This window comes from Populus nigra, chromosome 1 (assembly GCF_951802175.1).
Source record: "Populus nigra chromosome 1, ddPopNigr1.1, whole genome shotgun sequence".
NCBI lineage: Eukaryota > Viridiplantae > Streptophyta > Magnoliopsida > Malpighiales > Salicaceae > Populus > Populus nigra.
Window position 1 is genome coordinate 21,399,059 of NC_084852.1, and position 141,985 is coordinate 21,541,043.

Here is a 141,985-nt window from a genome sequence, read left to right on the forward strand (position 1 = left end):
GATGAAATTAAGAATAAAATTCTATTGGTAAAAAGGATAAAGTATCAAACAACAATCAAAAGAACAAGGATTAAAATTAATATGAAAATTAAATGAAACCAAATGACGGGAGATGAAATTGAGGAAAAAAAATGAATTAGAAAAAAGATAAAAAATGAAACAAGTAGTGACCAAAAGAATGAGAACCAAATTGAATAAAAAAACAAATGAAAAGACATCTTTATATTGGGCAAGTAGAAGATAAAGAAAAAAAAAAGAAGGAAAAAGTCTATCGAATCTTCACCGCTGCTCCGTCAAGCACACGCACCAAACCATAGGGCTGATCATGTCGAGACGCTTCCAATGCCGCCACAAATGATAGCTTTTGGTCATGGGTCGATGCCTCATGCGCCACTAGAAGGGCGTAAGCGTCCTCTACTCATTGGCACTTTTGTTTCATGCGCTAGCCACTCACTTAACTTTGTAATAGCTAAAAAACATGTTGAATATATAAAAAATCCCTTAAACACCAACTTGAAAATTTTGTACTTTTAAGAGTAAGTTAATCTAAAATGTAACAAGACCAAAATATCTCTAATCAATCTGATAATGACTAATAGACCATGTGGAAAAGACTGTTTTGATAGGAACCCTACAAATATAAGGATTCAGAAACCCAAAAGCAAGATTGACACGATACTGGAAAGCCAAAAAGTAGAAGATTTTGACACGATAATCACCTTGAACTAAGACACCAACTTTGATAAGTTTGATTGTTCGTTGTTTAAACAAGAAGAAAAACGTGTTGCTCTAAGCAAAACACCAATTTCATTCAATAATCCATGGTTCCTCAATTTCACAATAAAGAAAGCAATATATATTCCTCCATCTAATAATTGGGATAGTTATTTTTTAGGCTCCAAACCAAAAATCTTAAACTAAAATTCAGCTAACACATGTTTAAGGTCTAAAATAAGTCTTGAATATTAATTTTACGTTGTTATAAACCCAAACTATAATAAAACCCTAAACTAAAATTAAAATCTCAAAATAATTAAAATAAAACAATAATAAAGCCCCAAATAAATATTCAGATTAATACAAATAATTTAAATAATCCCAACATGATCGTTTTTGCTTGAATTTCTCCTTGTAGCCTAAATCACATCCTAGTAGAGATAGGAAAGTGTTGTCGCCATTAATGTCCTCTTCAAGATGAAAACTTTTGAATTTAATTGCTGATTTGTTTCCCTTAAGGAGCCACCCACAAGAATCCTTTTATGCATAGTTTTTAGACCCGGCCTGGTGGCTGGCCCGGTCCAAGACCCGGGTTCCAGGCTTTGACCAGGTCACCGGGTCGTCCTGGTCAATTCTTTTTTTAAAAAATAAAAACGATGTTGTTTTAATAAAAAAAGTCAACATGTTACAATTGGATTTTTGACAGAGTCAACCCGCCAAGTTAACCAGGTCACATCGGGTTTTTACTTTCCTCATTTTTTCTTCACCCCAGCTTGGCAGGTCGATCTAGGACCCGGCCGACCCGAGGCTGGAACTAGGCAGGATTGATGAAAAAATAGGAAAAGTCAAGACCTGACCGACCCGACGAGTTGACCCGGCAAAACCCGGTAAAAAACCCGGTTGCAACCTGTTAACTTTTGAGTTTTTTCTTTTTTTATTAAAACGATGTCGTTTTAATTTTTTTAAAATAAGGATTGACCCGGCGGACCCGGTCAAAACCCAGTGAGTCAATCAAAACCCAGAACTCAGGCCTTGGACCGAGCCAGGTTTCAAAACTATGCTTTTATGTAAGGAAATCCTTGCAAAATATGGATAAATATTAAAGAGGCAAATTTCCTTTTATTTTTGCCTATGAGCTTTTCTTTTGTAGCTAGGTTTTTATTAAATAATTCCTACCACATAAGGAAACGTTTATTGCTTCCATTAAAATCCATTTTAGAATTAAAAAAACTCTCAGAATTAGAATTAGATATTGAATATCCTTACATTAGTATAAACAGAATCATCTCCGAATAAAAAATTTATAAGTCAAAAGACAACAAATAACAAAATTTATATTGCATCTACTGATCTATATCACAAGACTTTTATATACTTAGATTGACTAGAAACTTTAACCCAATATAGAAAGATATATTTGAAAATTCTTGATAAATTTTTTTCTCGATTCGACGATTGGATTAGAAATTTTGTTCGATGGAGTAAAATAAGATAATAAACATAATGATACTAGAATTTAAATTTTTTATTTAATTTCTTTAGGATCGTATCAGTATCACTCTCAATACTTATCTCATTATTTTTTTTTTCTAAAAGGAAAAAACAATAATTACACTGTTACAGTGAAGAATGTTATTTATATGGAGATACAGTGAATTCACCTACCTTGTGTGTTATATATAATAATAAGGAATGGTGATTTTGGGTTTGATTATGCATTGCTTAAGACCGACACTAACCGAGTGCTTTGATTTCTTGTTTGAAAACGACAATTAACCATAAGATTGATGGAATTAGAGAGCTATAAAAACAAAAAATTAAATAATATATATATATATATAATATATATATATATATATATATATATATATTTAATGATTTCAATTTTCTGCACATTATTGTCTAAATAATAAAAATTAAACGTTTCATTGTATTTTTTTCTCCTTTAATTACTTTAATTCACATTAAATGAGAAACTAAATAAAATCAAATGAAGATCACGCGAAGAAAGAATATTTTCGTATTGCTAAAAGAACTCACTTTTACTCTTTGAAACTCTTATTTCATGCATAATTTTTTTTTTAGTTTAACATGGATGTCTGGATCAGCTTGCGTGCACCTCGACTAATCTCACGGGTCTTGGAGTTAATGACCATGTAAACCTTTAGTGGTCATCATATGAGCAACCATAGGGCTCGAACCTTAGATCACAGGGGAGCAAATTTCTTAATCTCAAGTTTTTACCTTTGAGCCACCACCTAAATGGTTGTTTCATGCATATTTTTAATTGGGCTAGTTGATGATTATGTAAGGGCATATTTAAAATAAATATAGCTACGAGGACTAAAATAGACTTTGGAGGGGGCGTGCCCCTCGCCCCGCTCTAATGTAGCTTCGCATTCTCCCCTGTTTAATTATTATTTTTCGAGAAGGTCCACTGTTTGATTCCCAGCTATGGATTTCATTCAGAATAATAAACTATTACATTGAGGATGGGTAGTAAGCCCACGCCACCATGGTACACATTCTTAGTTTTTTGTTTAAAAATATATAAAATAATATATTTTTCAAAATTTTATTTTTAATATCAACATATTAAAACAATATAAAATTAAAAATATAAATAATTTTAAAAAATTAAAATTTATTAAAACTTCAAAGCTTAAAAAATACAAACAATAATTAACAGCCAATAATAGAAAGGATCAACTATATATTAGATATAAATTATCAAATATTTTTTTTAATTTAATATAGGTGTTTAGAGTAATTATGTATTTTAATTAATTTAATGAGTTTTTAAATTAACGATCATCTAAATATTTAATAGCATTAAAATTTATAAAACTTAAATGGGTGATAATTAGAAGCAGATTGAGAAAAGATGATTTACATCCCAGAAAAGATGATTTACATCCCCAGGGGTTAGACTACCCAGTATTCTTAAACATGCAATCCCTGCATATACCGTCTGATTGAAAGCCTCAAGTGTAGCAATCATCGTAGTTACTGTTAGAAGACCGTAATCAACAGGCACTACATCAGAGATCCTGGCATCTGCATCAAGCCTTACTCCTAGATTAACCGTTGGATCAATTGAGGGCAGTTTGTTATATGCATCAATTACAATTCTTTCTGGTACCAGAAAAAACCCCTCCTGCGTGCATTCCTTTTAGCGTTCCCTGGGCACGTGCCCGGGAAGTGGAGCTATAAGTTCTTGACATGAACAGGCTTTTTCTCCATGGTTCCTTTCATGGCTCACGTGATCTGTTGGTAAAGATAAAAAAAATCAACACATGTTATTGTCATTATTGATGTAAGCGACTAGAAAATAACAGGTGTAAGCATGATTCTGACGAGTCTAAAAAACTTATTAAAAATGGATAATATTATTTATTTATTAGGGTGTAATTGGTCTAAATAAATCTAATTGGTCTCTTATAAATCTTGAAGTTGAAATGCATACTTTAATACATGGATGTAAAAAAAAATTGTAATTTCAAAATAAACTTGTGCAAAGCTTAAGGTTGGTTGACGAATACCCTAGCCTTGCTTGTTTTTGTGTTACAAAAATACTAATAAAAAAATCTAAAATTTTTTTTTTGCTTCAAATTAATTGTTTTTGATGTTTTTAGATCATTTTGATGTGTTTATGTAAAAAATAATTTTTAAAAGATAAAAAAATATTATTTTGATACATTTTCGAGTGAAGAGCACTTTGAAAAGCAACCACAACCGCAACAATACTTTCAAATAGGCATTTAAGTTGTTTACTCTCTTACTTGCTAACCAATAACAAACTCTATATCTTTTACACCTAGAGTGCTAAGGGAATCATCCTCGAGGGCTAAGACAACCTTTTTCTCCTTAGTAATAGAAGAAAAACTTCTCTTGTGGGGAGAACTCCTCTCACGAGAGATGGATGTTAGGACTTAGTTTGATGAATCCTTATCTCATGCTATGCAAAATTATTAAGGTCATTGATATTTATCTCTCTATGTTTATAAGTGTATAAAAGTTTCTAAAACTCCCTACCACTTATTCCTTATTAATAATGTGCAATGGATATTTATCTCTTATTAATGATGTATAATAAATATTTTTTTTAATGCATGTGTTGGGAATATTTTCTCTTACTGATGCTATCAGAGCAAGATGACACTTCAACTTCTCTTTTACATAAAAGGACAAGACTTGTGGTCTATGAATACCTTATGAATTCTTTAATAAAAGAATTTAAAATTTATTGACTGCATTTATATTTTCAATTTTTTTTTAAAATATCATTTTTTCTTCTAGAAAGATACTTTTTTCATATAAATTTTTTTTTTAATTATTTTATATAAAAGAGACTGGGAAAAATTTCTTTATAGGAACCCCGATCTTGTCAGCCCTCCCTGTCCCCGCCACTGCTTGAGCTAGTTGAACTTTTTAAAATATCAACGAAAGATATAATGGTACAAAAGGCGAAACATACAAAATCTACAAAATTGATGCACCGCATTATCGATTGTGAGTAGCTCCATCGATCGAATCCATCCACAAAAGCCTAAAATGACATCTTTTTTTTCCAATCGAGTAGAGCATCTAATCCATAAAAGGCAACTTAATAGCTCTACCAGGGTTCATGGAATATCATATCACCCTCCTAGCTATTTCAGAAAGTAAGAAAAGGCTATAGAATATATCAATATCATGATCTCCAACAGCGGTCATCTAAGTCCTGAGACAGGAATAATAAGTACTGCATATAAAAATTCCATGACTATAACAAGCAACGAGGAGACAGGAACTCATGCAATGCAAGAGCATAGATTGAATTAACGAAATGAAGGGGAAAAACACAGAAGCTCCGACAAACCACTCGAGGTGAGACAGAGTGGTTCTAAACTAGGGTTTTGTAATCCACTGTTAATTTGGGATCTCAAATAGCTAACAAAATGGTAGATGGAAGATCTCAGCTCCGAAGAGAAGTAACAATCTGGGACTGGAAGAGTATAAATAATTGGGTTGGCCCAAATGATCTCAGATGCATGATTTCAAGAGATGGGCTTATATTTATTTATTTATTTATTTTTAATACAGAAGAACGGGCCCACCGTGTGTCAAACCACATGAAAAGATTGATGTCTCAGCTTGCCAGCCTATTTTGTCCTGCCGTACGTACCCATGCCATCACAATCGAAATCTAGTTCTCCTTCGATGTAGTTTCACACAGTTTTCCACTAAGCGGAACAGATAGCAATAATTGATATGTCATCTTCAACATTTGTTTGTAATTGGAAAACAGACCTGTCTAAATAAATTAGAGGAGGAGACTTGCGAGAAAAAAATAATAATAATCAACCAGCAACCTTGAACCTCTCAAGCCCAACTTTAAATCCTAGTGTCTTTACGTCTTGTTGCACTTGTGCTTGGAAATCACTGTATGTGAAAGGCCTGTACTTTGAGCTCTGTATGACACTGCCTTCAGCGGGGAAGACAAAGTAGCAGATGGAGAATCTCTCCTTTTCTTTGTTCACCTTCACTCTATGTTTCACACTCTTGTATTTGTCGTCGCTTATGGCCTGATTAACAGATTTGAAGTATTCGTTAGGAACATTATTAATCTAACAACATTAGTAAAAAAAGAAGAAGTAATTAACATGTGTAAAAAGTTATCGAGCTCAATATTTTAAGTTATACGGACCTGCATCATATCTCCAAGGTTGAAAACCAGTGTGTCAGGAATGGGTTTTACTTGTAGCCAGTTATCATCTTTGAGAACCTGAAGTCCACCCACTTGGTCTTGGTTCAATATTGACAGAACTGAGCTGTCTGTGTGCACATTTATGCCCCAGGCCTCATTTTCCATAGAGCATTGAGGGTATCGGTAAACACGTACGAATCCGGTTGATTCTGAAATGTAAGTTTTTGAAAGTTCAGGATCAAGATGGAGGTTTTTGGCCATTGCTCCGAACATGGTTGTTGCAAGTCTAGCTAGGTGCCCTCCATACTCTTCCAACAAAACTCTAGTGAAGCGTAGAAAACAACAATATGGTGTTAGCATCAAAAGAAAAAACAAACTAAGGAGAATAAAGCATATGCAGATTCCACCAAGGTTATGATTCTCACTTGAACAGCTGCCAGAATTTAAAAAAAGTAATTAAAAGCAAACCAAAATGAGAATTTCTTTCTTATAATTAGACGGTGTTCTTCTTCAACTACATGAGCAAGAAGAGACATGTGATGAAAGAACAGCGAAGAGAAACAAATGGTATCTTTGGGATCCACACTAAACAAGAAATCACGTGGAGAATAGCATAATTTGGCTTTAATTAACCACATGATCATGTATGCTTGTTCGTTCTTTCTACTCTACAAGAGCTGCCAATGGGACATTTTTCCATTTTTGCTGGGACTTGACATCAATCAGTACACAGCTAGCTAGCAGTGTGCTGCCTTAGTATGTGTAAAGGAATATAAATCCAGCATTTGATTGTGCTATTCGATTCTAGACCATGAGTAATAACCATAAATAAGAAAGGAATTTTATTGTACAGAACTATATATAAATACAATTAGTAATTAACTAGCCTTAAAAAATATAAAATCATTCGTAGCATATGACAGGCTAATCCGCCATTGAGACATCGATACGTCAATGCATTAGTGGGAAAATCTTTCGGCGAGCGGTATAGTGGAATGAGATAATGATTTCTTCATTTTCTTTTACTATAAAATGTAGGCAAGACATTTATGTTTTTTTATCAAAGGAAAATATTTATATTTAGTAATATAATTAAAAAAACTAAAATAATTTTCATGGAATCGATGGTAAATCATGGAAAGGAAAAAAATCATATCTTTAGACTGGTTTGAAAAAAAATATTAAATTAAAAAAGAAAAAAATCTGGAAGCTAAAAGCATGGGCCATGTAGAAATCATTGCCGATCACTATTTTTTTTTCCCTCCAGAATTCTTCTGAGTCACATGCCAATCTCATCAGTTCCCAAATGTGCAAAGCCAATCTCAGCCAGAAACTGCACAAGTGGCTCCTTGTCTCAAGTCTCAACTATTGATGTTAGGCTAAAATCCAAAAACAGTGGGGATTTATTGAATTTTACTTTCTTACGAATGTGCCATGATTCAGTGGCCGCTGCGCCTCTCATGGCACCTTATGATTCACAGGATTTTACTCTGCTAAAAGGTGCCATGAATTCACGGTACCACGTTGCTGTTGAATGTAGGCAGAAGAAACACATGATGGAAATAGATACTCAGTGGTTTAATAATTATAAGAAATAAAATCCTCCATGAATATTATTGTTGCTTCCATCACTTTAATCAAACAGTTCAATCGTTAACAATGAAAAAGTTATTGATGCTGACCGTATTCCTATCTTTTCTGTTTCACAAAAGATCTAGACAATCCAATCAGCAGATGTCCCTTCTATGTCATTCTTGCCGACTAAAAGAACTGTACAAATCTCTGAAGTTCACATAAAATCCACGAAAACATGACAAAGAAAATGCTGGAAAACTGTACCTGAACGAACCAAGCGTTTCATTTTCTTTTTGAAACAGAGAGAGTTGACTCAGCGGGATATTGAGACCTTCAACCCAGTTGATGTTTTGTGGTCCTATTGAGAGAGCTGCCCCGGTTGGAGTCAGGGCAGTTGTGCCCCAAAAATACGACATAGGGTTAGTGAACAGTTCTTGTTTTGATTCAAAAGTAAGAGAAAAAAGGTTTCTGGAATGGTCTCTAAGCTGGCTCATAAGGGTTAGAGGAATCCCATGATTGACCAAACGAAACAATCCCCAATCCTCGCAAGCCTCTTGAAGCTTGCCCAGGTCTAGGCACTGAAAGTCTAATACCGGAATGGCATCATCGTTAACAACTTCTTGAATCTGTTTGGTGGTATCGTCAAGGCCGGAGTTTTGTTGGATTCCGATGTACTGTTGGCGAAACACGGGAGGGTAGGATTTAAGGTTCAGTATTTCAGACATGCTTGATTTCTTTGGCCTTCAAACCGAAAGGATAAGCAGAGCTGCAAGATAAAAGGAAATTATAAGCAAAATGAGATTTATTGACTGCGTCAAGGAGGGTCCACCTTGTATGTTTGCGACACGTGTTCCTGGGACTCTCACAACTGACGTGCTAGCCGGCAATACCATCATCCTCAAGTTATGGCCTTCTGAGAGTATCAAATTGATGATATAATTTTTTTAATAGTATAAGCATAGTTTGTTTTATTAATATGAACTCATTCACGTGAACTTCAACAGTGAAAAGTTATTTAAAAAAGATAATTGTATTTTAATATATTTTATCCATAATTATTTAAATAATTTAATATAACCTGGTTAATTTAATGAATTTAAAAATAATTCAATTTATTTTCAATCAATTCAATATTAAATAATAAAATTTAAAAGAATTTAATTAAAAAAATAAAAAATAATCTGAATTGACATGGATAAACTCGCTAAACCCATAACACAGGTCATAAGACTATAATAATCTTATTGGAAACAAACCGGAAAAAAACATAGATTTAAAAAAATTTAAAGGATAAAAACAACTGAAAAAAATATTATTTGAATGAATTGTTTTGTAAGGATTTAATATTTTTGCAAATATGTTTTAATAATATTTTTGTTAGAAAAATTATATTTTATTTATTATTTTTCTTTCAACGTGTAAAACAAGTATTGAAGAGTCAAATTAATATATTTTTTGTTCTTGGCTTTTTATTTAGTAAATCCCTTGAAAATACCCTAAGATCCCTTGGATGTCAAAATCAAGATTTCAAGAAACACCACTTGTTTGTTTGTACTATTAGCACTTGTTTATTAGCACTTATTTGTTGGAATTTAATTTTTTTTTATAAACTAGATTTTTTTAAAAATAACTTATTTTTAAAAATAAATTTTATCATTTACTTTATGTGGTTTTAATTTTATTGGATTTGATTAAATGTGGTCTATATAGTGATGTGAAATATATTTTTTTTTAAATCATTAGTGTTCAATTGAAAAAAATATAAAAATTAAACACTCGAATTAAAAAAAGTAAAAAGTTTAAATATACACGTGACAATGTCATCTATATATCAATTTAATGACCATATATATATAAAGAAATCTAATAGAAGCATTTAAATATTAAGAGTAAGAAATTAAGCTAACATAATCAAATGATTAAAAAACAAAACAAAAATAAGAACGCTCAAATAGAAAAATAAAAATACTCACACACCAATTATGTAATAATTAATTTGTCATGTAAAAGTGCAAAAAATATATGAGGAATCTGTCTACAACTGCTCTGATCTATGGTATTTTATTATATTCACGAAGCACCACCGAAAGCGAGGAGAAAATGTTACGAATGTCTGAACGGTCTTTTACCATTATCATTAAAATCAAAATTATTAGGATTGATGTAATATGATTGAAGGACAAATAATTCTATATAATTTTTGTTATGAAGTCTGAAATGAAACCCTATACCGGAAAATATTATGCAAGTCTGTTTAAAAGTGTGGTTTCGATTACTTTTTAAAATGATTTTTATTTAAAAATATATTAAAATAATATATTTTTTTATTTTTTTAAAATTATTTTTTATATCAACTCATCAAAATAATTTAAAAATATTAATTTAAAATAAAAAATAAAAAGTTTTTAAATTGTTTTAAAATATTTTTAAAACATTATTCATGCCATTAATTGTTCCATCAAAGTGTTTCCTTCAGAAGTTTTTGATTTTGAAAACCTCGCATTCAAGTTTTTAATTACCATTAATTAAAACTTTAACCTCTATCACAAGCATAGTTATATAATTTAGCTCGAAACTAAACTCAGGTTCTGGATTAGAATGGTTAATTTAAACTGACAATATTTTAATTGAAAAATAACATTAAAATAAAGTTGTTTTGACAAATAAAAAAAAGTTATTTGGTTTTATTCTTGGTTGACTAGGATAAAAATTAACTTAGATTTTTAACTTGTTCAGATTAAGTTAATTTTTTTAATTTTTATATAAATCAAACCGATTTAGATTCTGGCTAGACTGAAATCTCGAGTTTTATAACCAGTATCAAAATAGTTATAATAGCTGGAAATTATGTCTGTTTATTTTTTTCAAAATCTAATAACATACATATTTTCTCAAACCTAGAGAATCATAATTTTCAATTAGTGATCTGTCATACATCCAAGTACAAATATCAAGAATCAATAAGTTGGCAATGATCGGCAAATTAAAAAAAGGGACAAGATGGAAATGAAAGTGTACCTGAAAGTATCAAGCATTTGATCTCCAGCATGAAACCGATGAGAAAGTGATTGAGAAGCAGGAAATTTGGGCTAGTGAACAGCGCTTGTTTGGATTCAAAAGAAAGGGAGAGAAGCTTCCTGGCAAGGTCTTGAAGTTGGTTCGAAAGGGTTACAGGAACATCATGGTCGACCGAACGAAACAGGCCCCAGTATTTGCGAACCTCTCCTAGCTTATCCAGGTCTAGGCACTGTAGATCTAAGACAGTTACAGGGTCAAAATCTTGCATTTTGTGCTGGATGGTATCGTCTCGATCAACGTTTTCGGCTGCGTTTCTTCCATGGCAAGACTCAGGGGGGGTAGGATCCAAGGTTCGCTGGAGGCATTTTCTTAGCCTCCCAGGTCTTTAATTTCTACCTACCAGAGCTGTACACATATAAAATGCTAATAATAATAATAATTTGGCTTTGATTCCACTTGCATCTGGAGTATATAAAAAAGTATATCTTCTCCTGAACCAAAATATTATAAAGTGGAGGTTGGTGAGGAAATCAATGAATTCTAGGACTAGGGTCCTCTTCATTACAGGAATATCACAGCTGCCCACGTGGGCATTGTCCTGACTGGACACTGTACTTGCTATAATTACCAGGGCATCAGCTTTCACTAGTTTCCCTGGTATATGAGAAATAATTTCACCATGACGGACGGCATTCGAATAAAAACGGCAGACAGAAAGGCGGATGGATGCATGGGAGGAACTTCCCTCGCCGCGTCCCGTAATGTTCTTGTCGTTGCCGGGCAATCAACAATTAATTCTGACAGATTAATATGATTAGTCCGTTCTAATCATGTATTAAAAGAAGAATAATAGGATTTACATCAATTTTAAGGTGCGAAAATAATTGTTTTTAAGAAATGCTTAATAAAAAACTAAAAAAACCCTAGCTAGTCAATTGTTTTGTGCTTGGCACTTGTTCTATTCCTTTATAATGGAATGGGGAAGAAGCATTTAGGAATATAATATTTGTTCAAAGAGCATCCACTAAGTCTCTGTGATACTGCCTTCGTTCATTGAATCAAAAGTAAACGAACTTGCTCGATATGATGAAATGATCGAATGGGATATTAGTGATTGAAAAATTCGATCGAGGGAAAGGCCGAAAGGTTGTAATTGATGACAAAACGAGAAGAAAGACAAAAAGGTGCTGGCGGATTGATCAGGCGGTGGTGGGCATTGAATTTTTAACGTTGTTGTTGTTGTCATTTGAAGGGCCGAACAACCACACAATAGCAGATTCAAGAAAGAGGAGAATAATTTGTGGGGTTGGGCTTTGAATTCGTAGTGAAGGTGAAAAGAACGACGCAGTAAATTAGAAGAAACATGTTTCTTTATATATATATATATATATATATATATATATATATATATATATATATATATATATAGACACACACACACACACACTGTATTTTAAATGCATGTAAATTTATTTTAAAAACATATTTGTTATTTTATGTATCTACTTCTCTTGTGTTTTAAATTCAAGAGAAAAGGTGAATGACTCATGTTAAAAAGTAATTCCATGCATGTTGAAAATTGGTACAATAAAGATAACTAATTAAAAAGAAACTTAATTTTCTTATGAATCTCTTTAATTTTGATATAAATTGCTTGTCTTTGATGGGATATAAGTAATGGATCAAGTTTGAAAGTAAAAAACTGGCCTCCAGATCTTTTTACCAACTATTTGAAATAAAATCACATGTAAAATTAAATTAAATTTTATATATAATTTGAATTTAATTGATGACTTACTATAGTTTCTATGTTTGAAATAAAATACTAAACCATACAATTGAATTTAATAATACTATTTGGAATACATGTGAAAATGACTTGAATTAACAATCTTAACTTTTGATTACAAGAATTCTTATATTTACCATTTTTTAATAACTATCATTGTAATATTTTTACCATCTTTATGTTAATTTTTCAGTTTAGCTCTAGTATCGAAGTGTTAGTGTTAGACCTGACAACTTACTAGACCCACAAGTATCTCAGCTCAGCACGTACCTTGCTAAGCCAAGAGATGATGAGTCTTAACCTTATCATGACCAACCCTTTAAAGAGTAATTTTCAACAAACAAACAAATATCAATAAATATCAATCAATTAGCAGCTCTTCAAATTTTTAGGTATTATATACGAAGATTTTGAAAAGCCTTTTGCCTGCAGCAGGAGAGACCATTTTTATCTTTCCCATAAGATCTTTATACATCACTTCTAGAGCTGTTGGAACCCTTAATTCTACGTGCCTTCTTTTTAGGAGTAGGACAATCGTCTTGAGGAATGAAACGACGGCTAACACTCCATGTAGCATTTGAGTTGCCTTCTCAAAATATGTGATGACATGAAAAGATTTTTCATTTAATAGTGGGAATGTAGTGATTTTAGCACAACTTTCCATTTAGTCTCAGCCTCGAACTTTACATACATCTTACTAGTGAGAGTTGTTGTGGCTCATCGGGGGGAGCATCTGGCTGAGAAGTATGTAAAAAATAGATATTCAATATGTGATTTTCTTATAAATCTCTTTAATTTTGATATAAATTGCTTGTCTTTGATCGAATATAAATAATAGATCTAGTTTGAAAGTAAAAAAATGACTCGTGATTTCCTTACAACTTGTTTAAAAATAAAATCACATGTAAAATCATTTCACATGTGATTTGAATTCAATCGATAACTTATTATAATTATTATGTTTGGAATAAAACACCAAACCACGTAATTGAGTTCAATTATACTATTTAGCATACACGTGGAAACGACTTGAATTAACAATCTCAACTATTGTGCCCATAAATTATTTCTTTTTATTACAAGGATCCTTGTACTTACCAATTTCTAACTACCATCCTTGTAATATTTTTTTCATCTTTATGTTAATTTTCTAGTTTAGCTCTAGCATCCGAGCATTGGACTAGCTTGAATTTTCTTGCAGTATGAGAAACAAGGCTGAAAACCTGAAATGTTGTTGCTGCATCAATGATCGTGAGAGAAATGATTCAAAAATATTAACAGTAGACTTAATGCAGGAGCATACAATACAAGTGGGGATTCAAGTAACAAATTTTAAACTTGGAATCATCCATTCATAACAAAAATAAATAAATAAATCTAAGTTAATGAGTAACATAATTTTAACAATGTTAATAACACAATAAAAATACCACAATTCTTAATTCTAATAATTCAAAAATTATTATCATACAAAATAAGTTTTTGATAATTGCATAAATAAATTTTTAACGGTTTATAAATATTATTTCTAACTTTTATGTTTAATTTAAATTTCTTAATAACATATTACCAACCTATTTTTTCATCAATCGTTTAAATCATAACTTTTCCGAATATGTGAAAAATATTTCAATAAAACTAGTATGATCTACACTATAATCCCAGTTTCTTTATTGCTTCAATTAATTAAAACAAGGTAAAGAGTTCATCCAAAGCTTGATTGAATAAATAGTCAATCACAACATTGAATAAAAATATAACACATGTCTATGATTAATTGCCCTTTGGTGAGAAAATGTGCATGCCGTCTACGATTTCTAGCGATGTTTCATCGCTTGATTATATTCCACGTATCAAAACCCAGAAAACTATCAGCAATCTACATGCAACAAATCTGAACATGAGCACATAGAACTAAGACTTAATTACTTGTATTTGGTGACTTTTTGAAGGAAGATACTTGCCATTAACAATTTAGTGAGTTCTGATCCTGCACATTTTCTCCTACCTTTAGAAACAAAAAATGAATCAAATTCCTACATTTCATTAAACATTAACAGATGTACATTGTATGAATAATAATTTTCCTTCAGTATTTAAATTTATTTCATTGTGGAATTACACGCCTTCCATCTCCAGGGGTTGAACTCAAGTGGATCCTTGAATGTGGTGGGATTAGAGAACAGACCTGAAGTGTAAAAGTTGTATGAATAATATTACCTTTCACCTCTATATCTTGGGATGATCTTCGTAGCAAACCCGGGCCCGATGTTTCCGAACCAAAGGGTTTCATTGATAACCTATAATTTCACAACCAATTAATCAAGTTTCATAAGATTATTGTAATAAATCAAATTCACTTAAAATAACAGTAAAAATTATGAGATTAGAGAACAGACCTGAAGTTTAAAGTCATTGAGTTATGCTCAATCCATGTTAGTGGAGAATCCAGATTTTCTCTCGTATTCAGAATTGCTGCATGCTCAACCTGACAGAGTTAATCAGAAATGTTAAGTTAAATTTATGAAGTTAATCAGTAGGGTTGTTAATATGAGTTTCCTAGACTTACTGTCAACTCCTCTAGCACTGAAGGATGATCTCCGATTAACTTCAGGGCTAGTACTGTTAGTGCTGCTGAAATCGACTCAAAGCTAGCAAATAAGATTCCAGAGATCAGATTGACAGTAAAATCCTCTATCAGGAACTTCTCTTTATCCATGTCAACTATGACTTGATCAAGGAAATCTCCTTGCCTCGATTCTGCTGGTGCATTCATTCTTTCTTTTAGTGTATTAATTCCTCAAGATGTTCACAGTGCTATCTTCCCGAGTATTGAATGTTAAGATGTAAAAATTGATTGAACCTTGGATTACAAAATAAAAATTAAGACGATAAAGAATAACAATGATTTTTTATTTATTTATAATATTGTTTTTAATATCAATTTTAATAAGAATTACTATAGTAAAACACAGGGTCTCCCCTCTAATTTGTTTTTCTTTATTTTTTAGAAATTGAAATTTATTTTAAATTCAAATCAAAATAATTCCAAACTAAAATAATAATTTAACTCTTGAAATTGAATAGTGCTAGACAATCTTTTAAAGCCGAAAACAAAACAAAATGCATATGATATCTTGCAGCCGAAAACAAGGGGAGAAAAAGGAAGAAAGGTTAGATTAGGCCCAATTCTCGGCACAAGACAGTCCATATCAATAAAAGTGAAGCCTCAGTCTTTGTGTGCTAAATCCAGCCCAGATCTTTCAAATCCTCTTAAACCATCAAAACCCTCTTTCTCTGCCTCTTCTGTGTTAGAAACTCAAAGGTGTGGAGGATCTCTCCCAGGTCTCTCAAGCTTCTTCCGCCTCGTAGTTTAGTTAAAAGCGCCCCTTTTCTATTGAAATCCAAACAGCAAGAAGCTTACAAATCGAGTTGAACAGGTAAAAATCCCTTTACGTTAGATTTCAATTTATTTTTTAGGTTTTCAAACTTACATTATTTTTGGGTTCATATTAAATGTTTCTATTTTCGGGTTTTCCCGTCAGTGATTCTGTTGTAGCGTTACAATTTACTATCCCGGCTCTCACTTGTTTTGATTTTAGAGTTTGGATTTTAGCTTAGCTTTTTTATCTGCGTGTAACAGTTTTCGGAACTAATGGGCTTTTGTTACAGAGAAATAAAGTTTTCACAACCAGTCTTGCGAGGGAGTCAGCAGTTTTTGGACTTGAAAAATGTCTATTGGAACAGGACTCGAGTCTCTCGTAGATCGTAAGAAACCTTTTTTTATTGCTTCTGGGTTTGATCCTTATCTTAGACTAATGTGTGATGCAAGTTGTTTTACTCCCTTTTTGATGTGCTTGTTTAGTTGTTCAGATCTAATGTAAGAGCTGGGTTAGACGTTACATTTTTTAAATGTTAACATTTCTTAAGCATTGTGTTCCTCCAATAAACATTTCAGGTTTAGTATAAGAATTGATTTGAGGTAAAACATTTGGTATTGTTGTATGCTCGCAAATTATGCTAAAAAACTTACAAAGCAGTTAGAAATGTAATAAAATGACAGATTGTATTATAGAAGCAAACAGCATACGAAACATTATAGAAGAATACTAGCTTCAACTGACCTGGGTCAAAGATGAAAAATAACAAAAGCCACGATAAGAGTTTGAGTCAGCTCATAAGCAGAGGTTTCACAATTTAGAGAGCGACTTAGGGTGTGGCATGGCTTATGAACAGCAATGCCTGATGCCTAATGAAGACTATTCTTAAGCCTTGAGGCATATGCCAAAAGCCATGATAAGAGTTTGAGTCAGCTCATAAGCAGAGGTTTCACAATTTAGAGAGCGACTTATGGCGTGGCATGGCTTTTGAACAGCAATGCCTGATGCCTAATGAAGACTATTCTTAAGCCTTGAGGCATATGCCAAAAGCCATGATAAGAGTTTGAGTCAGCTCATAAGCAGAGGTTTCACAATTTAGAGAGCGACTTACGGAGTGGCATGGCTTTTGAACAGCACTGCCTGATGCCTAATGAAGACTATTCTTAAGCCTTGAGGCATATGCCAAAAGCCATGATAAGATTTTGAGTCAGCTCATAAGCAGAGGTTTCACAATTTAGAGAGCGACTTAGGGTGTGGCTTGGCTTATGAACAGCAATGCCTGATGCCTAATGAAGACTTTTCTTAAGCCTTGAGGCATATTCCTTGACTTGAGTTGGGTTCATAGCAAGGTTTTTGAAACAGTTGTTTTCAGAATGTACTTGCCATTGCTTAATTGGCACACACTTTGTCTATGCATGTGGGGCATATTTTCTTTAATTCTGTGTTCTTATTACTCTATTACCATTTTTTCCCTGTGCAGAAACAATTTCAATTATCACAAATGATGGCCGGAATATAGTGGTGCGTTATTATATGTTTCTAATACATGCATGTGATCTTTTGCTATAATATGTTAATTGTAAAGAGGCTCCTTTTGATTTAGGGAGTCTTAAAAGGCTTTGACCAGGCCACAAATATTATCCTTGATGAATCTCACGAGCGTGTTTACTCCACCAAGGTTTGTATCCTTACCTAGTTTCAGATTTCATTTTATTCCTTTGTCCATAGGAATCCTAGTGAGGAAAGAAGAAAGGAATTTGCTGAAACTTAAAATAATGTGAATTAGTCTTGGTTTAAGCTGGCTAAGTTCAGTGTAGTTTCATACTTTCTTAGGGAATGTTTTAGTAATTTTAACTAATTTTTATTCGAATTACAATATTTAGGTTCCTCTTCTGTGGTTTAATACAGTGCTGAGTAGTTATTATGCTTTGAAGAGTGAAAGATAGCAAACATCTTTGTTTCCTTTCAGTGCCACTTCAATAATTTGCTCGATTGATTTTGCAGGAAGGTGTTCAACAACTAGTGTTGGGCTTGTACATAATAAGGGGTGACAACATGTAAATCCCATCTTCCATTTCTTTCTTTCTTTCCTGTTTTTTTTCATCGTGTTGCTGTATTGGAAAGGCTGATACCATTTCATTTCCCCAACTTTCTACTTCCCACTTCCCACAGTAAGTTTTCTGCTTGTTTGTTTCAGAGGCGTTGTTGGGGAACTTGATGAAGAGCTTGATGCGCACCTTGACTTGTCTAGTCTGAGAGCTCATCCACTCAAGCCTGTCATTCATTGATCTGATATAAGGAAAGCTGAATTGTCGCAGAACATATGATGGGTTAAGTACTTGCAAAAGAAAATGTATTGGAAGATTGGTGTGCGGAATGGCCAGTAATTTATTGCTCTAAATGTTACCGTAGCAGAATATTTGTAGAGTTGGATCAAATTTATTCAGTTTTTACTAGTGCTTAGTATTTCTCCTTCGACTCTTCTGATATAACTATTGAATCTGAAACAATACAGCGCGGGTCCTTTTATATATATATATATTATTATTATTACTATTATCATTTGAAATTCTTTCAAAAAATTTTAAGTGCTATATTGTACTCTGTCAAGCATGGGACCTCCATCTTAGAGAGACAGGAAGCTCGGAGTTGTGGAAGTTAATCAAGAGGAACATGAAATCTTAATGCATGCTCCTGCAGGCTCTTTTGACTGGCACAGTTCGTCTTGCTTAAACACCTGAACTTGAACGCACACGTTTGTATTTGGTTTGATAATTTTTCTTGAACTCCATTGCTATATATTGAGCCTCTTATTAACCATCTAAATTGTAATCTCAAATCAACTATTCTTTTCGTTCAAAACCCTTCTTAGCTACACCAAACACAAACTTCTGATCTCTCTGAGTTGTTTTCTGAAATTATTTCTTGTTCGCATAAAAGTCCCAACCAAGAGTAACTGCTAATCTCTTGTGCTGTCTTTTATAAACCAAAAAAGTCCTGTATTTTTCTTATAAAAGAAAAGGGGATGATACCTCAATTTAATCCCAATCTTTCATACCCATTTTCAATTGCATTCCAGACCTTTGAATTTTATGATTAGGTTCCAAATGTTTTCTAAGTCTATCAATCGACTCCTTTTGAGAGTTTTTATTTAATATTGCAAGTGTAATGTGCATATTTTATGCACTAAAATGATTTTGATTTGAAGAAAATTTAACCAAAAAGTTAAAGAACACTAATATTTTTTTTTATCTAATATATATATTGAACGCACTACAATGACATAAATTCGAAGACATTTTGATAAAAATATGGATGAACATTAATAGAAGAAACACCTGGTAGAGATTATTTTTGAACAGTTTGGATCACATTGAAAAAATCTATAAGTTTAGGACTGAATTTGGAATGAAAAATATTGTTATGGGACTGAATTTAGGTTTCCCAAAAAACGACATGTCATCTCTAACCTGGGACAAATAAATAGCACTTTAAATTGATGAAGCTGCCCACACTCAATCGCCCTCACTGTTCAACGCTGAAGCTGTGCTGATGGCCAACACCAATCCCTCGCAGCTCCTCCCGTCAGGTCAGCTACATATTTCTTTCTTCTCACTCTTCTTTATTTTCTTGATAACAACTTCAAACAGGAAAAAAAGTGGTGATTTTGGTTTTGTTGTCTCTCTTGAAAACAGAGCTAATAGACAGGTGCATAGGGTCGAAAATATGGGTGATAATGAAAGGAGACAAGGAGCTTGTCGGTACTCTGAGGGGATTTGATGTCTATGTCAACATGGTCCTTGAAGACGTTACTGAATAGTATGTAGTAATAAACACTATTTCTCTGATTTTCCTCGCTGCTTGTTTTTTATTTTCTTGAAATTTTAGGGTTTTAAGCGAGTACATACAAGTATAAATCCACGTACTTTAATTTGAGTGTTTTAGTGACTTGGGTTTTTAAGCTGCTCTCTTTTACGAGGACAGGTTATTGGACTAGCTTCTTTGAGACTGCCGACTTCATTGTTGTTGATTGCTCGTTAATATATTGAGCTAGATATTTATGTGTTGGTGTAAAACTTGTTTATCATATATTCATTTGCTCTTTACTATTATTATTATTATTTCAAGTTGAAACAAAATCTTGAAACAAAAGTGTATGTGGGGTGGCCAACCATGATATCAAGGGATTGATGTTTTACTTTGGGTAATGTTTATAGCTTGAGGGTGGCTGAGTGATCCAGTTTTATGGTTGTTTTTTTCGTTTTGGCTATACATTTTGTCTGAATTCTCATTATTGCAAATCATTGGGGGAGTTACTTCGTTTGGAGATTAGATTATTTTCGTTTTGGCAAAGTGACTATATCATCATCCATTATGATCGAATGCTGAAAGATGGTTTTGCTTGTTTCTGCTTCTTTATTGATACGACAGTGAAATCACGGCTGAAGGGCGACGGATTACCAAGCTTGATCAGATATTGCTGAATGGAAATAACATTGCCATTGTAAGTAAATCATACCTATGACGCATCTTTACAAAGCCCATCAGAAATTAGTTCTGTTCATTGTTCATGTGTAAAGCAAATTATGAATTTTTTGGATCTATGTTTGGGGCCATTCGGCAAAACTTTGAACAATATAATCTGTTGATAATCGAGGGCTTTTCTTTGTACTCGTGTCTTATGATTTTATTTGTGATCCGGGTGAGTAATCACCGTGCACTTTTGGGATCCTGGAATAAGGAATCACAATGTGTAGTAGGTGTTTTACTTTTTTTGATGAATGAAGGTTTCATTATCAAATGAGACTAATAGGGCAAAGCCCAATACGCGAATAAGTTTTAGAGGCCAAAGCTTGCTACAACTTTAGGTGCTCTCTAAACATCAATTACTGCAAATAGAATGGAACCTCTGATTTCTAATAGCTTTCTGCATAATTACTACAAGTATGTGTTTTACTTTGTTATGGTCAGATGTGAGAAATATGCAGATTAAAGAAAAATCTAGTTCTTTAGATTTGGATCGTTTTCTAATATCTGGTTTGCAATACAGCTGGTTCCTGGTGGTTCCCCTGATCCAGAATGAAAGCAGTGGATGTCTGCATAACTTCATTTTCCTTGTAATGTAATTGAGGCAGATACCTTCTCTGTTTTACCGAGAGGCGCATCTGTTAAGAATTCCATTTCTATCTTTCCATTTTTCTTTAGGAATGTAGTTGAAGTATTATGGTGGATGAAATTATTGTCTTTATTCTAATGATAATACTGGTAGATTCAGAGTTCATTGCCTTTTTCTTTCCTTATCTACTTCTGGATTGCTTGTCTAAGACCAATTCAACTCCAAATCTAGCTATATTACTAGGGTCTAGAATGGTTATCAGAGATGGCAGGAGAAATGGTGAACCAAGGAGATAAGAAACAGGTTGAACACTTGCGGCTGAACTGGAGAGCCCTCCCACTGGTGGATATGCAGAGATTATGATTTTAAAAGTCATTGATTGAGATGCCATGATTTTAAGCTATCAGCTTGTTCATGTCAGATTAACTTAGGTCAATATTGATTCATCGCAAAGCTTGGGTTATGGATTGTGCATATTAACTTGGGTTAATATTTTTTTTTTAAAAAAAATAATTCAGAGTTTTGATCCGGTTAAATATGGTAGATTTTCTTTGGGGCTCCACGCTCCTACTTTTTCCTTGGTTACTTAAGAGGCTAGCTGAACCTGCACAGCTGATGTTGCACAAGTAGTTCAAGTATCATTGAAGGCAACGGTGGGAGGACTAGTTTATAATGGTCCATAATTAAACAAAAAGAATCACGCAGTGTGAATGGTATAAATCTTATGGCATCGACAAATTTCTGACATGGATAGCTTCTGAAAAAGCAAACCATTCGAGTGTTTGATCTGAAGGTGAAGAGGTTAAACAACACTGTTCCATATCTTGAAGTGAAGGAATGAGACTTGGAGTAACAGTAGCACAAAGGTCAGAAGACCGAGAAACTGGGACTTGGAATTGGAATTGGAATTGCAATCCGAATCCTGACTCTCGAGATAAGATTTTGGAACCGTGACCGTGAGTGAGCTGTGAGTATGGGCTCAGATGTATTGATAGCCCAATATTAGGACAAGCCTGAGTGTCCGTGCTAATGGATTGGATTCTTGAAACGTCTGAGACTTTTGTTCTCGTATAAGCCTATACGTTTATTTAATAATTTATATATATACATGTAGAGTCCGTTCTTCTCTTTGTTCCAATCTGCCGAACCCAAGTCTGCAATTTCATTCAACAGCTAAGGTCAGGTCAACCTCTCTTTCTCACCCTTAATTTATCATTCGTTTTCATTGTTTTCTTTTCTTTTCTTTTCTGTGTGTTTTAGGCTCTTGGATTGCTTAACTTTTGATTCCGCCTTTTAATTTTATTTATTTGGTTGTTATGGAATTGGAAAACTGGAAAGTCAATATCATTTTGGATCAAATCTTACACTAAAATATTCACACAAGGATGGACATTTTCTAAACTTGATGTATGTAAAGTGGGAACTCGTCATGCTCTTTTATTATGTTTCAATAAAAAAGTCCTAGTTTATCTCAGAAACATCTTAGGAGTTGGTTTGCTCTTAGTTGTGATGAATAGTTTCTTGCAAAATCGTAAATGACAAGGTTTTTGCAATGCTCTCAGTGTGTTGTATTTTTTTTCCTTTTCTTTTGGCTGGTTATAGGTGTGAAGGGAACCAGGGCTTTGTGGAAAGCAACATGGCAAAGCATCATCCTGATTTGATTATGTGCAGGAAGCAACCTGGAATTGCCATTGGACGACTCTGTGAAAAGGATGATGGGAAATGTGTAATCTGCGACTCCTATGTGCGCCCCTGCACGCTTGTGCGAATCTGTGATGAGTGCAATTATGGATCCTTCCAAGGTCGATGTGTTATTTGTGGAGGAGTGGGAATCTCCGATGCTTACTATTGCAAAGAGTGCACCCAGTTGGAGAAAGATAGGGATGGATGTCCCAAGATCGTCAATTTAGGGAGTGCCAAGACGGATCTGTTCTATGAACGCAAGAAATATGGTTTTAAGAAAAGATGATAAGCAATGGGTTTCACCTGTAGTGTTTTTTTTCTGCCATTGTTCACCAGAATTCGGCGAGCCCAAATGTCACTGCCAGTCATTGTGAAACGCTATTGATCTAATGGACTTGGGTTGTACCATAACAATGTCCAGTATATTCTCCTCCTTTTAATGTCTGACTACTTCAAACCCGGTGTTTTATGGTCTAATGAACTTGGATTGTGTGAGATGTGAATTTAGTTTTGGCTACAAACTGTTGGAAGCTTTGATATATTTACCTGCTCCTCATTTTCTCGGTTGTTTGAAGGGTATTCCTTAGAAGTGGCTAGAATAGATATATGGAGATATCCGATGTTGAAAATTTGATTTCTCATTGTTGAGGTGAAAACACGCTTTAGCTTTACAGTCTCCCCACGTAATCGTTGAGGTACCTGATGATAATAGAGGTTTGCTGATGCTTGTCCATTCAGTTATTAAAAAGTTGCTGTAGAACAATTCCATAACCTGTGGTGGAGGAATAGCGCGTACTCTAGGCAGCAGGACTAACACTGATTTCAGGGCCAAACTACTTACCTGTGCCGACTTTCATATCCAAGAGATCTTCTGCTGGCTAACATAAGATGAATGTTTTTTTTTAAGAATCTTATTCGTGATTAATTTGGTTGGTATTTGAATTGTAAAACATGAGGTAACATTCTGCAGTCGAGCTTCACATTCGAAGCCAACCAATGACCAAAGCAATGATTTTTAAGGTTTGGTTTATAGTATAATGTCTAGTTAATCACTCGTCCATTCAACATGGCCGTCGACAAGCTATTCTGATTTCATTGTTCTGTCCTCTTCAATTTCTGCAAACCACAGGTGAGTAGAATCAGTGCCTTCTTCTTTCTCTCTCCATCGTCCAGAATTTACTCTGTATAGAGTGCCCAGAATCTAAAGCAAGGACAGTACAGCAGATGCCCTTTTCGTTTATCCTTTTCTCCAGGTGCAATTTACTAACCAGCAAATCTTCCAGATGGTTTATCTCTAATCCAAGGTGTTTAGCATCATTTTGTAGCTTCTCACATAGTGCCCGCAACAATCCACAATCACAAGATCACTTTGTTGCATTTCCTGCCTTGATTTGTGTATATATTGTTTGCTTTTTTAGAAAATAAGGGCAAGTTATAATGACAAATAGGGATGAGGAGATTGTTCCATATAAATGGGAGACGCTTCATGACTGGAGTGTGAAAACAAGCAAAAATTATAGGAGGAATGCATCATTAGTCGCTAATACAGTTTACAGATGAGAGGAACACAGGCATGAAGAAAATAATTTGTTTTTTAAGCGAATATAAATAGATTAATCGGAGCTAAAAAAGGGTCAAACATAGAATCCTTTTTTATATTATATTCTTTTTATAGAAGGAAAAATATTTATCAAGAAAAGACAAAAACTTTAAAAATTCAAAATTTCTAGAATCCTTAAAGTTCCTTTCTAATCAAATTGGAAACTACTAGTAGTTTATATCTTCAAACTCGCCGACAAATCATTACCACAATAACTATTTATTTTTATATTTTAAAAGTATTATTAAATTTTTTAATTTTTTAAATTATTTTTTAATATTTTAATTCATTAATATTAAAAATAAAAAAATATTATTTTTAAATTTTTTTAAATAAAACAATATTTTAAAAAAACCGCTATCGTAATACCGTATCAAACGGGCTCTTAGAATCCTAACCTCGTGTCGTGCCTCGATTGTTCTCTTACGAGCCCATCCAGAAAGACTCCTAGCAAAATTATCGAAAGCTCCTTTCTCCAGGTTTCCCTCTCTCTGCTGAAAGAGAAGCAACAGAGTCTCAAATCGATTCCAGCAGGTACGCGTCTTCCTACTCATCAATGTTCTTACATTTAATTTTTGGTTTATCTAAAGCTTCTTTTGGTGGGTTTTCCGTATCACTCTTGATGTTTCAGTATTTGGTGTGCTCGGTTTCGTTAATTTATAAGCTGGTTTGGTACTTACTGGTTTAATTATAAGCTTGGAGTTTTTGGGTTTCCATAGGAGCAACTTGTCATAATAAAAGAGGATCTTGATGTCATCTTAAGCTTCTTTCTTGAAAAGCTGAGAGTTCCAATCTTCATGTCCTGAATCAAATATTAGCTTGTTCAATTTAATTAGAATGATAGTTTAGTTAGGTTTGAACCTGAAAACTGGCACTAGCTTCACTAGCCTGATAGCTCCTGCAACGGAAAAGCTTGGATCTGCTTTTGTATTTTAAGGTCATAGAATGTAATCTGTTGCTTCTGGTTGTAGCTGATGCTAAAAAGTTAGCATGACTGCTTGAGTATATAGCCTATAGGTATGGGGTCTATTGTTTTAGGATGTCCATTTGAAATTTTATTCCTTTTGCTTTTTTATTTTTGATTTAGTTTGCATTTTATATGCTGATATGAGTTGTGGAAATTCTCCGGTTAATCTCAGAACAACGAAAGAGGATGTTTTGTTTGATGCTGTCAGTTCTCTCCCTGTGAATATATAGTTTATTTTTGTTATGAATATGAGGGTGATTTTCGTTTTTACCAAATGCAATATACCCCATGCTTTGACGTCCATTTACATTGTGGTAGTCACAGGTACACGCAGTAACTCCAAGATCTTGAAGAGATCATGGCCAAGCATCATCCTGATTTGATTATGTGCAGGAAGCAGCCAGGAATTGCTATTGGACGCCTTTGTGAGAAGTGTGATGGAAAATGTGTAATCTGCGACTCCTATGTGCGTCCTTGCACACTTGTGCGAGTTTGTGATGAGTGCAACTACGGATCCTTCCAAGGTCGATGTGTTATTTGCGGAGGAGTGGGAATCTCTGATGCCTACTACTGCAAAGAGTGCACTCAGCAGGAGAAGGATAGGGATGGGTGTCCAAAAATTGTTAATTTAGGGAGTGCCAAAACAGATCTGTTCTATGAACGTAAGAAATATGGTTTTAAGAAAAGATGATGAGCAGTGGATGACATCTGTAGTGCCTTTTTTCCTCTCTGGTGCCCGCAATCTAAAATGTTGAAACAGTTTTTTAGGTCTTGAGATTGTATCTGCTGATATTACCTCTAGTTGTGTTGAAAACAATATTGATTACTGAAGTGAAGTTGTTTCTTAATGCAATGGACTTGGATTGTATTGGAGCAATGTCTAGTCTTTTGTGATTTCATGAATTTTAGCTTGCTGTTTATAATCTAATTATTAACTTCGACTTATTTCTAAGCATGCCGGCAAATATTTCTGCTCCTCTGTCCTAGCAGTATGTCTAATCGAATTCACTTGTATTAGCTTTTGTTCAAGTTGATAACGTGAACTTCTGTTTTTGGCTCTGAGTTGTGAGTAGTATTATTTTCTTAACTGGGCCTCAACGGGTTAATATTATGTTTTTTCTGTAGATTAGGTTGTGTTTATCACGTCCTACTTGCCATTACTGTTTGCTTAATATTATCCTCTCAGGTGATCATGTTCAGCGAAGCAGGAGCGTTAGGATATGCAATTTCTGGCCAACTTCTATTAGAATTTAGACTATGACAACTACATTGCTGGTGACATGAGTCTTTTCTGGATCAAGCTTTTTGGTTGTCTACCAGCAACATTTACGGTCCTCAATGCCTGTGTCATAAACCAGCGAGAAGGCAAGAGCAGGATTGTTTGACTGTAAAGGACAGGAATCATTATAGAAACCAAATTTCAACTCCATTTATTTGCTTTGATCGTTGATGCGTAGGCCGAGAGCCTTCTGTTTTTCCTAGTTGTGGAAGTGGAAACTTTTGTTTGCTTCTTGCTTGTTTGTTTTTGTGTTTTTAATTCAAATTAATATTTTTTTGATATTTTTAAAGTATTTTAATGTTTTCAAAAATAATTTTTAAAAATTAAAAAATATTATTTAAATATATTTCTAAATAAAAAATATTTTAAAAAACAATACCTATATTCCTACACAACAAACTGACCAGATGGCAGTCACTGCGAATGTACTTATGGCTTTGTGACTGCACTACATGATGGTAGTGCCACTAGTCTTGGCCCTAATCAGATGACGCATTTCTTGCTAGTGGGGCAGAGAGACTTGATCTTGCACGAATATATTGACCTTGGCACAGAAACATACATCCATTCCGCCATTCACTGTCCCTTCAAGACATTGCAGAGTGTCATGATCGGGCATGCAATGGAGGGGCTTGTAGTTTTACGCGAATAGTCCAATTCTTGATGACTGTACGTAGATGTGAAATCCTTTCGCGGATGAGAAATGCCTTATTTCTGCTTTTCTTTTCTTTCTTTTTTTGTTTTAACGGTGACGACATTTTTTTCTGGGTTATTTAGTGAAGCCACCTCCCATGGGATTCTAACATGAGATGATAAACCCCATGCTAACTGAACCAGCACCCTAAAATGCATGTCGGATCTTCTGTTGGACTAAGTCTCACCGTAGGACAATGTGACATTCTACACAATATGCTAGCATGAAAACAATTTAAAAATCAACTCAAATCAATCCTGTAATCAATCCAAATATTTGTGTTATGGAGGCATGTATAAAGAACTCACAAAACTAAAGCATAAGGCTCAAATTAGTTCATCATGTTTGATATTAGAGAAATAACTATGCTAGTTTACATAGAGATCAATCATTATTTTACGAGCAGACAAACTGATCATACACCCAATCTGTTTTTATCATGATACAAACCCAATATATATATATATACACCCATAAAAAAGAAGCAGTTAAAAAGTGATGAACGTATATGAAACAAGGGCATAATTTATGGTTGAGAGAATTTGGTCTTTGTTTCCTTTACTTTTGGTTTTGGAAATTCAGCTTTTGCTTCTGGTGGGAATTGCAATAAAAAGGAAGATAGTGGCACTTTTACCGACACCTGTTTTTCCAAGAACCATAATTGTACAAGAGACATCAAGAGGTTCTTGCCCAGTAGCCTCAAGATGCTTTTCCATGGCACTGACACGATGATCACCATTTCTACCTCGCAGTTGCTAAGCTAATCCCAGTAAATATAAAACTTGTGCAACAACAACATAATGGGGAGTCTGCCCAAGTCTATATGCAAGCCGTAAAAATTTCACCCTAATCATCTGAAGTTTTTCACGCGTCTCATCAAACTCTTCTGATTCCCTATTTGTAGGATCTTCAATCTGTTGGGATTGCGTATGAGAAACAGTTCCATTAGCACGAAGTTGCGAGGTTGCCCTGGTTGCAGGTTCCAATAGTGGTGCAGCACGCCCAAGGCCAGCTGGACAAGAAGGTGAGGGGGCTGCACTAAGAGACTTTGCAAATGAAGATGCAATCCCAGGCATTGCCGGTGTTACTCTGCTACTGCTAGGGTTGAGATTTGAGAATCAAAGAATGTGAGATTTGGGGAAAGGGAAAAGGGAAATTTTTGTGAGACAAATGGGATGGAGAGGAGAGGACTCAGAAGAGTCAATAATTTTTGTTAATTTCGTCAAATTCGGTAAACTCAATCCGATTTCAATCGAGTTTGATCGAGTTTACAGATTTTTAAGTTTTTTACCTGATTTCATATATTGACTCGTAAAATCATATAATTTTATGATCTATAAATTGTTGACTGGTTGATGTTTTTGGCTTCATGTGGTTATAGACAAGGGGGTTGGGTGGACTGTAATCCAGGTCAAGATTTTATTAATATTTTTTGATTGGTTTTATATGAAAAAATTTGTAATTCTTAATTGAGTTATCAAAAAATTCTAAAAATTTATGTGAAGCTTTCTAATATGATGCTTTACCTTAGGTTAAAATTTCAGAATTTTTTAAGAAATTTAAAAATTTGATGAAAAATCACAATTTGACCAGTTTTATATTATTGGGCATAATTTTCAATCCGACCATCAGATTGAGCTGAAATTTTACGAGGGATCTTAAAATATATTGAATGAAATCTAGTTAAAATTTTAGGATGAATGGAGCTTGGTAGTGCTAACAAAAAAAAAACTGTAAAATAAAAGCAAAATGATTCATTAAGAGTAAAATGATTATTTGCTATTAAAAAATAAAACAAATCAGCTCTTCCTTCCTTTTATATGTTGCTGACTAGACAGAAGTAGAATAGGAAAAGAAAGAAAAGAAAAGTTTAGAGAAATAGAGAAAAGTAAGGGAAAAACATAAAAAAAAATTCCAAGAAAAAAAATAAAAAAAGTGAGAGAATAATTTTGTAAACTTACAAAGTTCAACTTATAAAACACTAATCTAAGAAAGAATCAAGTGAAGGAAGGAAAAATTGAGAGAGAAAAAAAATTTAATTATTTTGTTTTCCAGTTAACATGAGATTGTTATTTTATACCGGTTGAGGGGTTGTTATAATATCAATTCAGATTTGATTATAGATAAATTATATTCCACAAAATATCAAAGGATATAACTTTAATAGTAAGTTTATTTTTACTTTCACTTTAATTTTATATATTTTTAATTTTTTTTAATATTTTAAGTAATATATTTAAATTAAAACTTTACTACTAACTTTAAAAATTTATACACATGAGTTAATAATTTATCTTAAAAAATATTTATTTAATAGCTCAGATAGTAAAATGTTTTTGCTCCGCCTTGATTATAGATAGATGTGTTTTGGTGCTTGATGGTCTCTTCAGTGCACATTTTAGTGCTCCATACTGCTCAGCTACGATTAAATAAGCAAGCTGTACTTCATGGAATGAATTGTGATCAGTTCAGGCCCCGATGTTACTAAAAAAAGAAATAATATACGAACCGAGCTGTGTGGGTGCAGTCAAAATGCTGTCGACATCACGGAGCCAAGTCAACAATGCACGAAGAATTAGTTTTTAATGTGAGGTTAGGACTTTAATCTCAACACAAGCACCATGTTGATTCCATGCCAAGCGTCATAGCACTGACAAGCTACATTGCATGCACGAAACCATTAATAATGGTTGGTTGCTTTCATAAGTAGGAGGCATGAGGGATACGTGGGTGCTCGAAGAGAAGAACGCCATTGCAGCAGTGGTTTGAGGTATAATAAACATCCAATTATGGAAATACTGTGATCAGATCAGTTATATATTAGTTAAATTATACCTGTAATTAATTAAGTCACTGAATTAACCAAATGTTCATTGATGTGTGTTATACTAACTGCCATTGAATGATAATTGTGTTAATTGTATTTTTATAATTTTTGTTTATCGATACTAAATCTGTTTTTCAGATCCAATAGTATAAATACATGGGATCAGTACCGGTATTATGCAGGAACTCTTGCTTTCAATATGTTCATGTAATAGATATCTTTTATATAATCTGTTTATGTGCAGTCTTACTTTTATTTTTATCTTTTATTTCACGATGGATATATATATATATATATTTGGTGAAATGGAAAATGCAAAATAAAATCATAATTAGAAAATTGACTGTAAAAAGCAAGCAAAGCCTCTTATTCATTTGGTAAAGGAAGCGACAGCAACCCCATTGACCAAAACCTGAACGGCTCCGATGCACCCACTACAGATATCAAAAAGTGGGATCCGACGATTTTTAAAACGTCAACTCTCGTTAGCATTCATTATCTGCCACGTGGCGTCCTCGCAAGATTCATTGTTCTATAAATAGTGAGCGTTGTCAACTTGCCATTTTGCAGTCACTAGTAGTTTCAGCATCAACTCGATCGAGAGAGACGAGAGATGGCATTTGGAGTTCGCTTGTGTTTGTGTCTCCTGCTTGTCTTTGCTGTAATATCTTCAGCTCGAAACACCATTTCATTCTCAGGTATGTTTCTTCTGTTTTATTGGTTATAGGGCGTACATAATACGGGTCATTGATCGTTACAACGCTCCTGGTTAAAATCAAAGATATATATTGTCTCCGGATGGAGAGTTTCTTTCCACATCTGGTCCAAACTTTCTTGACAATTGCATGATCCTGTCATCGCTTTACCTGATATCACAATATCAGGATATGACCCTTTTGGCTAGCTAAGGTTTCTTCACTCTTTAGCTATGAAAGTCCTTAAATAAAGAAGCAAGATTTTCTGTTCCTTAGCATGCAGAGAAGCTCCCAAGACTTTCCTTGTGTTTAAGTTGAACAGAGGAGTTAATCAAGTCCAGTGCAACTCAGATTCCAGGAAATTAAATCAATGGGATGCCTGTTTTTTACGTCTTAATCTATGGTTAATAAGATTGTTGTTATTGTAATGTGTGCAATAGGCCAGCTAGATTCTGTGTGCATGGTCTGCTCTGCATCGATACATGTTCCTGCTTAATATTTATTAGCAATTATCATTATATTACTTCACTTATCTCACAGCACTTCCGTAAGAGACAACATCCTTAGTTGTTTTCTTACCACACCACACAGAGGATACATCATACATGATAATAATAGTAACTATTATTACAACAAGTTGATTTAATTTAGGCCGATACAAGTCTGGGAAATGAAGAGAATTTGTTTTTAGTGATTTAAACCATGGGTCTGGTGTTGACTTAAAGGTTTCCAATAATTAAATGTGTTATTGTGCATGCAGATAACGAAATGGCCTTGGCTATAAAGGGGAGGTCCTTGAAGATTACACTGAACGATTACGGTGACCCAATAGCAAACCGTGGGCACGATCCTTCACAAAGAAACAAGAATTGGGGTGGCAGCGGCGGTGGCCGTAAAGGCTGAGAGATTCTGTGATGCTTTCTTTATCTAATAATATTTTGCATACTAACCTAAATATATATTGAATAAATAACACCAGCTCACGTTTTGTACTTCAAGGTAGCTGATTTAATACTCATTTGCCAGCCAAACATGTATTCTCTAAGGCGCCTTAATTAGCTTCTTAATTAATAATCGTCATCTTCATCTTTCTTAATTTCAAGTTGCTGTGTGGCATGTCAAGTGCATATATAGCTTTAGCATGGGTTCACGTTCTTCAGTGCGGTAAACCATTATTTTCAATAATTATTTAAGATTTTTCGTATGCGAAGCATGATACGAATTAATCTCTTCTGTGTGGAATGTTGTGCTATCAAACATTATTTCTATATTCATATATGATCCCAAAGGGGATATTGTTGACGACAAAATAATAATTCACATAGCTGTAAGGGGACACGCAAGGCAGTCGTTCGAACTTCATATTAAGCATCATTAATTGCAAGTCTTAGGTTTAAATTTGTTAAAAAATAATATAAATTATATTTTACGATCATATCTAATAGTTTAAGTTATTGTGTTGAAATGATTATTTGATATAATATTAGAGTCTTGATGACCAAACGGAAACAAGTTCGAATCTTACTATTTTTATTTATTTGATAAAAATTAAACACAAGGTAATATGGACTGTGCAAGTTTCAAGTTCAAAGAGCTTTCATTTGACGGGATATGTTAAAAAATAAAATTCTAAATTAAAAATTCAATGTTGGGATTCAGGGAATAGAATATGGGGAACATTACCCTCTATTATGTAAAACTAAAATAAGAAGTAATAATTCACAATCCACATCGGAAAGCAAAGAAGAGTCAAACTAGCAGGAGATGAAAAGAAAAAGAAGAAGATTTGATACATGTTAAAATAACTGATATACTAAAAAAACTCACCGACACTACAACAGGTTAATCGACCGACAAACAGGGATGGAAGCGAGGGGGGGGGGGGGGCAAGCAGGGGCCCGGCCCCCCCGCAAGATATATATATTTTTATTATTAGGTAATTAAGTATGAGGAAGAGCTATTATTTTAAAAAAGTGGACCTTTCTTTGAGTTTATTCTTGACCTACGTGAAAAGAAAACAATATAAAAGTATTATTTTATGAAAAAAAAATCCAATTTAACCTAATTTAAATCATGCAATGATAAAAAATAAAAATAAAAACACAAATTATAAACAAAATTTTTCTATAAAAATATTGAAATAAAGCCACTAATTAATTTATCTTTCATCAAACAAAACAAGATAACTTCAATTTTAAATCTATTTTTGTTTTGTTTTGAGATGTTTGTTAATAATTTGATGAATTTTTTTTTTATAATTCTACCATTTTCTCTTTCTTTTTTTTTTCTTCTCAAATATGCTAATTCTACCAATTGTTTTTTGAATTCTTATTATAGTGATTTGTTTTCTAATTAATTAGATATATTTTATTGGTTTGTTTTGATTATGATTGAATTTTTTTATGTTGTTTTTAGAAGAGCCACTAAAATTATCAATTTTTTTTTATGATATATGTTTTGATTTTAGGTTGAACCATAAACAAAATAAGAAGAATTGATATGATAATCGATAATTTTTATTTTATGAAAGAACGACGAGCACAATTAAAATAAATATGTAAAAATCATCAATTTTTTTTTTATTTCAAAGTTTATCAATTGCTAATGTTTCTTATATACTTTGTATGTTTATATTTAATAGTTATAATAACAAACAACATTAAAGTGATGAATGCATTATGAAGATAAAATTAACTTTATTGCTTTGACTTAGTTTGATATTGCTCCAAACCTTTTATCTTATACAAAGATTATTATATGTTTATAGTAAATTATTTAAATAAAACTAAATTATGCAGATTTTGATTTACAACTCATGCACAATAAATTAACATAAATATTATATTTTATTATATTAATTTTGACCCTTCCTAACAAATAATTTTAGCTTCATCCCTGCCGACAAAGATCCCATTCTCTCCTATACAATGCTGTTATCCACAAAATCCCCTCCAATTAATATTCTTCATCAAATCCCAAGTGATTCCATTTGTATCACAACCAAAAAGTCATTAATGCGCACTCAAACCACAAATAATTATTATTATTTATTTTTTTCTCAAAAAGGGAACTTGGCATTACGTGGAGTAATGATGTCATGACAATCTCAAGAGGAAGTTTTAACAAACCAGATTTGAGAACATGAAAAAAGAGTCCTACAAAGTCGTAAAGTGATAAAATGATTACCGAAAATAATAAAGAATATTTCAAAAATCTTTTTTAAAGTTTTTTATTTTAAATTAAAAAAATTAACAGATATATTTTTAAATAAAAAATATTTTAAAAAACAAATATAACCATACTATCAAACACTCATTTAAATTTAGACGAGGGTTGGAAGAGTCCAAAATAAGCTATCCTCTCCAATTTCGCCTGTATTTGTACGTACACATCATATTTCTTCACCAATTGTCTCACTATTTTCATCATCCTTTAATTTTTTTATCTTTTAAATTTGGTCCATGATTGATATTTATTTTATTTGAAATAATTTATAAAATTATTTCTTTTATTTCTTTTATCTTTTTTATCTGTCAATTTTAATATTTATTTATTTAATAGCTTGAAAAAAAAACATTTATAATATATAGGGGTGAGTGAAAAAATCAAACAACTGATTAAACTGAAAAAAAAACAACAAAAAAAACCAAACCGAAAAAAAACCAAATTAACCGATTAAAAAATCACAAAAAATTTTGATTCAGTTTGGTTTCCAAAGTCTGAAACCAATTGAACCGAACTGTTTCAACTAGGCCAACACTTAAAAAAAAAAACAAGTATAAATAAGATATTTTTTGTAACCCTAAACTTAAAGTAGTATTCTCTAAAGACAATCAACCGTCCTCTCATTTTGCTCTCTGCGTCTTTCTCTTTTCTCTAATTTTCCTCTATACTCCACATCTCATACTTGTTAGGAATTGTTAGGCTCTTGCTACTCCATGCTTCTTTTTCCTCCTATCAAAGACACACCTTTCTTCACTTTTAATTTTAATTCTTTTAGTTTTCCAGTCACGCCTCTCTTTACTTTTGCTTTTAATCTTTTATCCTTTTTCTTTTTATTTCTCGTATAGCATTGTAATTGTTATATAATTTTTCATACCCATGTAAATGAAGATGATTATTATATCAAACCAGTAAAAAGCTTTTTTGTGCTTTTCTTGATGTTGGTCTTGTGAGGACAACAATTGAACATCAAGTTTGGTTATTTATTGAAGAGATCGAGTATAAAAACACCACATATATACTCAATAGATGGTGTGGATCCATGTAAAAATTTGTAATTGATTTTCCTCTCGTTCTGGTTTTACGTTTGAATAATTGATATCTTTATCTTCCCTTTTTTTCTAGTCAAATGACTTCTTTTTTTTCATTTTGTTGTGTATTTTTTGCGCAAAGTTTAATTTTGGGGCAAGGATCTAACAAAAAAAGAAATGAGTTTGGAATTCTAGATGTTATGCTAACTGGTTTAGCTTGTTGAGAAAGCCAAGATTTCTCAGAAAATAGGCACAAAGTTGTGAAAATAGAAATAAGACAAAACGGTTTAAGCTATTTTGGAAGGAAAAAAACCAAACCAAACATGGTCGATTCAAATCGGTTTTTAATTCGGTTTGGTTCAAAAACTTGAAAAAATAATAATTTCGATTTGGTTATTTATTTTGGTTCAAAACCAAACTAAACAAAAAATACACCTCGAATAGCTAGTAATATCAGTTCTTTTCTGTAAAAAAAAAAAAAACAACAACCAGTGGAATCAGGTTAGCTTTTAATTATTTATTAATCACTGAGTTGTGACTCACCCACTAATTACTGCCGTCGTTGACAACTGACCTCGACAATGACCAAAACCTTCTCAATGCCTTGCCGTTAGGGTGAGTAGGGGGTTTTGATTCCCTTTGTCTGCTATATATGAAAATCATAACAGCCCAATTAATTAATGGAGAAGTTAGTCTTGGAGGATGAGCCGAGACAGAGCAAGGAACTTCGGTTAGACGATTAATTAGAATCTCTAATATTTGAAATTGATTTGATATTATTAATTAAGATTGACTAAAGAAAGGCACAGAACCAGAACAAAGTCATGGCAATAATAAGCGAAGACACGACAAGGGAGACGGAGTCTCTTACAACCAAAACTAAAGAAACTATAATTGCTCAACAATTCTGAATCAAAGAGAACAAGAATAAAGCTCTCATTATTTGAAGCTTGACTGGATGAAGATGACCAAAAATCCAATGAAATGCAGCTTCTTGACCATACAGATGATGCCAACACAAGCATCATTTTGTATGTGTGGTTTAGAGCTGATCAATTCTTCTCATTCCCTAATAAGGTCAGAAGGAATTCCTTGTATTCTCCATGCGTGTCTGCTGCTACTGCTTGATCGAGAGAGACGTTGTTTCTCTTCAGGTAGAGCTCCTTGATCTCCTTCAAATCTTTCTCTGCACGCGTGACGATCACACGACTAAGAGCATCTTCATCGGTGTCCTCTATATGGACGGCCCTTCGCAAGACCTGTGCACAGATATTGGTGAATTAACCGTGTCGAATAGTGTATAAAGACCAGTGCAGTTTTGCTGTGTATAACATCAAATGAATTGCTCGCGAGTATCATTTAAGATCTTCATAATCTTGTAGCTAGAATGCCATACCTTAACAAAGTACTTTCTTGGATCTCGAATGCACCGGACTGCAGTTCGCAAGGCACCTAGATATTCATCAATGGGGTCTCCCAGCAGCCCCTAGCAGCCAAAATAGCAAACGAATTTGGATGATGTGCTAATTTCTTAACCAGCTGTTTCTTTCATTTTCTCCAATCAATTAAATCAAGTAATTGTAGAGAATATAAAGCATTTGATATTCTTGAATTAATTATACCTTGGTAATGGATTTTCCATGGATGTCTTGGTAACGATTGAAAGTTGCATTGAGCTGTGCCTTGCTCCTTGTAGTCAATACCCTAACCAATTCATCGTGGTTAAAAGCCTTTCCATATACATCATCATGGAGAAGACCAGCTTCTGAAATCGCCAAATCTTCGTCAACTTCATGGCCATCATATCTATAGGCGCTTACGAGAGCAACCAAGACCTGCGTGGTGATCCATTAAGCAACAAATTAATGCCCATGAATAGTTCTATATTCATAATTGCAAATCTCTTTGGCTTCTCTATCGAGATTGTTTTTTTTTCCTAATTTTTCATGCAACAATATTTCTTGTCTAGTTCTGAAGTTATTAATTTCAGTGGTTTACTTCAAATATAATCCCAACCCTTAAAAGTGTTACACTAGCTAGCATGCGAATAATTAATAAAAAAGAAAAAAAATGCTTTATAGAAGTCTATATGTATACTTTTCGAATGTCACCCTTGGTGTGAAGGGCCACATCTTCTTCGAGAGAATGCCTGTAACGAAACCGGTAGGCACGCTTCACCGCCAAGAGATCTTCCGGTGATCCGACACATGCAATTTCAACAATTACTCTGTAATCAGGTTTTGATTTCTGCAAGGCCGCGTTGGCAAGGACAGCATCTCTGTCAGCTGGCTCCAAGGTCCAGTGGCTCATTGCTCTCTATTTTATTGCCCACCAAAGATTTTAATGATCAAGAATATTGTAATACATGTAATGATAGATAAAAATCCATGCAAGTAAATGAGGTGAACATTAAGAAATTAACCTCAAAGTCTCCGGAAATCTCAGATTTAAGTTGATGAATTAGATCCTCATGGTATATCTCTTCATAAGCTAGCCTGATAAGTTTCCTTTGAAACGAATTCCGATTCCCCAGCACTGATATTATGGCTTTCTCATCCGTTCCCAATCCTGAAACATCGATGATTTATTGTTATGATTTGCATGGACTTTCAATCATTCACGCATGGATGTAAGATTAGCAACAGAAAGGAACATTAAAAGGCCTAATTTAACCAGCATTAATTTTGATGATTAACAAGTTGTGATGATTTCAAAAAGTTGCTGGAGAAACGCCAACTCAATTCCATTTCTAACCATCTAAGCTCGTTTATATAAGAAGGAAGATTAGAAGGAGGGAGGAACCAAACCTAGACAAGCCTTCTTGATTGTTTCTGCATCTTCAACGGGAGAAAATTCTTTGGGAGCAACAACTGTGGCCATTTTCTAAAAACTATATATTGCTTGGTTTTCTTTCTCTCTCGATTTTACATATTTATAGAGGTCAAGCCTTGCTCTTTAATGATGTTACAGTTTCACGAATTAACTGTCATGAAGAATAAACGGAATGAAAACTCATGCAAACATTCATTTTTCATAAATAGACTTACGTTACATTGCACAGTGTTCCTTTGCTTTGTCAGCTTCTTCTTCCTTTTTCCTATGGGCAAATATCCATGTAAGTCCCTCATCTCTTCATTATCTCTCAACTAAGTCTCCAACTCTCTATTTTAACATAGCTTTCTGACTCAATTGCATATATTACGTAGCAAAATGATGTTTCCTGAGGAGAGTTTCACATTTACTATTAAGAACCAGGTAGATTTTGTAAGCAGCTTTAGGGATCAAATTAATAGAATTGATGTTTGGGAACTACATTGAGAATTAGTTCATAGTCGAGGGACTAATTTGAGCCGCCCTCCTCTTTTTCGGGTCTCCTTTGCTTGACCAAACATGACTGCGTCAACCAATGTCCAATTAATGAGTCCTTGCCCTGTTGTGCACACCCTTGCCCAAATTTAGTTTTCTTTCTTTATCATTTATGTTTAATTTTTATATAAAGATTTTATTTTATTTTCTTAATAAGTTCCGTATTTATTTTTACCAAATAAAAATTATTTTTTATAGTTCAATTTAATTAGATTAGTTTATTGCATAGTATGAAATTGTTTCTATAATACGCTCTAGTTTTGTTTTGTTAATATCAATTTAGTTTCTATTATAATTTTCTCTCTCTTAATTTAAACTGTAACAAAAGGCTAGCATTTAATTTTCTCTTTACTTTCAATTTTATTTGAATATATAATTTATTACATCTAAAAACGGTAAACTGAAAGTATACACATGACGTTATTTATACGCTTCAATTAAATTTTTTTAATGGAAAATTTGATTGATAAAATATCGTATCAACTCAACCGTTTATTTTTATTATTAGAATTTGTTTTTGTAAAATTTTGACTTTTTTCATATTTTTAAATTATTTTAATATATTGATATAAAGTATAAATTTTAAAAATAAAAAAAATATTATTTTAATATATTTTTTAATAAAAATATATATATATAAAAACATCAACCACAATTCTAATTAGGTTTAGAGTATTATAGAAGTGTGCTATATTTTTTATTTAAAATATATTAAAATAATATTTTTTTATATATTAAAAAAAAATAATAAAAAACAGTTTAAATTATAGTTTTGAAACCTGGCTCGGCCTGGCAGATCGACCTTGGACCTGGCTGACCAGAGGCTGAAATTGGGCCGGGTTGAAGAAAAAATAGGTAAAGAAAAAACTTGGTGTGACCTTGCGAGTTGACCCGGTCAAAACCCGGTTGCAACCCGTTAACTGTTTTGATTTTAAAAAAAATTAACCTGGACGACCCGATGGTCAAAACCCGGAACCCAAACCTTGAACCGAATTAGAAATTTGAAATAAGTAAAATAATTTTTTTATTAAATTTAATTCCTAATAAATCTAATGTTGAATAATAAATTAAAATAAAAAAAAACAAAAAAAAATATTACATTAAATATTATTGTGAGAAAAGAGGTAAAATAAAAAATATTTTTTTTATAAAAAAAAAGTATAATAAAAATTTCTTAGATAATGTTTAGTACAGTTAAATTTTTTAAAATATTTTTGTTTGGAAATATATTAAAATAATATATATTTTTTATTTTTTTAAATTTATTTTTAATATTAGTTCATTAAAATAACTTTAAAAATTAAAAAAAATATTTTTAAATAAAAAAATACTTTTTAAAAATATGATTTTACTGGAACAAATACTACCTCAGTGGTTATACGAGGAGGGTATAATAAAATCATCTGCTCTTTTGTTTTTTTTATTACGAATATAGCTGAATTTTACAGATAGAAATAGCTTTTCAATGGCTGAAACTCATTTTCAAGAATCCAGTACCTTTATCTTTTATACTGTCTCCCCACCCTTTTTCACTACCTCTTGCTCTCTGTCTCTCTCTCTCAAAAAAAAAAAAAAAATAGAGAGAAAAAAAAAGCAATAGAGATATGGATTCAACCTCACCACCCCAATGGTCATCTCTTCCAAGTGATCTTTTGTTCAATATCGCCAGCATCCTCGGCACTCGCATTGATTTGCTTAGTCTCCGTGCTGTTTGCAACTCATGGCGTTCCTCTCTTCCTCTCCCTCCCAAAACTCCTCTCGTCAAACTTCCTTTTCCCATTGACCCCAATAACCCTAACCTCAATCCTAACCGCCATGGCCACTTTGCACTTAGTGAGTCCTTCAGTTACTCTCTCGAACCCATCAACAGAGACCCAAAAAGGACTTGGCTTATCAAAATTCAAGAGTCAGAATCTGGGAATGTTATTGTCAAAGACCCACTTGCTCGACACCCACTTGCTGGCTTAGATCGTTTGCCTAAAGTTTTGAACTTATTGGATTACAGAGTTAAGGAGATAAGCAAAGGGTATTATGTTGAGTTTGTTGAGCAAGGTAAAGCCCCTTATCCTTCTATCTTTGTTAATGAAATGAAGTCGTGTATTTCTATCAAGCAAGTTGCTGTTTCTACGAGTTTTGACAAAATTGGTGATGATGCTTTTGTTGTTATGGTGATATATAATGGTGGAAAGCTGGCTTTGTGGAGAATGGGAGACGATAAATGGAGTAGTGTGAATAATATTCTAGAAGGATATGTATATGATAGTGTTGCTTACAGTAATGGGAAGTTTTTTGCTATTGATGTCAATGGATTAACAATTAGTATTGATCCAGCGAAAGCTTCGTTTGAGATCATGGAAGTTGCTCCAGCAAAACCACGGTCTGGGTTTGGACACGGTGATAAGTTTAAGTACCTGGTTAAGTGGTTTTCGGATTTGTTTTTAATTGAGAAGTACCATGAAGATCTTTTTTATTGGTCGGAGTCGGATGATGAAGATGATTATCATATCAAATTTAAAATTTACAAGATGAATGAAGAGGTGTGTGATTGGGTTGAGATGGATGGATTGAAAGATGCTGTATTGTTTCTTGGTGATGGTTGTTCGTTCTTTGTTTGGGCTAAAGATTTTGCTTGGTGGAAAGGGAATTGTATTTGTTTTCTTAATTACTTGTTTATGGGATCTGGTAGTGACGGCCCAGGGCCCAGGGCTGGGATTTTTGATTTTGAGGATGGTATTTCTAGGAAGTTATCCAAGTTCTCAAGTTGTTCAAAGCTTTTTTGGCCACCACCATCTTGGCTCAAGCACTACCCCTGAATCTCTAGACACCTAAAGTACGAATTTCTCTTGAGCTTTTGGATATCAGTTCATGGTGCAAATCATTGGTTGTCAAATCCATTTATGGTATCATTTTTATTCTTTGGAAGAATCAAGGGTATCTGTAAATATTTGTGCATGTTGTCTCTCCATCTTATCATATCTTGTTAGAAGTTGAATTCTGAATCTCCTTCTTGTCGTTCTCTTTTTATCTTTTCTTAGACGAATGTTGATTTTGTAATTGTCGGATTTTAATTTACTGCAATCAACTAAGGGCATATTGACAAGTTCAAATAATATATTATATGATCTAAGCATAGAAGCACTATTGCGTACTCTTGTTTGTTTGTCGTATATGATTTGCTCAATATCACTATGTTGTATTTATTGCCACTTTTTTTCCGTTTTTGTAAAATAGGCAGCACCGCAGCACCTTTTCAAGATAGAATTCATATCCAATCCCCCCACCTCCCTTACCACCTAAGCTAACCCTCGGAATATTTATTTCATTAACATTATATGAAATTGTTTGTGAATACAACGTTTAGATATTTTTACGCAGACAAGTCCCTTCTTGGGACATTTCTAGTTCGTCATAATTTTAGGATCCATGTCACATGCTGGCGTTTGATTCTTTAATTCCCTCACTTATTCTATCTTCTTCTTATAGCTGCTTGTCTCTTCCCTAACTTGAGGAAATTTTCCCCTTTCCTGCTGAAGATTTCTTACAAGTGATAATGCGACTTGGAAATCCTCATTTCAAGTTGTTGGAAAATCAACTAGCACACAGAGCATAACAAGCCATTACTTCATTTGGTTATTATTACTAGTGCTTAGACCATCTGGGCTAAAATGGACGATAAAATATTTGAGAATTTTTGGCCAAATACAAGTATTCAGCTGTTTCGAGATATTTCCAGCTTGATTGGCATTTCCATTGCCCTAATTTATATTATGGTTGCTTAGGGGGATTTCAGTGATCATGTGTTTTGAGCTGAGGAAGTTTTTGCTTACTTTGAGTATTTTTATTTTCGTAGCATCCGCTATTTGAAAACATGCAACTTTTCTTAAACTTTCTGATTTGTGTTAGATGTTCCAAATATTGCAGACATTTGTTACATCTTATGTTCACTAGTGTGCTTTCATTCTATTTTTCCCAAAGTTTTTTCTTTTATCCTGCTTGCAGACTAGCTGTTTGAAGAGATCTTCTTGCTTTTATACCTCTATGGAGATGATCAAAGCCATAAAATTTTATCAAGGAAGTAGCAACTGCTTAGCTAATCTTTGTTACATAAATAATCCAAAGCAGTAGTCTCTTCCTTTACATCACCTACTGTGTGCTAGATGGTAGTTTTGTTATCTAATGTAATAACGACTGTTGATGGTTTTGATTTTGCATTATATTTCCCCTTCATTTTCTCATGGAATGTTATTTTAGTTTTTGAACTGTTAAGAATAGCAGGTTGATTCTTCTTGTTCCATTGCTTTGAATGAAATGAAAGTTAAACCATGCTGGTAGAAGCTGAGATTAGTGGACCTATGAAATGGTCAACAGGTGATTTCATGTCTTGTTCTGCCTTGCATCGGAATAAAGATCTTCGCTCCTTGTTTGAATTGGGTATGTTAGGGGGAGTTACCGTGGATTAACAGATGATTTTGAACTTTCAAGTATGTTTAGATTGTGCTTTTTAAGTATGTCTAGATTTGTGCTTTTTAGTAAAAGGTTATAATAATTTCTCTCTTTTGGATGAGGATGGAGAACTGTGCCCGTATTTTTCACCATCACCGGTGTACACAGAGGGGGATTAATTTATACACCCTTGTTTAGAGAGCATGGTGAGTTTTGCAGTCACCAGTTTCAACATCAATGAGAGAGAGAGAGATGGCATTTGAATTTTGCTTGTTGTTGTGTCTCTTGCTTGTCTTTTGCTGCAAGTGCTCTGCCAGTAACACCATTTCATTCTCAGGAACGCTCTTCAGTTTTAATTATAGTTATCATTTACAATAGGTGACTGAGAGGGAAATTATAAGTTTTGTTGCTGGTGTCTGGTGATGACTTTAGCAAACCATAGACCCAGATAACCACCTTCACCAAAAATAGACTTCCTTGTTTGAGGAACCTCTTTTTGCTGGATAATTAACAATTACAGTACAAGTTGATATATATATATATATATATATATATATATATATATATATATATATATATCTCATTGATTTGGGGACGACAGAGGCTTTAACTTTATTTCAAATATTTGACAGTTTTTTCTTTCTTTTTTTTTTTTGGTGAAAATTGATGTTGGTAACTAGAGCCAGTAGTTGAGCCTGTACCATTCAAACACAGAAATGGGTTGAGGATATGAGCCATTTAGCTAAGGCTTCTTTAATTCTTTGGCCATGGAAAATCCTTAAAGAATGCAAGTTTTTTTTTTATTTGTAAGGTCCTCGGTGCTCTGCCTGCATTCACAGCCAAGCCGTGGATTAAATCCCAGTTCCTTACTCAGTAGCTCCGAAACTTTCCCTTGTTCCAGTTTCAAAGAAATTTAATCTAGTATTCTGAAACTCACATTTCAGGGAAATAAAAACATGGTAGGATGCTCTTTATTTGCATCTTAATCTATGGGTTAATCAGGGTGGGTTAGCTGGTATTGTAGTGTGCAATAGGCCAGATGGTTAAAGAAATGCTGTTAATTTATGGTATTGCACATGGTCTTCTTCTTCACATCAATTCTTGTCGCTGCTGCTTACTAGCTGCCATCTTGTTATATTTCTTCACAAATCACAGCCCATCGCATAAGTGAAATAGCCTTAAATGACTGCAAGCAAGCAGATTAGTTCATGTTTACCACCATCTAAGATGCTTTTTGAAACTGTATTCTAGACCAAACGGTGTTTCATGTTTTGAATCCTTTTGATCAATATAATATAATGATGTGAAAAATAATTTTCAAAAAATAAAATCCTTTGTTTTGTTTACCAATGTCCAGTTCATGCAGAAACAAATAGTTGATTACACCTTCCAAGAAATCTTAGCATAGACAGAACAATTTATTAAGTGCAAATCAAAATCATGAGCTACAAATCAGGCAACCTGTTGCTCGTTAATCTCGTTGGTTGACTTGTGAGTCATTGTTGAGATGTCACTCTCCTCTTCAGCCTAACAGGCAAGCCCCCTCTCATCTTGAGAACCATGGTTAATCTGTAAGGTGGGTTCATCATTTTATTTGCAGTGGCGCCTCCATCAACAGGCAAGATCTCAAAGTCATGCATCACAGCTGCAGCTATTGCCTTCATTTGGATATAAGCCATTTGCTTCCCCAAACACATCCTGGGACCGCAGTGAAACACAGGATATCTAAATTGATCAAACGGTTGATACACTCCATCACTATCTAACCACCTCTCAGGCTTAAACTCCCTGCAATCCTGACCCCACACTTTCTCCATCCTACCCATTGCATAAGCGGAATAATCAGCAAACCACCCTTTCCTAACATAGGTCCCATCTGGTAATATATCATCTTCCACCGTTGATCTTGAATTGATTGGTACAGGTGGAAACAACCTCATTGACTCTGATAGAGCAGCGTGCAAATAGTGAAAATTCTTCTACTCTTCGTAGCTCAAAATCCTTGCCCTTGAATCTGTCGCAGGCAGCGGGGCGGCTGATGATATTTCATTGTAAATCAAAGACCCACAATGAGGGTTGCCAGCAATTAACCAAAAAAACCATGTTAGAGCTGTTGAAGTTGAGTCCTTGCCAGCAAGCACAAAGCTTATGATTATGTCTCTCAAGAACTTCCTTTTATGTTCTTGACCTTGAAATTCCATGTCAGAACTCAATAACATAAATCTTGACAGCAAATCTTGATTCTTGCCGCCATCTTGTTCTTGTCTCGATTTTATTACCTCCCAAGCAAACTCATTAATCACTTTAACAGCTTCTTTAAGTCTCTTCTCTGATCCTATATTCAAGGATCTTTGAAGCTTCCATAACGCAGGAAGTGGAGCCATAAATCTTGAAAACCCAATTTCCACAGCATCATCAAAAGCCTCAACAAAAGTTAAATTTGACATGGATTCTGGGTCAACCCCAAAGCAACTTTGCATATGTTAGTGAAAGTGAACTTTTGCAACACCTCTTGCATATCGATGATCAAGTTGTGATCACATGCTTTGAATAAGTCTGGCATGAGACTTTTGGACAATTCAGATTTGACTATATCTGATACGAAGTCTTTGAGAGATTTAGTGTTGAATTCATGGCTAGCAATCTTATGTTGTACAGTCCAGAGGTGACCATCAACGTTAAAGATTCCATGGCCAAGGAGTTCTTGGAGATAGTTGTCACGACCCGAATCTCGGGTTCATGACCGGCAACGCAGGAGCAGTGGCGAAAGGACATCCCTCCTGAGCTAAGCCTCAAAACAGACATATCAAAAGAATAATTTATTCAAAAATACGCAGCATTTCATAACCTTCAGAAATATTATATTATTCAAAACTGATGAAACCAAAAGATAGTTAAAAACTCCTCATCAGTAATTAAAACAAAAACAATAATCCATAATACTCATTACCTTGTCAAAAATCCAAACTTAATTAAAACAAGGTAATAGTGGAGCGCCTAAGACATCGAATCAAATAGCCTTGAAAGATAAGCAAAGCATACCGACCCAAAACTGAAGAAGCAGGAACACTCAACAAGGTTCACCTACTATCAGAAACTAAGAACCTGAAATAATATTAAGAATGAGGGGTGAGTTCAACCAACTCAGTGAGGAAATAATAATTAATATATATTTTAAATATTCTTGATATTAATAGTTCGCAAGATCATTTATCTTGATATACATATACATATACATACTAAACATATCATCATAACGTAATGGACTACATGTCAGAGATCAGATGACACCCGAAGGTGACCACTGTGGGATGATCAGTCGCCACAGGCTGATGCCTCTCTCACCAGCTAGGTATACAGAATACTATGTGCATACAGGCTAACTACTCTCCGTTAGCATGGAGTTACTGACAAGTCCCATATCAAGGCATAATAGATATTCACATAATCATCAAAGAAACGTATATCATATCAAATAGAATTTGCTTTGACAGATTGCGAGTGCAAATTCAAGAATAAATGAGTACTCGGAAAATAAGCAACATATATAATTATTCAAGAAATTAACGAGTTGTACTCATTATATAATCAACATACATATTTACTTATCATATATGCATATTAAAAATTATCCCACTCACCCGGAAATATAGAACTAAAAGGAATGTCAGACGAAAAGACCCGAAATCCTATTGAGGATTGTTAGGAGAACCTACAATAAATATAGGAAATATACTCAAAAGCAACTCAAAGCAACACAAATAAAAGATTCCAATGCATAAATGAAAACCAGGTTTAGTCTCCTAGGTTTAGGGACTAAAACGATAATTTTCCAAAACAGGGACCAAAACGTAATTTTACCAAAATTGGACCAATTTGGAAAATACATAACTATACTGAATTTTCACCCATAAACCATCCTTAATTCTGTCTAGAACGAACCAGGGACCGAATTGTAATTTTCATAAAGTTCAGGGACTAAAATGTAATTTCCCAAAATTGAGGGACCAAACTGAAAATATTCCCAATCAATTATCAAACTGAGATTCATCATCCTTAACCTCATAATAACACTGTCCAGAGTCTCAAAATACAGTTAAGGGTCAAATTATAATTTTCCCAAAGTTTAGGGACTAAACTGTAATTTCACAAATTGAGGGACCAAATTGAATTTTCATCATCTTCAACCTCAAACCCAGAATTTCACAGATTACCTACTATCATCTTCTGATTTCTAACACAATTTCATCATTTAAACAAAATCATAACTCAAAATCATCATCTTTACCTTCAATCTCTCACAATCAACTAATTAACCAATTACCCACAACAATCAACCCATAACATTCCAATTAATTCATCAATCAAACCTAAAGCACAATCTTCAAAACCCTAACATTTATCAAAACAGAAATTAAAAGCTTAATTAACACACATTTATACATAATCTTACCTTTAAACTTATTTCCTTCAATTCTCTTCTCCTTTCCTTATATTTCCCTCTTTTCTCTTCTTCTTCTTTTTCTTCCTTCTCCCTTCTCTCTCACGGTTTACTCTCAAAAACACAGCTCCCTCTTTTTGTTCCTTTTGTTTTTATTCTTTTTATTTATATTTATCAACTATTATTCAATTACCACAATACCTCTCATTTAATAATACTTACTCTTTAAGCCACCAAGGGCTTGGTTGCCCTTTCCTACTAATTTATTTTCAAAACATCACAATAGTCAAGATAACGATAACCTTTGATATAGTTGGAGAAGTTGGTGACAAGGAGGTGCTCTACATTGACAGGGTTGGCAGTGCAGATGATATGGGAGAGGTTGAGAAAGTTGTTGACTTGGAGAGTCGATGATGGGGTTTTGGAGAGCATGTCAGCGACCCAATCGTGGAAGCGGTGGCGGTTGCGGAGGAGGCCGGGGAGGATTCCTATTATAGGGTAAGATTCTGGACATGGGGTTTTGCTTGGAGTATGAGAAGTGGAGCGGAAGAAGCAAATGAAGATGAGGACTGAAATGGAAGTGAGAAACAAGATAAGAAAGGAGAGTTCCAACATCATTTAGCTCATCCGTAGATGGAGGTTATGAGGAAGAAATAATGTGGTGGCTTACTGGCTTTTCTTCCCCCTCCTATCTAATCCATGGCTGATCTTTGACTTTATGCCCAGTTTACTAACATGTGGAAACCAAACCATCACAAGGATAATAGTGTGTATCACACACTAAGATAATTCTCAGACCAAAAATTTTTTTCCACTAAAAAAATAATATTAAGATGAAAGAAAGTTTATTGATTGAGTTATTAAATACAATTTAATTGGTAAAATCTAAAATATTTTGATTATAATTTTTATTAAAATTAAATTATATAAGAATTTTTTTGATACAATCCAGTTAATTTAACAGGTTAAAAAAATTTCAGACAACTTATAAAAATATAGTTTGATTTTTAAAATATTTTCAAGATGATATATTTATTAAAAAAAATATTACGACGATGACTTATTGGATTAACATATGTCAAACTATGTTAATATGTCAAATTTATAAGCTGGATTATGAACTTTATTGAATTTAATATCTTTTTTTAAAATAATTAATTTTATTTAATTATATAATAAAAAAATAGATGCTTACAAAAAAAATATCAACTCAATATCATAATATTTTTATGAGATCACGATAACCCTATAAAAAATAAATCAAAATAAATTATGAAATCTATTTCTTAATAATTAAGTTTTTTTAATCATTTTTTATTTAATAATATAATAAGAAAATAGATGTTAAAAAAACCAAATAACAACCCAAAGTGGGTATATTGTTTTAAGATCACTAAGCTAGTTGATAAAAATTATGTTTTTTTAAATTATTTTTTTAACAATATGATAGATTATTTTTTATTTAATAATATGGTAGGAAAAAAAGTAAATCTTACAAACACTAATATAATGCCAGGTTTTTTCTGAGACTATGATAACTTCTTATAAAAAAATCTAAAATAAATAACAAAGTTTAATTTCTATAACTAATATCAAAATATAATTATTTAAAAAAAAGAATATATATATGTTGCATCAAGGGATGATAGTTCGAATAATAAAAAAAATCTTTGGAAAATTACTTGAATGAATTATATATTTTATTGATATTAATAATAAAAAAATATAGAGCATGAGAAAATTATTGTAACCACTAAAAAGAGTTTACTATGAATTTATAATAGTAAAATGACATTTATGACATTCATCAAATCAATTGAGAAGACTAAGCTTACAGGTAACATGATATTTTTCAGTGGATCGAATAATTATTCTCACTTTCAATAGGGATACAAATGTATTTACAACTTCTTTTTAAACGGTGAAATACATTCACTGTCCTTAAAAGAAAACAATCAAATAGGTTGCCAGGTTTTTTTTTTGAGATTTTAATTTTTTTCGCATGGTTAAATTACTAACTTACCCTTTTATGTTTATTTGTAGTAAGGCACAATCACGAAATTACTAACCCTTTTCATCTCATGATTCAACATTTAATATTTTTTTTGAAAATTAATTTGATGATTTTTTTTATTTTATTTATTGTCAAGTTATCTTGATCTCATAATCTAATTTAGCGTGCTCAAGTTTTTATTTTAACATATAATTACTATTTTTTTTTGTATGTTTGATTTTTGTTTTTTCAATATAGTTTTTTAATATTTGATTAATTAAAATTTAATCAAGATATTTCTAAATTTATTACTCTAATCAATTAGAATATATTTGTTTAATAAATTAGCATAAGTTAACATTATTTTTTATTAATTTTTTTTTTATATCGATATTGAAATTTTCTTTTTTAAAATGGGTTTTTGTGTCATTAGAATATATTTGTTTTTATCCAACCTGAAGTAGATTGCGGGTTACATACCTAGTTATTAACTTAAAAGGATAATGCATGCGCTACTTGATTAAGAAAAACCCATCTTCTCGAAATTTATTTATATTCTTGAAATTTGAAGAAATTATAACCATACAATCAAAGAATTTAGGATTCGTTTTCTCCCTCACTGACATTTCAGCGGCAACAATCAAGGGAAGAAGAAGCTATGCGTTACATGTCTGAGACAAAACTAACAAACCACGCAAAATCACGTCCTCTCCAATCAACGCAACAATTTGTTTCTGCTTGGAAAAAGAAATACCAGTTGCACAAACGTTAATAAAGTTCTTATCGAGGGTGATTTGATTTTGTCTTTGTGTTTTTATGAATGTGATTACACAGATTTGAATGGCGAGCGAGAGAACTGGAGGAGGAGGTGATCTACTGATGGTGTGTGTGTGTGTGTGTGTGTGTGTGTGTGTGTGTGTGTGTGTGTGTGTGTGTTCATAGCTATGAGTCGGTATCTGGAATCCTACTGGGTCAGGTATCTAAAAATCCATATCTGCCGAGCAAGGAATACTTGTGAATCTGATCAATTAGCTACCTATGATACTCATTATTAGGACCATGCGCTTTCTCCCAGAGGCGAGGATCCATCTTTTCTGCAAACCATCAAGCAACCAGCTGAAGGGAAAAAATCTAACAGCGGAATGTGCCTTGACAAACTACACTACTGGCAAATTTATTTCAGCAATCCACTCAGTTACAAGGTGCTCCACCTTCATCCGGATTTGTTTAAAAATCTTCAGAAAAAAAGACCCAACAATTGGAAGACAAAACAATTAGGTCAATTCACTCAAAAGAACAGGAGCAAAATAGTGCAAGAAACTACTACCTTTATGTTTATCCATGCATTACACTACGAAGACCAGTTCGTTAGAACCGCGCTGACACGTCGTTTTCAAATATGTTTCTAGATTAAAGCATTTCAAACCAGAAATTAATGCAAAAGGCCACATGAAATAACAGCTAATGAGTATGACACCCACCTGAACTTGCGTCTTAAAGGGTTCACGCACCTGTAACTAAGGGTCAATCAAAAACGTAATACTTGCTAGTGTCTATCCTATAGAAAAAACTCTACAGTAGCTGCTCCTCATGACTCACATTTTGCAGACCTTCGCTCTGCCTGCTCTAGCTTTTTGGCAGTCTCCAGTGGCATAACAATAATGGCATCCTCCTTAATTATCTGTTTAACAAATATGAGAATTGAACATTGTCAGACCACCAGATCTTACAAGGAAATGCTTGGGGATGATGCTACGCATTGGTAGCTTGAAATCCATGACAGTGACGACAAAAATAAGAAAACCAAATAGAAAATTGTTAGAACATCAAATTTAAGCTTGGCTCCAAGAAACGAACTCACGTTTTCATGCAGGAGGAACATTACAATCACAGCTATGGAGCTACATTCCATATTGATCAGTGTAGGTGGACTTGTATATCTTGACTCTCTGATAAATTCAAAAAAGCAAATCAAAATAAGATCCACACAAGCAAATAAAAAAAGATCCACACTTCACCAATAGCAGTAACAGCAGAATTTTATTCAAAATGAAAGGCAGTAGAACTTTGCTTGAACAATGACCGGACTTATAATTATGAGCCTAGAAATTTCAAAAGAAAGCATGGACTAGTCCAACTAGTGATATAAATAAGGTATGAGAGTAACATTTCAAGAGGCCTGATAGGTGATATGATAAGCCTTGATTTTGAACAATACCAGATATATATTAAGAGTTGGAGATTTAGCATTCGATATTCTGTTACTGAATCATAAATCAGATATTGCAGTGTAGTCATGAATGAAGCACTCCTTTATTAGGCCATTACCACCACCAACCAAGATGCCTTGACGATTGCAGGGTACTCAACAAGTTACAACTTGCAATTGTTTCCTCTTTTATATGTAGTATGTACACATGCTTTCCTATATATGTCACCTGAAAGATAGAATTTAAATATCTTTGACATGGAAGGATGCTGAAAACAAAACAAAATAAAATTATAGCACATCAGAGAGAGATAATACAATGAGACTCACGTAGGAACATCTGCTGCTTGAGCCAGGAAGGATGAGCCAATCTTATCCCAGAGTGCTGCAATTCATGAGCTGGGGGACAAGTAATACAATTCCCTTCGCACCCATTGCATCCGAAAACTCAGGGTTCTCAGATGCATGAATGAAACCAGGCTAAACTGCATCAACATGTGCTATCTCAGCCATATGGGAAGCAGAAATTATAACTTAAAAAAAATTTACAAGGGAAACGAAAATTCAACTTTCTTTCTAGCTAATTAATAAGGTCAAACAGAGCATAATTGGAGAGAATGGATCATAACGATGTAAGGATAATAAGACACCCCATAGCTATTGATCTCGGTGATGATTTGAGCGCCATGAAGAAAAAGGGACTTCATGAGACTACATCACATACTAAACTACTCAACTCGATTGTACAATTCATTGACTATGCAAGTTCACTATTTTTATCCATATAAAGTCAGAATTCAATAATTTTAGTCAAGCAACAGAAAGTTAATCACAGTGAACAAAATTATTTTCTGATAGGAATTGTTTAACTGAATTTAGTTGTCTTTTTGTGGTTTGTTGTACTTCTAACTAAAACAGCAGAAGAAAACTTGAATGCACAAAAATGTCAGAGAGTTCTGTGTAAGCACTCTATAATGAGCTGCGCATCAGCATATTTATTATGATTGTCCTGCCAGGAACTTCAACAAACTAATCAGTTATTCAATATACTCTACACTTATTCTGATGTCTTGAAGAGGAGCGTAACAGCAAGATAGTCTTATCCATGCAAAAAGTTTCATAAACCCATGTCTTTGTGCTACATATAAACTTGACAGCTTCCAGTTGTTTGCAGTTGAATATTATTGCAGCAAGATCTTGACAAGAAAAAATGACAGTTGAAAGCAATATTGTTAAATATGCTAAACTATGATCTAGTTTACAAATTCAGTCAGTATGGTTCGACCTACTGAATTAACACACCCATAATGAAATTAAAAAATAATAGTATTTGCACACAAGATATTATGCAGGTCTGATATGGCAATTCGACTTCTTATTGCAGAAACATAACTAAATTTAAACTACAAGTTTCACCATATCAAATACTTTGGAGGCTCAGCAGCTTACCATTTGAATGCAGAACCATCACTAATAACCCAATTCAGTCACAATGTCTACGCTGGTTTTTCACAAGAAATACTTGCAGAAAAGGTGCTTAAAATATTGGAGCCATTCATCCCCTGTGATTTAAAATAATTCAACAACCAGAGAATTGCAGAATGGTTTATCACAATCCCAACTGAACCGGCAACATTTCCATTCTCATTGTCAAATTTCTCTGAAAATTTAGTCAAGCTGTCAAATAGCTTTGAGGCATTAGAGACAACCCATGATGCCAAAACTGTAGCAGCAAAGTCCTGGAATACATCATCAGGCAGCAACATGATTGCCCCAACAAGCTCAGGTGTGGGAGCACGGCAAATGCACAATGTAAGAAGGCCTCCCACAGCAATGGCACTTGTATTTGCATCCAGCTCATTAGAGCAGAAAAATTTCAAAATGATCTTCTCCAGCTGAACCTTAGAAACAGCAAGCTCTGATCTGATCAAGCCCCAAAGCTTGTGCTGCTCTGAAGGATCCCAACTGAGAGAGTTCTTCATTAAGTGAAAAATATCTTCAGTGCTCTCCCCGAACACGAAGAATCTCTTCAGCCCAATTTCAAACTGCATTTCAAGAAGATCAGCATGATCCAACTGACTCACAAGGAACCTGATGATATCAATGTTGCCAGCACATAAGTCGGCAAGATGACAGAAGATGCTGTAGAAGAACTTTGTCTTTTTTCTTTCACAAAGAAAACAAGAGGTTATGTCTAGAATGAATAGCTTTGACAGAGCTAAATCATCTTCTTTATGCAGGATGGTTCTTGAACGTTCAAGGAAACATTTGTATGCAGCAAAAGCATTTTTTACCAACATATTAACTAATTCCTTATCCATCTTAGAAGTAGAAACACTGCCTTCGAGAAAATCTTGTTTCCTTCCATTCAGAATAGAAAAATACCCATCAACATGAAAGAGTAGTAATGACATCCCTGAGTCACTTATCTTAGAAAAATTATTGTTGATGATTGCATTTCCTGAAGAATCTGATATACATGCCTCATAAGCTAGCCTTGTTGCATAAGATAGTAAGTGAGCTCCTACATGAAAACCATTCCTTAACCAGAATAGAAGCATTTCTTGCAACCGTTCATGCTGAGAAAGTATGAAGGAGCGTGCAATTATGATTGTGGGCGAATGAATTCCACTGTCAGAAGAAGGAACACTAATGCTGACATCAAAAGGAGCAAATAATCGATTGCCAATGGATTCAAATTGATCTGCAATTCTTGAAGATAAAGTTTCAGGGAAAGTTGAACCACATGTTGATGCTTGGCCATCAAGATTCACAAATGAGAGCAGTATTTCCTCCAAAATCTGAAGCCCCATTCTATTTGACTTCTTCATAGCTTCTGCCAGATTTTGTGCTAAGCTCTCAATAGCATCAAATTGACTTTCAATGGTAACATTTGATGGGCAAGAAGTCATAAACAGGTCACCTGAAATGGGAATAGAAGAACCAGCAGGTTCTTTGCTAAGCCTTACTTCCACAATCTTTGCAGATTGTTGTTCCGGAGCTGGTGTTGTTATTGCAAGATGAGAAACATTTTGCAAACTCGAACGTGACACAGAATGAGGAGGAAGATGGGCTGGTTGCAACTCATTACTTTCAATATTCAAACGCAATATTAACTTCCTAAGTCCCTCTCTTAGAAAAGGAGAAAGTGCATCACATGAAGTCAGAATATCCATTGACCGAACCACTCCTTTTTGAACAAGCATCCTCATAGCTGATGACAAACCCCTTCTAATGACATAATTACGGTCCTCTTCATAGTTTTCAGCAATAAACAATAAAAATTCAAGAAGAGAGTGAGTTATATCTATATATTTTGGTATTGAGCACACCATTAATAGCATTGCAGGCTCAATGTTCATTATGTTGTCAATTTTTTCATCAAAAAAAAGCCAGTCATAAAATAAGGCCAGCTTCATATCAGCTTCAACATATTTTTCTCTACAAGATTTTAGAAGCCAACCTATAACAGCCCATCTTGGTACAATGTCTGACTGAATAATTTCATTTGATGGGTGGTGTGCACAACATATGAAGCGAATAATGTCAACTACAAGTGTCTCTCTCTCTTGTCCAAAAAGAAACTTCTTGGCAAACCACACTTGGTATCGCTTCTGATTCCCGAACTTCACATGCATGAGTAGAAACCTCAATTGGGTTTCCATCTCTGGAGTAATTCGAAGCAAAAAATACCGACTAGAAGTCCTAGAGCAGTACAACTGTGAAATATCTGAAAAGCCTTCTGTCCTAAATTCACTTGGGTTCAACACCAAATCATTCCAGATAGCTCGAAACTCAGGGACATGAACCAAATCTCGAAGCAATCTAATAAGGTCCCTCCCAATCTTCATGCACAAATTAAATTGCTCCCTCAACATCTTGACACAAAACTCAATCTCTAATCTTTTCAACGATTCCATCTTAGCATCAGTCGATACCTTACAGTGATCAGCTAATACCCGTAGATACACATACAAAGCACTAGTTAAAACAAATGGCGCATCTTCTACTAAACAATCCCATTTGCTTGAAAAAAGGGAGACCAACTCAAAGCACAACCACAAATTCCCATCACTAAAATCCCCACCAACAATTTGCCTCAACAAACACACTAAGAAACCATCAAATCCCACTCCTAAAACATCAACCATTTCTTTAACAACCCAAACCAATTGATCCTTCACCGAATCAACTAACTTGCCATACAAATCATTAACAATTTTCACAATCAAACTAACAAACAAAGCATACCCATCAGTGACAATAGCATGAAGATGCTTTATATGCGTTTTAGCCAAATGGGGTTCGGTTAAAACCCCATAAAGAATAGCAAGATTGAGTCTGGAATATTCTTGAGGGCTTGGTATTGTTAACGGAAATGGGGGTCTTAGTTTTGGTTCAAGCTCCTCAAAGGCTTGCTTTAGAGAGAGTTCAAGCTCGTTTTTTGCCTCATAGGCAGTGAGTTTAAGCAGCTTTGATGCCATAACTAGCTCTCTAGTTCAGTAACATTAAACAACAGAGAAATCAAATTTTGAGCAGGAGATGTTTATGAGGTTTACCTGTTGGTGGTGGAGAGGGGTTTCTACAAGGTTTCCCTCTGTTGTGATGTTTGAATTTGAAAGTTACAGAGAGAAACTAAAGCAGTGATGGTGTTGAAGGAGACCGCAGTTTGGCGGCTTCGAGGGAGAATAAGAAGACGACTTGACGTTTGGAAACCAGCCTACACTCCTCTTAAGTTTTGATCGGGAAGACTTCAGGGCACGGCAAAACCTCGAAATTAGCCCCCTATAGCTAAAAATCAAATAAGTCCTTAAAATAGTTTTCATCTCAATTAGGTCTCTAAAGTTGTTAAATTCTAAATTATTTTTTCTTTCTAAATTCTTCGCAGATTTTAACAGAAGAGGTCAAAGACAGTTAAAAAAGCGATTTCTGTGTGAAATTTTATGGCTGTTTGTGTGAACAATGTATAATGCTGGCTGGAAAAGGAAAAAAAAGAGAGAAGAAAAGTAGACCACAGGTCAAAACATCTGATTCCAAACCGAAGCTATTACCAAATCCGAAGCACTAAAAATGTAGTTTGCAGATTGATCGATGCATTTTCAATCTGTCTTGATGATGCCCAGAAAGCGTCTTTTATGATATCAACCATTTGTATGTTTAACTCTAATTGCCTATTGAAGCTAAGCCCAGGATAAATTTGATGATCAAGATAGTTTTCTTCTTTTCTTGAGTCCCATCGCTCTAAATAAGAGCTCTAAAGAATCGAACTTTCATTTCTTCACCGGAAGGTGCTAAGGCGATATCAGACCATGAAAACCTATGGTCAAGCCCATGGTGAGATCAGCTCCCGCATCTTAGCTGCTATATCTTCATTTGCTCTCTTCGAAACTATAAAGACGAGTGCTAATAAAGCTTTTGGCCATGTAAATCAAATTATGGATTGGCAATCGAAATGGCATAGATAAAGTTTTACATCTAAAGAACAGACTACTACTATGAGAGAGGAAACAAAAAAAAAAAAAAAGAGGCAACCATCAAGGAGCCAGACAACTGTGAAAGTGACAATAACGAAGAAATTTCACAAGGCTAATTGCTGCTAAGCTGTTTCTGAAAGCCATAACATCACAGGAAATTTTATGTAGAAAGAAACAACTAATCGCTACCACAACTTCTATCCATCAGCTCAAAGGCAAGTGAAGTTGAAGCACAGATCCTTGTGAGCAGAACAAAGTTGATTTCTTGCTGCTCTGAATAGAACAAATCAATATGATTTCCCACAATGTATCAAGCTCCCAGCACCCAGGAAAAGACCAAATATGGCAGCACTACCAAGTGTGGTTTGCCCAATGTATCTGATCTTCAAAAGTCCAGGTACCTGAATTTTTCCAAACTAATTAATTAACTGATGAACACTTACAATGGAATACCAAGAAAAATGCATTGACTTTAGTTTAAACTCCTTTAAAAACAAGATAATCTGCATAAATAAACAAACAAAAAATCAAAATTTGGATAGTATTTTAATTAAAAAAAATAGCAGATAAGGCAGATGTTCGCTAACTGGGCAGTGGGTAATCTTTTTGAAGGCAACCAGGACCATATGACACAACGAGTAACAACCAACGGCCTCCTCTGAGAGTTGCGAGTTTCACAAAGTCTACTCCAGAATGCAAACAGAGACACCCAAAACCAGTGGGGGCACAAGGAAACAGATCTTTCTAAGCATCTCAGGGCTGATTAAACTCACAGACCCAGCCCAAACAGAAAAATGAGGGTGACAAAAACCAATGCACACCATTATCTTCTGGCAGTTTCTGACCTTCTGTTTTAATTCATATCTATGGCAGGGGATAGAGGGGATGCACATGGTGAAAAGGAACATACAAACATGAACTTAAGGGAAGCCATGACCATAAAATTTAAGTTCCAAGTTGATGCTCATTGTTCCATCTCTCTATAACTTTACACGTATACTTAAGCAAGGAAATTACAAGTTAGAATCCACAATATGCAACACATTAAGTAACATAAAATATTTCATTCACTCAGACTATAAATCAAAAGAAAAAGAAGACAACAGGGTACATATTTCTATTTCAGTAAAGAACAATTAATGATCAAGAGCAGGCATTTAATAAGGTCTCCACACTCTAAAGTGTGAATTTTGGTACCAGGTCAGATGATGTACCTTATACCTTACTGCCTCATATGTTCCATAAACAGCACCTGCACAGAAATCATATATATTACCATATTAGATGGATAGTTGAAGCAAAACAAACTATAGTTTTAACAGTGAACCAAAGATTGAATATATAAGCCTGGATTTGTATGAATTGAAACTTTCTTATTAAGATTGTCCACTAGCCAATGTTTCTTTTTTGCATATCAATGAGAAAATCAATTGTCATGGCTAGATATGATGTGCAAAAGCACACACCAAGATAGTTAAAGTTCCATTGTGTAAACTGTACAAGCACACACTTTTAACTTGCATCAAAGAAGTTAAAGCTAGAATTTTGAATATTATGTTTTCCACAACCTTGTTCATGTTCCTAGACCACATTGCTACCCTCAGCAGGCAGGTCATTGCTACAATAAACCTACAGTTTTTCTATTTAATGTTTACATTGAGTTGTTGGCTACAAACTTACCTATCACTATGAAATTTTAAACTTAGAGCATGTTTGTTTAAGATGGAAATATGATTTTCACATATACTAAGTTATTCTTCTGGTTTTGGACATGTACTTGTCATGGTAAACTTTTGTTCGTATATCTATTTTTATTGACATGTGTTTGGCTATGAAATCTCCTATTATGATAAAATTGCATTTTAACGTTCTATTTTCATGGGACATATATTGGTTATAAAACCTATGTCGATGTATTTTTAAACACATTATTGTCATTGGCTAAGCTGGCAACCTAATGTTCTAAAATTTCATAAACAAATAGTTTATTAAAGTCCAAATAAAAGTAAAAATCCTTTATGTATCCATCAAACAAAAAAATTTATATGTTTAATTTGTGATAAATTATCTTTGGTAATAAATATATTGATTTTCCTGTATCAATAATCTTCTGAACAATTTCCAGTGTTGCTGAAAAATATTTTCCAGCTTGTTTTCCATGTCACATCCAGACAGTAAAATATTTCATTTTATGAGAAAATGTTTTTGCAGGAAAATATTTGACGCAAAACAAATAGCCCTTGAGCTACACTCTAGCTGTTTTATTTCTCTCTGCAATCTTCTTAAATTCAGTATGGACTTGTTGCTTCTTTATAAATCTTTCCCCGTACAGTACAATTAACAGACTTCGGTCACCATTCTCTTTAACCAACTCTAGTCCAAGTATAATTTTTCCAATTCCATCAAACAAACACTTCTAGAGACCCTGCTATTTTAGTTACCAACAAAAGTTACCAACGCTATTTTAGTTAAACTTCTCAAGCTTCTAAGTTGAAGAACACGGGAGCCTCTCAATTTAGAATCAAGAAATCCACCACTATTAGGCACCCGGCAATATCATCAAGCGCGTCCCCGTTTTGCAAGCTATTCCGTGACTTCCATTTAATACCTTCTTATAAATAAACCCCATCTGCACATCTCCTGAAATTTCAAGTCTTGATGTATTAGACCCAGTGTTTTCATTAAAATCACGCCCTTTACAGTACTCCTAAAACCAGTCTACATCTAGTGGTGCAGGATTTCTTTCACCAAAGCATTCCAAAGAATAGTGAAAAAATGGCATTCAAAGATCAACTTTTGCACTCACAATCAAGAAACAGTCCCTCGATCACCCTTTCCCAAATCAAGGCGTAATACAATGGAAGTCGTAAATTTATAGGACAATTGGTTTATGGATTTTGTGTGTTTGTATGAGAAGATAAATCGGTGGACTTTGGAAATTTAAATAACAACAACTTAGGGAGCATTAAGGAACCACACCCAATAACAAGACGCGCAGGTATTGATAAAAACTAGAACAAGAAGATGTTTTAGGGTTTATGATGAGAGAACTTACCCACGGCGCCACCAATAGCACCTCCAACAGCAACGCCGGCAGTTATACGAGCCAGACAACTATCCCTCGCCATTTCGGGATTGCGAGTGTTTTAGTTTATGCAAGAATTTGATTGACCGAGGTTTGAAACCTTATCGAGGTTTGTCAAGTTCTGTGTAAACAGGGGTGAGTGACTTGTTTTTTACGGTCTCTTCTGATTGTAATTGATGTGGCGGTTTGAAATTGTGTTACAAACGCTTTTAATAAAAAAATTAAATTTTTTTATTAAATTTTTATATATACTATAAAAAAATAATTAAAAAAATATTATTTTAATATATTTTTAAATAAAAATATATTTTAAAAAATAATAATTATTATATTTTTAAAAACCTCCTAAATAAAATAAAATATAAGTTATTTTTGCGGTATAATTTTTATTTTTTTATATGTCTGCTACTTATTTTTATTTTTAGTAATTTTAAGAATTGTTTGAGGCAATTAATTTGCAAAGGGTATTCTTAATCAAGTTGTTTATACGATTTAAAATAATAAACTCAAAATCATTACTTAATTAACACATGATTGTCATGTATTGGGTAATCTTAGAAAACAATTTTAAATTCTGGATCACTGAATTAACAATTTATCATAACTAAATGATTTTTAATCTAAAAATGAATATTTTAATCTAAAAACTTTATAATTTGGGATAAGTTTTTATATTTTTAGATCAGAATTATCTTCACATAAAAAAGTTAATGAGCATGATGTAGCATATAGGTTTGAAACCTAGTCTGACCTGATGAGTCGGTTAAGAACTCGAGATTAAAATCAGGCCAGGTTAAAAAAAAATAAAAATTTAATGTGACTTGGTGATCTGGTTGACTTAACAAAATTCAATCAAAAATTCATTAATTTTTATTTTATTTTTTTATTAAAATAATATCATTTTAATTTTTTAAAAAAAAATTTAACCCAAACAATTCAATAACCCAGTCAAAATATGAAACTCGTGTATAAAAATTATGGTGTAGTCTTCGATTACCGTGGTAGTTTTTCCTTGGCTGAAAATTGTACTTGTTTTATTTTTTTTAAAAAAAAAAAAAACTTCTTTTTTTGAAGAGAATTTTCAGAACAAAAGTTAATTCCGTTGCCGGGAATCGAACCCGGGTCTCCTGGGTGAAAGCCAGATATCCTAACCGCTGGACGACAACGGATTTATTAGAAAGCAACAACATTTATAAAAATATAATAGAATTTAAAAGTGTAGTTAGTCTCCCATGCACTGCATTTCTTACCGATTAGTTCGGCCATCTCTGTGATTCAACAGTAAGCAAAGTGCTCCTCCGATTAGTCGGAAATTAGTAAACAATGATCATTACGTAATGGATCAAATATGATGTAAGGAGCATTCTAAAAAGTCGATGCACGTTAAAGACGGTTGCTTTAGATCACAACCAATTGCAGGGGAAAGCACCAAGATCGTTAGCCCAAGGCTAGAGTTTCTAGATCTTGGAAGCAATCAGATCAATGGTGTTTGTCTTTCCTGTTTTTCTAGATCTGAAGCTTCTCATCTTGAGATCTAACCCGTTTCGTGGCGTAGTTATGGAGGGTGCTTCCTCACAAAACAGAGTTTGAGTTTCAGAAGCTGCACAATATTTACCTTTCTCGAAATACTCTCTCTACCCAGTTGCCAAGTCACTACTTCCTCGACTGGATTGAAATGAAGACATCAGCCTTGTTGAAGGCTTCATCATCAGCAGAGGTTTTACAACCTCATCACATTCCTCAAGTCATCAGGAGCTTCAACATTCCCAGGGGTAAGATTCCATCGATCTTACGCAGCTTGAATCGTTGAGTCTTTCTCAAAACAATCTCTCAAGAGAGATTCCTCAACAACTGCTGCAACCTAATAATTTTCTTGCTATCTTCAATTTGTCTCGCAACCATCTTACCGGACCCATTCCACGAGGGAAGCAGTTTGACACATTTCTGAACGATTCATAAGAGCAATTTTTTATGGCGGGCCTAATATAACAAGGCATAATTATTTTTTTCTAATCATTTGTAAACATAAAAACACTGCATGATTTCGTTTTATACAAAGAAAAACATATGATAATATAAAATTTACTACAGATAAGTAATGTAAAAACTTACAAAATTTAGTTTTTTTGTAGAATTATACTGTTATTGTGCTAAATCCAACAGTAAACTCCACTGTCTAGGATTAGGATTATGCATTGACATACATTGATTCAATTTTTTTTATTGTTCATCTGATTGTGAATGATAAGCTGAACAATTTCACTCTTATAATTGAATAATTCTTTCCAGAACAAACTAATAAACAATTGTCTCTGTCCGTCACAATGGACCATGGAACTTATAAAAGTGATGAAAAAACACCTAAACTACTGTTGTTTTTGCAGTGAAAGATGTGACAAGGCAATGAAATAGCTATACTTGATAAATCTACCCAGAATAAGCAATTTGATATCTATATCTTTTGGAAGACTTTCCACAAAGTCATTGTAATATCCCTTTAAATCCCACTTGGTACTGGCAATGGGCTGCCCTCCCCATTTTAGCTTGTTTACGGACATCACTACATGTTTCACTATTTTCTTCATTGAAAGCCAGTAAAACATAGACTGCTTGTTAGTTTGCAACGACAGCACCAAACCACAAGATCAGTGGCCAAAAAGTAGCCTCTCTTTTTTTCAGCGTTAGTGTGAGAAATAGGCTGTTGACAGCATTTTGCATTTCTGAATTTGTCTACAATGAACAAACGTGAAGCCTAACAGATCAAGCAACTCCCTCCAATCCCAATTCCTAAGGCTACCAATGGATGATTCAAGGTGCCACAAGAAGATGGAAGATGGGTCGTGAACATTAAAGCAAAACTTTCCAGGATTTGTATGGGAGACAGCGAATTTTCCAATATTCTTTTCAAATACACGAGGTAAAAACTGGACCTGATATAGTTTTTGTCATGGACAGGTGCTAAGGGAGAATCTGCAACAGCTTGCATGGCAGTTTGGCTCAATTTGAAAATGGGCATAATGCTTTCTGCAACTTCCAAGAATAAACAATTTGCTCCCTTCCATATTCAATCACATGAAGTCAAGGAGTAATGCCAGGAGGGCAATCTTAAGGAAGCATGAGCAAGCCCCTAGAAAGGAGTTTTTGAATGGAGCGCAGACGCTGAGGCTTTTGTGAAGATGAACGCAGATGCAACCATCTTTGGCCTCGATGGAAATGGGGTGATATCTAGGACTCAATGATGATTGCATATCAGAAAATCAACACCAGGCATGATGTAAAGATGGCGGGGGTAAATGTAATATTCTGTAAGGCAATTCTAGTGCAGCAACCAAGGTGACTTTACAGCGATTCTGAGTGAAAGATAGTCCGCAAGAGGCCAAGGAAGCATCTAATTTATGAGGTTAAGAAAGACCCGTGCTCTTTTGATCAAGTTGAGGTCCGTGAAAAATTCAACTTGATCACAAAGTGGTAATTATGCAGCCCACTCTTTAGCTCAGAGAATAGAGTATTATATGGTGTTTTGGTTACTGTCGTCATGAGATTGAAGAAATGAAAAGAGGCATACATATAAATATATTTGGTTCAACAAGAAAATAAATTTGTTTTTTACATAATTTTAAAATAAATTTTTATAGCATCAAAACATGAGGTATAAAAAAAGACATGTTTTGAAAATAATATTTATAATTTTTTATTTTTAAAATATCCTAGTAAAAAAACTCTTAATTTTAAAATTATACAACCAGGACATGTAAAGATAAAAATAGTTATTATCATGATTTTAAAACCCAACTTAAAAGTCGATCTGGAACAAACCCGGGGTCACGGTTCAAGTTGACTTAAGTCACCATAACAATAAAAATTATTATTATAATAATCTTAAAACTCAATTTGAGAGTCGACCCAGGGTAGGGTACGGGTCGCTAGTGGGGTTGATCATTGACCCAGGTTAAGATAAAGACAAAAATGGTTATTATTATAGTTTTAAAACATAACTCAATGATACACCTAAGTAAGGTTCAAGTCACATGTCAAGAGAATCAACCTAAGTTAACTCGAGTCAATATAAAATAAAAGTGATTATTATCATAGTTTTAAAACTTGATTCGATGGTCAACTCGGGCAAGGTCAAGGTCTCAAATCAAAATAGTTAATGAAAGGATAAAAATTGTTGTTATTATAGTTTTAAAACTCAACTTAAGGGTCAACCGGGCAAAGCCTAGGTGGCGGGTCGGTAGGGTCAACACGGGTTGACCCGAGTCAATGCATAAATAAAAATGGTTATTATTATAATTTTAAAACTCGACTCAGGAGTTGACCCGAGGTAAGGTTCAAGTTACGCGTCAAGAGGTTCAACCTAATTGATCCAAAGTTTTTTTAAAAAAAATAATCAAAACAACCTTGTTTTGACCAATTTTTTTCAAAAAAATCAACGGGTTTTTGACATGTGTTTTATCTCGAGTTGACTTGAGTTTTTGACCGGGTCAAGTTGAGTCAATCATTCTTCTATTTTTTCTTAAACTCGAATCAGTTTAGGCCCCAAATCAACCCGTCAAGTCAATTCTGGTTTTATAACTAAAGTTATTATGATATTATTAATTTTAACATTCAATATAAACTAAAATAAATAAAAAAATATCAAATTATTTTTTAAAAAATAAAAGTTTAACTATATATATTAAGGATAAAATAGATTTTTTTTATATTTTTTATATTATATTCACCACAACCAAATAAAATATAAAAACAATTATTTTATCTTATATATCACTATTAAACACAATTACATCTTTGTTTTTTTTTTTTCTATTTTGTCTTCATCTTTTATTCTTTTTTATATATATAAAACAGTAACCAAATGCTCACTTCAGTCATGTCCTTGCGTTGAAAGCTCCTCAACTTATGGAGCTTGTTATTATACCACATATCTTGTCCTGCGTTGAACATGAAATTCCAGTTCTCTTGATTAAAAATATGGAAAGAGGAAAAGAAACTCCACTGTGATGATCTCCATTTATTGCCAGCAAAGATGGCTAAGGGCATTTCTGGGATGATTGGTGGTCTTCAGATGGACCAGTAACATCTCTCTAATCCACGACCTCAGGTCCTCAACCTTAATTTTAAGTTGCATCTGGGACAAGACTTGACAAAAAGCGCAATGGCCAATAGTTTCTAACAATGTCCATCGCATGAGCTTCCATTGCCTGCATTTATTTCCTTCCCATCCTCTGTAACTCGGAGCAAGATGGGTTCATCTAGCTGGTCTCTCGATCCAGACCAATAAGGAGGTGAGTGACCCCTTTCTCTCAATCTGGCACATGATCGTCAGCTGCTATGAATTCATTTCAGGGTTTTCCTCTATGGATTGACTCAAAAGAAAAAAAGAGGCTTAACCTTGTAGAAAGCGAAGAGAGAAGCTATGAATAGAGCAAGGTGACTAAAATGAGTTCAATCAAAGAGCGGGATGACATGTATAATTGAAAGTTGAAGACGATTTATCATCTTGTAGTTCTTCCTTGAAGGTGGAAATGATTATGCAGGAGAAGTTTGTTTTGGAAATTGAAAACCTATTTTATAGCTACAGGTCTGTCCGTCAACCGGCCAAGGAGTAGTAAAAGAGGTGGTGGACATGCAAGACCATAGTAATTAAGTGCAAATACCAAGTTCTGTCGCGATTTTAAAGCACAATATCTTATTTTAAAAGTGTGCTATTATATCAAAACTTTTTGCTTCTATATTATTTTGTCATTTATTTTGATTTTATATACTAATTTCCCAATTTATCCTTAAAGTGAAGCATATCCGGATGATGAAGAAGAATAAAAAATCACAGGAGGAAAAGCGTACCCAGAAACTCAAGTTGAGGATGCATTGCCAATAATTTAATCAATTTCATTTGCAATACACTTGAGACTTGCAATAAATCATGATGATCTTAGAAGCTAGAACAAAATAAGACAACTGAAGTGGCATTCGATTATGAATGTACATGGCATGGCATCTGCTTTCAACAAACCTGAGCTGAATTTATGAACCGGATAAAAGAGAATTTCTGTAGAGCACGTTCTCTTGTGAATTTACATGGCATCTGATATTTTCTTGAACATGAGCAGCAACCTACTAGGAATTTACATTTCTCACCCTCAACTCCCCACACAACGTACACATAGGGAAAAAATTAGAAACCACGAAAAAAAATCAATACAAGGTGAAAAAAGATTATGAAGAGACAAAAAAAAAAAAAAAAAAAGGACAATCAAACTTTTCTAGAGCTCTCTCTCTCTGACACCAATCCTCGCTACTTGCTTTTCTAAACTCAATGGAAGGATGGAAGGTTGGAAGCAAAACTAATTAGTGTGGAGATGCCCATCCTTAAAGTAGAGCTCAAAACTGAAAAACAATCTAGGTTCCATCTACAGAGATTGTTTCTGCATGCTAATGAGCCAAATCCTCACTCCCAACACCAACACTTGACTTGTCAATCATACGGACATTGTACTGTTCATATACTCTTGCCCTATTTTCTGCCCACCATTGTTCTGCTTGTTTCTCACTGAACCGCTTTCGACTGCATTTATAAACTTGATCAAAATTTAAAATTGCACCACTGGAACCATTAACCAGATTCATTTCTACAACTCAATTACGATGTCACAAATTACTGGCAACTATATAGTTACAATTTTCAACAAAAAAAAAATGAAGAACCATTTGGATTTGTTTCGTGGCATATGCAAGAAAAAAAATTCAAGGTTTATAGGACCAAAACTTTCTTTGACAAGCTTTCTTTCCATCACAACCTCTATCCTTAACTCAATCTCCGAAAGAGACTGCTTTCAAAGTCGTGTTCAAATCAAAGGCAGAAGCCAGGAATGCAAACACACAAAAACAAGAGCCTGCTTCATGGCAAAGTTAAAAGGTAACAGAGACACATGGGCAATATGCTATTAGAAGCGTGAGCCTGGTAATGCAACCACTGACTATACAATCTAATTGACCAGAGAAATGTGGGTATGATTTGGATAGCCAAACTGGCTTGAAAACAACGCACCTGAAGCGCACTCGCTTAAGATCCTTGATGCCTCCAGGTAGGGAGGTTAGTGTTATATATACACCGGGCTCATCTTGCTCAACACATTCAGCTTCATGATGCAATTCACCATCTTTGTTTCTGCTTCCATTTTTAATTGTTGCTTCCAAGTGGCCTTGATTGTTGAGACCTGCACCTCGGTTACTGGTGGTGCTTGAAACATTAGAAAGCAACTGGCTATGCAATCCATTTGTGTCTGGTTCTTGGCATGTGCTTTGACCATTCAAACAGTCAATAGTAGAAACATCGTTGGAAGTAGGACTGGAGCCAAACGAAGCAAACAAAGGTGATTTGATGCTCCGGGCTGCTCCCACAGGTAGCCTTTCAGCCATGTCTTTTAACTATTAAGTATATGAAAAAAATCAATCATTAGCAAAGGATGCATCATTAACATAGAGTTGCAACTGGGTTGATTAGCAGCTATCCAACTGAGCATTGCTTCTTGGTTGCATGCACACCAGACAATTTTTACATGCTACTTAAGATAAAGCAAAGCACGCAAGTATTTGATTTTCAAATTGATATTTTCAAGACAGAATTTATCTGCATTTTCAGGAGTTCAAAGTTGAGTTCCACGACCTTCTATAAAGAAAGGTTGGATTACTACAACTAGGACGTGAGAAAACCTGATTGCAAAAAGAACACAAAAAAAAAAAAAAAAACAGGGAGAACATAAACCAAGAAAAAGACAATCTAGGTATGTTGAGGCAATCCATAATCAATATTCTAATGAAGATGAAATCAATCTTACTTGAGCAGTAAGTGACTTGATCACTTCTTTTGCTGCTTTGCATTTAGCAGTCTCTTCTCCAGCAATGGCTCTTGCTTCCTTCAGCCGTTTGATTATTCTTTCCAGCTCAGCTTCTTGAAGCTGGGTTTTGTGAGTAAGATTTTCCACCTGAGAGACCAATTTGATAAGGAATAATAATGAACAAGTAAAACAACCAAATCAAGTGAAAACACTGAAATATCAGGGGTTTAGATCTTAGGTTCTCTTAGGCTGAAATGCCAAATAATCATAATTAGATAAATGTTAAAAATTTAACAATTGATAGTATAGTCATGATGGAAAGTCAATCCCTGCCATGCCTATCGCATGAATGACAATAAACTAATATGTGATTACACACTACATTTCCTTTTGAAATCAAATGGTAGTTGGTAGCCAGAAACATGGACTGATCAACATCAGAGACCACTTATAAAGGCAGATAGCTGCAGTAAAATCAATGACACAAGCATTACAGGCTACCTGTTTGTCTTTGATGGCCTTCACCATTGGTAAAGAATATGGCCAAGTTATGAACAGCACAATGGCATGAGGTTGGATGAAGATTTGTGGTTCAGCAGAACAGAGCCAAGCAGAAAATAGATGCAGTAGACAGAGTGTGCTTAACTAGAAAAGTTGTGCCAGTTTGATGATTACATACATCAGCTACTGAGAAATATATAAAACTAAAACATGCAGTGCTTTGTCATTTACAGTATCTCATACATATGGTCAGCACTGGACATAAATAAAAAGGATATATTGAAACCAATTCCCTTTGTCATCTGTCCATTCATGCACTTTCAGAATGCTTTGCCAAAATTGTCAGGGAAAAGAGAAGAAAATAGTCCCAGTAATTGACTAAATTACACAGGTAGGTGACTGTAAGGAAGGAAAATATATACCTGTGCTCTTAATGTAAGAACCTCTTGGCTAAGGCTCTCGTTTGTTCTCTTAGCATCATCCACGACAATTTTTGGTGAGGTAAGTCCACCCAGGGTTGGGGTTGGCGTTGTTGATCGAGGGGGGCTAGGTCGTCTTGATATTGGTGATGTTGCTCGAGAAATAATTCTTGATCCAGGAACAGAAGCAGAAAAAAACTTCTTGGATGAAGCAAACATTGGGTTGAAAGATTTAGAAATGTTAAACGCTCCCCACTGGGAGCCTCCATTTGGAACAGGTGAAACCCTGCTACTATTGAATTCAAGTTTTTTGTTTCTCTTAGACCGGCTTTCTGCTTGCTTCAAGGATTCCATTGATGAAAATCTAGCAAGTTGTGCATGAGATCTGGTGTCCAACTTCTCATCTTTATCAATAAACTCGCTTGGCCCTTGATTGACACTGCCTCTCCTACTCATAGAAGACTGAGAAGAAGCATCAGTCTCCATTGCTTTTCTTAGTTTGTTATAGCAATTATCACAGACACGATAAGCTTTGTTTGGATTTGGTGCCATTGAAGCCTTGAGAGACTTCTTGCTGCTGCATGAATGACAATAAACTAGTCCACAATTATAACAATTATGCCGCTTCCTTTTGAAATTAAGTGGTAGGCGGCAGCCAGAACACATAGACTGATCAACACCAGAAACCCATTTGTGAAGGCAGATAGCTGCAGTGAAATTAGTACCACAAGCAATACTCTTTACTTGTTTGTCTTTTAGGGCTTCCACTAAAGATGGCAAATTTTTATCATCTGTATCCCCATGACCGAGTCTTCCATTTGTTCCCTTGCCCCAGGTGTAAACTTCAGTTTTTGAAGTTAAAACTGCAACATGATAAGCACCACAAGCAATCTCCTCAACAGAACTCCTGGAGAGTTTTCCTTCAACACGAGCTGGGAGCTTTCCATCAGACTGTGGGTTGCCCAACTGACCATAAACAGGACTGCCCATTGTGTACACATGACCAGATGTTGTACGTGCAATTGTCAGACTATGTCCACATGCAACTTGGCAAAAATTGGGTTCATCAAGAGCAGCAACACATGTAGGAACCAACTTTGCTTCCTTGTCACCATGCCCAAGTCGACCTTTATCTCCATCACCCCAGGTAAACAGTTTCCCTGAAGAGCAATTGCTGGAACTTGAATTTCCAACCATGACTTCTACAACTGCAGCAGTATGCCAAACACCACAGGCAGCCTGGACAGTGCGGAGCCCCTTAAGAGATTCCACTTCCCTTGGTAATGAAATGCTTTTTCGATCTCCATGACCCAGAACACCAAATGTGCCATCACCAAAAGTAAACAGTTGCCCAGCAGAGCTCACAACTGCTGTATGCCAGGGTCCACAAGAGATGGATGACACATGTATGCCTTCCAAGGGCCCATTCACTCTTTTTGGGACCCAGTGACTTACTTCATTTCCATGTCCAAGAAGACCAAAATTATATGTTCCATCACCCCATGTGTACAGATCACCAGAAAGTGTTACAGCACATGTATGGTACTCCCCACATGCTACGAATTCAATATTTGTATTACTGAGGGCCTCAATAAGCTGGGGATGCAAAACATCAGAGTCCACACCGTGCCCAAGCCTGCCGCCAGATTCCTCACCCCATGAGAAAATCTCTCCTTGCTTGGTCACTAAGGCTGCATGTTGTCCACCACAGGCAATGTTCTGGACATCAAGTACTACTGCAGATTCCAGGGCTTTAGGCAACAAAGAATCCGTTTTTACACCAAAAAAACTTCCAACTCTATGTGTTCCACCACCTAGTACACCATCCCCCGTCCCTTCACCCCAAATGAAAACATCCCCCATCGCCTCACCATCATCATGACCAGAACCTTGGCTTGATGAGCTAACAGCACTTGATAGGCTAACTCTAAAAGCATCCATTGTCACTGCCTTCATATGACCATGTACACTGTCCGAGCCTCCAGATGATAAAGAATGTACAGAACCACTAGCAGAGTCTGAGGGGAAAAAACCTTTTGGAGGAACAGCATATAATACCACATCTGAAAATGTTTTATCCAAACCATTCTTGGGGGGGCTTTCATATGGACTCTGAATGCGAAGGTGGTCTGCGTCCTGAATTGAAGGTAAAGAAAATCCCTTAAATCATCAACCAATTGAAAGTGGGTGGATAGGGGGAAGACAAAGTAGAGAACTGTACCTTCTGCAAACTGTCAATGCTACCAAATGGAGAACTTAAGGGAGAGCTTCTGCGAGTATAAGTCCTAGGGCTGTTAACCTCAGACAGAATTCCATCGCTCCTTGATTCCGTTCTCGATTTTCGGTGATGACTTCGTGAAATTAATGCTTTTAAACCACTAAACCATACCTCAGCTTCATCTTTATCCTTGCAAATCTGATAAGAAAGAATAGATCATCAGATACTAAGAAGTTTTTTACAACTGTTCCTACCTGGTATGACAGGAAGGTCACGGAAACAATGAAATGGATGAATAGAAATAGAAATTAACTCATAAATAGAAGAAAATTACTACAGCTAACGAACTCTTACCAAATCCAGTGACCTATCATTATATATAAGAGAAAATGACTGATACTCCTTCTCAGGGCGTGGATTATATATAAGAGAAAATGACTGATACTCCTTCTCAGGGCGTGGATACCTTTGAAAGATTGGCTGGAAAAATTGGACTGTAAATCAGAACAAAACAAAATGAAGAATCCTTTGATGGATTCATAATGGGACATGTGAAATTTGCAAACAATCTATTCTGACACAAACAATTGCATGGAAATAAAATTTGAAGAAGGGATTGTCATGATACTGCAACAGATGATCCTAGTTGAAAAGCATCCTGATAGCCGAATGGCTGTGTTGCACCCAGTGGGGAAATAGTTAGCATGGAGAATACTTAATCTGGCCACTAGTTTGGAAAAACAAAGCAAACAGGTTTTCTTCTCTGGGGCAATGGCAAATATCCTGAACCATTAAGTGCATGCCTTAACCTTGGGAAACTAATTTTAGGTAGACAAACTGGAAGTTGGGACCAACTAAAAATCATGCAATATGAGACATTTGGACCAGCACTAGGTAGTGGCCTTTTATGGACAAAATTAATAAACAAAAAAGATTACACTGAATGAGCATTTTTTGATGTGGATTTAAGATGTGAGAGTTTAATATTGGAGAACTATAGCCAGCTCTATGCCAACCTAGATAAGTTGCTGGCATCAAGTAATATTGTATTTGGAAAGTTTCCTTAAACACGCTAATAATGCTCTATTTAAGCCAAAGGGTTTAAAAAGAAGAAAAGAGAGGACGGCAGGGGAAACAACAATAGATTCACAAGTAGCTATAAAACTTATAACAAGCTGTCAGCTTGTAGCTGCAGTCTATTAACAAAGTCAAATTCTAGGTAGAGTAGCTAAGTAAACCACAATAATTTCATCGCAGGAACTTACTGTGCGCTGCCCAGATATGATTCTAGATACATGGCTTAGTCTGAGATGTTTCTCCTCTTTCCCAGAGAACCATATTAAAACAGATTCATCCTGAAAACAATGCAAATTCAGCCATTTAGAATTTCTAGTAAGAAGAATATAATTCAAAAATAAGATTACAATGACTGATATGCAGTAAACATGCTTGGTGCAACGTAAATGAAAAACAAACAAAGAAAGAAAAGATTCAATTGTTGAAGACAAAGATGTACCAACACTTTACAAGAAAACCTAATCCCCTACCCAACTGGACCAATATCATAATAAATTAACTTATACTTATATAACATATATCATTGCATGAACAAAATCCGTGGTACTTACACTTGTTGTCATAAGAGCAAAAGTTGGATGGGAGAAGTGCATGTGTAAGTTGACCCCGTTCAATATGAGCACAAAACTAACAGACAAATATCAGTAAAACCAGGACCAAACTTACATTGGAGAGACGAAATGGACAGAACTTTGGCTTTCCCCTTCTTCCATACTTGAGCAGGCAAGCCCCTTTCTTTAAAGCTGTGATGGCCTGCTGTAAAGATCATTTAAGAACTTAAGCACATTCAGCACGTTCGCTGCTAGCATATTCTTATGCATAATAATACTAGCAGAACGCTAAATGAAAGTGAAATGGTAAAGGTCATATTCAAATGGCCAAGAAAATTCAAAGAGATTTGTACAGATTTCAATGAGGTTGGTGGAGAGAAGAGAAAATGAACTGAAAGTCTGACAAAAATGCACTTCACAATCCTTTCAGGTGGGTGGGGGGGGGCGCAGACTAAAAGCACAGCAAACAATCTGGCAAGATCTCAAATCTAAGTCTTAGTGTAAAAACTCATTTTGCAAGAGATCCTATCTAACTAGTGTGCCTTCTCAATCACTATAAAAACACCACCAGACGTTCAGGATATGAGTATTTTTATTGCCTTTACTGCCTTAATAAAGATGATTAACATATTGACCCCCAACCTGGATTACTCTCCTTTAAGATATATTTCCATTTCACATTTAGCTTGATCAAATCTATCATTCCAGAAACAGAAGTTACAAAGGGACCAAGGATTCGACTGTAGACAGAAAATTCAATATTTTCCCTTCAATGTTGACAAGTCATATCTTCTGATAAATGCCCTCATAATTTACTTTGATTTTTTCCTATTTCCAACACCCATACATTTCTTAAATTCCTACTCACTACCACCGATACCTTGCACCGTCTTCTTTCATTCAAGTGGAAATCTAGAGTGACAACAACTATCCAGAGAACAGTTGTTTAACCATCCAGATTCTAAACTATCTCCTCAGCACTAACAAAGCCATTTAGAATCAAATAATAAAGCAGACAATCCTTATCTAACCATGACCCAGAAATTGTCAACACCCAACCTCCCATAACAACCACATAGAATCAGCATTTCATTTAATCCCGCGAGAAAATCTGTCAAACAATAAATTTTCATAAATTTTCCCAAGTCATCTAAATTAATTGAATTAAACTATAACATTAAAAAAAAAGTGAAAAAATTTAACACAAAAAAGAAAAGAAAAGAAAAATACCTGCTCGATGTCTCTTTCAACAGGTCCAGTTCTGCTAAGATCCGAAGCCATTCTATCACTCCTTAACATTAAATCCCCAACAGTAAAAATAATCCAAAAATAAAATTAAAAAAGAAAGAAAGAAAGAATCTACTCTTTCAGATTAACCATTCTCGAAAAAACCAAACCCTTCCATCCAATTCAATTCAAAACCCTAAGAACAGCAGAAATCCATACTCTCAGCCAGCTCTGCTCGACCATCAAGATCACTCACTCGGCTTCAAAACTCATGAAACTTGTCACTTCAGAGTAACTTCAATTTGAAGTTAATAGTAGCAATAATGAAGTGAATACTTAAACAGAACTTATAAAAAATAGGAGGAAAAAAAATACCGAAGTCCGGTGATTTTGGAGCTGGAAAATAAAATCAAGTATCTGTTTGGAGAGAGGGAGAGTTTGGGAAAACAATATATATTGTTTGATCTGATTATTGAAGTTTCTTTCTGTAGGCAAAAGAGAGCGATAAACCAGAGCTCCCAGCTTCCTTTTCTTTTTCTTTTTCTCTAAGAGTGGAGCGGTGTTTTTCTTTTCATTTTATGGAGCTCAAGAAGAGAGAGTAGAGAGAATAAAGAAATGGCAAGAAGAGAAGAAAAGGAGTGGGGTAGGATAATTCTTTTCTATGCTGTTATACGCCCTCAAATTTAATTTGACAGTTGTTTTAGTTTTATTTTGCTAATTGCTGGTAGTTATTATATTGATTAATTGCTTCTTTTTTTTTTCTTTTTTTTTCTGTTTGGTGGCTGAGAAAGTGAAAACTCATTCTGTTGACTAAAAAGGAGAAAGCAGAATTCTTACTGTAGCGTTTCTTTACTCCTGTTATTCTTGAGATAGCATGCAAGTGATCGATCTAGATCTATCCAAACAAGGGCGGGTATTTCTATATCTTAATGGGCAACGGAGGTGGAGAAAAAAAATAATATTAGCAGTGAGTTCTTTTATAAAAACAATTATTAAAATAATATTTTTTTATTTTTTTAAATTTATTTTTAATATCAATATATCAAAATAATATAAAAATATTGAAACTTTCTCTCAAACAACTACTACATTGTGATGAATAAAAATACAGTGAATATATATTTTTTTAGGTTCAAAAAGTTTTTGAGAATTTTTTATTTTTTTATTTTAAATTAAATTTTTATGATTTTGAATTGTTTTTTATAAACATTAATAATACAAGATCTAAAAAGAAAGATTATTTCTTATTGGTTTGCAAGCAAATCAATAACAAATACTTTTTTTTTGTTTGCAAAATCAATATTAGGAATATTTCTTATTTTTTATTTTATAGGACTAATTATTTTGAATAATCTATTTTATATTTGACGGCTGAAGAGTATTTGAAAACACCATTATTATTATTATTATTATTATTATTATTATTATGTTTAATTAGAAATTGAAAATATATCTTATTATCGAGTCATTATATATTAGCTAGATGGAGAACCATTCAATCAGTGGTCTAAAAAATGTTGTTGTCTAGCCCAATTCTCCGATGAAGGAAGGGTAAAACCAAATTCACGGAGGTGAAGGTGCATCCTCCGCTTCAGTAAAATTCCGTTCCCGTCCCCGTGGTCTGTTTCTCGGGTGGAGGAAGGGTGGTCTTTGCGAACTGAAATTCTTTTTTTCTTTTTTCTATTTTCCAGTCAGAGTCTGTTTCTGTTTGTTTTCAAATCAAAGTGGAAGAGACTGAAAATTAAGACTTGAATAAGCAATTTTTATCTCTAGCCATTGACTTGAAAACCAAACAATTAGATGAACCCAGAGACCAAAGCACGTGGCATTAATCCACTGCTTGAATGGACGTAAAACCTTCTTCTTCTTCTTCTTTCCTTCGCTACGTGAAAAATCCATGGACCTCAATCACAGATGACTGAAAAGGGTATTCTTGCCGCCAGCGTCTTAAAATTTACGATTTAGGTTAATCAGGCACATCAAGCATAGATTTCAGCAACAATCTGACTATGTACACACCAAATTCCTAGTACAGAGCCAAGCGTTCTGACATTATTCCGAAAGGTAACAATTCAACTTGGATTTTGACATTAAAAAAATTGATAACAGATTAATCATATAAAAAATTTAATAATAATTAACTATAAAAATCCAGCTGATAATATTATACTTGGAAGGTGAAGAAAAAAAAATTCATCAAAGACTCCTTGTTGTTCCTCCCCGTACATCGCTCCACCACAAAAAAAAATTATCAAGATGTTTCATGCGTCACTAGAAAAGGCTACATGAAGGCAACAAAAAAAAAATCACACATGCTATTAGAGCAATGATCCAAAAGGCAAATCAAACAAGACATCATGAAAATAAGCATCTTGTCTATATTCAATCAATTAATTTTATTTAATTTAACAAAAAAACAACAAATAAAAAACTTGAGATAAACCAATTAAACCAAAAAAATGATATAACAAGGGATGTAAAAAGCATATAAAAAAGTATTAGGGTTCAATCTCTAATTAAATAAATGCTTGAGGATGTAATTGAAAGAACATGAGCTTAAAAATAAAAGATACAAAGACCCAAGCAAACTTGGGCGAATCTCCTAGAGCTAGGTAAATCTTCCAAGCTTACAAACCATGAAATTATAGACCTGAACTTAATGAAGAAGTTAAATTCTAAACCAATTTAATATTGAAAGATGAAATCGAAAAAAAATTAATTTAAAAAATTGTAAAAACAAAAGAAAAATAGCAATAAAAAAAATAAAAAAAATTTTGATAGGAAAAAAACATGAAGAATGATGAAATCTATACAAAAATCAATCTTAGAAATTATCTTAAATCAGACAAATGAAATTAAAAAAATAGGGACAAGATATGAACAACAAAAAAAATGAACAGGAATGAAAATGAAAAGGAATTTCAATGTTATAAGCTATTTGAAATAAGAAAAAATAAAAAAAAAATCCAAAGAAAAAAAAACAAAGTTCTGGGGATAATTTGTAAAACTAAAGGGTAAGGCACAAAAATTAATGGAAGAGATAGAGGAAAGAAAAAGAAAAAAAAAGGTTATCAACACTACACTAGAGCTTTATTTATGACACGCACCACACAAGATTGAATGGGAGGTTAAGAAGAATCAAATCACCTAAGAACCCTATCTTTCACCATTGGAGTCGACCATACTTGTCATTTGGAGATGACTAAGAGACTGACACATGCATTAAACGTGTTAACTATTTTATTAAATATTTTATATATGTTAAACTACTGAATTGTCCCTAACCCAAATTGATAATAACATAAAAATCAATTGTGCAATTACAAAATTACACTCATCCCCGAGGCTTGTAACTTTTAATTATAAGAGCAATTAGATATTTTTATTATACATTTAATCATAAAAAGACAATAAAAACCCCTAATAGTTGATTACTGTTTTTTTTATCCAAAGGCAAACATGTTATTTTGTACATTGAAAAGGAAAATGACAAAAAAATATCTTTCATGTTAGCTTACCATTTCTTACTTTTAAGGTTATTGTTGTAATATTACTATGCATAAAAGATGAGAAAGTCCTGAATCATATATTATCAACTTTAAAATGCCTAAATGGACTTGTACGAAGACTTTTTTTTTAATATTTTATATATGATTAACATTAGCATATGAGTTTTTCTTTTTTGTTAAGAGCAAAATAATAAAATCACTATTCTTATTCATAATATATTTTATTAAGAGTTATAGTGTTTTTATTATAATTATAAAACTCAACCCGATGATTGACTCGACAAAATGACCTGGTCATGGGTCAGATAGATCAACTCGGGTTAAGAATCAAGGCACACATTAATATGAGTGTTTTGACATAAAATTTAGCTAGCATGGAAGAAAATATTCCATTAACATATATGCTACCATAACTAATTAGCATCAACAAATTAGAAGGTGCATTTGTCTTCAAATAACAAACCTTTAACATGATTGTCTTAAAATAAATAAAATATTAAAGATAATTTTATTAAAATAACAAGTTGTTTTAGAAATAAATAATTTATCATAACAGATATAAGCAACATTCAAACTCCAATTTGCATTAGAATCCATAAATTAGCATCCTCAACTGTATAAAGAAAACAATATATTTTAGAACATGTTAAACACTTAACACTAGTAGAATTAAAAAAACAAATAACTTTTGAAGAATTAAAGAAAAGAAAATGCTTTTGTGTCAATCTCAAATTATAGTGGACGTAAACTAGATCACTAAGTCGGTGATGCTCCCATCGATTTCTCTTCTTAGAATGGATGTGCTAAAAATACTCTAATTTCTTTCGCATCAACCATTCCCGAATAAATTCCATGACTTCGAGCTGCATGATCTTAGAATCAACTGTGCTCTGATACCAATTGTCACAAGGTTAAATTTTTTGCCCCAAAATTCAGCCCTATACGACAATCTAGTCCCAACTAATTAAGCTTTGCCTCTCATTTTCACTCGTGTTTGACTACAACTATGTGTTTCGCTTATCTAAAGAGGTTCCCGCAATCACCTTGTCGTAAGTAATAACATACACAAGTAAATGAACTCAAAGCACACTGAGAATACAAGAAGATCTTTCAACCTTTATTAATCCCGTCAACAAAGGATTACACAATATAAGTGTGTGTGATATGAATAATGATTGCATGCTACACAGCCAAGGCTTTACAACTATAAACAAAGATATATGAATTATAAGGCACAACCATGATCCCTATTTTTCTAGATATAGTGGGGCACTTTCTCCCCCATGTTTTCCATGAACTTAGTGGCCTATTTTCCAACAATAGTGAGTAGTTTATCCCTAATGATCCCATAAACTTAGTAGCTTCTAAAGCGACCCAGTTCTACCCCCATCTTCTGCCCCATGTTCTCATGATCTAGATGTCCATAACTGCCACCACTAACCCACGATCTGCATGTCCACCTAGTAATCCCAACTGTTAATTTCTGTTGTGTATGCTGCTAGCTTATAAGGTCTATAATCCAAGCCCCACGTTCATGCTAAGTTATGAGCTCAATGACTCGCACAAACCATTGCACGCTACTTGTCAAATTCACTACTACCTATGCAAGGCTACCACTATCTATTGCTGCTGAATTATAGGCAGTGTGTATTCATTGGTGCGTTCTCGCGCCTAGAGCTCTAACAAACCACCTTCATAAGAAGAGTCCAATGTCCTTGTCTGAATAGACGTGAGGTAGTCGTACACCTGATCTTTGAATTGCCATAAATATGTGCACTTCTCCCACAAAACCTCCATGTTTCTTTTATTTTACTAAAAACTCAATTCGTCGATTCTTCTTATGTTGGCTGGTTCGATGATGATTCATGATCTTGACGATACCATCGTCAAATTATTTGTGAATCGTAGAATGAGCTCTTTACGATGTATTTTGTTTTGGATCCTCTTGGTCTTCATGAAAAGATGTCAAATAACTTATGTGAAATGTAGGATGAAGCTTTAGTTATTCGGGCAGCTTCAACCTATAGGCAACAACCCCCATCTTTTCCATGATTTCAAAAGGTCTATCGTACCTTGGCACCAACCCTCAATGTTTTATCTTCCCCGTAATTTTCTTCCAGATTTGTGAAGTTAACTTGAGCAATACCTTGCCGCCCTCACGAAATTCCAGCAGTCTTTATTTTTTATTGGTGTATTTCAGCATCCTTTTCCTAGCCTTACGCAAGTTATCTTGGGCTTGTTCAAATAACTCTTGTTGCTATATTGCGAACCTATACGTCGCTGGACTTTTCCCACTAGATTTTTGCACTGTAATTTCGACAGGAGTTTGAGGTTGTGCTCCCAAAACCAACTTAAACGAGCTTGCTTCTGTTGCCAAGGATGTTTGAAGATTATAGCAAAATTACATACTATCCTGCAAATCCAACCAGTTTTGTTGCATCGTTGTCACGTAATGTCTCAAATATTCATTTAACAGAGCTGTAATATCCCACATTGGCGGGTGAAGATATGGTAGTTGGCCCTACTAGTAGTGCTGGTTACTAACTTGTCAAACGTGTTTTGGGGCCATGCATGGTCACCAAGAACAAATCCATGAGGGTGGTAAAGCCCAAAGCGGACAATATCTGGCAGGTTGGGTCGAACTGTGACATTTGGTATCAGAGCTGACCTTACTGGTTGTCCGATTGTGCTGACGAGGTCGTCGGGCTCCTTAAAAGGGATGGATTGTAATATCTCACATCGACGGGTGAGGATATAGTAGTTGGCCTTATTAGGAGTATTGGTTGCTAACTTGTCAGACGCGTTTAGGGTCATGCGTGGTCACCAAGAATAAATGTATAAAGGCGGTAAAGCCTAAAGAAGATAATATCTAGCAGATTGGGTCAAGCTGTGACAAGAACATTTATCCTTTCTATCTACCTATCGATTTACGAATGATTGGTAGTGGAAAACTTCAGCTTTGTCCATATCATGTTGAGCAATGTTGTCTAGAATCTGCTCGTGAATCGCACATTGTGATCACTTATGATGTCAAAAGGTACTCCAAAATATTTCACCACGTTTCGGTAAAATAACTCAGCGGCCACTTCAGCTGCACACACCATCGGGGCAGCTACAAACATCGCATAATTGGTGAATCTGTCTACGACAACCATGATAGTGTTCATGTCATCCACTTTTGAAAACCCAATAATGAATTCCATCGAAATTGACACTCAGGGCTTGTCTGGAATCGACAGTGGCTATAATAAGCCTGTCTCTTGCTGCCGCAGGGTCTTGTCTTGCTGGCACACTAAACAAGTCTTAATGTAAAATTCTACGTCATCCTCCATCTTCGACCAATAATAAGTCTGCGATAAAAGAGCAAGCATCTTTTCTCTACCTGGATGTCTAGTCTACTACAGATCATGAGTCTTCGTCATTAAATATTCCTGCAACTCTCTCTTTGGCACGAAGATCCGACCTTTTTTTGCATATAGTAGGTCTTATTCTAACCAATACCTCTATATTATCCCTTCTCGTACAGGATCATCCAGCTTCTTGTACGCTATATCTTCCTCAGCAATTTGACAAAGTCGACCTAGCATGTCCGACTCCACCTGAACAATAGCAAGAATAGTAGCAATTACCTCACGTCTGTTGAGTGCATCCACAACCTGATTATGTCTCCTCGATTTGTGCTCTCATACAAAGTCATTCTCGGCCAAGAATTCTTGCCACCAAGCTTGCCGCTGTGACAATTACTTCTGTGTCCTGAAGAATGTGTTAGTAATATTATCGATCTTAACAATGAATCTTGGTCTCAACATGTATACTCTCCATATCCCAAGGCAGTGCACCATTGCCATCATTTCCTTATTGTGGATCAAGTATTTTTGTTCAGCGTCATTTAACTTCTGACTCTCGAAAGCAATTGGATATACCTTTTATACTAGCACTCCCTCAATGACACTATCCTAAGCATTAGTATGCACTTCGAATGGCTTCTCAAAATTAGGCAGTCCCAAAACTAAAGTTGATACTACAACTGTCTTCAGCTTCTCAAAAGCTTATTGGCTATCAACTGACCATTCCTATCTCTGATTCTTCTTTAGAAGATCTGACAGAGGAGTTGTTTTCTTGCTATAACCCTCAATGAATTATCTGCAATAGTTTACAAGCCCAAAAAAATCTCAACTCCGAGACTATCTTCAGTGCTGACCATTCAACGATGGCTTGAATTTTTCATGGATCCATCTTCACCTATCCCTCCCCAATTAAGCCACCTAAGAACATAATCTCAATTTTTGCAAACTCATATTTTTCTCTCTTTATATACAATTCATATTCCCTCAATCTACTTAGAACTTTAGAAAGATGAAGTATATGATCTTTTTTTCCTCTACTATAGATTACAATGTCATCTAAGTAGACTACAACAAAGTTGTCTAAGAAATCATATAAAACATCATTCATGAGATTACAAAATGTTGCTGGAGCATTTGTTAGATCGAATGGCATAACTAGAAACTAGTATAAGGCATACCTGATCACATAAGTAGTCTTATGTTCATCACCCTCAGCAATCCAAACTTGCTAATATCCCAATCGCAAGTTCTATTTTGTAAAGATAAAGGCTCCATACAATTTGTCCATCAAATCCTGAATTAAAGGAACTGGATATTTATTTTTGATGATTACCTTGTTAAATGTTCAGTAGTCCACACACATGCGAAGACTTACATCTGTTTTTTTTTTTTAAATAAGACCAGAGCACTATATAGAGCCTTAGAATGACGGATAAACCCCATGTCAATCAGTTCTCCCAATTGCTTCCTCAATTCTGCCAATTTTATTGGCAACATTCAGTAAAGGGTTTGAGATGGTGGTTTTATTCCCGGCACCAACTCAATCCGTTGGTCTATAGCCCGTTTAGGTGGGAGTTTCTTTGGTAGCTAAGATGACATCACATCCTTAAATTGCTTCAGCACACTAGCGATTTTTTTTGGCACCTCCTCATAGTAGTTCGCTTTCTCATCCACTACCATTGTAAGAAACATCTCTCCACTTTTTCGTAATGCTTTATCAATAGCAATGGTTGAGATCAAGCTTTTTCCACTCCTAATGACATTCATTGTTGCGACATTACAACATAGGACAAAACATGGGCATCCCTCATTTGCAATCATGACTTCATTGAGATACGATGTCAAAACAATCTTAGCTTTTCTCAAGAAATCAAGACAAAAAATAATATCATAGTCATCAAGATTTACAACTAACACATCCTGCTTACCTCTCCACTGATCCAGCATTATTGGCACATCATAAGACATTCCTGTAATTCTTTGTTATCACTCAGCTACAAGCCAAGTTCCTTCACTAATTGATCAGTCACAAATGTGTGAGTTACACCTAAATCCAGCATAGCGCTTATGTCTTTGTCATTTGTCCCAATCTTCACATACATCAGATTGTTTGCAGACCCTGATTTCCTTTTTCACAACTCATCAATCCTTGTCAAGTCCTGATCAACAAGGCTGGTTTCGGCAACTGCATTCCCTGATTCAGCTACCAAGCAATTTAACACATGCATAGGATTGACGTGCGTAACTACCCCTTTATCCTCATCGCTATCTCCAACCTGAATAGCCTTCAACTTTTCCCTCTTCAGGCATTCCCTCGCAAAATAAGGATCATCACAAATGAAGCAAGTAAAGTTCAGTTTAGTACTTTTACCTTGTGTGTCCATTAACTTAGCCTTGCCCTTATCCGCGATAGATTTTAATGTCACCCCACCAAACTTCTTCTTCTTCTTCTTCTTCTTTTCCTCCTTGTCTTTTGCCCTAGACTTGAAGAAGGCTGATGTATAACCCTTTCTAGTAGTTGATTTAAAATCAACTAAACTATCTGCAACAACAATAGTGGAAGACAAATCTTTTATGTTTTGTTGTCTTAGTTTCGCTTGCGCCCAAGGTTGGAGTCCAGACATGAAATTGAATAACCTGTCTTCCTCGAACATATTCTCGACGTCGAGAATCAAAGAACTAAAAGATTTAACATACTCACGAACTGACCATTCATGTTAAAGCTTTTTCAATTCCTCCCGCGCAATCCAGGATGTGTTGTTTGGAAGGAACTGCTCTTTCATCTCCTGCTTGAGACGATCCCATGTCTCAATCTTTGGACATTCAGCACTTAAGTCCTTTTTGGTTCTTGTCCTCCACCAAAGCTTAGTATCACCCGTGAGATACATCACAGTGAGATCTACTTGTTTAGCAATGTCGATCTTTGCAACACTAAAGTACTGCTCCATGTCCCACAGGAAATTCTCAAGTTCCTTGGAACTTCTTGCCATATCGAAAGACTTCGATTCAGGAACTTTAGGCTTAGATGTACTTACCCCAATACAAGTGTTTGTTACTGCCCATTTCAAAATGGCAATGGTCTCTTCAGCAGCTTCCAATCGCTCACTCAATTCTACCAGAAGAGAAATGTACAAACTCTCAGCCCTTTCAACGTTTTCCATAGTTTCCTTAAACCGATCAATGATATAGTGTTCTTCACCTTTTTCCTTAAGACTTATATAGTCTTGATGAACTTAGTGGCCTATTTTTCAGTAAGTAGTAGGCAGTTTCTCCCTCATGATCCCATAATCTTAGTAGCGTGTAGAGTAACCCAGTTCTGCCTCTATGTTCTTATGATCTGGATGTCCATAACTGCCACTACTAACCCATAATCTGCATGTCTACCTGGCAGTCCCAATCGCTAGTTTTTGCTATGTCTGCTACTAGCTTAGAAGGTCCATGATCCAAGCCCCGCGTCCATGCTAAGTTAAGAGTTCAATGACTCGCACCAACCATTACACGCTGCTGGTCAAATTTATCGCTACCTATGTAACGTTGTCGTTATTCATCGCTATTGAATTCTAGATAGTGTGTATTTATTGGCGTGATTTCACGCCTAGAGCTCTAATCTACTTATTGGGAGCAACACAACTTCGGCATGTGGGTGCACTTTTGAGAAAAGTAGCAATAGCCACACAATTCAGAGATTCTGGTCTACTTTTTTTCTCTTCTTCCTCATGTTGGTCCTACCTTAGTGGGAAGTGATGTGCTTATCAGCACAAGCCCAGCAATGACTATCACATAAAAACTCCAAAAGGCAAAGGCCCAGCCTCATTCATTGCTCCAATAGTGCCTGTCAAACCTCAAATCGAGGGGTACCCTTCATATGACTTCATTTACACATCCAAACTCAAGCCAACTTTTAAAAGCTAATGTGTCAACGTACAACGTCAATTTTAGAGAGACAGCCCTACTTCTCCGAATTAAAATCCACATTTTCCACTTTACGTATACACATTGCCTGGCCCTTATGGCTTTCTTCTGTGAACGAGAATGAATCATTCAAAATTATTGAATGTACATGCCCAACAGGTCCAGAGAGGCGGGCACACGCAAGATGCAAAATCTTTACAAGGAACCGTGTGGTAAGCTTTCATCGATTAGGTTCATGTTTTAGGCCAACTAGAATTAAACCCCACTGCAAGGATTTACCTTTTAGAGGGATTCTACCATTAGTCAGGTAAACCATCTCTAACATTTTATCATGTGTTAACTAATAATGACATGATCGTGCGAGGACTAGAGAATCAGTCTCAAGCAACGTACCTAACTGGAAAAGACATTGAAGTTTCCCGTATAAAACCAGCTTGGTATCAATAAAATGGAAACCTCAGCATTAAAAGTTGGACGCAGTATAGAATTGTGATGCTAGAATTTCCATTTCTTGACTTGAAGTTGGTGTAATCTTTTCCCAACCTCCATAGACTATCCGGGAAAGCAATTAAAGTCACAATTAGGACACCATTTTCGGTGGGTTAACACTATAACCAGTTAATCACTCCCATTTTAACATGACCGAACTCTGTAAGCAAGCCCTGCCTTAATTGCTAATATAATCGTAGCACCATTGGTAAGGACAGGAATTAATCGATAGCGGTTCTTGGCTTAAAGTTTTGAATCACGTTACTGCATCAAGAAACACTTGCATGTCAATGAAGAGGAAAGATCCTGGGGGCTTGACTTTCATGCTCCCATAAATCAATGCACCATTCACTAGGTTTCAAGATGTGAGTTTTGAGTCATGTTTTTTTGGACAAGATCCACCACGCATTTCGTTTCCTCCTCAAAATCATGGATCCGTTTCGTCTTGACGGTGTCAAAGCTGATGGATATTTATCAACCACACTTTTTCAATTCTATGCTTAGAGAGTTTTGGTATTGCTGTTAAAATAGGGTTTATTAAAAAAACTTTATGTTCTTAAAATTATTTTTTTTACTGTCTTTTTTAATTGTTTTGATATGTTAATATTAAAAATAATTTTTAAAAATAAAAAATATTATTTTAATTTATTCTTCATAAAAATAAAATTAAAAAACAAACGTAATTGCAAACACTTCATCCTAAATGATGCATAAAAATGAAAAACACAGCATCTCCTCATTTTCAAAGGAATTCTGAATGGTGCTAATTGCATCCCGAAAATGGATATCAAAGGATCCATAGATTCATACCCACGATTAATTTCAAATGTGCCAATTAGTTAAACCAATTTATTACACATCGTACATCTTGTTTTTCTTTTCTTTTAGAAAGTTTATTTTACCACCTACTTTTCTAACTTTTATTAATTTGCATTAAAACAAAACATCAGAAAATATTAGGTTAGGATTTTGAAAATCAGTTATTTAATTTTTTAAAATAAAAGATATTTTTTATATAAAATCAGTTTAAGGATATATATTAACTTTCAAATTAAGAAACATTAGAAATTATATATTTTGAGATAAAAAAACTGCTTATTTTATTTAAAATAAAAAAAATAATCTTAAATATTTTAAAATTATCTAATTTTATTAATTTTTATTTTACTCGCAACAATAAACCAATATTCAATTGTATAGTTAATAACTTTTAATATTTTGAACAAATTATATCTCAGCTAATTATATCTATATATTAGTTAAATTATTTAATTAGTAGTTCTATCTATTAAAAAAGCCATGTAATGTTTTGATCATTGTTTCTTTTTTACTTATGTTTTTTAAGCAATTCATCCAGTTTATTAATTAAAGAAAATATTCATATTCTTAAAGAGATTGTTTGATTTAAGTTATGTTAGTAATTTTAATTTAAGTTTATCAACAACATATCACAATAATTCATCACTAAACGTGTTTAATCTTATAACAAAGCACAGCACAGCGTAACACAACAAATAAAACACAGCACAGCAAAAACAGCAATATATAGTGCTCTGTATATAATGATGACGGACAGATAGAGGTGGTCTTCCTGTCTCTATATCACCTGCATGGTCAAACTAATAGAAGGAAGAAAAGGCGTTCAATATTTCAATCAGGGATTGCTCATTTTACAAGCTCTAAGGGTTACTGCCGTGATCGTTAACCACAGTTCTACCCACCACGATGCTGGTATGTAGCTATTTAATCTGGGTTTCTTCAAACTTTAGAATATATGCATGTATGTGCGGTGTCTGTGTTAGAATTTAAAACATGTGTAAGTCCACTTTAAATTGTCTTTTTTCAAACCTTAGACATCCATTAATGAAAGAAGAGTTTAACATTCTTAGGAACAGAAGCGGACAATATAATCTGGAGCTCAAGAGACCTTTGACCAATCTAAAACTCTCAGTCTACTTAAGAGGAGATGATGGTATATCATATATAGTTGACCTTTGTATCTTTGTACGTAAAAATGTTAGAAAAAGGGTGGAATATCTGATTGGGACACGTGGCACGCGTTTAATACTCACATGGGGTGGATCATGGGTGTAGCAGTCCATGCGCTCCTTTGAATACCTGTAAAACAAATTAAAAGAACAAAACCTAATTGCTGTAATTCTTCATATACGAGAGAGAGGCTGTGCAAATGGGGTTTTGAAAACCTACTTTGGATCCATGGCCATGGTTTGTTATTTTGATAGAGCTTTGGCCGATGAAGGAGAAGGATGTCTGAGTTAATTTTGGCTGAATATATATGATCGATGGTGAAGTTTTGGACAGTATGTTTGCGTATGTATATATGTATGTATATGAAGTTTTCATATTATACAATATATTACAAAAAAAAATGGAAATGGTCTTTTTTTATGTAGAAAAAAATTTATGATTCTTTTCATGCCATTGTTAAAATTATAACCTTCCTCTCTCTTAATTTTAACAAATTCAATTTTAATTCAAAACTTTATTTTAATTTTTTAATTTTTAACTTTTGATTTGAGAGAGAAGAGACAAAACGGTCAGATTCTAGTGGTAAAGAGAAAAAGGCATGGTTAACACCGATTCCAATCATGAAAAATATTAATCTTGATATTAATGAGTTCCATTCGATAAGAGGAGTTTTACCTAGATGTTCTTTGGTTATTCTATTGCCTAAGATAGAAGATCGATCTGATCACAATAAGTTTTTTTGTTTCGTTTTAATTTTGTGTTTTCTGATTATTTTTTTTTAAGATCATATACAAGTTTATCAAGTTGTATAAAGTGTTTAGGGAGAAATTTGAGAGAAACACATACGCACATCTCTAAACACCTAATTAAAAAGGAAAGAGAAGCAAAATAATCAAGGAGAGGGGTTGCATAGTCACGATAAATTTTTTGACTGATTGAAATTCAAAGACTTGAATAACATCTGGTAAGGGGTTCAAGACCTACTCTAGCAATTTCATGCAATTCGAATAACATTTACAGTAGAAATCATGAATTTTAAGTTAGGGTTTATATAAAATTTTTTGGAGAAATGCAAATATAAATTGATCAAATTTATTTAGATTAGATTGTGATGGTTGTTAAATTTAGTGGAATTGATAAAGAAAAATGTAGGGTCCTTAAAAACTCAAGTAGCTGGCTAAAGATGAAAGTTAGGCTCATGATGTATAGTTGCATGTAATCAAGTGAAATTGTTTTGAACTAATGTATTTTATATAGGGAAATGATTTCTGAAAGAATTGAATTATAATTTGAATTTTTGATTGAAATGTCGTAGCGTTGTCGGAAATTTTGTTAACATGAATGTTGTGTAAATTGACTTTAGATACTCGAATAAAATGTAAATGAGCATGAAGGGTTTTAAAGAATTGAATTAATGATATTGTAGTATATAAAAAAAAATATTTGTCATAAAAGATAAAAACGTGTAGAATATTTCATTGATTATAAATATTTATGGGCGAAACATGTGACAACTTTGTCCCTTGATTTCTAGGGAACTTTTAGGCATGAAAATGATGAAATTTGAAAGTCATCTCTTCATGGAAGTTATAGCTAGGAATGTTAAATTCCCAACAAAATTCATCTTGCATAAATTGGAGTTATAAAACTTCAAATATGGATAAAAACCAAAGATAGGTCTAAACTGAGAGCAGCAAGACAAATTTCACATGTTGTTGTAATTAATTATTTTAGACGTCTAGATAACAGAACTGGGTTTAGTGTTTTCATAAAAGTTGTATAATTTTTTTTTATTTTTTCAAATAAATAAACTATGTATAAAATTGAGTTCTAGAACTCTGATAATAATTAAAATACTAAATAATGTTTAGAGTTGATTATGGCGAACCACATGAAATTAGTTAGTTTTCAACCCATATTTGGAATTACTTTTGATTTGAAATTCTGAAATTTTTTAAAGTAATGGGAATGAAAAATTAGTGTAAGAAATGGTTGCATGTGCGATATTATATGGGATTTTCTTTGTTAATAAAATTGAGAAAAAATGGAATTTGAAATGAACTAAACGAAAAATGATAGTTTTGATTGAATAAGTCAAACTGATTCACATTGTCTAGTTTAAATTGTTAGATAAATGTTTGAAAATAAGAATTTATTTGGTAACGAATATAAGAAGAAAATTTGATATGCTTGTTGATACAAAAGAGGCTTTGAGAGTTGTGCTACAGTAGGGAGATACTTCAAAATCTTTAATTGTAGGTAAGTGTTTAATACCTTAACATTTTCTTTTTTAAGATTGTCGTTATAATATTTTGGATATGTTATGTTATTTTATATTTAATTTGTAAAACATATAGTGGAAGAAAGTAATTTCTCAGTGATGGGATTAATATCCGGTAAGGGGTAACGGAATTAATTCTAGTGAGGGGATTAATGCTCGGCAAGGGACAGTGAAATTGATTCTGATGATGAGATTAATGCCCGATAAGGGTAATGAAATTAATTCCAGTGATAAGATTAATGCCCGGTAAAGGGAAGAAGAAATTAACTTTAGTGATGGGAATAAAATCCGCTAATGAATATAAGGAATTAATATTTCTAATATTGGGATTAATGTTCAGTACAAAGGAATGAAAATCGGATTCCTGGATGTAGGAGTTTTATCTGGTAAAGGGTAGAGAATTTAAATTGTTTGCAAGTGGAAATAATGTCTGGACTTAAACGAACAAAGAATTACTCAATGTTGGATATTAGTTGAAAAGAGCTTAATGTAGAGATTGCAGTTTAGAAAAGAAAATGTGTATTAGAAATAATGATAAATAAAAAATATTGACATAGAAAATAAACCATATAAATTAAAGATTGACTGTGTGAATGATATTCGTATAAGTTCTTATGATGAATTGTGTTCAAACATGACACTGTATTTATTTTAATTGTTTAAGTAAATTATTATTACGTACTCAATTGTTACTCGTATATTAATTACAGATACCTCTCAGTCTTGAGCTGCATAATAGATATTTAGAGATCTTTGTTAATTTTATAAAGTATTGTAATAATTATTCTTTTGTAACTGAATATCAATTTCTCTTAAATTATGTAATTATAAATTTAACTTAATTATGCTAGTATACGATATTACACTTATGTGTTTTTTATTGTAGCTTATACTAATAGCATAATATAATTTAAGGTTATAAATCTTGATTTGAATCTTGAATATTATACTTAAATGCATGATGTTATATTAAAATGAATTTCAATGATTGTGATGAGTTGTGTTGTGAAATGATAAGTCCACGATGGTTGAACTATAATTGGGCTTTGGGTGAAGGGTATATTGAAGTATTACAAGTATTTGTCAATAACTTGAGATCTTCTGACATGAAAGAAATTTTGTCAAAATTTTGATAAATTTCTGTATAGCTAGGTTTTTATATATAAAAAATTCACCCCAAAAATAGTAATTATTTCTAGTAAATAAAGTTTAAGATGCATGAAATTTTCAAGGGTGTTACAGATTAGGTCAATTTTTGGGTAAAAGATGAGTTGAAATATGGGTCTTCAGATAAAAAGAAGTCACAACCCTTGATTTTCCGGCTACCACAATTAGAGTTTTTAAACCCGACCCGGTCCAAGGCCTGGATTTCAGGTTTTGATCGGGTCACCGAGTCGCCCGGGTCAATTCAGATTTTTAAAAAAATTCAAATGATGTCGTTTTAGTAAAAAAAAAGTCAACGGGTTGCAACCAGGTTTTTGACCGGGTCACCCCGGGTTTTGACTTTTCCTATTTTTTTTAAACCCGGCCCGGTTCCAACCCCAGGTCGGCCGGGTCCAAGGTCGACCCGTCGGGCCGGGCCGGATTTCAAAACTATGACCACAGTAGTGAAATCTGGGGAGAGGCAGGCGACACTTACTTATATTTGTTTACTTAGTTTGCATATAAGATTTTAATGTTTTTTTATGATGTTAAAAGCTATTTTTTTTAGCCCAACTTGAATAAAAATTCTTAATTTTATAAAGTATTTCAACAAGGATTTTCTCGCATAAATGATGGGCTCTTAGTGGTTTTTTAAGTGTTTATTTTTCATCATCCTTTTATTAAATAAAACATTAGTTTCAACAAACAAATTATTAAGCATCACCGGGTATAAAATCCATGTTGCAAGATCAATTTTTTTATTTACATTTATTTCTTGATTTTCCAGTTTGATCTGTACTTGTAGTAAATAATTTTATTTATTTATTTATATAAATAATTCTTGATTTATTTAATTAAACACATTTATAAACTTTTTAATTTACAATTAAGATTTTTTTATGTAAAAAAAAACATATTAAAAAAAGCTTACATATTTATATTTTCATGTTGAAAATAAAATTTATCTGACGGACAACAAAACGAAGAGTCCCATAACTAAGTCATTACTAACCAATCTTTCACGTAAAATATAACGTAATGCTGGATTCAACTGGAAATTTTTTTACAGTGGTGAATTTTTCAAAGTCATGCGTTAAAAGCGATACACATTTCAACATAACATATGCCTTGCGCGTCCAAGAAAGGCCTCGTATAACCAAACATTCGTTAATTAAATATTAAATAATTTAATTTGCCAGTCAAACAAGAAGCAGGGCAAGAAAAACTAACCCCAACGCATTAGTAAACCAAAAAAAAACAACGAAGACCAGAAAAACATGGAAGACAAATTACAGACGTTATTATGTCGGACAAATCAAACCCATTAATTGGATGCATTTCCTGATGAATTCAAGAGTGGTTGAATGAGAAATAGCTCGTGTTTTTTTAAATAAAAAACATGTTTTTATAGCTTTTACGGATGTGATGTATGTTTAAAAAATATTATACCTTTACTGAAAAAATCACCACATCTCTGAACCAGAAACATCGGTATTTAAACAACAACCGAAGGGCTACATCAATGCTACAACAAGGCGAGATCTCCTAACTTTGTTTGTACTTTGTAGTTTTCAACGCAACGTAAGATCATTATGTTTTTTTCCTTTGTCACCCTCTGTAAGAGATTTGCTGACACTGATACGCGGCTTGAGATCGCAAAACTTGCCACATGCATTGGAACAGTAGTCACCATGATGCTATATCCAAATAATGATATTTATTCCTCCCAAGACCACTCCTCCTGACGGAAGAGACCCTTGCAGAAGAAGAACCTTGAAGAGATAAACCATGACTGATTCAATGGTGAACCAAAAAAAATCTGTACATCTTTTGAACCATGCTGAAACTTCATGTCCCTTTTTCATGCCATTTGATATCATACCAATTACTCAATGGAATGATGCTTCTTTTCCAAATTCGATCATCTATAGATTATGATACATTAATGTTGTATCAGGTAATTAATATATAAAAGGATTCGCATATGCGCAGGTAAATGTCTAGTTTTTATCCTACACTGGGATTTCTTTTGGGTGGAGGTTACTAATTTTTGCTAAGCTGGGATTTCTCTTGGGTGGAGGTTACTAATCATAATTAAATTCTTTGAAAAGCTTAATAAATTTGTGCTCCGTGATATTTAATCTCCTTGGGTTATTCGGATTGATGGATTCTCTTCCAAATTAAGATTTTGTCATGGATCCATATTAAGTGTCTTTTTTCTGATTATCCATGTCAAAACTAGAAAATCGTGAGGATTTTGTTATTTTATTTCCAGTTTCATTAGAAGAGAATATATCTACTTAACCATCAAAGCTACCCCTCAAGTTAATCATCATATAATTTCCAATAAACAAACAATCACCTTGCAAACCAAGGAGAAAATAAAATATTAATCCAAGCTTTCATATTTCACGAGGGAAAAAACAGAAGAAGTCATGTCATGCATTAGTTATAGAAACTAGAAAATACTTCAATCATCCCCTGAAAACAGCTTTATAGAGTAGTCTTGCTATCATTTGCCTTCACGAAAAAGCACTACGGGCATGCTGTGCAGTGGCACGCGGTCATCAACATCGAAGGGGTCTTGCCTAATCAGATTTACAATCAGAATATCTCCGGAAAGAATTTTAGTATTCAGGACAAAATTTGTACAAACTACGAAGTATATACTTGATGACATCACTGGCTAAACCAATTGGTTGCCATAACGAACTAAAATTTCATTCCTCGTAGAATGGGAACATCACCAACAGATGAAATACATTCTCTCAACTGTACAACTTCGTACCATCTTCATCAGGTAAATGGGTATCGCTATCTTTCTGACAGGTGATCTCACAAACCCATATACCATCCAAATCCATCAATTGTCAGATCCTCATTCTGCTGAAGAACTGGTTTCTGCAGTTTCATCCTCGCTGAAACTAGATGGCCTCTCCATGACAGACCTGCAAAATACACAAAGCATGAAGAATGCTATAAGCTCTGTAGCCTATTCAGAAAAGGGGAAAGAAATGATCAGGTTTGCATTGCAGGCAGTATGAAATATTTTGACAATTAATCATAACTGAGACAGAGTTACATGTTTAGAAAACAAATATCTGTCAAAACTGAAAATAGTGATAAACTAACAAGTCAGCATCTCGACCAAACCAGGCATCCGGCATCCTCATATACAAACACCGACACCTAGCATTTCTTGAGCTTTGAATCTCACTTCAAACATATGAACCCAATCGGTCTTGACATGACAGGTGAACAATGTGAAGTCTGGTGATCAAAGAGTTAATACTCTGCACCTTACAAGAGGAATTAATATGACTTATTTCACAATCAGCCAATTTATACATGAAAACAAGCTTTACCAGTGTTAATCACTATAGATGATTCAAATAAGTATTCACGACAAGTCTGTGAGAATCGGTATGTTTCAGACACATATAACCTCCCAATGTCGGTTGGCACATCCCATGTCACACAATGCCTACAGCTTCAGTGAAAGCAAAGCCCAAGGTCATGCTCTCTAGATTCTAATGCACTTCTACGTGTTCCATAGATAATTGGTACCTCATTGATGTATGATTAAAGAGAAATCTGCTTGACAATTATCCCTCGTCTCTTTTCACCCAGCTCTTCAAAAGGAAGGCTTTATGGGGTTATGGATCCTGAAATAGTTTTAGATAGCAGTAGCAAGGTTCCTATTCGTGTTAGCCATCATGACAGAGGGAGGTACTAATGTCAGTTCACCTGAAAGGTGAAACAAAAAAATCGATAACACAACAAACAGGGTACCCATGCTTAACAATGCAAACTACCACAACTGCATCAGAGTACAAGTGGTGGTGTAAACCACACCACAGTAACCATCTACACAACCATTTATTTCCATCTAGATAAAGCAACTTACTTCGGAAACTAAAATTTGTTTGGCTAAATGCATCATGAGACATGGATACTGTACTCTAATTCTCTTCATGGGAATTTTCTGATTCATTAAAGACTAACAACCATTTTAAGTCCATCAAAATTGACAAAACATGCACAACATATACACACTAAATTGATAAAATAAAGAAGAAAAGAAAATTATCATTACATATAGAAATTTTTACCTACCCTTCAGTCAGATTTGTTCTTCGGCGCATACCAGAAACTGATGCTTTTGTCACATGTTCTTGCTGTGGAAAGTCAGCTCTGAATCTTTTTGCAACCTTCAAATATTAACCCAAAAGGTGGAGGTGTCATAATCAATGTACATTTATAAAAAGTAAATGTGTGAATTACAAGTCTATTGAGGATGAAAGTACATGCAACATGCAGTATATACTCAAAATATTCCCATAAGCTGACCACATTATAAACTCACAGCTGTTTCATCTCTCGGATGCCTCTTTACTCTAACTGAATCATGCGAGCCTTTCATTCTCTTCATTTCTCCATAAAGCTTTTCCTCCTACACATACCCAATGTATAGCTTGATATTATGCTAAATATTTTAGCATGGAACAGTTCAAGAATACAAGCAGAAAGACATAAACAAATAAGAGAACCTTTTCAGTCTTTGTAAATGGTGCTCTCTCCTCTGTAACAAGAGATTTTCCAGGTCCAAGAATCGATTGTGAAGGCTTAGACATGTAGTCATTCCTTCGAGCTATCTTAGAATTGTCATTATCACAATCATGCAACCAAGCTTCTGTCTTTTTTCTCCTACCATGAGGGCCATGATGGGTTGCAAGAGAATCTGATCTTCTCCCTTCAAAATCATGCTTAGAGCTCGTCCTATAATTTCTTTTGCTTCTATAGACTGATGTTTCAACAGCAAGATCATCAGGCATATCCATGGTAGAGTTCCCGCCTGCATTAGAATTGGAGCCATTATAGGTAGACTTCTGTTCTAGATGGTGACGGGATTTTCTCTCATGAGAATCGGATCCATGCTCGGGATTACAATTTGCTCCCTCTGTATATGAATCATGAGAACTCATCTTGGTGCTATATACTTCATATCTCTGCAAGGGTATAAAACAAATATAATAATTATACTTAAAATGGCATTCCAATTCGTATGAGTTTCCATGAAGGTGTGACTATGAGCTCTCATCAGAACTTCAAAAAACAACTATTATCACTTCAACTACTGACACCAAGCAAGATCTGGGCAATGGCAAAACAGAGTCCAAGAAGTCATTTGGCCATAAAAAATTAAAAAAAAAACTAGTCCCCTGACATTTCAATGCCTAACTGAACCTTTTCCTTGGAACATACCAAAATGAGGAAGGAAATATGCTGCAAGCATAACTGCTGGTGGTGCATGGTTGGTGGCAAAATGGCAGCAAAAGTAAAGTGAAAGCCAAAATGGTGTTGAACAAGGGATGGCAACCTCTTTGGGAATAATGGAGAGGTGGAGGACATAGAGGTTTCCAGCATGGGCCTGCAGAACTTGAGCCTCAAACTAATTTGTTTACCATTATATTATAATGGTCATAGTTCTGACACCATTAAATTATCTGTCCAAAGTGAATGACAACCATTTTGTTTGCACAAGATAAACTCAACTCACCTGAGTATCAATATTCTCAATCCCATTACATTCGGACAACGCAGCAGGCACAAAATTTAACCCTTGTTTCTATATTGATTAATGTGATAAATGAGCATGTATAACATGATATCAAGATGTCACTGACTATAAGGCCAAGAAAATGTATCATAAGATCTACTCACACCACTGAGACTGGGTTGCTTTCGAACTCCAGAAACATCAGGAGAACGCATCCCAACAAGATCTCCTACATAGATTGGTCCTGCAAAGATGATTTGCCATAAACAGCATATCAAAGTAAACAAAAGTGGAGTGTACATTGTTGTAACTAAGAAAAAGGAGTATAGTTATCAAATTATAGTGAAATATATGTCAACAATGAGTGGAGTGAGGACTCAATGCTTCTGCCAGCTGTTGCAGAAAAATGGCATCAAGAGGAAACCAAAAAAAAAAAAAAAATTCTGGCTCCCAGCATCAAATGCAAACGTCATGGTAACCCATTTCCATTGAAGAATTTATAAGGTAAATTGCAAGTCTAAGTAGGCAGAGAAACAAATGGGCTATTTATTGCCAAGCATGCATCAAACATTTAAGTTTAGTTTAATGCAGATGCTACTGAAGTAACTATTGCTGCATTCAATAAAGTAAGACACAACTTATTTAGAATGCAACTGAAGCCATCAAATCATACAAATGGAAATATATGCATCCCTGCATTCTCCTCCTAATGCTCTTCCTCCAAGTAGGAATCAGAGAAAACTCAAAAAGAATATAAAACTAGAAAAGCAAAATTTATTGGGAAACTCCTGCCAGCAAAATTTGCATGGAATTCCTTAGGAAGTCATTAGAACTTACCATTGACTGGATCTCTACTTGGGGATGCAAATGCACTAGGAGGGAGTGACTGGAAGTCAACACCAAGAGGTGGACCATCCTCCTTATAATGCCTGCCCAATTGCATCTTGACAGCGGTAATAGCAGCATTCTCAATTTCGCCCTTCACTTTCAAATATCCTGATGGTTTATACCCAAAATTCTCAGCACCCTTGGGAATTAATGGCATGGAAGCTCCATTCTGTGCTAGGTACTTTGAGGTTTCTGTATCATAAGGATCCTCTCTTTGAGAAACAAACTTATCTTGCAACGATGAGCTACTTCTTGAAGACATATCATCAATGCCGCTAACATTCCCTGTATAGCGACTTGTACGGTCATAGGTTAGATCAGCAGTATGAAAATCTTGACCATAAAGTCTCTGGCTTTCAACTTCCCTTGGATCGATATTCCTATAATCACCTTGTTTAGTACTGCCACATGAATCTTGCCTCAATCCACTACCACGATCATGAAGAATACTGCTAGACCGATCTTGTCGTCCATTAGTGTATCCTTCATCCTTCAATCTTTTGTCTTTTAACCTTCTGTGGCAAAACCAGCTAGATATTTGCTTTTCTGTCAACCCAATTCGGTCTGCAAGTTCTGATTTCATTTCCTCCGTAGGATATTTGTGCTCTGTGAAAAAGTAAAGACATCACCTCAAGAACATTGAGACTAACAGCCGTGTGTGCGTTGAATAAAATATGTGAGAGATGAAATAGTACCATTATAAAAGCTCTCCAAAGCAATAACCTGGGCTGGCGTCTTGACTGTCCTTTTTAAATTCTTCTCTAGAGAAACTCTATTCTCTTCAGAATGCACTTCACTTGATTCTGAACATTGATTTTTTTATAAGACAAAGTGAAAAAGAACATGCGTGAGAGAAGAGCAAAGACACCAAACAGAACTTATAAGTTTCCCTATTCTGCTACCTTGTACAAGAAAATCAAGCCATTGAATTGAAAACAGTGATGTAAGCATAGAAGCATATCGGGTACAAAAGCAGAATAAAAAACTGTAGAATCGTGCTATTGTGTATAAAGTGAGGAAGTGACAACACCAATTTAACTCAAGAATTGGTGGACAAAGCAAGCATAACAGGTAAAATGCCGCTGTTTTCACACGAACATCCAGAGTGCTTTGAAAGATATTTATAATGCCTTTGATTGTTTTGAAGTCAAGTCCGAGAAAAGTTCATAGGGGAAAGCATGCACCTTATTTCATGGATGTAAGCCATAACTAGATAGCCAAAACCATGTTTACTTTCAGAACAACTGTGATTCAAAATAACTTTCTCGCATTACACTCGGACCAATCGTAATTCATGCTCAGTGTAACCCATTGGCTTATATATGAAGTATTCCAATTCCACAAACATTATTCAAGGAATTCTCAATCAGCACCCAATGTTCACTCGAAGTTTTAAGCGTTAAGGTTAAATACTGCACAATATCTTTCATATAAACATACATTCCATCTGAAACCTCAAGAGCATTTGGAACACAAAACAAACATTATTACAGGCATACAACCTTGAGATTCAAAAAAAAAAAAACTGCTAGAATGACAAAATTCAGATGTGTGATGATTAACAATGAAAATGATCTTGCTTCACCTGAAAAGATTGCCGACATGTTTCGTTTGCAAGACAAAATGACAAAATAAACGAAACGAAAGGTTCAGCAAAATATAGCCGGGATTTCCATAATTTGGGCCAAAATCAAAACCCCATTTCACACAGAATTCCAGTTTCCTCCAAAAACCAAAAAACCCCTAAAGGAAATTCTAACAGTTACTTATCTTGCTGATCCCAAAATAACCCTTATTGTCCATGCAAAAGATTTCTAGCAACCCACCAAACGAAAAATAAAATTCAAAAGAGTGTATAAATGATCATAAGATTGAAATCAGAAAGAGGGGGAGAGGGGGATATGTGTTACCTTCCATGGTAGTTGAATTTCAAGGGATTCTCTCTTTTCTATGGCTTTGATTGGCTCATAAATAGAACCCCATTAGACCAATAAAACAACTAAAATAGAAAATGCAAGATGGGTTTCGTTTCTTAAGGTTTGATTGCGCGGAACTCAGCTTTCTTCTCTGATGTGTTAGGAGAGAGAGAAAGAGAGGGGCTTTTTTTTGGAAGGAGACTGGAAGGCAGAGTTAAGAAAGAGAGAGGGAATTGAATTCACGAGACTTCTCTCTTTCTTCTCTAATTTATTGTATTGTTGGGTTTGCATTTGTTTCAATTCTCTGTTCAAATCCAGCAATTTAAATTCTTCTTCTTCTTCTTCTTTTAAAAAAATAAAAAATTACAGTTGGGTTTTTTCAATTCAGTGAAATTCAATTTGGAAAGGGGATTGTTCTTAATTTTATACTTGAGTTTGGTATTTGGATATTATTTATATAAATGAGCTGTTCAATTATAAATTAAAAAATATTCCCAAATTAAACAGGAATAACAAAAGAAATCACATTATGAAATATTCTTGCATTATATGAGTAAAGATGCAGTATTTATCCTTCATGAAAGTTCACAGGGAATTGATGTACACATACATGTAAGCACAAATTGGAGAGGGTTTCCTTCCTACTTTTTTCAAAAATAATTTTCTATTCCGTCCGACTGATTTCAGATTGGAGTCTTGAGCAACTCATTCGAATTCCATTTTGTAACTGACTTCAATTTCATCTATTTAAAAAAAAAAAAAAACGGTTGATGAATCTAGATATATTATTGATACGTGGGTATTTTCCTGTGATAATTAAATCTCAATATTTTATTTCCCAGAAAATCAAATACTGGTGATTATTTACCAGGGGCCGGTTATAGGAGGGCTAAAATTGCTGACTCTACCTCTCTCAACACCACCTCTTCAATTTATCATCAGTTCAGCGAAATTCAAATTATAAAAACGCTTGTGATAGGAAAACAGGAATGAACTACTCCTGCATATTCAAGAATCAAGATACCCAAGCCTCTTCTGAAACTGTGCCATAACCGTGTTTTTAAAAAATTTAAAAATTTATTTTTTATATCACATGTAAAATAATTTTAAAATAAAAAAATTATTTTTCACCAAAATTTCTAACCCAAAAATAAATAGGTTTTAGATGATATTTTTCGCTTAAAAATATATTAAAATAATATTTTTAAAAAAATATAGTTTTACCGAATGCTACTTACTATTTAATAGAATCAAAACATACTATTTATACTGTAACAAGTATATATATATATATATATTTGGCAGTGGATCTGAATTCAAGTAGATGTCACACCAAGCTAGAATCTCTATGGTATTGAGCAATCAAGGAACTCCCATTTTTATTTTTATTTTTATTTTTGATATAATTAGTGGTTCCTTGTTGGTATGGAATTTTATCAATATCGTATCTTCTGATAGAACAGTTGAGAGATATTCTCAAAAAAGAAATGCAGAGTTATACAATAACAAGGATGAATTTGGATATTTAAAAATGTAAACACAAAAAGGAGGAGGTGAATCCATCCATTCTACCAAACAAGTCGGTACATCTCTTTCATCCCTCCAAAGTCCAAACTAATCCATCACACCTTCTTAACAGAGGAGGGGTCAGATTAAAAGCGTGTTTGGCAATGTAATTGCGGATACTTTTAAAATAACTTTTCATGCCAAAATATATATTAGTGATTTTTTTTTATTTTTTTAAAAATCATTTTTGACATCAGCACATCAAAACAATCTAAAAAATACAAAAAACACTCAATTTTAATAAAAAAATAATTTTCAAATTTTAATAAAACACAATTACAAACAAAATACTAAACGGTGTCTAAATTCTCACCAGCAAAACAAGCAACCACGGAAAGTGCATGGGCTGGGCCCAGATTAAATTCTCACTGGGCTGAACCTGCAGTTTTGATTCATGTTCCAAACAACAATGTTTTATAAAAATTTAATTTTTTTAAAAAGAAATTGTTTATATTATTAAATTGTTTTAAGGTATTGATATAAAAAAATAAATTTTAAATCATAAAAATAAAATATTAATATATTTTTCCAAATAAAAAGCAACTGAAGACAAGGCTAGACAAATTAATCATATTCCCAATTCACTTGATGAGCTAGCGGTGAAACCATTTGGTCCACTACCAAGATGATCTCATTTCAGAGGGGTTTATCTGATCACCACACAAGCCTTTCCTCGCAAGAGGACTTCTCAAGTAAAATCTTGGAGGCTTAAGAATTAAAAAAAAAAAAAAACAAACTGACGGTCTAAAATGGTCCTGCTGTGAGAGACTAATTTTTTTTTTTTTTTGGCTAAAATTCCAAAACCTGTTACACTGGTGTGCAAGTTGCATAAGTTGGCAAAAAGGTTGAGAGTTGTAGCATTCCATGTCCTCAATGAAAATAAACATATTTCTTCCCTGACACTAAGTTTCAGCATCTGAGGTTTTCTTTTTCCCATCATTCCACCTTTTTGCTAGAGCTGGTTCCACTATCTTCTTGAGATGACACAGCAGTCTTGGACTCATCAAACTCCATTAACTGCATATTATCATGCCCAAATAAAAAATACTATATCAGACAACCGAGTATGATTACGATGATTACGATGACTTCTCAGGAGAAGAAATTTCTAAGAAACTATAATAGAAAGGTGGTCACTGTAAGCAACAGAAATAAGATCATAACAGGACATACTGGCTTGACTTCACCATTCCATAGGACGTGAGCAGCTAAGAATCCTATAACAGCTGGTACAATATACAAAAGCGCAGGCTGAAAGTAATAATAAGAAAGCACAGCGATCAATACAGGGGACAATAATCCTGACATACAAAATAGAGAAGAAAAACAAGAAAAAGGATCGAGACAAGTCACCTGAGCAGCTTGGAACCAGTTCATGACAATAATTGTAAGGACTAAACCAGCTGCATATCCAAGAAAAGCACTCTTAAAGTACTGGCTGTCTTTTCCTCTGGACACATCAAATCGCAATGCCAGAGCTACAAAAATACCTGAAAGGGCAAAAATATATATAACAACCAATGTAAGAACCTAGGAGTAGATGATCACTCTATAGTGTGCATTACTATCAACAGCAATTCCTGTAACCAAATCAACCTATTTGGCCCTGCATCTTCAACTTTCTGACGCTAAAATCAGAAATATTGGCTGCCTTTATATATATGCATCTGATATAGAAAGATTATGTAAAGCTCTCCCTCTCCAGCTAATGTGCAGGGATCTTTTCAGATACACAGTTTCTTTCAAACACTACTCGGTTTCTTTCAAAGGAATAACCCAATAGAAGATCAACCATATGTTTCACTAATTTTATATTATTTAACTGAAAAGCAGATTCAATGAAAATATTTTTGAGCTACATAGAAGATAAGCTATGGAATGGAACACTGGGCCATGCTAATGTCACAAAGTTTCATTCAATATTGTCGACAACTACTCATAGAGACCAAATGCAGCTGTCTATCATCATAACAAATATCATGCAGGTGCAGATCTAACTAGACACTTTACCAGGAATCACAATGTCACCAAGTCCGAGCATGGAAAATGGTCTCGCAGCATCAGCTGTGGGGAACAAAAGCTACAGAAGGATAGAATAGGCATGCTAATAATTAGACTGCTGCAACAAATCATATCAAAAGCTTCAATAACAAAATTCATTTTTACATGCAAATATGATATCATTGAAGATGAATAAGCTCAAAAACTAACCTTAATAGGTGCATCAAAAGATTTTGCCACGCTAACCATCACAGGAGTGAAGAAAACCCAGAAAATGTCATATACAAAAAGTCCAGCCTGCAATAAATTAAGGATAAAAAGATCAAATATCAGAAGAATTACTAATTGCCAGGAAAAAAGTGACCAGGGCTATATCAAGAAACCCCCCTTAGCGTCATCAAAATAAAGAGCGGTAGCATATAATATGGAAGAAAATGATGAAATTAACTGCTGTTTTGAAACTCATGACTAGGAGTCAAGGACCAAGAAATGTTAAATTTCCACCTTTTGGAATTTTATGCATTTAACTGTTCTGAACATTTTGTTCATTGCTATATTTGACTTCTTAAAAGAAAAAAGAAAGGAAAAGGAAAGGTACATGACTATTGGCAACATTTAACAGGAAGAGTCCTGCATTGTGAATAGTAATCTAAAGGAAAAGGGCACTTCCCTCAACTCACATAGTGTTTCTTTAACCCATTAAGAGACATAATTCTACTAATTAGAGCCTTATGCTGAAAGGCCAAGCTGTAGGATAACAAAAAAAAGAATAGAAAACTTTCCTTATCTCTCTTTAATGTCCCTTTGCAGAATAACAGAAAAATCAAGCACAAGCTTTCAAATCCTAAAGCCATGGATAGATCTTCAAACTTAAAAATGTTGTGTTCTTACCTTAAATCATATGTTAAATTCCATAACAAGTGAAAGAAGCTAAGTTTTCAACCCTCTACTGCTTAATCAAATATTACACGAACTTATCCTTTGCAGAATAACAGAAAAATCAAGCATAAGCTTTCAAATCCTAAAGACATGGATAGATCTTCAAGCTTAGTAATGTTGTTTTCTTACCTTAAATCATATGTTAAATTCCATATCAAGTGAGAGAAGCTTAGTTTTTTAACCTACACTGCTTAATCCAATAGTACACTAACTTATCCTTTTGTACCAAAGAAGGTCCATGAGATAAAGAGTCCAAGGTATGCTCTCTTAATGGACTAGAGAAACACTGATCAATGTTTAGAGTGGGGCTGCCCTTTTCCTTAAGATTACATGAAGTTTCCCATTAAGGCCGGCCCCAGTCATGTAAATTCAGCACGAAACAATAATATTATCCACAAATGTACTTTCCAAATAATCTGGCTGCCATCAAACACAACATAGGCTAAGCACATATGAAAAAAACACAAGCAACTTTATTCTGAGGAAATAAATTCTCAAGGACATGATATTCAAGAAACATGAATATCAGCATTCTGTAACTTAATCTGAATATAGACATTAGTTAACTAATGTAACAAACTAACCACATCTGCAATTGTATAATCAATAGTTATCCAGAAAAGACACAAATTAGACTACTTACCAAGAGGATGGCACCAGTCTTAAAAGAACCAAGGGAAAGCATTTCAATTCCCTGCGAAAAAGCAACACAAAATCAAATCATTTAAAAACCATCCAAATTTAGTAACTATATCAATCACAGGTACTTTTAGTGAAAAATATCTTGCAATTTATATGGAGAAAAAATATTTATCTCAAGAAAATCCCATTTCTATTGAACATTGGAATTTTGCAGTGCATACACAAGTCCTTGGCAAGTGCTGAACATGTAAAAAAGTATAGATATGGAAGCTATTAAAAGATCCACCCACTATTTAGACAACTCAGCTTGCATTCTGACATTTGATGAAATGCCTCAGATTATATAGAGTATCCAGGGGAAAATGTTGAGCAAAAAGGCATACCCAAAGATTTAAGCAACTAAAAGAAGGCGACTAGAATATATATATATATATATATATATATATATATATAATTGAAAATTGAAACCATCAAAAGTAAATAAGGCATGCTAGCTTGTAATTAATAATATTTTTCAGTGTACAGCTTGGTTAATGTGAAAAAGGTGAGAGTTGATATAATGCAAAAGCATGAAATTTCCAAGAGGGTATTCTACAGAAGATAAATAACTCAAAGCAATTAGCTTGTAATCTGTTGACTGAATGACGCCAGACCTGGATACAGAAAGCCAAGCCCAAAATATTGTTGGCCAGCCAATGCTTTTGGGAAGCATACCAAGCACAAAAGAATGTTCCAGGAATAGCCGCAACAATTTGAGATCTTGTGAACTCAATATCCAAAGCTGTGCAAAAAAGGTATAAGGAAAAACATCATTCTGCATGATACAATCAAGACATCCACTGAATCAAAGAAAAATCCAAGAAACATAAGGTCATTAATGCTTTAACATGCAGATAACCAAGCATTTACAATGTCCAAAGCACCACTGTAAAAACCAGTCAAGAATATCCAAAGGAACTTGTCGTTAATATATCTAAAGTACGAATAGGAAGTACAGCTTCAGGACACCAAGAGTGTTATATTTGCGGCCAGAAAACCATGCATGTACAAGCATCTAACTTGTCAAAATCCAGTTTTTAAGAAATGGGAACAGGGATTCAAAACTATGTCACTCATTTTGAGCAGAAAAGATGTTACAGAAACAGAAAGATGACCATTTAATTTGTGTGGTTTTACTTATCCATAAAGATACAAGAACATTTCCTTCCCTTCGAACCGAAAATCAGTAAATAAATATAAAATAGAGCAGCATGTTCAAAAAAATAACAAAAACAACACGCAACAACAAATAGCTCGAATTAAGTAACGAATCAGGAAGCATTTATTTGCCATTGAAATTCCAAGCATCCACAAATAAGCAACCTAGCAGTATAGCATTCACTAACCATGATTATAATCTAAGAATGGAAACCAGCTGAATTTTCAGAATCATTTAAGGGGACTTGAAATATGTCTAGAGGATTCATAAGAACACGTACAACGGAAGTATGGAAAATTCCAAGAAATGACATCATCATTCCAATGCTTAGGCAAATAACGTTTTATAGCTGGTAAAATTGTTGCCCTGAAAAATGCAAACAGGAAAAAATGAGAATAATAAAAACATTTAAAAGAGAATAACACTTTTAATTATTTTATGCATATAATCATTGAAGTTCATGTGGAAAGAACATACGAAAGTGCGACGATTCCAAGCACAAAAAAGTAACAGGTCAGAACAGCATTAACCAAATCTTTTGAAAGAAACTTGAAGAGTAAGAATAATGATAACAGCATAGCACTTCCGACAAAGGGAAAGCGCATTGCATGTTCATTAGACATGGTCTCCTGCAAGATTAAACCCAGCAAATTTCAGTCAAGCACAATCCAGATCACCGGAACAGGAAAAATAAAGGGGGAAAGAATAAACGGTAATGCTTCTTATACTAACTGAAGGTGGGGTAGGCTTGACAGATCGATAGCAACCGACATAAACTGCCAGGCATGCAGTCAAGATCACATTTAAGTTTGGATCTACCTTCACAAAAAGTGGTGCCAATGTTAAACCTGCATTGAAAATCACACACATGGTATCAAAATCACGTCAAGTTCCCGAGCCACGGAACAAACAAAAGGTGCTCCCACACATCAGTTTCAAGAAACAAAGAGCTATCATGTTCAAAATCCCCTTCTCTTTTTTTTACTCCAATGGCTGGGCTACTCTAGAGAAAGTAGCCCTCCTCTCCTTTAAACCCCTCGCTGCACATGAGATTCAACCATTTTCCGACATCCAAGCTCAAAAGGTTATGAAAAATACCCAGGCAATAAGATAAGCACACGGGCATATGAAAGAGGGGGGTTAACTAAAAAGGGGAATCTACAAGGAGCAGCACAGTACTAGCACAAAGTCAAGCTCGACAAAGTAAAGAAAAAAAATAAATATATATAATACCTGCTAAAGCAAAATTGGCAATTCTTTCGCAATTCTTCATGTTTGTATTCTAATTGGAGACAGATTATAATCTAATTACTACACTTCAGCGATCAATTGAAAAAAACCTATTGCCTCTTTACCATAAAAAAAAAACCTGCAATTCGAGTCAAGAAAATAATATCAGAAAACAAATCATTAACAGGCTGATAAAATTTACATAAAAAGCAACAGAAGACCTAATTTTCTCTCTAATAAATAGGGATCAATAATTACACCCTATTTCAGTTACTGGGAAATTTCCAGATATTTATAGACAATGCTATACTGATCCCGGTTCAACAGTTATGATTGATTTTTTCACGATAAACAAGAAAAAAAACTAACGACGTAAACAAGACTTATGACTCCAATTCCATTTTCTCCATTAAAAAAATATATTTCTTTCTATTCCTCCAATTTTCTCAGCAACCAAACAAGAATCAAGAATCGTAACCCTAAATTTAACCACACAGGTATGTAAATTTTATAGAAAGAGATGTACCTGAAGAGGCTCGCTTTCTAACGGTTACTAGAGATACAGATCGGAGATGCCTAGAGGGAGAGGGGTTTTTTTAGAGAGAGAGAAATAAAAAAGAAATTATGTTTTTTTATATATTTGCAGAAAGAGAGAGACAGAGATAGGGTTTTACCAGACGAGGCAGGTTAAAAATATTTGGTAAGAATTTACTGGCACTAAAATCGTACAAGCCTGTCACAGATATTTTAATTGGAAGCCAGTGAAATTAGAAGTTTCAGTGGAAATGGCCATGATACTGAATACGTGGCTTGCTATTACTAGATTGTCGTGGTGTGATAAGAGACGGGCTGTCATGGATACACTCTCAGTAATTAATTCCGTACTTTATACTTTTACAAACAAGATAAACCGCCCCGGTCATAAAGAAGTTTACTGCTATATTGGGATCTCTTGAGGCCTGAGGGCCACGTATGGTGAGGTTTTCTATCCAATAAGATTCGGCCATCTCAGCAGCCACTTGTTTTGAGATATTGTGTTAAAAGTTTCGGATTTATTGCATAAAAAGACCATAATCTTTCCTCTTAAGCTTGTTTTGGAAGCGTTTGGTATTTAGGAATAGTTATTTTATAAAATATTTTTTATTTAAAAATATATTAAAATAATATTTTTTTATTTTTAAAAATTTATTTTTATTAATAGAATATCAAAATAATTCATATATATATATATATAATGATTTTAAATAAAAACAAATTTAATTGTCTAAATATTCTCTTTATCTTTCTAAATTTGTAGACCGTAAATAAAAATATTTTTAAAATATATCTTATAGGCTATAGAATATCATAAATTTATATTTATGTTTCATTGATAAACTTAGGATAGGATAAACTTTTTACGTATGTATTTGATATTTTGATATTATGATGTAGACTACTTTTTAAAATATTATTTATTTGAAATACATTAATATAGGTTTTTTTTAGATTTTTTTATTTTTAACATTATTACATTAAATTATTGAAAAATACTAAAATAATATCAATTTGATATTTTTTAAAATAAATATATTTTTAAAAAACATTCAAAGGTGTAAGTTGTGACACTCCCATGGGAAACTTAAGTTAAAAGCTGAATGTGTGTACAAAATAAATTTAATGAAATACATATATTTTTTTAAAAACCTGGATATTCTAATAAGTTATTTGACCAACACTTTTTATCCTATGGTTATCAAGCATCTACAAATTAAGACAAAAGGCTACGAATGTTAGATAATAATATAAATCATATCATGAGACCTTACCTAACAGCTTAAGTTTTTGAGTTAAGATGGTTCATTAACATGGTATTAGAGCCTTGATAACCAAGCGGTTACGAGTTCGAATCTCACCATCTCCATTTATTTGATAAAAATTAAGCACAAAGTATTATGCGTCTGTGCAAGCTTCAAGCCTAAAGGGCTTTCACTTGAGGGGGTGTGTTAGAGAATAATATAAATCATATCCTGGAACCTCATCTAACAACCTAAGCTTTTGGGTTGAGATGATTCCTTGACACTTAGGATATTATTTGTTATTAGATTATATTATAAAACGAATAAACATCAAGCATTTAAATTAATATCAATTATATTGATTATATAAATTGATAAGTGTTCTTTATAAGTTAATATTTTAAAATATTCATAATAATTTGCGTCCCTTTAATTAAGGCTATAAAGTGGAAAAAAATGTTAGGAAACAGTGAGCAACAGATCATTTTAATGTCTACGGGGAAATTACTGCTTTAACCAGAACTGCATTGTATGCAGGAATACTGCGTTATGCTTATTTTTTGTGATTGAGCAACTGTTACTGGACTGAAACAGTTCTAAGAATATATATGCCCAGGGAAGGAGTGCATATAAATTTGCGGTATATGTAATGGAATGTCGTGCTGTTGATTTGTTTCGTGGCGAGTCAATAGATTTAGCGTGCCGATACTTGGGAGACGGAGGCAGTAGCATTAGACATAGGGGAACCAGTGGACGTGGATGTGTCTGCGCGGATTTTCTGAAAGGACTCGATGAGGGCAGGGCTTACTGGTGGTGGTTTTTGCGCCGAAGAACCCTTGCTTTTCAATAAAACAACTACTTCGGACATTGTAGGCCTTAAGGAAGCTGTTGACTGAGTGCACATCAAAGCAATCTCTATGATTTTCTTCATTTCTTCTGTTTCATATTCATCTGGGCTCATGCTTCCATCCACCAATTCCAGATGCATGTCAGCCTCATACAGTCTCCATGCCTATCAAACCACGAGATAACACACGTAAACGAGACAAAACCATGGGAAAGGAAACAAAATGAATAGTGCATTGGTTAACTATAAATTCACCCGTTTGAGGAGGTAGTCCGAGTCAGGATCTTGATTTGCTTGACTGCATTTTTGGCCACTCATGATTTCGAGGACAACAACCCCATAGCTATAGATATCCACTTTCTCAGATAATTGTCCATAAATTGCATATTCAGGTGCTGTGTATCCCCTGATGCAATAAGAAAGCAACGGAGAATCAGGTTATTTTATCATGCTATTAGCAGTTTCTGAAAAGGATCAAAACATGGAGAATGAACCGAGACTTTAGATGTCAAGAGTGTACTGAGTGTGAATGTTCCACCACAAGATGCAGTATTTCTATGATATGAGCAATCTGGTTGTGATAAGCAATATCAATTTCACATGAGCAGGTGCTTATCATAACTTACAGTGTACCAGCAAATTTGGTGGTAAGATGACTCTGAGACTCTGGAAGAAGCCTGGCCAGCCCAAAGTCTGCTATTTTGGGTTGGAAATCATCATCCAAAAGAATATTGCTGGCTTTAATATCTCGATGAATGATGCACAAATGGAAATCCTCGTGTAAATAGGAAAGTCCCCTTGCTGTCCCAAGAATTATATCAAATCGTTGCTTCCAGCTGAGAGAGCCTTTTTTATCACCTGTTTTCCAGAGTAAAACAAAACCCTAATTTTCTCAAGATAATTCTTATCAGATATGGTATTTGGTGTAAGCAACTTCTAAGTCGGAAGTCCTAACATGTGATCTCGTCAAATTTACAGGTAGCCATTTTTTTTTGTCATGTTTTGCTAGGAGCAACTTGTACGCACAAAATTTAAATTACCATATAAGAAGTTATCAAGGCTGCTGTTTGCCATGTATTCGTACACGAGAAGTAGTTCTGGTCCATTGCTGCAGCATCCAAGAAGTCGGATGAGATTCCTGTGATGAACATTACTGATGATCTTAACTTCCTTTTCAAACTCCTCCTTTGCCCTGTGAGACTGGCTTATAGCTAGTTTCTTGACAGCAACTACTCTCTCATTCTTTAAAACACCCTGTTTGAAGACACAATAACTAAATATCAGTCAATGATTCAGCTGAAAATCCTATGTGGATCTCGTATTTTATTAATTTTCCATGACAAATAAAGGAGGAGAAGACTAGAGTTTTCTTCTTTTCTTTTTTCACACTTCACAACCAGTAATTTCTCAGCCATTTTATCTTAAACGATGTAAAATCTTGAATCCGTAACAGTCTAACCTCCGAAGAACAGGACTGTTATGCTAATTGTTTTATTATTATTATTATTATTATTTCTTGAAATCTGTAATTTCTCTCTACTCCACCTTGTACACTTCACCAAAACCTCCTTCTCCAAGTTTGTATTCCTCACTGAAATTTTTTGTTGCCGATTTCAAATCCTTGAAGCTGTAATTCACTGGACCTCGCAATTCAGTCGCCCCTAAAATGTCACCTTCTACAGAAAAAATAAAGCAGAATTTCTTTATAATGTGTAAGCATTAGTGACCCAAAAATGTGGAATTCTCTAACATGGTTAAAAAGAGGAATCATTTCGACATATAGCAGATAACTGGTTAAAGAAAAATTATTCACCATAGTTTTTCACAGTGCTTTACCTCTAGGAACTGCCTTTGGTTTTCTATATAATTTAAACCACAGAAACAGTATTGCAGTAGCAAGTAACAGAAGACATATGCCTCCAACAAGCCCTGCAATAAGGACTTTCTTTTTGCTTGAACTTCCTGCCAGAATATGGGATCAAATATGAGGCTTAAACTTCCTGTAGTCTGTAATACAGGGAGTTATAACATTCGAAATAAGATTTGCCCTCGAATTCTTATAAAAGACAGCAACCTGAGAAATGTTATAGATTTGTCCACAAAACAATGAACCTAAAAAACATACATGTACTAGTCTACCTGATATCTGAGCTTGCACAGTGGCTTTATAATTAGGAAATTATTATCGGATAGTCTGTCAAGGCATCAAGAATTCCATCCCTATATTAAAAATTTATAGCCAATGTGGTCTAAATTCAATCTAGAAGGTTAATTAATTGAAAAAACTGGCATAAAGAGTCCTTCCATACAAAGACAGGCATCTGCGATCAAAGGGCCGAATGGCTAGAAACTAGTAAAACACTAGAAGTCTGGAAATAGAAAGCTTACCATTTCTCAAGAAGGGCTTGAGATCAGTTAGTTGGTTATCTGCAAAGAAAGGCGTGTCTGAATACCTCAAGAAACACCCAACATTGATGGACCTGCCATCAGCATCAGGGAAACATGTCTGCAAGTCAGCATAAGCCACTGTTAAGCAATCTTGGCAACCAGCCTTACTGATGGTTTCAACACATTGTGTCACTCCATAAACCACTGAATTCGCACCAACCACTTCCTTCTTACTTGTTGCAAAGAAACCTGATATCTTCGGCGAGGCAATTTGAAGATCTGATAACAGACTTTCCACACTTGCTTGATAAGCAGGAGATGCAGTTTGATTCCCACAAGCCCCGTAATGACCATCCTGAGTGCTTTGATCGTAGAAACTTGTGCTCTCATACCTCAACGACAACGAAGGCAAAGAACATATATAAGACTGACTAATTAATTAATTATCTCTGTTGCGGGGATACATATCCACCTATAAACTCGATAGCCTGTTTCTCAGTTACAAATTTTATGCTTGTTAATAGGTGAGTTGTCAATTTTTGTTTGAGTTAATACTTGATTTCTCGTATTTGTTTTGCGCCTGTACGTTATTAGAAAGGCAAAGTCTAAATATTAAGTTCATAAATCCATTCCTAACTTGGTCAATTACAATTCTCAGTTGCAAAAGTATAAACACGACCTCAAAAATTTGTGAAAAATTAAAGCACGAGTCAGTACCTGAGGAAGCAGCCATCATAGATAACTCGAGCGCCGTTGATGCCGGCAGAGCAGTTGCGGATTTGTCTAGCAGCAATAGCGAAGCACGCGACACAATCTGCCGTTGACAAGTATTTCCTGCACTGAACCATGGCGAAGACTGGTGCTGTACCCCTTGCTTGCTCTGCAGTTGCAAAATATTTACTGCTGTTCAGTTGTGCTCCAAGATCCAACAGTGTAGCATTGAGGTTATTTGTGAATTCCGGAACATCGTCAACCTTGTACTGACTGCAACCTGCACTTAGCAGATTGGCTTGTGGGTCTGAAAAAGCCCCCATGATCGCCACCATCCACCACGCCACTATAAACAACATATAGAATTTGGACTGTGTCTCTTACTCTATCTCCATCCCCCAGTGATTGAAGGAGAAATTCGATGCCAAGCTAATCAATATAGTTTAAAATCGCTAGCTTGTTAAAATATTTTCATCCTGGCGCCAGATAGTACAGATGCATGAATATCACTTTACTGACCAGACCTAAAACAAAACACTGGTTTCTCGAAAATCTTCTGGACCGTAGACAACCTCAGCACGAGCCACATGGAGGTAAAAGTGGGTAATTGCCCACTGAATTTTTAAAAAAATATTTTTTATATTAGAATATTAATTTAACAACATGGTGAGGGTTCCCAAAGTTATTATTGTTGACTTGTTTCTTAATATAATATATAATATATGTCCCTTACTCCAGTTCATTTCTTATTTTTCCAAATTTTTCTCTCTTTTTTTTCCATTAATTATCCGAGAACCTTTCTACTATTTTTTTAAGCTACGGTTCCCTGCCTCTCTCCTTTATATAAATTTCTCTTCAAATCCATCTAAAAAATAACCTCAGTAAAATTTCTTCTAGTTATTAAAAATATTAAGATTTATGATAATTTAAAGATTTTAATATATATAATATTTTAAATCAATTAAAAGTAAATAGTAGTTGACTAGACTGTAAGATTTTGAACAATAGATATTAATTTGATTGTTTTAAATTAATTAAAAGTTATATCATTTTCAATTAAATTAGTTACGGTATGAAACTAAACTTTTCCACAAAATGAACAAGCAAACATTCTAATAAAGATTGACATTTGCAAAATTAAAATTGTTTTTGTTTGAAATTGATCCTTTTTATGATGTTAATTTCCTTGTGCCTTCTTGTGAAATAATTAGGATAAATAATTAAATAATTCATATTTTATTTGGTTTTTTCTCTTTTTTTTTCGTCAAACAATTTGTGTTTTATTATAGAAGAATTAACATGTGCGTGCAAGCCTGATTTTAATCAGTGCAGGTTGGTTTTTTTTTAAAAGAGAAAAGAAAAAAAATATTTTTTTGTTTTTAAAAATGGTTTGTCATGATAGGATGGAAGATAAATGGATGAATGACAGTTTAGTTGTATATATTAAGAAAGATATCTTCGATAATATTGATAATGAAGTTATTATGAAGTGGTTTCAAAATATAAAAACTCCAAAAGAACAATTATAATGTAAGTTTTTTTATTTTAAAAGTATTTTTAAATTAATTTTGCTTGATATGAGTTAGTATATATGTTTCGAATTGATTTCTAATCATGTGTCTATATAATATAGTATTTGTTAGTAATTTATCTCCTCATTTAAAAAATCATGGCTTCGCCATTGACACATAGAATTGCATCTAACAACAATTTACCTTCTTATAAAGATATAAAGAATAGAAGGCAAAATAGCATCTAACATCTATAAAATTTCTTTTGATTTGTTAAATAAGAGTGTCGAAAAAATCACATTTTTATTGTGTTTGCCCTGTTTTCTTATGCATAGATTAATAACTTTGTAAATGATGTACTATGAAATGGTGTGACAAAGTTGCCTTTCAATTTAATATTAGCCATCAATTATATCTTACATAACAAAGATATTGTTGGTTTTTACGTTTTAAAAATATTTTTTTAAAAAAAAATTATTTTACCTTTATTTCAAATTAATATGTTTTTTAGATATTTTGATGTATTGATGTAAAAAATAATTTTTTTAAAAAATATATTATTTTAATAAATTTTTAAATAAAAAATATTTAAAAAAATAATTATTCTCACACTTTCAAAACTGTCAAAGACACTGTTTCCTGAAGAAACTTTAGATGGGCCACATTACTGATCAGCCTTTGCAAACATTAGTGCAGCAATGCATAGGATGATTTATTTGACTCTGGAGGGTAGGTTACAACTTACTTTATGAGTGATAAATAATTTTTAAAAAATATTTTTTTATTTATAAATATATTAAAATAATATTTTTTTAAAAAAATTAATATATACACATCAAAACTATCTAAAAATATTAAAAATTTTAATTTTAATAAAAAAACAATTTACACCACAGCCCTGTAGAGTTATATTAAATAGGAATTGATAAAATAAAGGGATTGGAAGGAATTCTTTAAATGTTTGATTTGACATGCAATTACTTGAAAAATGGATTTGGCCTTTGGGAAGGTAGGTTAGAAATAAGAATAATAAAATATTATCAAGTAGTCAAAAGGAAGGAACTGTGGGGGCATGGACATCGTGGTACTTCTAATTTCAAGGCGGCCGTTTCTTTATTAGTCAATTAATTAGTTCAAGTTTAATAATCGAGTCTAAAAATTTTTATTCTAAAAAAAATTATATAATTATTAATTTTAAAATATATAAAATTAGTTAAAATATGGGTAAGTGGTTTGAAAATCACTCCATATTAATCTAAAAAAGTTAATTAGTTAAGTTTACGATTAATCAAAATGTTAGAAGTTACACAGTTGCCTACAGGGCTTGAGTTTTGCTCTCGTCGGTGTAAAGTTTACCTCTTCCGGTGATATTTAATGCAGCTTTTCAGAAATTATAAGAATAAAAACTAAACTCCAGACGCTCTGAAAAGATGCCGCCATTTCTACAGTCCTCCACTGTTGTGTTGTGCGCTGTTTGGTATTGCAATAGTTATTGTGGTTGTAGTTTGAAAAAAATTGTTTTATAAAAAATAATTTTAATTGAGATTGATTTGAAAAAATAGATGTTTGGTTAAAACTGTGGTTGAAATTAAGGTTTAACAAAAAGTAGTTTAATGTGGTTGGTGAAGAATGCTTTTGAAATTGAAGTTATAAAATAATTTTAAAAAATATATATTAATATTTATGGTTTATAATTTAAATATTGTAGATTTAACTATTACTATAACATCGTGAAATAAATCATACTTTATATATATATATATATATATATATATATTCATTAAACTATCTACAATTCTATTACATATAAAATTCATCCAACAAGAAATATAGTTTCCATGATTTTTTGAGCGTTCAATAAAATTAGGTAAAATATTATCAGGAATAAAATTGAGATTACAGTACGAATAAATTTAATTTACCTTAAACTATTTTTTTTTAATATTAATTGATTTTTCAAAGAAAAAAATATTTTTTAAAAAAAAATTGTCCACTTTAGTGAACAGTGTACTCGCACTGTTCACTAAAGTGAACAGTGTGGAGGGATGTTGCCTGGTGCAGCCACGAGAAGCAGGTAGCACCTGCTTTCGTTTTTCAGCGTTTCAAACGTGAAATTTGGTGAGATCTATAAATAGTAATTTATGTTTTTTGGGTTATTGTTGTATCTGCGTTTTAGTAAAAAGCAGACGCAATAACGTAGACAAACACTTTCTTATTAGTCTCGAGCCAGGCTAAATATTTTCTTAGCTTGAAAAATGATATTTGGATGTTGCTAGTATGCTTAAAAAAAATTGTAAATTGTGTTATAGGTCCTACGTGATATAATAAGATATAATAAAATGGTTTCATATAATCATAAGATAAAAAAAAAAGTAATTGCACTAAATTTTAAAAAATATATAATAACAATGACGTGCAAAAAAATAAAGTTTAACAAAAAAAACAATTACGGAGCTCAATTCTAAAACAATTCAATATTAAAAAATAAATTAAAAAAAACAACTTAAACCAAAAAAATGATACCTAATTTCCAACAATTCAAACGTGGAAGGATAGAATTGAAAAAAAAAAATTAAAATACCACCAAACCCGGCAAGGCCGCCAAGCCTTTTGAACTAGATCATGTTAATAGAATAACCTAATAGAAGATAAAATGAAAACAAAAATATAAAGTAAATTCTAAAAGAAACCGTTGATAGGAGCAACTGAAAAAAATATTCAATGTTAAAAAAATAACCTGAAAAAATATCCAAGCTAACCTGGGCAAACTCATCGAATATACAATTTAAATCATGAGATCATAATAATATTATAAAAAAAGGCAAAAAAGATTATGAAACTCAATTCTCAACAAACCCAAATAAAAAAAGGAAAATCGGTGTAAAAAATAAAATAAAAAAGTCCTTTTAATCTGGGTTGATATTTCATACACGTAGGTGGGATCTTGAGACTAAGATCACTATATTGAGAGAAAAATCATGAAACTCAACTCTTAACAAACCTGGTGTTAAAAGAAGAAATTAAAAAAAAACCAAATTAGAAAAAGGAATCTAAAGAAAAAAAAAGTAATTAAAAAAATAAAAACCAAATTTGACATATAAAGAAAAATGTTAAGCAATAAAAAGAATAAATATCAATTTTGATATAAAATCCAAAAGAAACCGAATGCAAAGAAATGAAATAGAAAAAACAAATCAATAAAAAAAATAATGATCAAATTTGATATAATAAACAAATAACATAAAAACTTTAAAATTATATATGATAGCGCGATTTCTAATAGGAAGAGAGAGAAGGAGGAGGAGAAAAAAGTATGCGGGAACCAATAATTATGCCACCACTAAAACACATCACATCACTTGAAAGGACATGATATGCAGCTTCCAACGTCACCATGGAAGTCATTATTTGGCCACTAGGAGACATGTCATTTGCCGTCCAAAGACCGCTTTGTTCATTGGCGCGTGCTAATCCCCCCTGCCCATTTACACTAATCCCCTCGATGCCAATTTTGTTCCCTAAAGACCTAAATGTTTTAAATTAGCTGAATTATATTTTATTTTTCAAAACTGAGCATCAACTGAGCTAATAAAATTTCTCTCGATATTACAAGATTTCTGTAACAAGACAATCAAAATAAAATACCAAGTTAAAACTCAAATAAAACCAATGCAAATGGATCAAATTAAAAAAAAAAAACCAAAAGACAATAATAAAATAAAAAAGGGAATTGAACTCCCCCCGACCATGTAGTCCATGATTTTAGCTAAAAAAGAGACTGGATGTTTATTTATTTTTCAAACTCGGTCTCTAAAACTCTAATTATTTTAAATCAATTACGTTGAATTTTGTTTCATAAAATCAAGAATTAACCCAGCAATGAAACATTATATTGACACCTCAAGATTCTCACATGCATACATGAAAAACAAATCACCATATCAATATCAAATGACCAGATAAGAAGAAAAATAAATTCAAAGACTAAAATGTAAAAATTCCTAGAAACTATACAAAAATAAATAAATAAATAGAGGATCTCCAGACGACCCACAATACATTACTTAGGCTTCTTAGTTTTATTTTATAATAAAATAACTTCTTAAAAATAATTGAATTGATTATAACTTTGTGGCCGTAATTTAACTAAACTAGTTAATTAGTTCTCATGATTTTAAAATTATATTTTTAATTTAAATTATCTTAAATATATTTTTAATTTAATAATTTCATATATTTTTAGTGAATTTATGTTATTTTTATTTTTTTGAAAAATAAAAAAATGTATTTAAGAATGGAAATTTGATTAGAGAAGAACATATTTTAATTAAAAAAAATAAATAAAAAATGATCAATCAATGTTGATCAAAATATTATTTACTACTTTTTAATATTACAATGACTCATTAATTAATTAGCCATTTGACTCGCATATATCTAATTAAATAAATCAAAAACTTTTTATATAAATAAAAAAATTCATTGACGAGGACTAAAAATAAAACTGTAAAAATTAAAAGATAGATGCAAATCAAGTTATTTGATATTAAAACACGAGTCATTTATCCGATTGTGTTTGATGAATTTTATTTATTTATTTTTATTTAATCAAATAATAATAAAAATAAACATACACATGAAATCGATTAAAGAAAAGAAAAGAAAAGAAATATTATGCAAAGTTACATATATTATAAAAATTATTTACAAACAAATAAATTTTATTTTTAAAAATAAAATTCATGTACACAAAACATGAGAAAAATAATCATGGATGAATCATAATAATATATTAAAAAATTAAATACATACAAAATAATTAAAAATAAAATTATTTTACAAAAATCAAAATAAAAAAATAAAATAACACAGGAGGGATATTAATTGATGCATAAATTAAAACAATTATTAAAAAAACATTAAAAAGTATCAATTAAAATAAAAAACAATTTAGAATAAAAAATTAAAAAAGGGCAACAATAGCCTAGGAGCTGCAAAGCGTGATTTAAATAAATAAGAAAAGCAAACAACTTAGGTTACAACATCAATTGAGTTTAATATATTGGTTTTATTTTAATTAGACGATGAAAAATAGATAACGATAATAAACTTATATATATATATATATATATATATATATATATATATATATATTTAAATCACTATAACTTAAAAAAATACCTTTAGAGGTATGGAATTGAACAAAAAAGGACAAAAAAAATCAGCCTGAGAAAACTCAAGGTAGCATGATAAACATGTAATTTGGATAATAAGGGCTAGTCAACCTGAGTTGACTTGCAAAACTTGCGATCAAGGTCATGAGATTGTAATAACATGATAAAAAAAATTTGAAAAAAATCACGAAGTCAATCTAAAAAAACTAAAGTTGAATGATAAAATAAAAAAAATAAGATAAGCAAAATTTTTTTTTTACCTGTATTGACTTTTCAAACTTATGACCTGGGTCATTAGACCTAAAACACCATACATGAGAAAAACAAGAAGCCCAATCCTCAGCAAATGAGATGTTAAAGGATAAAATTGAATTTTTTTTACAAAAAAAGATCTAAAATAAAAAAATGATAATTAAAAGAATAAGGATGAAAATAAAAATAAAAAATAAATTAGAGGGCAGCAAAAAAGTTTCAATTTGAGGGTTTAATTGAAAAAAAATTAACAAAAAAAATAATAAGGACCAAATCGGATAAAACAATACACATAAAACTTGGATTGAAAGATAAAATTGAAAACCAATAAAATTTTTATAAAAGAGCTAGGAAAAAATTAAAAATTAAAAATAAGAACTGAATTAAAAAAATAACATAAGATAAATTTGAGTTGAAGGACTAAATTGAAAATAAATTAAAAAATTATAAAAGGATCGATGATAAAAATAAAAAATCAAAAAAATAAAAACAAAAATTAAAACAACAAAAACACATAGGGCTAACCTGTATTTTTTTTAAGAAGAGAGAAAATAAAAAAAGCTATTTTAGTAACAAACTATCCCATGTTTGTCGCCATGCGCTGCTTCGAGAGAAAAAGAATGCGGTGACACCTCCATTAACATGGCAAAATGTTAGATTTGACTATCAATGATGTCACACCTGTGATCATGTATATTGCACGGGCCAACAACTTTTTAGATTTAATTATTAAATAATCAAATAAAAATTTTGATGATTATGAAATTAAGTAAAAGGAAATTATTGGCCGTGAATGTACAACTTACTTTTTCTTGAATTTAGAGGTAAAAAAGTTTTTATATATTTTAAAAAGAGAAAAAAAAACTCTTGGTAAATATTTTTAATATTTTCTTGACTTGGAAAGTCTGTTTTAAAAATTTGAAAAAATTTCATGATAATTTTAAATAACCAATAAGTCTAGAAAAGATAGAATTAGCCCCATAACAAGACAAAATAATTTTTTCTTTAAAGAGTAAAAAAGTAATTTTATCATAGCAATAGCAATGAATAGGTTTTTTTTTTATCTGGATGTACAGTGTTTTTACTTTTTACCACGGTTTTTAGAGTTTTTGTAATTTAAAGTTTAAACAAACTATGATAACAAAGTTGTCATTAACTCAAAATTAATCAATAAAAGAATAAACAAGTACGGCGAGTGGAGGGTTCATCCGTTCATCTACAAATAGACAACGAGAGAGGTTCAGAATCGACTTTCGTGCAACTTCATTTCCTCGACCTCGACAGTTTCCTCTTCTTTCAGAATCTTCGAACTGAGACGAAACCCTCGAGCAAACAGCTAGCTATACTTTCACAAAAATGGATCTTTTTCTACTTAATCAAAAACATACTATAACAATCCTCAAAACCCACAAAAGATATAACTTTATCACTTATCTTCTAAACCCTGCCTCTAAATCTAGCTTTAGATGTCTCCAAACAGTAGAAACCTCTCAAAACCCATATAAAGAACCATTTTCTTCAGCAACAACCCTGCCTGATTCTTTACTGGTGGAGAAGATCATCTTCAATTTAAAGCATGGTAATGTAAATTCCCTGCTTTCCTACCAACTTCGCTTGAACCCATCAGTCATTGTTGATGTTTTATGTCGTTGTAATGGTAATTTGCAACTTGGTCAAAGGTTTATTGATTCGTCAGTGTTAAATGGTTCAAACTTTAAGCATTCATCCGTTTCATTGAGTGCAATGGTTCATGTTTTTGTTCGTAGTAGAAGATTATCTGATGCACAAGCTTTGATTCTTAGAATGATTAGGAGAAGTGGGGTTTCGAGGGTTGAGGTTGTTGAGGCTTTGGTATCATCGATGTGTGGCAATTGTGGGACTAATAATTTGGTTTTTGATTTGTTGATAAGAACTTATGTGCAAGCTAGGAAGTTAAGGGAAGGGACTGAGGCGTTTAGAATTTTGAGGAGTAAAGGGTATTTGGTGTCTATAAATGCTTGCAATAGTCTTCTTGGAGGGTTGGTGAAGATAGACTGGGTTGAATTGGCATGGGAAGTGCATAGGGAGGTTGTTAGAAGTGGGATTGAATTGAATGTTTATACATTAAACATTATGGTCAATGCTTTGTGTAAAGATGGTAAATTTGATGATGTCAAGTCATTTTTAAGTGAAATGGAGGGAAACGGGATTTATGCAGATATGGTGACTTATAATACTTTAATTGGTGCATATTGTCGTGAAGGACTTTTAGAAGAAGCTTTTGAGATAATGAACTCTATGGCAGATAAAGGTTTGAAACCGAGTCTTTTTACATATAATGCTATTATAAATGGTCTGTGTAAAAAGGGAAGATATGCAAGAGCAAAGGGAATTTTGATTGAGATGCTGAACATCGGGTTGAGTCCTGATACTACTACGTATAACACATTGCTTGTTGAGAGCTGCAGAAGAGACAATTTTTCTGAAGCCAAAGAAATTTTTGGTGAAATGTTACGTCAGGGTGTTGTTCCTGATTTAGTAAGCTTTAGTTCCCTCATTGCAGTTTTTTCAAGGAACAGACACCTTGATCAGGCATTGGTGTACTTTAGAGATATGAAGAAATTTGGTTTGGTTCCAGATAATGTGATTTACACTGTTCTTATGCATGGTTATTGTAGAAATGGCAATATGTTGGAGGCTTTGAAGATACGGGATGAAATGCTGGAGCAGGGTTGTGTCTTGGATGTGATTGCATACAATACTATATTAAATGGGTTGTGCAAAGAAAAGATGCTCACAGATGCAGATAAGCTGTTCGATGAGATGGTGGAAAGGGGTGCACTCCCTGATTTCTACACTTTCACCACACTTATTCATGGCCATTGTCAGGACGGGAATATGACTAAAGCACTAAGCTTGTTTGGGACGATGACTCAAAGGAATATCAAACCAGATATCGTGGCATACAATACATTGATTGATGGGTTTTGCAAGGTGGGTGAAATGGAGAAAGCCAGTGAGTTATGGGATGGTATGATCTCTAGGAAGATTTTCCCCAACCACATTACATACGGCATATTAATAAACGCGTATTGTAGTGTGGGCCATATATCTGAGGCCTTTAGATTGTGGGATGTGATGATTGAAAAGGGTATTAAACCCACCCTTGTCACTTGTAACACTGTTATAAAAGGCTACTGTCGGTCAGGCGATTCATCGAAGGCTGATGAGTTCTTGGGCAGGATGATTGCTAAAGGAGTTGCTCCTGATCATATTTCGTATAACACCCTTATTAATGGTTTTGTGAGGGAAGATAATATGGACAAAGCTTTTCTTTGGATTAATAAGATGGAAAAAGAAGGTCTATTGCCTGATATCATCACGTATAATGTAGTTATGAATGGCTTCTGTAGGCAGGGTAGGATGCAAGAGGCTGAGCTGGTCTTACGGAAAATGATTGAGAAAGGGATAACTCCTGATAGGTCCACATACTCAGCTTTGATAAATGGACACGTCACTCAGGACAACTTGAATGAGGCATTTCGATTCCATGATGAAATGCTTCAAAGAGGATTTGTCCCTGATGATGTTTTTTAATTTGATCACCATACTGCTGCCTCTCATTGTTGATAAAGGCCATGAACCCTGGACAACTTGAGAGTTTAGTTTCATGGTAAAATGCTGCTAAGCAGATCCATTCCAGCAGATAAATCCTTGTTATTCAGTTCTTGCAGCCTTTGTAGTTGCTGGACTCAGTTGTCTCTTTGCCAGGTGGGATATCTTAACTCCTAACTTTATATTCTTCATTCTGTTTTCTGCAATATTATATCACAACCTATGCCACTGAAATCCATCTATTCATTTGCATGTTCTTGGTAGATGTGCTCAGAGAGTTTTAAAAGCAGAGGTTGATTTCATTTTTGTGAGGTGCTCCTTTTTTGTTCAATCATAGATGCTCTTGACGAAGGTGAGGTTGAGTGGATTTGAATGGAAAAATATGTTGAGTTGATTTTGAATGGTTTTGTAGTTTTCTTCGTTGCCTTCCACTGTGTCGCTAACTTCTTACCATAGTTTGTATGCCCATTTTTCTATTTCAGGTTTAAAGAGCGCATAGCCTTGTCTATCAAATGTGAGCAATGGTATTATCTTAACTCTGGGTATCAAGTGTGAGCATAGCTGATAAATTCCATTAAAAAAACTAAAATAGGCGGTGAATCTAGACACGTTTAACTGTGGATGAGAACAATTAACTTACCACTTTACCCTTAAAAAAAACCTTTTGGCTAGAGATTGAGGGCATGGTTGTCTTTTCAGTGGGGGCATTTTGGCATTATTTTTAAATTGAATGAGGGCACAACAGGTATTTATTTTGAAATTGCATAGTTAATTATCTTAAATATCCTTAAGATTAATGCTTTGATGTTGTTAAGGGGTAGATTTGTATTTTCACTTCTAAAGTGTACAGTAAAATAGCCAATTTAACCTTATATACAAAAATTAACTTACCACTTTGGCCGGTTAGGAGTGGTGTTTTTGTCTTATCTTTTTTATTTGCAAAATAAAAATACCTCCTTGTACTTGGGTTTTAATTTTTTTATGCCTTGAATTCGAGGGTAATTTGGTTTTTGTACTATTAATTTTTATGTTGTTATGGAGTAAAGTGAGGGTTAGTTTTGTTTTTTAATAAATTAAAAGAATTTTAAAAAATCTTTGTCGTATGCTGGCACGTGTTAGTGCGTTACCCGTGCCGCCGTATTTATACATCATGTGTAGCTGATTTTGGCAAGCAAAAAGGTCTTTTCATGGCGTCATTAGATTCATCTCAATTTCTCTTTTATGTAGAAATGACGCGTGTAGAAAACAGAGCTTCAATTTGGTTTTAATGACCATTTCTTTTTTCCTTCTCTCTCCCTCAATTCCTGCGCTTTACCGTACAATTTTTCAAATCATCCCTATAGCTTTTCTTTGTTTTTGATTTTGTTCATAATTTTTTGGTTGATATTTATTTTATTTCAAATAACTTATGAAATCAAAATTTGTTTCAATTTCAATTTCATTCACATTTGATTTTTTTTACTTCTTTTTGTTTTTTATTTAGTCTTTTATCTTTTGGTTGATATTTTTTTATTTGAAATAACTCATGAAAATTAAAAAATTTTCAATTTCATCCTCATTTGATTTTTTAAATTTATATTATTTAGTTTTTTTTTAATTGCTATTTATGTCATCTAAGATAATTTTTATAGTGTAATTTTTTTGGTGATTTCATCGTTGATTATTTTTTTCTTATCAAATTTTTTTATTATTCTTTTGATTTTTTATTTTGCTTTGCTAATTTTTTTTGCTTTGTGATTTCTTACATTCAATTTTAATTTTCAACATTGAATTGATTTGGATCTAAGTTTTTTGGCTAATCTCATTTTAGGATTTCCTAGATTCTAGTTCGAAGAATTGACCTTGCTTGATGTTTGCTAGGAGTTGCCTTTTCTTTTTATCATTCTTTTAACCTAATGTTTTTTTTCTCTCCAGATTTTATTATTAGATATTTAGTTTATTAGAGATTAAATTTTATGTGTTTTTTATGCTTTCTACATCTGTTTTTTTTTTTGTTAGGTTATCTGGATTCTTATTTTGTTTTGTGCTTTGTTATATATATTTTCTTAAAATATTTTTTTTTCTTGAATGATTGAATATAAACGAATAACTCATTTTATTGTGTTTTGTTAAGTTTGCTCTTACAAGACATTGCTTTAGCGAAACATGTAATTTTTTTTCAATGTCGTCTTGCATTTTTTTGCAGTAGAGTTTGAACCAACTCAGCAAGCTCTTTGGGTTGTGGCGGATGTCCACGGACGAGTGGTGGTGGAACCAACTCAGCAAGCTCTTTGGGTTGTGGCGGATGTCCACGGACGAGAGGTGGTGGTAGGTCTCAATAAACTTTTCTTTTCATGTTTATTACTGTCAAGTGTTTTTTACTGTTTGTTTTCTGTTGTTGCCTTTAATTTAAATCAGATTATTAAATTAATTGATATTGAATATAGTCAAGTTAATAAACTGAGTATTGAGTTTTTCTTGTTTTTTTCGAAACACTATTGGCCCACAGTGTAGGGCGCGTTCCAGAATAGTGATTTGCCGTGGGACCATGAAAAAAAGCACACAGTACTGTAGCAAATACTCAAAAACCCTGTTCGTGGTCTAGGATCTAGGTAATGCTTGGGAGACCTCTTCCCTGTTCACCACTCAGTCCTTCCTGTTTTTATTACCGAGCAAGAGAGTTGTGCCGATGAAATTCAACATGGTACATGGTTTTATCGACATATGACTCCTCGCATCATGAAGGGTTGATAATGGTCGGATTGTATCATAGAAATGTCAAAATCAACATTAGCCAGTCTCATTGTATATCTTATAGCATGTTTTTTTAGCCGCAATACTCTAAAAGTCTAAGATCAATGAATCTCTCGTTGTACATTTTATAGCATGTTCTTAGCCGCAATTCGTTCTTGCAGAACAGTCTAAGATCAATGAATCCAATTTGCTTTGGACAAATCGATGTTCGATGTTTGTAGTTTCTGTCCAACCAGTGTCATATTTTTTTTCTGGGCTGCTCGGAACTCCTTTGCGACCTTAATAAAGCAAAAACCTCTGTATTCTTTCTGATCATCATGATGACTAGAGAAGCACGATATGTTTTTTTTTTAAAAAAAAAAAATTGATAGGGAGGGGTATTTTCAGATAGTTTGTGCTTTAATTGATATTTATTGTTTTTTCGAAATAATTTTAACATTAAAATATCAAAACCATTAAAAAATATTACAAGAAAAATCATACTGTCATTAGGAGGGTCAGAAACCACTACCCAAGTGATCACTTTCGTTTTTGTCTTGTAATTGTTCAACGTATAGATACTGGCCCGATTAAATTGAAAAAAGAAACCTGATAAGGTTCTTAAGAATTAAATTGGACCATCATTTAATTTTTTAAAACTAGATTAGTGTAAAATAAATAACCCCTTGAATTGAAGCATGAGGAATACATTAGACACGTCTCTATTATATATTTCCGCTGGATATATACAATAAATACAAATTGAGATTAAGTTCGATAGAGATGGCCATTTCTTCCTTCAATTATAAAAATCACACGCAATGCTATTCCAGCTCGTCTGAATATTTCAATGATAAACACTGTTTTAATACTTTGTTTAGAAATACGGTGTAATTTCTATTTTTTAAAAATTTAAGTTTTTTTTATATATTTTGAATCATTTTAATGTGTTGATTTCAAAAGTAATTTTTAAAAATTATAAAATATATAATTTTAATATAAAAAATATTTTAAAAAATAATTACAATTATTTTTCAAAATGCTCTAAATATGAGAAGGTACAACTCTGCTTATATCATTGTTATTATGGACTTGTTAGCATGTTTTTCTGCTGTGTAGGACCCTCTGGTTGAATAATTCAATTGTATGGTTTAAAAAATTGCAATTGAGTGCTTGCCCTTTTGCCTTGAGAGTTGAGACAAAGTTAACTAGTCTTTTTTTATTTTTATTTAAAAAAAAGATTGCAAAAGTCAAAATTATTAGTATAAGAGAGAATATTGTAAATGCAAAGTGGTTAAGGTTTTGGTCAAGGTTGATCGTGGCCAAAGATGATTATCAAGATGTATAGTTTTGCCTTTCTTATTGTTATTGACTAATAGCTGCATCCTACGTGATTCAATTGTATTGAAATTTGTGGTTTTTTAGGGAAAAAACAAAAACAATTGGATCCTTCACATTTAGAATTTGAGACAAAGTTAAACCCTAAACCCTCCAATTTCTTACTTAAATCTTTGCTGAAGTCACTATTATTAACCTAAGAAAGACACTTCGATACATGCTAATTAGCTGAGATTTTGATCAAGTTTGAACGTGACTACATATTTTTTTTGTTCTTTAGCTGAAATAGTGATGGAACTAGATTGGTAGCTAGGATGATGCCGAGGGTTATAAGGGTTAAAATTACACAAAAAAACTATACAACAAATCCAGAATAAAAAATAGCAATAAAAATAACAAGGGTTAAAATCACAATAAATAAATAAATCAGAAGGTAATAATAAATTCTCAATTTGAGATTAAATTGAAAAGAATATAAACATTAACAAAAAGATAAAAATTAAAAGAATAAAGACCAAAATAGAAAAATATAAGAATAAAGATCAAATCTAAAACATCCAAACATAATAAGAAAATTGATCATGCAAAATTTTTCAATGTCCTAGATATAAATTAAAAAGTTTATGCATGCATCTAACTAAACAAATTAATAACCATTGTGTAAAGAAAAGAAAAAAAAATCATCAACAATAAACAAAAACAAAACTGTAAAAACTAAGAGACAAATATAGATAAAGATGTTTAATATTACAACAAAAGTAATTTATCCGGTTGTGTTTAATAAATTTATTTATTAAAATAAATTATTAATAGAAACCAACACACACATAAAATTTATTGAATAAAATAAAAGAAGAAAAATATCATGCAAGGCTGCACATATTAAAAATCTTACAAAAAATAAATATTAAAAAAAACAATTAATCAATATGAAATTTTTAAAAAGTCATATATGAATCATACCAACCTTTGTAAAAATTAAACTAACTCAATATCTTTAAAAAATAATCACAATTTAAAAGAGGTTAAATAAAAAAAAAACCCATAAAAAAATGGTATTAATTAAATCATATACAAAAAAATTATTTTAGAACATACATACTAAATAAGAAATTAATTAAAAAAATATTTTTTTTAAAAAAATTAGACCAGGTGCCACCAAGCTTAGCACCTGACCCATCAAGAAACGGCCTGTGTACGAGCCTTTATTTTTTTTAAGGTAATGGAGTGGACGACATGTCATCCACCCCAATATATATATATATATATAAACTATGTATCATCTGCATCAGCAGAATCCCTGGAATAGTGATTAGAAAATGGGGTTTCATTTTTTTTTTTTTATAATTAAACCTATTTTCAAAGCATTTTGGACCAAAAATACCTAGATAACACCCTAAGAATCTTGCTAAATCAATTCATGGCTTTCAAAACCATAAAAAAACTGACTCAAAACCCAAAATCAGTCCGAAACCCAAAATCTTTCCAAGTTGATATCTGTTTTTTTAGACACTTTCAAGGTAAACAAACACCTAATTTGAACTCTCCTTATCATATAAAATTATTTGACATAAAAAACAATCATTTTGGTCCCGAAATCACCACCATTAACAACTTTCTCTTTCTACACCGGAATCCGTCAATTCCCTCTTTTTTTTCCCATAAAAAAATAATTGAAAAATATAAAAAATAAAGTTTGGTATCAAAATTGAATTTTTGAAATTATAAGGACCGATTATTTAATAACTAAAAAATATAGGGGATGAAAATAAACTTTAAAATAAATTTCAAATCCACTTCCCATTCAACCCTCCCTCCTTAAAACAAATATGCAACCGGGTGTTAATTTGGGCTCAAAAGAGCTAAATCATGTAAAATAAAAGTTTGAAAATCAAATTAAAAATTAAAAAAATATTATTCTAATCCACAATGTTATGTGTGTAGGTGAACAATAATAACAAAAAGATCTCTTTTAGTTTCTTTTAATTGGGTGGAGGAGAATGATAACTCTGACCTAAATTAAATTTAAATCTCAAGGATACAACTGGTCTTTTTTCAACATCACCTTAAGTATAATGCTTGGTTTATGACCTAAATACACAACAAATACAACAAGAAATGCATGACCTATAACTTGCAAGTACATTACGCACTTGAAGGACTAAGATTTATCAATATTTTTTTAATATCTGATAGAAAAATTTTCACTTTTAGCACAACCTCATAATAGTTATGAGCCCAATTACTTGACCCATATTGAACACTCTTTAGGCTTGAGTAATGTGCCCGAGCCTAGGTGTTGGGCAAGTGTCCAACACCATTTGGGTTCGGGTTATGCGCCAGAGCCCAACCACTAAAGGTATGTCTGGCTCTTGTGGACCCTAAACTCTTTTCTTAACCCAATAACATGACTTGATGTCCATGGACCTAACGAGGGTCTTAAGTCAAATCACTTTTTTCTTCATTAATATATGTGTAACAGATATCTTCTATTATTAATGCATGTGTAAATGATTTTTATCTCTTATTAATGTTATAGGATAAAATAACTCTTCAGCCCCTCAATTCAAGAAAAATACAAGGTTCATTGGCTATAAATAACCATTAAACCATCTAGTTAAAAAGTTCAAGAATTTAAATTAAAAAACAAATCTATATTCAACATAATAACAACTTTGTTATTATTTTGAAAAATAAAATTATTTGAATGAATATTTCATTGACTCCTAATCCTCCGATCACTAAAAAATCTTTTTACGAAGCACAATGAATTTTAAAACATCAACACTCCATCTACAACCTGCAAGTTAACTGGTAATTGTCAACTAATAATACAAATCAAAACAATGAGGAACGATCTTGATAGTAACTTTACATGTTTTAAATGCTAAAACTTGCATGAACATTGGTAAATACCAAATTGGTTGATGTCACATGTCTCATTAATCAACATTAAAACTTGATTAATGACACTTGTAAGTTTCCTTGAGTTTCGAGTAACTTGCTTAACGTGTCTAATCTTTGAAGAGATCAACTTCGTTCAGTCGCCGAAACTGGCAAAGTACGTACGCAATTGATAACAGATAATTTGCACCACTGATTTCTCCATAGATGACAATGACGAGGATGGTCAGTGGTCACCAACCAACCTTGTTTGACTCACAACGCCATATGCTCAGCCCATCGGAGCCCTGCTGGCACCCTGCTCTTGGACAGCAAACGAATTTTAAAATTTAATGGTTCATATATTGGCCAACTAATCCCTCCCTCCCTGGTGTTTAATTTTTATTAATTTAATTAGTAAAAACTGGTAACGAGATTTGAACTTACGAAAGTCGTTGTTGAAATTTTAAACCATGTATAATAATTATTTTAATCCAAAAATTAATTTATTGAATGATGTATTAAATAATTTTATATTATTTTCTAATACATCTTTAATTATAATTATTTACATTTGCAAAAACTTGTTATTATCTTATGTTTTATTTTTTAAAAAATTAATTAAAAGAAGTGATTGTAGTGAGATTCAAACTTTAATTTCATGCAAAAAAACATCATTTTAACTATAAAATTAATTTAAACTACCAAATCATATCCTCAAATAATTTTATATTATTTATTAACATCACATCAAGATTGTTTTTTTTTTTCTAATCCTAGTCTAAGTTTAGGACAACACATCTGAATTATACTAATGATATTTAAAGACTTGGTTTTAATAAGAGTGATTTTCACACAGTTGGTAGCATAATGAAAACATTTTTTTATATTTATTATTAATTTATGACTATCAATTTAAATCTTAGGATTAACACTTAAGAAATTATTAAATCTTTAAAATGCATCAACCTACTATATATATAGGGGTGCAACTTTAAGATCATTCAAGGAAAAAAAATAATCTCGATTGACATACAAGTCGGTCTAAAAACATCATTTGCTATTAATTAAACCCAAAAGGTTTTTAACAATGATCAGGCAACATTAATTTTCTTATCCACACACACACACACACACACACACACACACACACACACACACACATATATATATATATATATATATATATATATATATATATATATGTGCTGCTCAATAATAATCCCAATAATTCATAGAACAAAAACTCCCAATGATATATATAAATATGTCTGAGGGCAAGTATAATAAGCTTGACTTTTGGACTGCTATTTATATAATAAGACCAAGCCCATCAATTTTATAAAGAGAGTCGTATCCCGATAAATAAATAAATAAATAAAACTTGAAAAGGTCAATTTTGTCGCTATTAATATTGCTAATATGGAGCTCTTGAACCGTGCTCCAACCTGCGACCTGTCACATGGGCAAGATTAGAAGAAAGAAAAGGTCATATTTATTTAAGAAGAATTCAGTGTCCATGAATGAATCCACGTGTTGTTCATACTTCAATCCACGTGTAGGATATTGACCACATCACTTTTTAGGTCCCATGAATGAACCTCGATGTTGGTAAATTGCGTACACCGTATTCCAAACAAAAGACAAATGATGTCGGCGCCTTCTTGAAACGACAACTCCAAAGTCTTTTCTCCCCACTAGATAATGAAAAAATGGGTGTACGTAAATTCTAATTATCATACGGACTTAAGATTTCAGATTGATTAACCACAAGTGTTTTTAAAAATAAAATCCTAACTAATTAACCACACACACACACACACACACACACACACACACACACACACACATATATATATATATATATATATTACAAGTGTTCTTAGGATTTCTTTGGCATCTGCATATAAGTCTTTTGCTGTTTGAGTCTTCTAATTTTGTCAATTAGGTGGGTTCTCTAGTTTGGAATGGTGTAAATACAATTTTATCTAAAAAAAAAAAACTAATTAAGCCTACAATTGAAAGTAAAATTATCTTTTATAGGATATATTTATTGTTACAAAATTGATTGCGGACAAAATGGTCTAGATATATTTTTTATTTTAATTTTATTATTTTACATTGAATTGTTTGCCTTGAACTTTGTTATTTTTTTATTTTTTTTTATTGTTTGGTTATTCCAAAAGCGCGTTAGTAAAATTAACCTGGATCAATTGACTCAGGGTTTTTTTTAACATTATTTTATTGGACTTCAGTTTTTTTAATAGGTCATCCTTTTGAAATTTTTTTTTTAAATCTTGATATTATATCGCGGGTTGTTGGTTCATCAAGTTACCTTGAGCCGACTCAAGTTTTTTTTCTTTGACGTTGTATTTTTTAAAGTTTTTTTTTTAATTTTTATCTTTGACATTAGATTATTAAACTTTAAACTTGATAATTTTTTTTGTGGGTTCTTTCGATCTCATCTTGTGTCATGTTTTAGTTAATCTAACCTAGATTGTTTTGAATTATTGTTACTTGCATACTTTTTTTAATGTTGAAAATAACAGGCCACATCTAATATATGGTGTACAAAATCATAGAAATGACATAACTCAGTTTCTTCGAACCTCTCTACTTAATTTCCCTTCCGTGCTCATGCTTTGGATTGGAACGCTATGCATGCAAAAATTACTTCAAAAGTCAGTGAAGAAATTGCTCAAGATATTTTCAGAAAATCTGAGAACCGTCAAAACAGCTTGATTTTTTTTTTTTTATCAAAGTCGTTTTATTTGCAATAAGAGTCATCCACGTCACGTCGTTATAAATTGTGACATGACATTAAATTAACCTCCAACCGTAAGGCATTCATCTGACCTGATGAAGGATGTCGGCGGTAGAATTAATAACCAGCTAGCGGTCCCAATTTTTTTCATTAACTCAATAGGCTCAGTCTTAAATGGAACTGGCAAAAATTCTTCTACATCAAAAGTTAGTGTTTAAGGGTGTGAAAGTTCACATTTTAGCTTTAAAGATTTTAAATTATACCCTTAAATCTAGACTTTCTTCTTAGGAAATATGCATTCTTCATCCTAAAAAACTATGTATAGCCTTTCATTTATTGTTTTATTTTTAGGATTATACTAATTTATTAATTTTCAGACTGATATCCTGCTTTAAGAACTCTAATTATTCCGCACCTATAAGCACTTATGATAACGAGAGAGTTAAATAAACATTTCAGCAGAATGGGAGGAGATGGCAGTAGATTCGAAATATACAATATTCATTTTCTTTTGTGGGATTCCGTCATCACTAGCTATATCTCATAAATATACATGTATAAATTAATTAATTAATTCAACCTTTCATGCATGTGTTACTTGCGTACTTTCTCTTCTTCTTCTTTTCGTTCAATTTTAAGTTCTAACCAGATACATAGTTGACCTTAGATGGTGCTGCATCTTCTATGAGTCTAGTTGTGAGACGTTCGTCAATCCACATGGCCATCACGGATAGAGCTCTCTACCTAGCTAGTTAAGGCATGGGTGGCATATGCCCCAAGGTAAAGATATTTGTATATTATGATCCAACCAAAAACTTCATCATATGTATAAAGTGTTATAATTAAGATCGTTGCCTAGAGTTAATGAAATGTTGTAATCGTCATTTATTAATTAGATGGTTGCATCTGTAAGACTAGATCATACCAGAAGGTCCAGGCAGGCCCTATGAAGAAAAAAAGTAGAGGTCACATGGTTATGGCTAATGAGTTTGACCATATACATCGTATTCACCGGACATTTACATAAATGATGAAAGGCATGGTCAGTGTTCAAAGTTCTTGTAGCTGGCAGGCAGACTAGCTACGTCTAGCAAGATATCACGGAGTTTTTAACTTTAAGAGATGCATGTATAGTCACTTTTTTACACATTACAATTAGGTTATAGCTTAGTGGTTAATTTGTTTGATGTCATTAAGTGGGTTTGACATAAAATATATTTGTAATAAGGAAAATTAGTAAGAAGGTGAGGAAGCTGTCGCGATCTTCAGCATCTCTCTCTCTCTCTCACGACGAGAAACTTCTTGAAGAAAAATCCAAGTGAACAAACAAGTTTCTCACTTTTTATACAGTGTGAATTACTAATTTTTTGAACACAGTAATTTGAACATTATATAATTATATTTTCACATCCTTTCACTAGGTTAAACACGCACAAAAAGAGTCATGATAAAAAAATAAATCCATTTCTTAATAAAGTTTTTCCATGAGCTCATTTTCATGCTACGAAAAGATAATTTCGCTCGTTCAAAATTATAAATATTTTTTTCTTTTCAAATAAAATCAATATAACAAGCGGAGAAACATACGAATGGGAGGTAATTATGTACCAAACTTCTTATATATATATATATATATATATATATATATATATATATATATATAACACATGCAGAAATACACAAGCATTCACACATTCTAACTAGAAAATTGACTTTCTCACCAGTTTTGAGACTACATGGTTTGTTTTTGTTAAAGTCGACGTTAACTTCGCTGTTTAGGGTTGGCCAGGGTGACTTTTTGATGAGTTGTAACGACAACGTCTTATGGAAGTTTAAAGACATCTCTTAAAGCAGCGAGAGACACATAAATATATATAGTCTTATGGATGTTCAAAGCCGTCATTGCTGACCACCGACCCCATCAAAACCCCATAAAGAAACAAACCTAGACTTTCTCTAAGTCAATCCTAAATCTATCTTTGTATATTTAACCCCTCCTCTCTCTTCTCCTTCCAAAAATAACTAACAATCCAAACTTCATTGGTTTCTCTCTGTCTCTCTTCAAATGGGAAATGCAGTGTCTCCATGTTTCCATCAAAGTTCAAGAGCTTCATTTGTGAAGCTAATCTTCTGGGAAGGAACCACAAGAATCTTAACAGGCAGCAGCAAACACATAGCTGGAGAGATCATGTTTGAGAATCCAGACATGATGATTTGCCATGCAGATTCTTTCTTCATTGGTCATCCTGTTCCATCCCTGGCCATTGATGACGAGCTCATGCCAGGCCAGACCTACTTTGTTCTTCCATTAGATCGCTTCGCATTCAATGTTTTGTCAGCCTCTTCTCTTGCAGCCTTCAGCTCTAGCCCTAAACGAACCCCTATTAATTTCGGGGAGTCTCCTTTCCAGTACATAAAGGGTGCAGACGGTAGGGTTTTGATTAAGGTTGTGCCGGAATTTATAGCAAGACTTGTAAATAAAGGTGGAGATCAAGATCAAACAGGTTCCACTGGCCCTACTAATAGTTTTCTTTGTAGCACTCCAGAGTTGAAGAAGCATTATGAACAGTTGGTTGGGTCAAAAGAACAAACATGGTCACCTAAACTTGATACCATCTCAGAGTATAAGCTAAGGTACTCTCCCTGCAGGTTTATAGGGTTGGAGTGGAAACAAAAAGAAAAGGCGTAATTAATTTCTGTTCTTAGATCAGTGCCATGTAGCTAGAGCTATGAAATTACTTAGAAGAAGCTGGAGATAGATAAAAAATACATTAGTGATTGCCACGTCTAATACAAAACTAAAAAAAAATGTATTTTTCTCCTTGTCATTTGATTATAATCAATTGTACATAAAATTATGTGATCAGATATAGTTGTGTTCAGAGCAAGTACTTTTTGCCTCTTCAATATTGTGCTTGATTGTGACCTCGTAATTTTCTAAGGAACAAGCTTTTTACGCTCTCATTATGCCTGCATAGTATACATTCAGGCTGGGTATTGGTTAAAAATATTAGATTAGTGTGTGAATTGTTATTGATCGGCTTAATTATTTATGAAAATTCATTCCATGGTTAACTAACACCTAGCTAGCTAGCAGTACGTTAAGGAATAACATTTAATAAGGAAAAAATATCCCTTACATCCATGTTAATGCTCTATGAAAATATAGTGGATCATTGAAGAACTTTTATATACCTAAAAGATGTAAAAAGATTAGGGTCTAAGATGTCAAATGTGGCTAAATCCATAGAAACTGAGTTCTTTCCCATTAAAGTTAGACCCAATAGAGATTGGTCATTCCCTTAGGTTTATCAATGGAGGGTCATTTCATTAAGTGTGTCAAGAGAGGATGATCATTTCTTTAGGTGTGCCTAAAGGATAATAGTCATTTCATTAAATGTGTCAATAGAGGTTACTAGTCTCATGCTGTCTTGGATTTGACCACCTAACAAGTTAAGTGCCTTGGGTCTGACATGTTTTGCAGATCTACGTTACCTTGGACTTGGCAGAATGCCATGTGCAAATGCCTTGAGCTTGACATGTTTGTTAGACTAACTTTACCTTGGACCTAGCTGACTACCAAGTCCAAGTGCCTTTAGTATGATATTTTTTCCAAACCCATATTACCTCATTCCTTTGGGCGTGCCAAGGGAGGATAGTCATTTCCTTAGGCATTCTAAGGGAGGATGCGCATTTCCATTGGCATGCCAGGGGCTTGGCTTACTTTTAAGCCTAGTGTGCATAAGGCTTAACACACTGCCAAATACAAAAGCATTTGGGTCATAAAGGTTTTTTAGGCTTTTTAAAAATAGGTTTATCAGTAGCCCCTACTCGGGACATGCTCATTTTTTTTAAGACTTGTAAAAATACCCGGTTACCATGATGAGTTTGTTGAATTTTCATTGTGTGAAAAAAGAGGTGAAAACCTTGGGTGATATACCAGAGAGCCCATGGGGATGTGCATAAAGGAAATCATACTTTGAAAATTTCCCTGAAGGGTTGGCGAAAAACATGGGAAGGAGCTTGTATGTAGAAATATTTATAAGTGGCCGGGGAAACCCATTAGAAGAAATCAACTCACTTTGAAGAAACTCCCATCTTCAAACTCATCGAGCGTGGAGTCCATACTTAAAGAATTTCTAAGTGGCTAGTGGGGACCCAAAAGGGTGAACATATGCTTAGAGATTTTAAGTGGTTATAGGTTTTTTGGAGTGTAGGATCTTGTAGCTTTCCCAACATTTTCATGGGGTTTAAGAGCCCTCCACTGAGAGTGGTGATTACATGATGTTGCTATTTGTACTAGAGAGACCAAGTTCATCCCTTGAAAAGTGGTGCATATAGCATTGGGAAGACTACATCTATTCCTTGGAGATTGTTGCATATAGCACTTGGAAGATCACATTCATTCCTTGAAAAGTGGTGCATATAGCACTGGAGAGACCAAGTCAGTCCCATGAAGAGTGACGCATGTATCACTGGGAAGATCATATCTATCCATTGGAGATTGATGCATATAGCACTAGGAAGATGACATCCATTCCTTGGAGACTAGTGAAGCCACCACCCTGAGGGATCACCTAGAGAAAATAAAAAGTTCTTTTGAATAAGTCATTTATATTTAAGAAATTTACATTCTTATCAAGGATTATACATCCTGAAATAATCTGAGTGATAGGTATGGGAGAGGCTCTTAGAAGGATATATATCATGAAGATGACACTAAGATGTTGGCTTCAGATACGTTAATTACTACACTTGGAAAGTTATTAACATTGGTTGTCTTTGTAAAAACAAAAAGGTACATGTCAAAGTAAATTATCATTTTCAACACGTGTATGATTTTCCATGAATATTGCTCTAGTTTATATAAGTTTCAATCTAGTGAAACATAAAGTTTGCTCTCTGGAACTCGATTTCACTTATTAAAAGTTGACTATTTTGTTTTTAATTTTTTGTTAGCAGGTCGAGCTTGCAAATCATCCAAGATAGTACTGTATTAATTCAATGAACCAAAATTTGAATTTCCACTTGGTGATATGGTGTAGTGGAAGTTTCAAAGAGCCTGATTTTGAAATATTAGGTTGCTGGTTGTAAATTAACCATCACTTCGACAGGTGTGAGTAGCGGTGTGGAACCAAGGTACTGGAGAAATGGCACCCTGATGCATTTCCTCTCAAGCAGATTGCTTAAAATAACTCAGGGATTTCATACTCTTGAATGCCAATGTTGCGCGAAGCCTTGGTTCTCACTTTCTGTCAACACTTCCCTTGAATGTTATGCTTCATGTTAGCATGCATTGTTTTATGGCATCACATGTTCAATTTGGTCATTTAGTTTGTCCTTTCTACCACCTAAAATCTATGGATGTCATTTTAATTATGTTCTCCTATTGGTGTTAAGAGTTTTGAGCATCTCACTGGAAATTTAGCACGCCAATTAAGATTTCTGTGATGATTGAGATATTCAAGCCTTCTAAACCTAATTTCAGACAAGGCTGCTATCATTCCTTTGGGTTAACACTGCTACGCTGCACTTCTTAGGTTCCTTTGAAGTTGTCGCAAGGTTCCAAAAGGTAAAAGGAATAGTCATCGGGTAGGGCATCAAGAATCAAAATTTGCATTGATTTGATTTACAGTTTCTTGCGAATGGTGTGTGTGTGAATTTAACTATTGAGGGCACGATTTCCGGTCATTGTTAATGTAATCCCTGAGTGATTTTTTTTTCCTAGCAAGTCACTGCATTTTGGCCTAATAAAGAGCTTGGTGTGAGCATTAAAATGAATTGGTTAAACACTTTGGATTATTTTTTACCCGAAGTTGGATTATTTTTCTAAAATGTTAAAAAAATATTTAATGATTGCTAATGTGTTTTCAAGAATGATGACTCGGTGGACTTGATAAATCTAAAAATAATTTGGATAACTAGGAAAAACTAGTTTGATTATAAATAATTTCAAGAAAAAAATTAAGTCGACAATATATTAGATCGATCTTGAGTCAACTTAAGTTAATATGTAAAATTTATGACTTAGATTATGAGACCACGATAACCTTATAGAAAACAAATCTCAATTCTCAATCAATTTAGTGTTGAAAAATAAAATAAAAAAACAAAAAAAAACATGAATCAACCCGTGTAAACTTACCAAATCTGGATCAAGAGATTTGGATAACCCAATAGAAAATAAATCAAAATAAATTATAAAGTTTAATTCTCAATTAATTCAATGTTGAAAAATAAAATTAAAAATAACAAAAAAAAAACTTCAATTAATGCGGCTAACTCGTCAGATCATTGATTTGGATCATGAGATTAGAATAAAACAAATTATAAAGTATGATTTTAAATCAATTCAAATGATGAATAATGAGATTTAAAAAAATTATAAGAAAGGACAAAAAAAATCCAATTACTATGTTAATCCCTAAAAATTGCAATTCAAGTAATGAAATAAATGATAAATCTCAGTTATGAAAGAATTCAATATTAGAAAAATAATAATAATAAAATACTGGTCATTTCAACATGAGAACTTTAATTTCCCTCCTCAGTTAGTTTCGGTTAATCTTTTATCTATATTTAATGATAATATTAAAAGAAAAAACAGACATCACAAACATAGATGAAGAATCGCACATGATTAGCCACATTGATAAAATCAAGACCATTGTTTAACATCCACATGATCAACGATCTGCTGTGCTCGTTGAAAAATGTGGTTTGACAATTAAGCTGTCAAAATCCGAAGTGCCTCCCTATTTTGTCGTGGGTGGGCTTAAAGCCCAAGATTGAAATAGAACGGGCCCAAACATGCCGAAAGTTGTGCTCCCTCACATTTTTCAAATCTAAACCTGATAAATTAAGCCCGGGCCTATTTTTCAGCTGGTGTACCAGAGGGCCCGTTGCACCCTTAGGCCTGTGGTCTGGTGTCTAAAACAGGAAAGCGACATTATAAAGATGTAAAATATTCTTTAATAAACTAGATCACGACACATTATACTGAGATAGACTTTCGTGTAAATCGTGCGATGAAAGTTTCTTTCTTACACGAAACTCTCTCCACATTTGCTTCTGTCCATGAGAAAATAGAATAGAATGATGTAAGAAAATCTAAGGATCAGGATGTGCTGCTGCTGACGAATTCTTAGTTTGTTTCTGCGTGTTTCTTAGAATTCTACACTGGTTTTATTTTTAATTAATTTATTATATTTTGATGCGCTGTTATTAAAAATAAAAAATAAATGTTTTAATATATTTTTAAATAAAAAATATTTTTAAAAAATAATATTTAACATTAGTAAATAAAATAGTTTGAAGAGTTGCTATACACGTTTGCGAATCTGGAACGACCGTTCGGGAGTCGCCCTCTCCTTTTTTTTGTATATACAACCGTGCGCCTCGAGACACGTAATACGTATCTAGGCCTTCTATTATAGGGCTCTGAACTGTGGATCGTCGTAGACCTCTCTTTTCCAGATTCCCTCCAAAACCCAGCACAAATCTCCTACACCCACGCGCCTAACCCCAGCCCATAATGGGCCAGGAATCAAGGAATCGGATTTCTTTGGACGAAAAAACCATTTTTTTGTTTACTTCGACATATATATATATATATACACATAAGATTGATTCCTTCAGCATAAATTACGATACCTGAATTCACTTTAAATTATGATTTTAAGATTTTTTTATATATAAATAATATATATATATAAAACAAGTTAAATTATAAATATGTTTAGTAAAAATGACTTGCAATTTCATAAAAAAAAAAAAACTTTTTTTTTTATAATGGCACCACGTTGTTTAGAACGATGATTGCGCACCTCTAATTTGGAGGAGGGATATTTGGTTTCAAATCAAAGCTTATTTTATGAAGAGCAGAAGTCAAAACGAGGAGGTTTTGTAAAGTCAGATGAGCATCCACTCCAGGTTCAACGGCACAACACCAGGAATTAAGTTAAGAAAATGTGCATGTCTTTTAAACCTTTAACTGATGATGCAATCATGGATCACTTCGACTCTAGAAAATGTATTACAACATGGTACAGTTATTTTTTAAATTATTTTTTATTCATGAATATATTAAAATAATATTTTTTATTTTTTAAAATTTATTTGTGATTTTAATATATTAAAAGCTAATTTAAAATAAATTATATATATATATATATATATATAAACAGATTGAAGCTAACCACCTAAATAGACAGAACAGAACGCACCAATGAGACAAAAGCATCGTTAACTGGATTCAAACAAAGCCCAACACTCGTATATTTCAAGCTATTGGTAATTTGAATGCATGTTAAAATATGGTGGTAATAGTAATACATTTACACACAGATTTTGTAGGCAAACTCATCTTGATGAGTTACAGAAATTTAAAAAAAAAAAAGTTAATTTGAAGAAAAAATATTAAAAAAAAGACAAATTTAATATATTTTTTAAAAAAACATAGTTTAAAAAAAAAAAAAAAACAAACAAACTCTTGCGGACTCCTAAACGGACACTGGTACGTTAACAAAGAAGCCGTCTTTCGTGTTGGCCGATGTGTGAAGGACGGGCACGGAGCGTGTTCATGGAGAAAGCACGTGCGCGTGCTCTGTAACTCACTGTTGAGTTAGAGGAAGCAAGAAAACAAAAGGTCAGTAGGGAGACTGTAAGACTGGAGGGAGGGAGGCAGAGTTTTTATTGAAACAGTAGTAACCATAGCTGCTGCTACTCCTACTCCTACTACTCAGAAACACAGGGCTCGAGGGAAACTAAGCCTCAGCCTCGTCATGTGGGTCACCTATTCCCTAAAAGCTGCCCCTCTGCTTCTTCCCTACTTCCACCTACATCTGTAATGTGCGCTGTATTACAATATCATCACCACAGCCCACACTCTGACTCCACTCTCGGCTCGTCACTCTCTTTCGATGCATGTCTCTTCTCTGTGTGTCTCACACGTCCCCTGGCAATTGTATCTGAAGGAAGATTCTTCGGATTCATTTTCAGCAGATTTTCTCTGTGTGTGTGTGTGTGTGTATTTATGGACAATTTCTTCACCTTGCGTATATTTTAAACTTTAAGCATTAATGTAGAAGAAATAAATCATAATATTTATCATCTACATCAATCGCTATCGTATTAGCTATGCGATTTAAAATTGCAAATTTCCTATATCAAATCTCTGCGTAATACTAGCTAGTGTGTTATCTATACTTGTTTATTTCATAGATTTTAAACAATTGATCGTAAGAGAGTTATTTAAAGAAAAAAAATGTTTATACAATATTATTATTACAAAAACA

General features: G+C 33.5%; 16 protein-coding genes, 1 long non-coding RNA gene and 1 other non-coding gene across 44 annotated transcripts; 8 read left to right on the forward strand and 10 right to left on the reverse strand.

The window, feature by feature from the left end:
* Positions 1-5,943: 5,943 nt before the first annotated feature.
* On the reverse strand, positions 5,944-11,441 carry LOC133670880 (gibberellin 2-beta-dioxygenase 8). The gene is made up of 4 exons (XM_062091477.1): positions 11,000-11,441; positions 8,246-8,747; positions 6,407-6,728; positions 5,944-6,284 (listed from the first exon to the last, which is right to left on the reverse strand). The coding sequence occupies exons 2-4, from the start codon at positions 8,704-8,706 to the stop codon at positions 6,060-6,062; spliced, it is 1,008 nt and encodes a 335-aa protein (XP_061947461.1). The 5' UTR covers positions 8,707-8,747; positions 11,000-11,441; the 3' UTR covers positions 5,944-6,059.
* A 4,604-nt stretch (positions 11,442-16,045) lies between these two features.
* LOC133694638 (sm-like protein LSM8) lies at positions 16,046-18,701 on the forward strand. Its single transcript, XM_062116253.1, has 6 exons — positions 16,046-16,228; positions 16,461-16,556; positions 17,649-17,689; positions 17,772-17,846; positions 18,173-18,225; positions 18,366-18,701. The coding sequence occupies exons 2-6, from the start codon at positions 16,520-16,522 to the stop codon at positions 18,454-18,456; spliced, it is 297 nt and encodes a 98-aa protein (XP_061972237.1). The 5' UTR covers positions 16,046-16,228; positions 16,461-16,519; the 3' UTR covers positions 18,457-18,701.
* A 913-nt stretch (positions 18,702-19,614) lies between these two features.
* LOC133673394 (sm-like protein LSM5) lies at positions 19,615-21,449 on the forward strand. Its single transcript, XM_062094166.1, has 4 exons — positions 19,615-19,757; positions 19,864-19,987; positions 20,600-20,672; positions 21,219-21,449. Exons 1-4 carry the CDS (start codon positions 19,721-19,723, stop codon positions 21,249-21,251), a joined length of 267 nt encoding a protein of 88 aa, XP_061950150.1. The 5' UTR covers positions 19,615-19,720; the 3' UTR covers positions 21,252-21,449.
* Positions 21,450-22,309: 860 nt separating this feature from the next.
* LOC133673375 (PHD finger-like domain-containing protein 5A) lies at positions 22,310-23,508 on the forward strand. 2 transcript variants are annotated; one of them, XM_062094134.1, is made up of 2 exons: positions 22,310-22,462; positions 22,887-23,508. In XM_062094134.1, exon 2 carries the CDS (start codon positions 22,921-22,923, stop codon positions 23,251-23,253), a length of 333 nt encoding a protein of 110 aa, XP_061950118.1. In that variant the 5' UTR covers positions 22,310-22,462; positions 22,887-22,920; the 3' UTR covers positions 23,254-23,508. The 2 variants fall into 2 exon arrangements, with proteins under 2 accessions (XP_061950118.1, XP_061950125.1); XM_062094141.1 differs by having other exon boundaries at positions 22,363-22,467.
* A 2,384-nt stretch (positions 23,509-25,892) lies between these two features.
* On the forward strand, positions 25,893-26,411 carry LOC133673387 (PHD finger-like domain-containing protein 5A). Its single transcript, XM_062094153.1, has one exon. It carries the CDS (start codon positions 25,893-25,895, stop codon positions 26,223-26,225), a length of 333 nt encoding a protein of 110 aa, XP_061950137.1. The 3' UTR covers positions 26,226-26,411.
* Positions 26,412-30,914: 4,503 nt separating this feature from the next.
* Positions 30,915-32,198, forward strand: LOC133687735 (protein PSY3-like). Its single transcript, XM_062107061.1, has 2 exons — positions 30,915-31,032; positions 31,790-32,198. Exons 1-2 carry the CDS (start codon positions 30,948-30,950, stop codon positions 31,930-31,932), a joined length of 228 nt encoding a protein of 75 aa, XP_061963045.1. The 5' UTR covers positions 30,915-30,947; the 3' UTR covers positions 31,933-32,198.
* A 4,126-nt stretch (positions 32,199-36,324) lies between these two features.
* Positions 36,325-38,162, reverse strand: LOC133692891 (annexin D8-like). The gene is made up of 6 exons (XM_062114064.1): positions 38,090-38,162; positions 37,705-37,850; positions 37,380-37,598; positions 36,905-37,117; positions 36,679-36,768; positions 36,325-36,541 (listed from the first exon to the last, which is right to left on the reverse strand). Exons 1-6 carry the CDS (start codon positions 38,160-38,162, stop codon positions 36,335-36,337), a joined length of 948 nt encoding a protein of 315 aa, XP_061970048.1. The 3' UTR covers positions 36,325-36,334.
* Positions 38,163-40,153: 1,991 nt separating this feature from the next.
* On the forward strand, positions 40,154-41,783 carry LOC133690203 (F-box protein SKIP23-like). Its single transcript, XM_062110431.1, has one exon. The coding sequence runs from the start codon at positions 40,253-40,255 to the stop codon at positions 41,459-41,461; it is 1,209 nt and encodes a 402-aa protein (XP_061966415.1). The 5' UTR covers positions 40,154-40,252; the 3' UTR covers positions 41,462-41,783.
* A 2,622-nt stretch (positions 41,784-44,405) lies between these two features.
* On the reverse strand, positions 44,406-48,262 carry LOC133695180 (uncharacterized). Of its 2 annotated transcripts, XR_009842391.1 has the most exons (4): positions 47,545-48,262; positions 46,733-46,803; positions 46,042-46,196; positions 44,406-45,876 (listed from the first exon to the last, which is right to left on the reverse strand). It is a non-coding gene; the product is annotated as an uncharacterized LOC133695180 (long non-coding RNA). The 2 variants fall into 2 exon arrangements; XR_009842388.1 differs by having other exon boundaries at positions 44,406-46,196; positions 47,545-48,259.
* Positions 48,263-50,783: 2,521 nt separating this feature from the next.
* LOC133670127 (uncharacterized) lies at positions 50,784-56,489 on the reverse strand. 8 transcript variants are annotated; one of them, XM_062090629.1, is made up of 5 exons: positions 53,184-56,489; positions 52,065-52,219; positions 51,854-51,963; positions 51,387-51,474; positions 50,784-51,206 (listed from the first exon to the last, which is right to left on the reverse strand). In XM_062090629.1, the coding sequence occupies exon 1, from the start codon at positions 56,216-56,218 to the stop codon at positions 53,231-53,233; it is 2,988 nt and encodes a 995-aa protein (XP_061946613.1). In that variant the 5' UTR covers positions 56,219-56,489; the 3' UTR covers positions 50,784-51,206; positions 51,387-51,474; positions 51,854-51,963; positions 52,065-52,219; positions 53,184-53,230. The 8 variants fall into 8 exon arrangements, with proteins under 8 accessions (XP_061946613.1, XP_061946596.1, XP_061946636.1 ...); XM_062090612.1 differs by having other exon boundaries at positions 51,744-51,963; XM_062090652.1 differs by having other exon boundaries at positions 52,053-52,219.
* A 658-nt stretch (positions 56,490-57,147) lies between these two features.
* LOC133670168 (uncharacterized) lies at positions 57,148-60,468 on the reverse strand. Its single transcript, XM_062090673.1, has 3 exons — positions 60,264-60,468; positions 58,423-58,460; positions 57,148-57,609 (listed from the first exon to the last, which is right to left on the reverse strand). The coding sequence occupies exons 1-3, from the start codon at positions 60,334-60,336 to the stop codon at positions 57,496-57,498; spliced, it is 225 nt and encodes a 74-aa protein (XP_061946657.1). The 5' UTR covers positions 60,337-60,468; the 3' UTR covers positions 57,148-57,495.
* A 922-nt stretch (positions 60,469-61,390) lies between these two features.
* Positions 61,391-61,462, reverse strand: TRNAE-UUC (transfer RNA glutamic acid (anticodon UUC)). Its single transcript has one exon. It is a non-coding gene; the product is annotated as a tRNA-Glu (tRNA).
* Positions 61,463-66,246: 4,784 nt separating this feature from the next.
* LOC133702348 (PH, RCC1 and FYVE domains-containing protein 1-like) lies at positions 66,247-74,994 on the reverse strand. 3 transcript variants are annotated; one of them, XM_062126699.1, is made up of 10 exons: positions 74,131-74,993; positions 73,960-74,011; positions 73,016-73,105; positions 72,538-72,627; positions 71,627-71,752; positions 71,276-71,470; positions 69,058-71,190; positions 68,135-68,281; positions 67,345-67,724; positions 66,247-66,861 (listed from the first exon to the last, which is right to left on the reverse strand). In XM_062126699.1, exons 2-10 carry the CDS (start codon positions 73,975-73,977, stop codon positions 66,729-66,731), a joined length of 3,312 nt encoding a protein of 1,103 aa, XP_061982683.1. In that variant the 5' UTR covers positions 73,978-74,011; positions 74,131-74,993; the 3' UTR covers positions 66,247-66,728. The 3 variants fall into 3 exon arrangements, with proteins under 3 accessions (XP_061982683.1, XP_061982675.1, XP_061982666.1); XM_062126691.1 differs by lacking the exon at positions 73,960-74,011 and having other exon boundaries at positions 73,016-73,102; positions 74,131-74,994; XM_062126682.1 differs by lacking the exon at positions 73,960-74,011.
* An 18,180-nt stretch (positions 74,995-93,174) lies between these two features.
* Positions 93,175-99,553, reverse strand: LOC133673679 (uncharacterized). Of its 3 annotated transcripts, XR_009835038.1 has the most exons (9): positions 99,156-99,553; positions 97,941-98,048; positions 97,195-97,851; positions 96,522-96,601; positions 95,348-95,806; positions 95,164-95,250; positions 94,914-95,008; positions 94,365-94,544; positions 93,175-93,745 (listed from the first exon to the last, which is right to left on the reverse strand). XR_009835038.1 is itself a non-coding variant. In XM_062094546.1 (8 exons), exons 1-7 carry the CDS (start codon positions 99,160-99,162, stop codon positions 94,910-94,912), a joined length of 1,497 nt encoding a protein of 498 aa, XP_061950530.1. In that variant the 5' UTR covers positions 99,163-99,553; the 3' UTR covers positions 93,175-93,745. The 3 variants fall into 3 exon arrangements, 2 of the variants coding, with proteins under 2 accessions (XP_061950530.1, XP_061950525.1); XM_062094546.1 differs by lacking the exon at positions 94,365-94,544 and having other exon boundaries at positions 94,910-95,008; XM_062094541.1 differs by lacking the exon at positions 94,365-94,544 and having other exon boundaries at positions 99,156-99,550.
* A 1,730-nt stretch (positions 99,554-101,283) lies between these two features.
* Positions 101,284-107,409, reverse strand: LOC133681075 (signal peptide peptidase-like). The gene is made up of 12 exons (XM_062104164.1): positions 107,264-107,409; positions 106,741-106,876; positions 106,240-106,355; positions 105,985-106,136; positions 105,788-105,873; positions 104,963-105,090; positions 104,311-104,361; positions 102,939-103,025; positions 102,738-102,807; positions 102,081-102,217; positions 101,901-101,978; positions 101,284-101,744 (listed from the first exon to the last, which is right to left on the reverse strand). Exons 2-12 carry the CDS (start codon positions 106,778-106,780, stop codon positions 101,664-101,666), a joined length of 1,026 nt encoding a protein of 341 aa, XP_061960148.1. The 5' UTR covers positions 106,781-106,876; positions 107,264-107,409; the 3' UTR covers positions 101,284-101,663.
* A 1,590-nt stretch (positions 107,410-108,999) lies between these two features.
* Positions 109,000-113,078, reverse strand: LOC133703439 (cold-responsive protein kinase 1-like). 2 transcript variants are annotated; one of them, XM_062127960.1, is made up of 8 exons: positions 112,468-113,078; positions 111,751-112,142; positions 111,199-111,324; positions 110,908-111,035; positions 110,403-110,616; positions 109,989-110,220; positions 109,618-109,768; positions 109,000-109,527 (listed from the first exon to the last, which is right to left on the reverse strand). In XM_062127960.1, the coding sequence occupies exons 1-8, from the start codon at positions 112,818-112,820 to the stop codon at positions 109,210-109,212; spliced, it is 1,914 nt and encodes a 637-aa protein (XP_061983944.1). In that variant the 5' UTR covers positions 112,821-113,078; the 3' UTR covers positions 109,000-109,209. The 2 variants fall into 2 exon arrangements, with proteins under 2 accessions (XP_061983944.1, XP_061983933.1); XM_062127949.1 differs by having other exon boundaries at positions 110,908-111,038; positions 112,468-113,076.
* A 7,521-nt stretch (positions 113,079-120,599) lies between these two features.
* Positions 120,600-125,899, forward strand: LOC133689109 (pentatricopeptide repeat-containing protein At5g01110). 13 transcript variants are annotated; one of them, XM_062108865.1, is made up of 5 exons: positions 120,600-123,148; positions 123,257-123,344; positions 123,475-123,737; positions 125,178-125,299; positions 125,481-125,899. In XM_062108865.1, exon 1 carries the CDS (start codon positions 120,755-120,757, stop codon positions 122,972-122,974), a length of 2,220 nt encoding a protein of 739 aa, XP_061964849.1. In that variant the 5' UTR covers positions 120,600-120,754; the 3' UTR covers positions 122,975-123,148; positions 123,257-123,344; positions 123,475-123,737; positions 125,178-125,299; positions 125,481-125,899. The 13 variants fall into 13 exon arrangements, with proteins under 13 accessions (XP_061964849.1, XP_061964875.1, XP_061964894.1 ...); XM_062108891.1 differs by lacking the exon at positions 125,481-125,899 and having other exon boundaries at positions 123,449-123,737; positions 125,178-125,433; XM_062108910.1 differs by lacking the exon at positions 125,481-125,899 and having other exon boundaries at positions 123,449-123,516; positions 125,178-125,433.
* An 8,855-nt stretch (positions 125,900-134,754) lies between these two features.
* On the forward strand, positions 134,755-135,378 carry LOC133675868 (uncharacterized). The gene has a single exon (XM_062097432.1). The coding sequence runs from the start codon at positions 134,755-134,757 to the stop codon at positions 135,376-135,378; it is 624 nt and encodes a 207-aa protein (XP_061953416.1).
* Positions 135,379-141,985: the final 6,607 nt, after the last annotated feature.

Bases quoted from the DNA above. Each gene is read 5' to 3' on its own strand.
- LOC133670880 (XM_062091477.1), bottom strand. From the start codon at position 8,706: ATGTCTGAAATACTGAACCTTAAATCCTACCCTCCCGTGTTTCGCCAA. The intron at 6,729-8,245 runs GTACAGTTTTCC...ACGCTTCACTAG, and splicing joins GAAACGCTTGGTTCGTTCAG to AGTTTTGTTGGAAGAGTATG. The intron at 6,285-6,406 runs GTCCGTATAACT...TCTGTTAATCAG, and splicing joins ACCTTGGAGATATGATGCAG to GCCATAAGCGACGACAAATA.
- LOC133694638 (XM_062116253.1), top strand. From the start codon at position 16,520: ATGTCTATTGGAACAGGACTCGAGTCTCTCGTAGATC. The intron at 17,847-18,172 runs GTTTGTATCCTT...TTGATTTTGCAG, and splicing joins AGCGTGTTTACTCCACCAAG to GAAGGTGTTCAACAACTAGT. The intron at 18,226-18,365 runs GTAAATCCCATC...TGTTTGTTTCAG, and splicing joins ATAATAAGGGGTGACAACAT to AGGCGTTGTTGGGGAACTTG.
- LOC133673394 (XM_062094166.1), top strand. From the start codon at position 19,721: ATGGCCAACACCAATCCCTCGCAGCTCCTCCCGTCAG. The intron at 19,758-19,863 runs GTCAGCTACATA...TCTTGAAAACAG, and splicing joins CTCGCAGCTCCTCCCGTCAG to AGCTAATAGACAGGTGCATA. The intron at 19,988-20,599 runs GTATGTAGTAAT...TTGATACGACAG, and splicing joins CTTGAAGACGTTACTGAATA to TGAAATCACGGCTGAAGGGC.
- LOC133673375 (XM_062094134.1), top strand. From the start codon at position 22,921: ATGGCAAAGCATCATCCTGATTTGATTATGTGCAGGAAGCAACCTGGA.
- LOC133673387 (XM_062094153.1), top strand. From the start codon at position 25,893: ATGGCCAAGCATCATCCTGATTTGATTATGTGCAGGAAGCAGCCAGGA.
- LOC133687735 (XM_062107061.1), top strand. From the start codon at position 30,948: ATGGCATTTGGAGTTCGCTTGTGTTTGTGTCTCCTGCTTGTCTTTGCT. The intron at 31,033-31,789 runs GTATGTTTCTTC...TTGTGCATGCAG, and splicing joins AAACACCATTTCATTCTCAG to ATAACGAAATGGCCTTGGCT.
- LOC133692891 (XM_062114064.1), bottom strand. From the start codon at position 38,162: ATGGCCACAGTTGTTGCTCCCAAAGAATTTTCTCCCGTTGAAGATGCA. The intron at 36,769-36,904 runs GTATAATTAATT...TTTGGCTGCTAG, and splicing joins ATGGAAAATCCATTACCAAG to GGGCTGCTGGGAGACCCCAT. The intron at 36,542-36,678 runs GTATGGCATTCT...ATCTGTGCACAG, and splicing joins CAAGAAAGTACTTTGTTAAG to GTCTTGCGAAGGGCCGTCCA.
- LOC133690203 (XM_062110431.1), top strand. From the start codon at position 40,253: ATGGATTCAACCTCACCACCCCAATGGTCATCTCTTCCAAGTGATCTT.
- LOC133670127 (XM_062090644.1), bottom strand. From the start codon at position 56,218: ATGGCATCAAAGCTGCTTAAACTCACTGCCTATGAGGCAAAAAACGAG.
- LOC133670168 (XM_062090673.1), bottom strand. From the start codon at position 60,336: ATGGCGAGGGATAGTTGTCTGGCTCGTATAACTGCCGGCGTTGCTGTT. The intron at 58,461-60,263 runs GTAAGTTCTCTC...ATTTCTGTGCAG, and splicing joins TGCTATTGGTGGCGCCGTGG to GTGCTGTTTATGGAACATAT. The intron at 57,610-58,422 runs GTACATCATCTG...GGAAAAATTCAG, and splicing joins ATGAGGCAGTAAGGTATAAG to GTACCTGGACTTTTGAAGAT.
- LOC133702348 (XM_062126682.1), bottom strand. From the start codon at position 74,199: ATGTTAAGGAGTGATAGAATGGCTTCGGATCTTAGCAGAACTGGACCT. The intron at 68,282-69,057 runs GTATATATTTTC...TTGGTCTCTCAG, and splicing joins TTCTTACATTAAGAGCACAG to GTGGAAAATCTTACTCACAA. The intron at 66,862-67,344 runs GTGCGTTGTTTT...TTATAAATGCAG, and splicing joins CTTAAGCGAGTGCGCTTCAG to TCGAAAGCGGTTCAGTGAGA.
- LOC133673679 (XM_062094541.1), bottom strand. The intron at 95,807-96,521 runs GTGAGTAGATCT...ATACCCTTGCAG, and splicing joins AGCAACCCAGTCTCAGTGGT to AGATATGAAGTATATAGCAC. The intron at 95,009-95,163 runs GTGAGTTTATAA...TAATATTTGAAG, and splicing joins ATCCGAGAGATGAAACAGCT to GTTGCAAAAAGATTCAGAGC.
- LOC133681075 (XM_062104164.1), bottom strand. From the start codon at position 106,780: ATGAAGAATTGCGAAAGAATTGCCAATTTTGCTTTAGCAG. The intron at 103,026-104,310 runs GTAAGTAGTCTA...AATTTATTGCAG, and splicing joins AGACTGGTGCCATCCTCTTG to GCTGGACTTTTTGTATATGA. The intron at 102,218-102,737 runs GTAAAGTGTCTA...TTGCCCTTTCAG, and splicing joins TGGTGACATTGTGATTCCTG to GTATTTTTGTAGCTCTGGCA.
- LOC133703439 (XM_062127949.1), bottom strand. From the start codon at position 112,820: ATGTTGTTTATAGTGGCGTGGTGGATGGTGGCGATCATGGGGGCTTTT. The intron at 110,221-110,402 runs GTAATTTAAATT...TCTGGAAAACAG, and splicing joins CCTTGATAACTTCTTATATG to GTGATAAAAAAGGCTCTCTC. The intron at 109,769-109,988 runs GTAAGTTATGAT...TTATTGCATCAG, and splicing joins ACCAAATTTGCTGGTACACT to GGGATACACAGCACCTGAAT.
- LOC133689109 (XM_062108865.1), top strand. From the start codon at position 120,755: ATGGATCTTTTTCTACTTAATCAAAAACATACTATAACAATCCTCAAA.
- LOC133675868 (XM_062097432.1), top strand. From the start codon at position 134,755: ATGGGAAATGCAGTGTCTCCATGTTTCCATCAAAGTTCAAGAGCTTCA.